The 144,179-nt window shown below is 35.8% G+C and overlaps 1 protein-coding gene across 10 annotated transcripts; it reads left to right on the top strand.

Annotated features, from left to right (window-relative positions):
- Positions 1-29,855: 29,855 nt before the first annotated feature.
- Positions 29,856-141,122, top strand: COX10 (cytochrome c oxidase assembly factor heme A:farnesyltransferase COX10). Of its 10 annotated transcripts, none has more exons than XM_087924751.1 (8): positions 29,856-30,059; positions 30,295-30,364; positions 32,777-32,903; positions 33,850-34,174; positions 44,652-44,776; positions 106,367-106,437; positions 128,621-128,853; positions 140,525-141,122. In XM_087924751.1, the coding sequence occupies exons 3-8, from the start codon at positions 32,811-32,813 to the stop codon at positions 140,929-140,931; spliced, it is 1,254 nt and encodes a 417-aa protein (XP_087780877.1). In that variant the 5' UTR covers positions 29,856-30,059; positions 30,295-30,364; positions 32,777-32,810; the 3' UTR covers positions 140,932-141,122. The 10 variants fall into 10 exon arrangements, with proteins under 10 accessions (XP_087780877.1, XP_087780873.1, XP_087780875.1 ...); XM_087924747.1 differs by lacking the exon at positions 30,295-30,364 and adding an exon at positions 30,203-30,262; XM_087924749.1 differs by lacking the exon at positions 30,295-30,364 and adding an exon at positions 30,203-30,294.
- The last annotated feature ends 3,057 nt before the right edge of the window (positions 141,123-144,179 follow it).

The following is a 144,179-nucleotide window of genomic DNA, read 5'->3' as shown; positions in this document are numbered from 1 at the left end:
TCAATGTTAAACTGGAGAAATAAGCAGGACAAAATACATTGTTGCTTCAAGTTTGCAATGTGGTCCTGGTTCTGTGGGACCCTCATTTTTATATCTTGAAATATATCTTGATATGCACTGTATGTAGTACATTTATGTGTATTACAGACTCTTCCATCAACTCTTATGTGTTCATGAAAGGGAAACTCCAAAGGCCAATTTATACCATCAGGGAAATGATATGTGGCTAAAATATTGTTTGGACCTTATCTCTTCCAGACACAAGTACAGAGTTGCTATCTGAATGTTGATTATAAAAAGTAGAAATATCTGGGGAAAGTGCTCACTGATTTCTTGTTCTAGAAATGGCATTTGCAATTAATGCATATGAGTCTGTGGGAATAAGAATTTCATATGGAGTAAGCAAAAATAAGAAAGGATATCAGCAACTTGCATGTAGAGCAACATTCTGCCACATCTTTACTGCCATGATTTTTCTTCTGGTTGCTACTTAGGAATTACAATTGCAATTTTTTTTAATGTAACTGCAAACACCATCAAAACAAGAAGTTAATAGGGATACATTACACTACAGCCTTCCATATTTCTATCCTATAGAAATAAAAATCTATCTAATGGAAATATCTTAACTGCTTTTAAAAAAAAAAGCCTTTCAGAGTAGAGACTATGAACCTGCTCCATCACCCATGATCTCTGTGTATGCATAATTTCAAGTTTACTTGCTATATAACCCAGTCTCATTCTTTGTAAGTAGTCGCTGAAAACTAAGTTGCTTGCATATATGAGTTGTTTACAGAGGGGAAGAGGGCTGTGGCAAACATCATAACATATCTTACTGTGTCATTTGCCTTGCATCAGCTTTAGCCTCTCTGCAGAGTGGATATGAAAATGGCTCTTTTTTTGTATAAGCTTTGGCTGAATTCAGCTGTTTTATCTCCAATGAAATTGTATCATGCAGCTTTTCTGTTTCTCATGAACTTGTTGGCTTCTGCCTTTCTGTCTTCTATCAAGTGTTTATTTCATACTCTGAATAACCTACAGAGGTTTATAGAAAGCCTCATATCGCACATGGGTGGCAAATGAGACCTGGAGTGATTACAAAGAAGATCTCACACAAAAGGAAATCATAATGAGTAAGTGACTGGTGGAAATTCAGAAAAATAAGAACACTGGGAGTTTAAAAAGTAAGAAAACAAATCCAAACAAGTGTGTGCCCATCTCCAGACATCATGGCACCTCCATTTCTTTATGGCACCAGTTTCAAAAGTGACCTCAACTTCACATCACTTCATAGACCTTTTCTCACTGACATCCCAGACCCAGAATATAATTCTCACTTATGTTAAATTCTTTCTTAAACCATCCAAAAATGCTTTAAAAAGGGATGAAAATGTAACGCACAACCACTCCTGAAGGCATACAGGAATACTGTCATTACAAAGATGATTTATGCCACTTTTTGACTGCAGATGAAAGTGGCAACATAAAAATAATTGCTTATGAAATCATTGTTGACCACATTAAAACGAATAGTTACCGTAACATTATAATAATAACAAAAGTAGCCACAGAGGATTTTATATTATGGAGCTAAAGTCACTGCAATTGCAGTAGCACTACAGTTAATAAATTTGTTTTTCAGTAGCAGCCATGAAGTATAATAATATACTATTATAATAGTGGAATGGAGATGAATGCTGGAAATGTTAATGTTCATGAAAAAGTTACATGAAATAGAAGTCATAAATGTTATGAGAATGCTATAAAACTATAAAGCTGCAGGTATAGCCTTGGCAGTGAGAGTATAAATTTAATAAAATGAATGAATAAACAAACTAATAAATAAATCAATAACTGGAGAACTGTTAAAATAAGGGTGTGAGTTTGCTTATAGAAGGATTGAATATCTTGTCTAATGTGTGTATGAAGGTTGCATCTGTGCCTGACACTTGGAAGGTATAATGATTGGTCCTGAATACAAACGGTAAAGTAGCAAGAATAAATTGAATCATTATAAAAGGATTCATTTGCTAAATGTCCCTGGGAAAGTATTTGGAAGAATTTTCATAGGAAGTAAACAAGATGCGACAATGAGCAAAATCGGCAAAGTGGAGTGTGGCTTTCTGCTCTGGGCTGTGCACACCAGAGTTTTGCTTTTAAGCAGGCCATTAAGAAATGTATGAATGTGGAAAAAAATATTGCATATTTGTTGACTTAAAAAGCATAAAATACAGGGAATAGATTTGAATTATGGAATGTTTTGTGCAACTGTGATTGGTTGCTAAATGCAAGGAAGAGTAATGTAGAGATAAAACATGTATGAGAATAAATGGAATGCTTAGCAAATATTTCAACATTTAACAGGGAGCAAATGTTCATTGTAGCAAAGATTCATGGTGTTTGTTGTTTAATATATTTATAGTTGAAAATATAATAAACATTGGGGATGACATTGGATATGTGTTAGTTAGAAACATGAATGTGCAAATACATATGCGCAGATGATGTTGTATTTTTGGCTGAGAACTTGCATGATTTCCAGCAAATATTAGAGACTGTATAACGGATTATGAATCTAAAAATCAATGTATAAAAGACCAAATAATTGTGTTTTACAAAGCAAAAAGTTCAACAAGCAGATGATTTTTGTACCCTGGTGAAAAGTTTACTGAAGCTGTAAAAAAGGAATGGAGAAAGTTTAAGACATGCAAATGCTGCTAAAACAATAGTGAGTAGATTATGGTCTTTAAAAAGGAATAATTGTTTGTTGAAAGAAACAAAAATAGCTCTATGTAATACCCAGCTTCTGCCCATGATGTTACATGGAAGTGATATTTGGGTGTGCCTGGAAAAAACATACTGTAAATAACTTAAATACAGAGGGAATGGGTTACTTAAGAATTGTACATGGCTTATTGGGAATCAAAATGAGGTAATAAAGGTATATTTTAAGCATTGAGGTGTCACACTCAAAGCAGTAAAAGGGGGGAAACCTATACTTGTTTTTTTTTTTTGCTTTAGTGTTAAAATTTGTGTTAATCTAGAATTTATAAAAAGAATGTGTAATGGAAAGGGAATATGACAGACTAAAGAAGCAACTAAATTAATAAGTTAATATAGACTATTAAAAGCAAGAAGAGACATTGGTTACATCATCATCATCATCATCATCATCATCATTATTATTATTATTATTAATTATTATTATTATTATGCAAACATATTGTTTATCTTTAGTTTTAAAATAAATATTAAAGGATTATATTTGAAATAATGGAAATGAAACAAAAAGTTGTTTCGAAAGAGGCTAGAATTAGTGTGTTTGTTTCTCTCCTTACTGAAAATTTGGAATGGAAAAGGTAATAATAGAATTAAGTATGCATATATGAATGTATAATTGCTGTCATATTTGTATGTAAAGGTGATGACCCAGAAATATGTTGTCCACTAAAAAGAGATTTTTGTTTTTAATGTGAAAAACTGAATAAAATTTGTTTAAAAAAAAAAGAATTGTATGTAGTAAAATAAAAAGATAACTTTTAGAAAGAATGGATATGAAATGAACATGGAAATCATACAAAAGTGACTATGCAATATTTATTGAGTACCTTGAGATATTTTAATTATAAAGAGAGAATCAATGAGGATCAGATTACTAGGCAAATATAGGAAGAATACCACTGGGTATTGGCCACCTTCCGGGTACTATTCTATGCACAACTTTGTTCAATGACCATTCAAAGTTACAATAACACTGAAAAATGACCAGTTATGATCATTTTTTGCACTTATGACCATTGCAGCATCCCCATGGTCACGTGACCCAAATTCAGCCTCTTGGCAACTGACTCATATTTATGACCGTTGCAGTGTCCCAGGGTCATGAGATCCCCTTTTGCGACCATCTGACAAGCAAAGTCAATGGGAAACTAGATTCACTTAACAGACATGTTACTAACTAAACAACTGAAGTGATTCACTTAACAACTGTGGCAAGAAAGGTTGTAAAATGGGGCAAAAATCACTTAACAAAACTGTCTCACTTAGCAACAAAACATTTGGCCTCAATTGTGGCTGTAAGTTGAGCACTAGTTATGTACTACTTATATACTTAGAAAAACCTAAATGCCTTACACCAATGTTTTTCAATCTTGGCAACTTTAAGATAGGCAGACTTTGACCCCAAATCCCCTAAATCATGCTGGTTGGAGAATTCTGGGAGTTTAAGCCCACCAGTCTAAGTTGACAAGACTGAGAAATACTGTCCTCTCTGATTAGGATATCTTTGGAAAATGTACCCTTATAAGTCTGTCTGGCTTTCATACATGTTTTTCTTCAGCAAGGGGGCATATATCAATTAACATATTTTAATTGCTTTTTTAAAATCTACCAAGGCTTTTCTTTTTGGTTCATTTTTACTTTAATTGCCAACCTTTGAATAAGTGATAGATGACCAACCAAATAAATACAGACAGATTCATCACAGCACCATAAAACAGTAATTCTCAAAGTGTGACTCCTCTAGAGTCCTCAAAACCCTTTCAAGGGATCCACAAAAATGAAATAGATATTTTTAAATTTCTCTGCTTCAATTTTCTAATACAGTAAATATTAATGGCTATAACTTGAATAAACCAAAGTTATTTGAAATCCCCAATCATTTTTAAAAATATATAAGGAATCCCAAGACCAAAATGTTTGAAAACTGCTACTGTAAATTATTGTGCACTACATTACTATATCACTAGAATTCCCTCTTCAGTGATATTGACAAGTTATTCTCCACTGTTTATTAAGTGATATAGTGTGACATTGCTGGTTGCAGGTTTTATTTTAAACAAATTCATAGTATTTTAATCCTAAAGTATTTTTATTCTTTTATGGTTCTCATGTACTTGGGCCTGCTTTCTCCTAAAGCATCACATGCTCCATAAACTTACTTTAGCGTCAGCTGTTTGTGATGCCTATTCCAACTCTGAAGTAGTAAAGTGGATGTTACAGTTCCCCAGGCAACTCCTGAACTTTTACAATGCAGCTGGAAGACACAGGGATTTCCCAGAGACAGTAGCAATATATTCTCAAGGGCATGACCATTTTATTGCTTGCTACTTTTTTTCCTGTCAACTCTTCTGTCATTACTTCTCTCTTATAAAATGCATGATATTAAACATAAAGTTGAACATTGTTGTTAGCAATGCCTGGTGAGCCTGCGATACAGAGACTGTAAAAGGTGATAGGATAATCTTGCTTAGTTTTCACAAAAAATGAACATCTGAGCTGCCTTTTGTATCAAGAGGCAATACTTTGACTATTGTCAGTGGAAGTTACTCTGGATGAAAATACCAGCTTCTAAAGAGTTCATGAAAAAGTTATTTTAAGAGACAGTATAGCACAACAAAATGGACCAGATTCAAATTATGTATTTAAATGTGAGTCAGACTCACAACCAAGGCCCAGGTTTCTCAAAAATGACATCCTTCTTCATGCCAGTTTATAGAACTAAGTGAAAGCTCCTCAGCAGTAAGCAGAAAGTTGTGACTACAGATCACAACTCCACTTAAAACCAAAAGTTGGGATCAGAATTTCCATTCCTAAGCAAGGTGGTTGTTATGTAAGTTGTGCCTGATTTGATGACCCTTTTTGCCACAGTTGTTAAGCAAATGCTACAGTTAAATGAATCGAGCTTCATTGATTTTGCTTGTTGGAAGCTGGCTTGGGAAGGTCTCAGATGGCTATGACATGACCATGGGACACTGCATCCATCATGAATACATGTACCTGAATTTTGATCACATGGCCATGGGGATGCTCTGATGGTCATAAATGCAAAAACTGGTTGTAAGTCATTTTTTTCAATGCTGTTGTAACTTTGGCACTAAACAAATGGTTGTAATTTGAGGCCTATCTGTACAACAACACTGTACAATTCCTATATGTTCCAGATCTGTGAAAAGATGGCGTGCATTTGAAGAGTATTGTTTCATATCAATGGCTACTATATAATTCATGCAAGTGACATACCTCCCTCAATATACAATATCCTATAATTGAGCTTCCGTGGTAAGACGCTGAGTCTGTGTACCACTGAGGTCAGCTGCTTGATTCCTGTGAGCAAATAAACTGCCTAGGGAAAAGAAAGGAGCCTCCCCGATTGCCTACCAGAATTCAGGCATCCCACAGGTAAAGATAACACCACCCAAAAAAATTCCTTTCACAGAGACAGCCAGTCATTTCAGAGATCCCTAGCTAACACATGCCATACGCTATTTTTTTTTTTTTTTAAATTCTATCATCTTTCAATTTTCCCTTCAACTTGGAAATGTCACCCTTAGCTTGCCCTCTCAGTCAGATAAGACATAAATAAATTAGAGTATTAATTGCTTACCACTTGTAAATCAAGTAAGACTATATAGATAGATACTCTTATACTTATGTATTAGCATACTGGAAGACTCAGAAGTAAGGCTATTAATAAGTTGTTTTTAAAATAAACTGTACAATTATTAGGCAGGAAAGAAGAGTAGTGCCTCTATCCTTTCTAATTGCTCTTGAGTTTTTCAAGGCAGGGTTGGCAATTTAATGGAAGCATGGATTTTTCCTTCAGGCAGACTGCCTTAGTATAGACCAGGATGCTCCAAAGTTGAGGACTTCAACTCCCAGGATTCCTCAGCCAGTCATACTGGCTGGGGAATTCTGAGAGTTGAAGTTCATAAGTCTTAAAGTTGTCAACTTTGGAGACACCTGGTATAGACAGATGAAAATACTTCATCATTAGACCTTCGTTGATTTGACCCTCCACCCCAAACCCAGAAGCATGGGTTAGGAATCATCAGCATTGACACTTCAATAAATGTAGAGATACGGTTTTCCAGGTTTCCAAACAGAAGCTTGTTTTGAAAGCTTCCCTGTCAACTCCTCATTCCCATTTCCTGAGCTGTGTGATGAGACTTCATCAATATGGTCTCTCTGACTTGAATAAACAACCTTGGAATCTCCCTATACTGAGCCTTAAATGATGGCTTGAACCACAAATTTTCATGACTAATGCAAGACCTGGTATTATATTTTGAATTGCCCAGTTTGAGAGGGAAGTTTGCAGCTGTTCTGAGAGAAGACTGCTTTATGCAACTGGATTGGACTCTTTGTTTTTCAGATGGGTTATAGATGGCTCTGTATGCTATAAATGGCAGTACAGCTTTTTCCTATAAAATATATGAAAGCCCTTCACTGTTTTTGTGAATTTAGCTTTCCCACCCAGAGGCCACCAAGAAGGAGCACATGGAAACTTTTAATTAAACAGAGGACTGAATTTCTTTCTGATAGAGCCAAGTTATTTTCTGGGCTGCTGGAGAAAGTTAAGAACATTCAGGACAGAAAAGAAAGCTTGATCTTGAACTTAGAAGTTTTGATTAAACAAAGGCAAGAGAAAGCCTTTCTCATACCTTTGAACTGAAGTGGAAAAAGCATAATTACTCTTATGGTGTATGAAACTACCTTCTATAAATGAACTAATGTGATTATGTGTAGCTTCCATTCATTTTAATGGTATTACACAGAAACACTTCCAAAGGGACTGATGTTTAGTGGTTTTTAAAACCACAAAAAATATGGCAACAGCAGGGAAAAAAATAAACAAGAGAAAAATTGTGAAAAAGAGGCAGAACAGCAATATAGTTATTGCTGACATGATTAGCCCTTCTGTAGTGCTTTTCATGTTCAGCAGTCAACATTCTTCATCTTTTCTTCCAAAAGTAATCTTTGAAAACTTATTTATCCCAGTGACAGAGAACATGATTTGCATGACTCAAATTCAGATCCTGACATATTTAAAAGGATTGGGAAAATAGAAAGTAGTGATGAAAAACATCTCAACCTGAGATTTTGGTGACAACTACTGGAGACATCACAGACCTAGATGAATTACTGATCTGAGATAAATAAACCATGTTAATTTCTTAAGTACTGTAAAAATATTTGGTATCTGGCAAGAAATTGGCCTGAAAGTAACCAGGTTCACCTTATGTTGATTGGGGGATATTTCATTCTGATTTCTACCCTATTCTTGATTATGAATATGGCAACTTGGAGGTTTGCCCTTCCTTCATCTAGATGGAATTACATAAATGCATAATAGTATTGACTATTACTTGAAGTTGAATAGTCAAAATTTGTAGAAAAGGCAGAGCAAGGTTAGAGGACAGGGCCCACCAAATTTCATAGAATTCAATGTAGGAGCTCTTAACAGATGGATATATTTCCAAAACTGTTTGCTGATTATTGTACTGATGCAATTAAAAAATCAGTCAAGTTATGCAAGAATTGAACTTTTACTTCTTTTTATATATGCAATATATCTGTGGCATTTTATGGCTTGGATTCTGATATTGTGGGCTTACCTGGGATGATAAAAACCATGCGGAAAAAATGTTACAAATTGAGTAGAATATGAATAAACAATAAGGATAAAGATAGATATCCTGGCCCTGTGTAAAACTGATGAATTGATTGGTTTTGTTTAATTGCTATTTCTTTAACAATAGCTGTCAAATAATTCTTTCCCTTTCCTACAGAAGTTATCTATTTAAAATGAAGACAGGTGACAATAATTAAGAATGGATCTTTATGTAAAAGGAGTGAAAACTATTTAATACTCACAATACTTTTCTGGTGTTACCATCATTTAATGCAATTTCCTTTATTTTGGCTAGAGGGTCTTGAAGTTTTAGATCCCTCTTGCCAGAAAAAAGCAGTCACATAACATGCAGAAACAGTATATATCTATATAAAATTTATATAAAAATCAATACAACAGAGGTCTCAACTTTTCAGTATTAGGCTTTGTTCTTTAACCACAAACTTGGTTCTATTGACTCCATTGAGACTTACTTGTTTGCAAACATTGGATGAGACTTGGAGTAAGACTCACTGAATACAGTGGAATTAACTATCTAGTCATTTTACATATTTTATAGCTGTGAAAAAAGACCTAATACAATTGGGGAGAAGACTAGAAATTATATCACAAAGTAGCAGTACCTACAGGGAAGTGATAAGGGTATCAAAATAAGATAGTTCTCTAGATATTAAAGACTTTTAAAAATTACGGTAGAGAAGGGGAACTAAAAAGACAAAAGTTAGTTTTATCAATAAACAGAGATGAAATAAATCATGATTTTAGAATCACTAAACTGCAGAAACTCCTTTAAAGGAACAGTAAAGGGTTAGTAAATAAGACTATTATACAGGTAGTCTTCAACTTACAACAGTTTAATGACCATTTGAAGTTACAATGGCACTAAAAAAGTTATGACCATTTTTCACACTTATGGCAGTTGCAGCATCCCCAGGGTCACATGATCAAAATTCAGATGCCTGGCAACTGACCCATACTTATGACTGTTGCAGTGTCCCAGAGGGCCATGCGATCACCTTTTGCAACCTTCTGACAAAGCCAAATGAAGCCAGATTCACTTAACAACCGTGTTACTAACTTAACTGCAGTGATTCACTTAACAACTGTGGCCAGAAAGGTCATAAAATGGAAAAAATAACTGTCTCACTTTGCAACAAACATTTTGTTAGAATTGTGGATTATTAAGTTGAGGACTATTTGTATTGCTCTGTCCTCAGCCCAGTTGGGTTGGGGTCATAGCTGCTTTTGGTTTCAGGAAGCCATGGCATGAAAATTGAAAGTTCTTTTAAAAGGAAGTATAAGACCCTAACATTAAAAAATAGAACACAATAATTAAAGCATATTCAAGAATATTGAAAAATGTGATAAAATGAAGAAAAACCTTATGCCCTTTCTGCCAGTCAAGGAACACTTCCCCCCTTCCCCCCTCACTCTTTCTCTCTCTCTCTCACAAACACACACACAAACACACCAAACACCAAAGCTTTCAAGGCCAGTAAATATATAGCACTCTCCCAATCAGCTCTGCATCAAAGTTCCATCCCAGAAAGATTTCTGATTAGCTTTCATAGGTTCCAAACCATAATTAAACACACTTGTGTTTCAATGGTCTCAATTCACTGAATTATGCTAAGGTAAATCTATCTGTCTATCTTAGATTGGAATGTTTTGCCCTCTTATTAAGAATGCTAGAATGCGGCTATCGAGGTTCAAGGCTGGACTTCAAGTCCTGCCAGGAATGAGATAATGAAGGTTAAGGAGTCTTTGTTTATACCAGGTGATAATGAGACTAGATCACAGTTAGGGACTATTTGTCAGGGTTAATTGTATTGAAGATGTAAAAGATCATCCCTCTGACACAGGTGTCTCACCAGGGACAAGACAGAACAAATATAACCCAACTATAATCCATCAGCAACTAAAATGAATGCTTGCTTACCTTTGTACTACAATACTGAGCCATAATATAAATCTATAAAATCATATGGATTTCTATGTACCATGGAAAGGGGTTCACGCCTCTACTTAATTTGTCTGCATCAATCTTCTGGCAAAACCACCAACACTACAGCTGTCTCAGAGTTAATGACATACTATCATTCTCTCCATTACAGATTACAAAATAGGAAAAAAACTGAGGTTTCAGGCTTGGCAGAAAGAAAGGCATCTTTAAAATAACTTCATTTAATGTGTGGCTGGAATTGTCTATGTTCACATGAAAGGGCTATTCAATCAATTTCTGTAATAACACAGTACAGTACATTAGTACTGTACATTAGTACTGTACACACTGTTCTCCAAAAGATGAGCCAGAAAATTTACTGAAGAGTCCACAGTGTGTATATGATTGTGTCTGTGTGCATCTGTACTAAATGGGGTAAGCAGAAGATGCCTGATTAACAATACTTGATTTTAAAAGTGGGAAGTAAGTTAGAAAGCATTAGGCAGCACCAGGAAAGGGCTGGGCTTTAGACCTTGTTCTGGCTGTGATTTCAAAGTGTGTGTATGCATGCTCCCATGTAGTCAGGCTGTGTAAAAATTCAAAGGGTCAGTACTGTTTCATACACACAACTTCTCTAAAGCAATTCATTTCCCCACTTCTAAAGAGCAAAACAAAGCTACTATGTTTGTCTTGTATTTAAGACTTATTTCAATATTCCAGCAGCAGAAACAAATATTAACAGGTGGTTAAGTGAGGTACCATGTGATTGCAATCAATTTTATGATACTTTTTGTCATGGCCATTGAGTGAGACATCACATCAATGTGATTTGTGATCTTCTCTGCTGGCTTCCCATTGACTTTGCTTGGAATTCAGTTGAAGCCCAGCTACGAAGGTGGCAAATGGTGATCATGTGATTGTGGAATGTTGTGATAAATGTGTGACAGTTGCTAAGCAAATTGTGATCACATGACCACAAGGACATTAATGGTGTATGTGTAAGGGCCAGTTGTAAACCACATTTTCCAGGACCATTGTAATTTCAAGGACTACAAGTATGCAATCTTTCACAAAGTAGGACCTTCTGAGAAGTTAGGACAGCCCTTCAGCCTCCCAGAGGCTATCCCTTCCCAGAGGTCATTTGATGACATCTTGATGTCACTTGAAAGAATACAGTATTGAAGAGAAACTTGGAACAAGGAAGTCTCAGATAAGTAAAACTTTTACTAATCCCATTCCCCCATCCCCATCTCAGTCCAAAGTCATATCACTGAAAACAGAAACCAAAGTTTGAAGGTCTGTGGTCCAAAAGTGGGGTTCTTGGAGGCTGAATGAACTGTGGTTTGGTCTCTTCTGACTTAGGGGAAAAACACAATGGTGGACTTGTATATGGATGGAGTTATTTGCAAGTAGGCTGCAGAATTAGTCAGAATGAGACAGCCATCCCAGGTAGATAATTTCAGATATTATAAAAGAAGTCAAGGTGTTAGCTATTTCTTAACATTATATTTTTAATGCTGAGGAGGAAAGTGGCATCGTACAATTTTTTTTTACCAATGCTATCAATAATATGGGCAGGAGAATGTCAACTCCAACTCAAGCCTTCTATTACAGAGATGGAGTAGAAATAAATCCAGCCAGCTTTTCTTTGGCCAAGAGTGAATTTTGCACATGGATTGCTTAGGTACAAACCCACTCATAAACTATTCACTCATTATGTGGTTTGTTAAGTATTGGCTTAGCCTATTGTGTGAACCCAGCCAATTGTGGCTTACTCGGCCAATGTGGTAAAGCAAGCCATAGCTTAGCTCTTTTTCCTTCCCAATAAAAACAAAATGAACACTGATGAATCAATCTGTTGCTGCAAATTGGCTATTTACAAATGATTTGGCCAGAAATAGCCTTTCTTCCACATCTTACTTTCCGATTCGTTATAGATGGATATTTTTCAAGCAAGGTACTTTGGCAAGAATACTGGATATTTTGGCAAGCTAGGATATATTCTGGGTGATTTGAATGATTAAAAGAAAGAGAGGAGGCAAATTGGATTATAGCCAGAATTAAAGTGTGCCCTGATACAGGAAAATATCTACTATTTTCTTAAACTAATCAAAAGTTCACTCCAGGGAGGAGGAACAAGTTAAAGAAACAATGATTTCTTGGGGGGGAAATTTTGGATATGGGATTGATTTAGAAAAATGGCAAAAAATGTGGTCTCAAAATTATAAAATGACAATGTCAACTGCATATAAAGAAAATTTGTATAAGATGTTTTACAGGTGGCATCTACCCCCAATGAGACTTGTGAGAATGTTTAAGAATAAATCAGATAAATGTTGGAATGTCATCAGATAAATGTCATCAGATACCTGGTTCATATTACCATATGTGGTGGACATGCTCGGACGCAAAGAAATATTGGACTAAAATCCACACATGGTTGGAAAAAATGATAAAACAACATACAGACTTTAAACCAGAGATCTTTTTATTGGGAATTATACCGGAAATATACAACAAAGAGATGAAATATTTGGTTGTAAATGTACTAACTGTGGCTAGGATTGTATTTGCTAAGAATTGGAAAAATGATAAAATACCTATGCAGGAGGAAATTATTAAGAAAATTATGGACTGTACTGAAATGAGTAAATTGACATTTGAAATTAGAGAACAAGAAGATAAACAATTTTATATGATATGGGATTTGTTTTATCAATGGTTGGACAAAAAGACATGGTAATGTAATAGACTAGATAATTTTGTGATAGAAATTTAATAGATTGATATAAGACATAATATAGACATATATAACCATTGATTGAAAGTATAACATAAATTCTATGATAAAACTTGGAACATCTCATATAAAAATGATGGAATAAATAGTTTAGTCATGGATGATTAATAACTGATAAATATACAAGCATATGTTAGTTTGACAATGTGAAAATTGATATAAATTGTGAGTAAATGACTACAAAAGAATAGCACAAAAGATTTGTAATCAACTGACACACTGTATGTATATAAAATGGAAGATGGTTTTATGTTTTTATGTTTGGTATGTGTATATTTGTTTTTAAAAATAAAAATTCTTTTTAAAAAAAGTTCATTCCAGGGAATAGAACCACAAAACTACAAAGGGTGTAACTGCCAGAGTCTTTGGTGGGCCTAATATACAAGAGTTTTCATAGGATAGATACTATTTTTCCTATCAACCTAGTAGTTGAGTCAGGCTTTGAAAGAGTAAGGAAGGAAAAAAAAACCTAGCCTGAACAAATGCTTTGCTGATACACAGAGCTCTCATCTCTGCAACATGAAAATCTAAAAATATCTAGGAAAAATGTGTAAAATAATCCAACCCACCAAGCAAGCTCCAAATTCTACCTGTATAATGATGCAAAGAAATTGGCCATATACTGTGTGCTACAGAGGAATCTTTGAACTACAAACTGGCAAACAGTCTGTAAAGAACCTCTGCCTCTCAGTGAATTAAAGCATTCAGCCACTTTCAGAAATCCAAGAAAAGGTTGCGCTAAGGAAAGCTGCTGCCAACAGAGTGGAAGAACTGCAAATGTTTTCAACATGCCATGTGGATGAGGGAGAAAGTATATACAGTATTTGGGGATAGACATGAATTATTCTGTGTACATATAAATAAAAAATTTCCCCCAGCTCTGCTTCTGGCTCCCATCCAGAACATTGCAGATTCATTTTTAAAAAAATGAATGGCACTGTGTGTTAACAAGTAGTTGATGAAGAAAACTACCCTAAGGGAACAACCTTAAAAATGGAACCTTCAGTGGGAGTTGCTTGGCTCAAAATGGCTATACGAGAATGTAAACACTATTCCTATTCTGATTTATGCTGTTTTTAAGACTTTTGAAAGAAGTGTTAAGGAATGTGTGAGATACGACCCCCCTTTTAAAATAGTTATAGCAGCTGTATTGTTGTTGTTTTTTGTGGCTCTAGACAGTTACATTTAAAGCTATTTTTGGATCTCTTTCATGTGACTTGAACTTGCCTTGAAAATCTGAAAAGAAATCTACTTTAATGCTTTAGAGTTGCATAGCACTAGCAATTTTTATGTCACCTCATGGTAGCAAGGGCTATTTGTTAAGAAAGCAATCTTTCTTCACGTTATCCACTGCATTTCTCCCCAGAACATTCTTATATATGGGATCCATTCAGGGATTTTTCCTCTGACTTATTTGTCAATTATAATGAAAAAGTCACTAAAAAGACTAAGTACAGGTAGAATTTTTTCTCCAATTTAATAAGATTTGTTACTTCTTGAAGTCTTCACTGCAAAGCTTGTAACTCTTCAAGTTTCCATGAGCAGACATCTTTAGATTCACTTCTAGTTCTCTTGCAATTAAAATTGAATTAAAGCAGAAGAATTTTACTGTTTACTATCTATTTTATTTATTTATTTATTTGTCAAAAGCTTACACTATAACAGAAACAAGAATAAACATAAGTTTAAATACAAGAAAGAGGAACCTAATAATTGGGGACAATAGGACAGGGGTGGTAGGCACGATTGTGTGCTTATGTATGCCCCTTACAGAGCTCTTAGGAATTGGGTGAGGTCAACAGAGGTTAGTTTGAGGGTAAAGGAGTGGGGGTTTGAGCAGGTGACAACAGAATCAGGTAATGAGTTCCAGACATTGACCACTCTGTTGCTGAAATCATACTTCCTGCAATCGAGTTTGGAGTGGTTTTCATTTAGTTTATATCTGTTGTGTGCTCTAGTGTTGTTGTTGATAAAGCTGAAATATTCATCAACTGGTAAGATGTTGTAACATATGATTTTATGTACTATGCTTAAGTCTAATCTTAGTCAGATTAGTAGTTCAAGGTTGTCTAAGCCAAGAATCTCAAGTCTGGTGCTGTAGGATATTCTGTTGTGAAGAGAGGAATGTAGTACTCTTCTGGTAAAATACTTCTGGATTCACTCAATTGTATTTATATCAGATATACAGTACAGATTCCAGGCAGCAGAGACTACCAAACCAAGTTAACCAACCTACTCCAAGACCCCACATACAAACCACTAAAGACAGACCCCACCACCTACCTAGAAAAAACCACCCTCCAAAATAAAAGCCTCCCCCATCAGTGAAGAAATCCAGCAAAGAATCATACCCAGAGAGAAATCATCCAGATGCCCTAAGCTTTATGGTCTCCCCAAGATACACAAAGAAGGAACCCCACTCAGACCAATAGTCAGCTCCATAGGCTCACCTCTACAAAACCTAGCCAAATTTCTCACCAAACAACTACAACCCTATGCAGAATCCATCAACTCATATGTAAGAAACTCATTCCAGTTCATCGAGATCATAAAGAAACAAAACTTACAACCCAGCGACCTACTAGTGAGCTTCGATGTCATATCCCTCTTCACCCAAGTGCCAATAAAAGAAGCCTTGACAGCCATCCAAAACAAATACAACCCCCCCAAGCACATCCTAGATCTGACCAACCACTGCCTATCCAATACATACTTCACCTACAATGGACAAAAATACAAACAAATAGAAGGAGCACCCATGGGATCACCCCTCTCACCTGTCATCGCAAACCTCTACATAGAACACTTTGAAACACAAGCTCTAGAAAAATACGATCACAAACCCAAATTCTGGCTCAGATACCTTCATAATCTGGCCACACGGGAAAGAAAAACTGAACAACTTCCTCACACACCTCAACAGCCTACACCCCAAAATACAATTCACCATGGAAACAGAAGCCAACAATCAACTTCCCTTCCTAGATGTCTTGGTATACAAAAAAATCCAATGGCTCCCTAGGACACACCATCTACCAGAAGAAAACACATACCAACCGCTATCTACATGCACTCTCACACCACCACCCAGCACAGATCAATTCCGTAGCTGAGACACTCATCTCCAGAACAAAATGCTTAGCCGATGAACAACACCTAAAAACCGAACTACACACTCTCACCAACGTACTAACAGCCAATGGATTCCAAAGAAAGAAGATTACCCACCTAATCCAAAAAGAAACCCCAACCAAAATCCAAGACAGAGAACAAGAGAACGGCAAAGTCCTCCTCCCATATATAAAAGGCACTACAGACAAAATCAGCAAGATCTTCCAAAAACACAACATTAAAACAGCATTCTGCACAAACAGAAAAATATCCACCATCCTAAGAAACCCCAAAGACAAAATCGAATTAGAAAATCAAGTAGTATATGAAATCCCCTGCACTGCCTGCCCCACCACATACATTGGACAAACTAACAGAAGAATAAGTGCACGCATCGAAGAACATAAGAACTCAATTAAAAAAGAAGAACCGACCTCTTCCCTGGTCCAACACCTCAAAGCCACAGGACATGAGATTGACTTTAAAAATACCAGAACTATCGCCAAAACCGAACACTTCAACAGCAGAATAATCAGAGAAGCCATAGAGATAGAAAAACACCCACACAGCATGAATAAACGAGATGACACCTCCCGCCTACCAGCCATTTGGAAACCCGCCCTCATGAACAGACGAGTACCTAACATGAAGATTGACACCAGACCCACACCCATGAAGGCCACACAAGATGTCACCACCACACTTCCACGCAGAAAGCAGACTCACACCCACACAGAAGATGAGACACGACCACGGACCAGAAGCCGCACTGCAGCTACCCACTTCAAACCCCTCCGAGCCATACATGAAGCAAACTTACACCCACCATGAAGATGCAGCACGACCACAAACTCGAAGCCAAACAGCAGGATCACAGCTCACCAGCTCAAATCCCCCAGCAACTAAGACTAACCTGAGCACAACCAAGCCCCCACCTGAACAGAACACGCCTCCAGCCAATCAGAACACGGCCAACCCCCCAACCAATCACAACACAGCCAAACCCCCTACCAATGAGAACACACACACCCAATCAGAACACAGCCAAGCCCCCACCCAATCAAGTCACACCCCCACTAGCAGTTAAAAGGAAGAAGCAGCTGCAAGCTCACATCACTCTGAGAAGCACAGAGACGAAGACAGAAGCCTGAAGATGATGAATGAGACTTCATCGAAACATTGCCTAGAGACTTCGAATCTTACGCGGGAGAAAACCCAAACAACCAAGCCAATGGGAGAGTAAGTTATTAGACTCTAGGTGGAAGGTAATGCACTGATTAATAATTGATTCCATAACTTTGCATATAACACAACACGATGAGATTGTGATATATTGGAGATATAGAAGATTGTATTAGATTTTTTTAGTGATCTTGATAATCCTTTGATTATCTTGATAATCTTTTCCTCAGCATTTCTCACATTTTTACCCGAAAAGACCTTTCTTTCAAATTTAGTCAAAATATTTGTTTGCCTATTTGATGTCTAGGTTGCCCAGTCTGTTCTGTTGGCAATAAAACTGCATTGAATGAATGAATGAATGAATGAATGAATGAATGAATGAATGAATGAACGAATGAATGAATGCTTTATTGGCCAAATGTGATTAGACCCAGAAGGAATTTATCTTGGTGCATATGCTCTCAGTGTACATAAAAAGAAAATCTATATTCATCAAGAATCATAACGTACAACACTTAATATAGTCATAGGGTACAAATAGGCATTCAAATCATACTAAGAAACAGTCAATATAAATTGTAAGGATACAAGCAGGAATTATTTGTTTAGCAGAGTGATGGTGTTCAGGAAAAAACTGTTCTTGTGTCTAGTTATTCTGATGTGCACTGTTCTATAGCATCGTTTGGAGGGTAGGAGTTGAAACAGTTTATGTCCAGGATGTGAGGGGTCTGTAAATATTTTCACAGGCCTCTTTTTGACTCATGCAGTATACAGGTCCTCAATGGAAGACAGGTTGGCAGCAATTGTTTTTTTCTGCAGTCCTAATTATTCTCTGAAGCCTGTGTCTGTCTTGTTTGGTTGCAGAATCAAACCAGACCATTATAGAGGTGCAGATGACAGACTCAGTAATTTCTCTGTAGAACTGTATCAGCAAACTTTGGGCAGTTTGAGCTTTCTGAACTGGTGCAGAAAGAACATTCTTTGTTCTGCTTTTTTGATGATGTTTTTGATGTTAGGTGTCCATTTTAGATCTTGAGATATGATGGAACCTAGAAATTTGAAAGTCTCTACTGTTGATACTGTGTTGTCTAGTACTGTAAGAGGTGGTGGTGTGGACTTCATTATTGTGGCTATATAGTGTATAGTTTTCTTCATTTGTGTCTCTTGCAAAATAATCTAATTTTTGTATTGACTGTTCTGCAGTATACATTACATTTTTATCCTGTCTCTTCATCTGAAGAGCTGTAGGCAGCACTGATTGTTCTTGCACTGATATCACTCATTCACGGACAACAATCTTGTGAAGGTTAAGTTGTAAGACAACTAGCCTTTAGACAGTAATGTGTTTCATGACTATGGGAGAATATGAACCTGAATCTGCCTGATGCTAGAATGATAGGTACACATTCCTCATCCTGATATGTTGGATTTCAACATTCATCAGCCTGAATTGGGAGGAGCTGAAGTCCAATACATCAGGAGGGTATTATCCTGGGAAGGTTGCTTTGAAATATATATCATCTGGGATTATTACTTTGAGATTACTAGTATAATGAAACTCAGGTCTATCAAGCATCTGTATTATTACTTCCACCATACCTAATAATAGATATAAATGACTTCAAACAATGTTTTAAAATCCAAATCCTATTTTTCAATTTTTAAATGTTTATTGCAAAATATTTATGGATAATTAATTTGATATATTTATCAACACATTTGAAATTATATTACGGGAGTTCCATTAATTTTCCCCATTGTAAAAGTGCCATTCTGGCAATAAGCTATATTTTATAGGATCTTAACAAACTCTTCAAAACTTTCTGACATAGTCAATAATATCACTACCCTCCTCTAAGGTTGAGGTCACTCAAAAGAATAAGTGAAGGTTAAAGAAATGTACGTTGCTAGTTCAGAGTTTTTCCCCAAAACCTATTGTTTTCTTCTCTGTCAAAGACTGGCTTAATTATTTTTCATATACTCTCATGATCTCATCACCCCCCCAAAAAACCCCTTTAAATCGTTCAGAGTGCAGAGCTGGGATGCGAGGGAGGTTTCAACCCTCTCCACAAAGCTAAGCTTACAAGGTCTGGAGATTTTCAAACCTTATCAGAAAACAGCATTTTGTGGCATGAAGTCTGTAATATGAAAGAGGAGAACATAAACTGTACCATATTAAATAGAAAGAACTTTGGGTAATAAGGTGAAAACATTTGTCAGCCTGATAAAAATGAGTGAATATGTATTTCAATATCCTGAGAATCCTATCCTATTCTAGTGTTGATTCATTTGTAATGAAAGCATATGTAACACAATTTCACCAATATAAAATTATCTCCATTCAGTGAAATAGGTAAAGCAAACATTGGAGTTCTCCTTAAATTGACCTTGGGTTGTCTTCATAAGTATAAAAGGATTATTTATGGAACCCCTGCATCAGCAAAATAATTGCATTGCTAGCCCTATTTATATGACTTGGGAATTATATTTCCATTATAAGCCAGACAGCTCTACTGACTGATATCTATTATTAACATGGAAACTATGCATATATAATGTAGGATGGAAACCTCCTTTCCTCAATAAATATTTTTTTGTCTGAATTTTTGAAAAATCTGAATTTTCTAACAATGTCCCTTAAATCAGTAATGTTCTACTATGGTTTTAAGATATTCATTCTGTATCAAGAGGTAACCAGAATAAAATTGACATTGTTGAGAAAAGAGCTTGAAAATTCCGATATTCAGACAATCAGAAAATTTGACAGAACTGAAACAGCAATTAGATTCAAATGAGTGAAACAGAAGAACAAGATTCACAGGATGTAATTATCATTACTGTATTGTATATTGTTCATTTGGTATCTCTTTTGTGGATCAGCTGTTGCAGCCTTTCTATTGCAAAAATAATGGCGGCAGGATACTTATATCCTTATCAAGTGTTAGCAGCCACTCGTGTTTTCAGTTCATTGTTAAATATGGATAAATGCGAAGAAAAGGTGTAAGTGAAGTTGGATGAGAAGCAGGCAAGGATAGAGTATATGCAGATAAAGGTTTGTAATTGAACTTTAAGCATGTTTGGAGACAGATGGATATACATTCAATGCCCTTCAAAAGCAGGTGAAATATATGCAGAATGAATGACTGGATAAGAATGACTGGTTATGATGATTATGTGCCACCAACTCACTTAGCTCTTAGCAACTTCATATATTTTTTACATAATGATCTGTCTCTAACCTGGTCTTGCAGCTGGATATGGAGTAGATATAGATATATTAATAAATGCAGAGTGTGTACTGATAGAGATTGAAATATGAGTTGCTTGCAAATGAAGATGGAAGGACACACAGGTCTTTTTCAAATTAATCATACTCGAAAAGAAGCAGCAATGTATCTGAAGCTGCTTGAAATTCCTAAATGTTATTCTCATCTAAAGCAATCAGTAGGAAGAAACTGTTAAGATCAAAAGCTTTTGGTAGAACCATTATTCTTTCTGAACTTTTCCCTTTCAAATAGTCGAATGTTACTATGGTAAAAAAAAAATGCATATGTTTGACTTTTTAAGTCAAGATTTCTATAGGTTATACAAGCATATACATATTGTCAAACCTCGCAAACTAGGATGATAAATCAGTACTAAAACCATACACAATTATGGAATAGCACTTTATAAAATACATTGACAATTACCTTTTTAAAAGGAGCTATAAAAGTCTACCATAATATCTACTCCCCTTTTTTGTACTTGAAAATATCTGCTTTGAATAATTCACCAAGTGTCTGTGCTGGCATAACTTCAAAACCATTTTGGACTTTTAGCATAGTTTATAGTGTGTGTGTGTGTGTGTGTGTGTGTGTACACGTACCAAGCCCAACAAGCCTAGTAACGTGGTTTAATGGTGTTCTATCCATGAGGAAAAGTAGCTTTGAAAATAAAAAGTAATTAAATTTGCTTTTTGTCCTATGAAGCCAATGCATTTGATTTTAAAAAAATGACGTTTTCCAGTCCTATTTATGTTTGATACTAATAAAAAAGTAACTGCATATTGTTGTTAATTTGTTGCTATAATTAACATTAATGTGTTTCCTATTGTTAAATATCACAGATCACTGCAAAGCAAGATACACAGTGATGTTGTTTATATAGCACTCAATGAAACATGAGCAATAAAAACAGCAGATCTCATCCATTAGCTTAATAAAATATAGCCTATTAAAAGGTGTTTTAGAAGTAACATCTGACTTTGAGCTATAATAGAATATTATCATTAAAACATCAAAGCCAAACAGGAAGCTGAAAATACAAAAGTAGCCAGCCTCAAAGGAATAATCATTAACTTTCTATAAGAAAATATTTGAACAATTAGGAAATGAGTTAAAACAACACATCCCATTTGACCTCATAAAACCATTCTTTAGAGAAAATATGGAGTCGTTACTCTAAAGAACGGACATGCAAAAATTAAGGGAAAAAATAAGCTTATGCATAAAGCTTGGGTATTGGGAAAAGGAAGCTTAACTACTATACTAGAGTAGGAATTTTTTTCAGACTTATCTGATTTTTCAATAATCAAATTTGCTTTTACATATGTACGTTAGTTGCTCTTTTACTAGATCATCAAGATAATTTGGCATCCTGCATGTATCATGGTTTTAAAACTCCATAATTCCTAGTCAGCAAGCTGAAAAATCAGGAATCATTTGGGAAGGTTTTCTTTTCACCAGATTACTGTATATTTTTAAAGCAGGCTCTTATTCTAATCAGCCCTTCTGACCAGCCACAGCTATATGAATATAGGTCAGAACATTACAGTTAACAGTTTCTACCTGGGAGTAGTTAAGTGGAGCAATGAGTTTGTGTTGTGGCCACAAGCCATAATAACTTTCCTGAAAATCTAACCTTTGTCTGGATTGATGACATCTTGCTACTCGGCAATTTGAACACTTGTTGCAGATACTGAGCTTCCAATACTTTTGTTTACTAGTATGACTGTAAATATTCATCAGGATTTGTCTTGGTATTTCAAACCTGGCAGGGTGGATGAAAGTTATAAAGACATGAATCTATGAAGCGTGATGGCACAGAATCTATGAAGCGTGATGGCAAGCGTGAATGCAGTACTGCAGTCTAATTCTGCTGACTGCCAGCTGCTAGCAGTTCAGCAGTTTGATTCTCACTGGCTCGAGGTTGACTCAGCCTTCCAACCTTCTGAGGTTGGTAAACTGAGAACTCAGATTGTTGGGGGCAATATGCTGACTCTTGTAAACTGCTTAGAGAGGGCTGTAAAGCACTGCAAAGCTGTATATAAGTCTAAGTGCTATTGCTATCTAATCTTGATAAGTAATTTCCATCCATAATTAATTGTTCGAAAAGAAGATTTTCTGTTATTGACAATTAATTGGAAAACTATTTGGTGACACTAAAATGTAATAGTTCAATAGAATGATGCAATGGATAGAAAAAGTGGTAAAGAAGCAAAGGAGGTCTCTAGACTTCTCAGAATAATCCACCCTTGCAGGGTCAGGGACTGCTATCCTGACTCCAAAGAATTAACATTTGATACAATCAAGCACACCACCCTTTAAAAATGGAAGAAAATGGGTAGAGCCAAATAAAACCTATAGAGCAAAACCGCAAAATTATTGGTGAGCAAATTATTTTATGCAGAACCTCTCAATTTTAAATCAGTAGGGTACAGAAACATCTTGTTTTAACAGGCAATTGGATCAATAAATGGATTATGGTTATAAATACCATTCATGTAGAAACACAGTGTTAAGGAAATTACAGAAGGTTCTGACTAGCATGCCTGATATCCAAAATTGGATTAAACTCCTTTAGATACTTAAAAATGCAAATACGACAATTTCCCTCAAAAGTAGCATTTATAATGAAAATTACAATATACACATAGGATCCATTATATTTAGAATCAGATCATAAGGCAACTTTTATTTTCAAATTTTCAAACAGCTGTATAAAAACATATACAGAGTAAAATACACATATTTTCAAAGTAACCTTCCAAGAACTAATAACAGCATGCACATTTTTTAAGAAAATTAAAGAAAGAGAATGGAGAAAAAGAAATGTTGGGATCCCTTGAGAAGTCAGCTTAATTAGATGACAAATTAAAACAGTACATCACAAAATCAAACCATTCCCAAACATTCTGGATTCTTCCGCCTTTTTTCCACTGTTCCACATTGTCCCTTTGAAGTTCCTGTCTCAGGAATTAAAAGCAATTTAAAATTGGGTTAATTGCATAGCTGCCATACTGAAACCATTGTAATTTTTTGCTTGCTATGGCCCTGATCCCCTTTTCTGGGGTCAAGAAAGACACAGGCAAACAAAAAGTGTTGTGCAGAACATGAGTGTGATGTCCCTGCAGACTTTTAAAGAAAAAGAAGGCATGAAGCACCACCTGAGAGTACTTGGCAAGTTCAGCTCATAATTGGCAGGTAAGGAGGTTACCTGGATAAGTATCCATTTCTCATTCAAAACCTTGCTGACAATTTTGAAGAACCAGTACCATGTTCCTGTCAGTCATTTAGAAAAAAATGCATATATTTTCCTTTCCCATGGCAATAATCAAGCAACTTTCACAAGTCAGTTGAGAACCTTCTGAGCTTATAAGCCAAATGTAGATGATCAACTATAGACTGTATTGTGACCTCAGCACCTTCTCTTTTATTCTGCAGTGTTTGGGAAATGCTATGAAAATAAGCAGTTTATTGAGAACTTGATGGATTAACATATCCGGCTGTCTGGAATTAGCTTGGAGGCCTACAAGTTTAGCAGGTCTGTAAAAAACCTGTGCTGTTCCTTATCTTTATTGGAACTACTGCAAAGAAACAGCCTCTCAACAAGGATTTACTTCAGCACTTAAAACTGTGATGAATGAATGTGAGGAATGTCCAAATAAGCCAGAGTCCAATGGAGAAAGGTTATTCAAGGCTCTCAGAATTTTGCATCCCACTTTCTACTACAAAGGCAGAGAAATCCAGACCCAATTCACAATTCAAAACTCCTAGGGGGAGGTAAACACACAAGCTTCCAGCCTGTCTATAATTCTGAAACCAACACTAGATTATTTGGCTAAGCAAATGAAAGAAGCTTCTGAATACTTTCCACCCACAGTTTCTTTGGGGAATACCAGAGAAGCTTCTAATATCACAGTAATCAACAGAGTATAAACATGCCAGTGTCTAACCAAAAATGTAGCCAAAGGATGAAGGATCATGCTACATGACCTTTATATGTTCTTTGTTTGCAGCTGCATTTTCAGCCATGAGGGGACTGAACCATCTCATATTATACCTTATTGTACTATAAAAGGTTCCCCTCTAGTCATTTCCAGCTCTAGGGGGTGGTGCTCATCTCCATTACAAAGCCAAAGAGCCAGCACTGTCCGAAGATGTCTCCATGGTCATGTGGCTGGCATGATTAAATGCTGAAGGCGCATGGAACACTGTTACTTTCTCACCAAAGTGGTCCCTATTTTTCTACTTGCATTTTTACATGCTTTCAAACTGCTTGGTTGGCAGAAGCCGGGACAAGTAAATGAAGGTCACTCAGTTACATGGCACTAGAGATTCAAACTGCCGAACTGCTGACCTTTCTGATCGACAAGCTCAGCGTCTTAGCCATTGAGCCACCATGTCTCTTTTACAAGCTGTTTAACTAGATTGGCTGGCTAGGGAATTCTGAGGGGTTGAAGTATATCCATCTTAAAAGTGGCTGAGATTGAGAAACATTGATCCGACAGTTCTACCGAAATACTGTAGGAATTATCAAATACATTTGGCTGGCATTTTAAAAACTTATATTTAGCTGTTTTCTGGAATGTAAAAGTCTTCAGATATGTTTTTAAGAAGATAGATAACTTACTAAAGTGGGTAATTAAAAAAACCATATTCTTTCATGTGAGAAAGATATTTTATTTAGAAGTTGACCAAATATATATAAATGGAAATTTGAAGTGGGAAAGTTTTTACTATCAAAGTATAATAGAAGAAATAAGTGATCCAGAATATTTTTTGTCCATGATTTAATGATTTACTATTCTGTATTTATTATGGTAGACTATATGTTTTATTTTTGCATTTTGAATATCATTTAATTTAGCTGAAGATCTGGTAATTATGACTGGGAATTTTAATCAAATTTTCAGTCCTTGAATCTTCTTAATGTTGTTCTAGCTAAATGTAGTTACTGTTCATAGTAAGTATTAAAACTTATGCTGAAATGTAATTTGATAGATATATAACTGTAGAGTCCTTAGTGATCTTTGAGCTTGGTTGTTTCTTCATCAGAAACCTATGAAAGTAACATCAGATATAAAACATCATCAGATATATGACTTTTAAATGTATTTTTCTTCAAACTCTATCAGACTTGTTTCTTACTTGACTATTATTTTAGTATTTCAATTTTAGTCATTTAGGCAAATAGGTCCTACAATATCCAATCATGCTCTAGTAACATAGTAATTATAAAAGATCATCCTATTTTTTTCAGTGAGGTATTCAAATGGCATTATTTGATAAAATATTTTATAAGACATATCAAACAAGAATATTTAATATTTTCAAAATAGCTATTGTAAGACAGGGATAGCCATATCCTGGGCAGCAGCCCGCTACCGAGCCATGGCCATTGAGGACATGGCTGCAAGAGCTGCTGGCCAGCGCATGCAGTTCAACTTGCACTAGCAGCAGGCTGATGCATGCAGCTTGTCTTGCGCAAGCATATTTTTGTCCCACTACTGGTGGGTGCATACTGCTATATACTGGTTCCCCACTTTGGGCTGCCAAGCCATAACAATTAGGGACCACTGCTGTAAGTGTTCTCTGATTACCTGAAATGCTTGTAAAACATATTTGTGGACATATTACAGTTTCTTTTTTGGGTGATAAGAATAAAAAAAATGTTGGAAAATAAAATTAAGTAACTTTACTTAACTTTGTTTAAGTAAAACAACCAGAATTAGTTATAGTTGCTAAACTGGAACTTAAGTTTACTGGTATGAATTGCATTCTGAGAATAAGAAGAAATAAATGGTAAATTATTGCCCTCTGGATTGAAATAGCAACAATAAAGTAGCATTATTTCAACTATTAAAGATGCAGTTAAGTATATAATGACTCTAATAAATCAGCAGTTTGTTTAGTAAATTATATAATGCTAAATCAAAGATTACTGAGAAAAAGCTTAGTTACCTGTATTGTACATGCATACCAGGAGAAAATAATACACTATTAAATCTGTACAAATAGTTTCAATATGTCATATGAAACTAAGGATGCCTTTTAAACCTATTTTTTAATGTTTATTGGAATTTCACAGTGTTTTTAAAAAATGGGCTATAAAATTAATTTTGCTGGAATTGTGAAAATGAGAGTATACTTGTATTTTAGCCCACTAATCTACTGGTTTGGTTTAATTAATATTATGCTTCTTAATTAGATTTTGGCAAGAAATAATGTGATTCTGAATTGTATAACAAAAAGTTGGAATTATCAGGAGCAAGAAATCAGGAGCCATGTTTAGGTTCAAAATGAGTACAAATTTATTTCCTGCTACCTCTAAACAAGAATCTGAACTACTAGTGGTCAAGGCAAATTGGTGGTAGATGGAATTCAAGGAAGGTTAGACTCTTGTGGGCACAAAGGACTCCAAACTGATGACACACTTGACCCCTCAGGCTCAGCCCGATCAACTCTTACAGCTATATACTTCATTATATGAAGATATTTATTTATTTAGGAAATTTATATTGCTGCCTATTCACACATGGTGACTCAAGGCAGCTTACATGAATATAAAAACCTCATATAAAAACAATGAGAATCATATATTAAATTAATAAAGTAATATAAAATAACCCCCCATCCCCACCACCATGGCAACAATACATTACACAAGCCATTTAATGGGCTCCATTCCGCTGGGTTCCCCAGGTCCGCTGGCAGAACCAGGTCTTCAGCATCTTTTGGAAGTGTTAGAGTGGGGGCCATATTAATCTCTGGGGGAATGATGTTCCGGAGAGAGGGAGCCACCATGGAGAAGGCCCCTGTTCTGGGTCCACAAGGTTTATCTCCCTAGGCGATGGAACCCGTAACATTCCCTGCCTCCTTGCTCTGGTGGGTCGGGTAGATGTGATCGGCAAGAGACAGTCCCTCAGATAACCTGATCCCAAGCCATGAAGTGCATTAAATATACCCATTTCTCAAGAATGGGATGTAGCATATATGACTGCTCTTTTATGATTTAGTTGTACAATTTGCAATCTTTGATTCGTTATTTATGTGGACTTATAGAAAGACTGATAAATATAATTCCATGTGGTCATGATTTAACACTTTAAAAATGAAAGTATTTTCTATTTATTTGTATATTTATTTTTTTGTATATTAAAAGAAAAAACAAATGTTTAACTAAGGAACTTATTTGGAACTGATGGTTCAAAATCAAGCTTGAGCAATTGTGGTAATTAAAACAGAGAATCTAGCTTCCAAAACAAATCAAATATATGCAAGTACTTTAATGTATCTTCCTCAGGATATAAGATATATGAATAAGCTGATGAAAAGCTCAAGATTTTGGTTACAGATAACAGCTTTCAGCACCTTTTCCACAGATACAATGTCACTAAATTTACATTTAACAATCTAACTAAATGAAAAAATAAGCTTGGCAAATAAAATCATTTTAAACATTCTTCACTTTAAAATGACCAATTTAGCAAGCCAAATGCTGGTCAAAAACTAGGCAGCAAAATAAATAGTAAGATGGAGGTAAAGTGACATCCTGTTGCAAATTAGGAAAGCCATTTAATTTGGTATTCAGTTAAATCTTGGCCTCGATTTGTGATATAACTGTTCTGTTTTTGCAGTGGAATGTTTGTGTAGTACCGTATATTATGTTCCTTGGTATAGAGATGGAAGTTATATTCTGTTATGTAGTGTTTGTATTCACTGAATATAAACTGCTCAGATATAGCATAAGATAATCAATAATTTGATCAGGGACAGAAGCCTTATTTTGGAACCAGGAAAAATGATTTTTTGAACAAATCATTGGGAAACTACGATGGGAGAAAAGATTTCTTCAGGTATGCTATACCAAGACTATTTGCTATAAAAGCAAATAACATTCAACACTTATGTTTATGCTGACTTATGCACAAAAATGCAGCAAATGTTAAACAATACAAACAAAAAGCAATTTGTATAATGAGTACAATAAAAGTCAGCATATGCATTTGAAATTTATATAACTAATCAAAGGCTATATACCTCAGAATTAAATTAAGCTATTAGTCATTCCAGGTCTGCCAAGGAAAAGCATTAAGTAAGAGACACAGGAATTTTGGAAAATTCTCTTTGCCTTTTATTCCACAGTAGGAACACGGGAGAAAGCCAAAGGTGGTACAATAAAAATGTGTGAGTAGTTATTTCTGCACATACATAAAGCAGCATTGATTTGTTTAAACATAGACCACACAGTGTCTATGCCAAGAATTTTCTAAGCAAATGGAAAAACTTACAGCATTTTTTTTTTATTGTGAATGGTACATTTGATTTGCTACTCTACTTTCTTTTCTTTCAGGAGAACGTATTTGGGCATCAACTCTACAATTTAAGACCTGAATTGTATAAAAATGCATTTCGTTCCCTAGCAAAGAAAAACAAATGGAAATATGCTTAATCTAAGCTATTTGAAACCTATTTATGTTCCTATTTTTCAGCATACAACGATCTTTCCAAAGAATCTTAAAACCTGTCTAGGGCTATTTCTAAATGATTTTTCCCATATAAGAGTTGACAGCGAAGTTTTTGTGGAAGATTCAAACGGACATGACATTTGCTTGCCCTCCTCTACTTTTAGGAAGCCTTCTCTATCTTGGCCACCCCCAAATTAAAAGCATCCCCTAAAAAAACGGGCAGGGCTTTTCATCACAAGACCACAAACCAGCTCTTAGAGAAGGAATAAAGACCGGGTGTGGTGTGCGAGAATTTGGAAGAGCTGCTTAGCGATCGACTGAAATCTTTGCTCAGCCGTGCAGTTTGAGTGAACGCTTCCACCTTCCAGCTACTGTGCGAGAAAAGAAACCACCTTTGTCGACTCGATAGCCATTATTGCAAGCTTTTCAAGCTTCGTTAACACTAGAAGTAGCAACCTAACTTCCGCGGCAGCGAAAACCCACCACCAGCCTTTAGGACGCCGCGTGGCAAAATCTCCCGTGGTGCTGGCAGGGGTGGGTGGAGAGTAAGGAGGCGTCAATCTTGCGAACGAACCTTTCCCGAACTCCTTTCGGCTACAACCCGAGCTTACGTGCTTGACCGCTCTCTCCGGAAGACCCCGCCTAGTAACCCGGAAACGAAAAGAAATCTGTAGCCGGGAAAGGTCGTTCTCTTGTCCAAGATGGCGGCGCCCAGAAAGTCGCGTTGAAGGAAATGAAGGGCAGTCTGAGCGTCGGGGCCGGGGCCGGTCCCTCCGTTATCCGCTTTACCTCAGGTTGAGTCCAGCACCGAGATTGAAACGCCTCAATCCGATCGTAGCTTTTTGTTCACTTCGCGGCGGTTAGAGGCGGGTGCCTCAAGGTAACGACTGTGTGGGGAAGGTCAGTGCCTCGGAGTTGCTTGCTTCCACTCCCTGGATTTATTATCCCCACCGGAGCGGTGGATAGGAGTGGTTGATGGGGAGAGAGAGATACTTTTTCCACCCATCATTTTTTCTTCGTCAGATTTCTGCTTTTTCTCCGGATGTTTCAAAGGGTGATTGGAGGTCACGATCGTGTTTTTAGGTAACCCGCTGCTTGTTTCGTTGTTTTTCAAGGTACCGTAAACTCAGAGGTTTTAATCAGATCATTCGCGGGCAGCTGTGAAGCTCTAGCTAATAAGAGGCGGTAAGCCATAATCAAAGGAAAGGGAAGGATTTTCTATTCATTTTATGTCGCTTATCCTGAATCGAGTTCTACTTCCCGTTGACAGCACGGAGAAAGAGTAGCCGTCTTGATCGGTCCTAACATTAAATCAAAGCTCTTGCGAGGATTTTTTTTTTTTTTTTTTGGCAATCCGTTTTTCCTGATTATTTGTACAATCATCAATCTTGACAAGCATCTTCATTTTCTAATCCATTTCAAAATATTTCTCCTTAATCTCGTAGTGCAAATTAGTGAAAGTATCACTTTCAATAAGGCAAATGTTTTAAGTTTTCCCTTCAGTGTGAAAAAGCTTCTCATTTTAAAATGTCTATGTGGCTAAAAGTGTCTCTTTGCTTCCTGGAGACTTGTTCCATTAAATATTTGTATGCTTTTAATGCTTATGTAAAAATTAACACATACCTAGAAGCTTATTTGATGCCTTTCAAACAGTTTTTGTCTTCTCACATCATTGATAAGTTCCTGCAGATTGCTTGGCAAGATTTCAAAAGTGGCTTGCCATTGGTTCCTTCCTGAGGTTGAGACAACTGCCTCAAGGTCAGCCAGCTGACTTTGTACATAAAAAACAATTGGAACTCAAGGTTTCTGGTTTTCTATTCCGGTTATTTAACCACTATACCAAACTAACTCTCAATAAATAAATATAAATAAATTGCATATGCATATTTTATATATGTGTGTGTGTATGTATGTGTATATGTATAATATATATTATATAATATATAATATATAATATATTAATATAAAATATAAGGGGTGGTCCTTGGTACTCTCTGAACTTGCTTGTTTTCTGATAATGTTACCTAGTTTGGTTAATGAAAAGTCTGCAAGAAAACAAGCAAATTCAGCACCAAGGACACCCACCCATTTCACCCTGAACTATAAATATTCTCCTTTATTGATATAAAATATAGTTATTAAAAGGGATTTTTTTTTAGTTTGAGATTACTGAAACTGATGGGTGTTTAGCAGATCTATAATATACGAGTTTGGACAGGAGTATGTACTTTGGGTTCTTAAAGTATTGTTTCAGTGTTTTCCTTAGTTGTCATGGCTTTTTACTATGACAGTTAAAAAGCTGAAGCTTTATAGTTGCTTTATATCATAGCAAGTAATTTTTAAGTTCTGTAATAAACACGTTTCAGCTGGTTAAACACTAAAATAAAACAATCCTGATGTTAATGTTCAGTACTTTTATGAGCTACTTTTAAACAAATGTTCCATCTTACTGATGCTTGACTAATTTTAAACAATTTTGTAGCCAATGGGACTAGTAAAAGAACTTAGCTTGGTTGTTTGAAAATAAATACTAAATGATTTTCCTTTGTATTTGGCAAATTGTATGTAATTTCTGTTTTTAAAATCTTATTTCTCTTGTGCATCTTCCTCTTGCTACTGAATTTGAAGATCTACATAATTTTATTTTAGGAAATGGAAATGTCATGCACAAAACAACTATTTTTGAAATGGTTTTGTTCAATTAAAGTGTATGGTTGGATATGGATTGAAACAGTCTAACTATGGTCTAAAACATAGCCATTCTTGCACAAGTATTGTGGTTTAGGAATGGAGAAAACCCTAAAAACATTGCAGTGATAAGTGAAGCAAAGAAGGAAAGGAAATATACTGGCAGGCAGGACTTTAGGACACGTCACCTAGGATGGAGACAGTGGCAACCAAGAGAAGGGAAAATTTGGCAAAGATCAGGGGGAAGTAGGCTGGTGAGATATAATGCATTGGGATATTGGTCCCGACAAATGAGAGGAGGCAGAAGGAGGTGTGAAGAGAAAACATTGGGAAGATTAGTGCAAGGTTAGGTTTGTTCCTAGTTTGCCCATATTTGATAAAACTATGAAACCAGTGTTACTTGAGAGAGCATCTCGAGTATAATGGTTGCCATTGAGATTTGTATGGTTAAAGGTTTCTAATGCATATTTTTCCATTTAATATGCTTTGTAATTTGTATTTTATTATTTTATAGTTTTTGTTTGTATTTTATTTTAGGTAACTGCTAGAAGTAGCATTGTGAAGAAACAATATACCAATATTATTAAATAAGTAAATGGCTTGTGCCAATGGTAGAGGCGAAGGAAGGAAAAAATGGATGGATGAATGGATGCTGGGAAGTATGTGGGCTGGTGAGATAAACTGTCTTCAAAATAGTTTCATGGAAGGAAAATATGTATACTAGTCTTAACTTTCTTGCACTGGGATCCCTGCAGACAACTGAAAACAGCAAAGAAGGTTTTACATTTATTTTGCTGAACAGTATATGATGGCTTGGCAGAACTTCTCCTGTATTACATGTAGTGCATACACCTGTAGCTTGCTGTAATATTTATTGTAAATGTTTTAAAGAGAAATTCTCTTTTGCAGGAAAATTTTTGTAGCACATCCAAGAAAATATATCATGCAACAGATGCCATGCAAGTTTGCATGTTTCTTTAGAGTCATCAAAGTAAAGGGAGTTACATTTCAACAGCTGAACTTCTTCAGGCGAAAAGTAAGCTTATATAACATTGCATACTATCTCAAAAGCTGGAATTGATTACAGCTGTACAATTTCTGGATTGATTAATTGATTATGAACCACCATGTCACTGTCAACTCTTAGCAACAACATAGATAAATCATCTGGCCTTTTCAGCCTCTCACCATTTGGCCCATCACAGTTGTAATTGAGTCCGTCCATTTTGCTGCTGTTTGTCCTCTTTTTTCTTTCTGTCTCTTATCAGCACCCTTTCTTTATGCTCATATCCACTTGGATATGATGGTCCTTCAGTATTTGGAATTTACAAATGGAGAGGAAGATACATTTGTTAAATATCCCAAAGAGAGAAAAAGTAACACTGGGATAGATTAAATTGTTGTTGCTCTTGGGTTATATTTTAGTCACATCATCCATGGATTATATTTGTATAGCAAGGAAGTATTGTAATTTATTTAAGGTAGCATTCATATGTGCTGTATAGAATGTAGCTAAAACAGGGCTGTCAAATTCCGGGTGCATCATGTGCTAACCACACCCACGTCTGGTTTAGTGAAGGGGGAAAAAAATTCTGATAAGTCATGTGACACTGCCATGACGATGTGAGTTTGACACCCCTGAGCTAGAAAAACAGGTACATCTTTTATTTTCTATATATTTCTGTAAGTCAAGTGATGTTTAATGATTCACAGAGTATTAAAGTTGAAACTTTCAAGTAGAATTTAAGGTATTCTTAGTAATAATCTTGCATTATTGTTTTAAAATATAAAATAATGTAAGCTAAAGAAATATCCCTGGATGTGTTACTAGGGGAAAAAAGCTTCCCTGAAATTATCGTATATAAATTCAGTCACTATAATGTGACTTTTTCAGGAGTACATAGAACAAGAAAAGTGTGATTTGAAGAAACCTAAATATGTTAAAATGGCAGTTTTACAAAAAAAATGTTTTTCTTTTCCAGTATGTAATGCAGCATAAGAAAACACTTTTTCAGCAAGCAAAGCTGAAGCCAGCATCAGCAGTACCGCCTTGCCTGGAAAGACAGCGTTCAAATGAAGAGACAATGATTGTCCATGAGGTGAAATCAGTTTCACCTCTTCTGCCTCCCTTCTCAGAGAAACCAGTGATGAATGAAGAAACATTGAAATTGACAGCAGGTACTACTACTGTTGCAAAAACTGTGGAAGAATCACCATCGAAAGAAGAAAAAGAATGGAAAGAAATGAAATTAAATTTGGATACTTTACCTAACATTTTGGCTCGTTTGACCAAAATTAAACTTACAGGTAGGTCTTTTTTCTTTTCTTTTATGAAACTGTTTTCATTACATGTATTTTCTTATTTGCATTTGTTTATTTTGATTTTTCAATCATTTTTTTAAAAAGGTTCTGCAACCTCATACAGTGCTTCCCAACTATTGATTAGTTACACAAAATTTTGTGAAAGTGGTTTATCTTTGGACAGTGACATACAAACCCATTACCTAATCACAACAGTGACATTTAAATAATCTTAAAGTGGGGGTGTCAAACTTGTGTCCTCACGGCATCATCACATGACATATTGTGACTTTTTTCCTCTTCATTAAACCAGGCATGGGCGTGGCCAGGATGTGATGCATCCAGCCCACAGGCCGCGAGTTTGATACCCCTGACTTAAAGTATTTTACCTACATTGCTGAGGTGGTATTCAGCAGGTTCTGACCAGTTCTGGAAAACTGGTAGCAAAAATTTTAAGTAGTTTGGAGAACCGGCAAATACCACCTCTGACTGGCCCCGCCCTCATCTATTCTCTGCCTCCTGAGTCCCAGCTGATTAGCTGGGTCTTCTTTTGTTGCCCTGCACAGGAGAACGGAGCTGGAAAGCAGGTTAGTGCGGTGAGAAGGGAATGGAAATTTTGTAGTATCCTTCCCCTGCCATGCCCACCAAGCCACGCCCACAGAACTGGTAGTAAAAAAAATGAATCCCACCACTCTGCTACATTGGGTAAAAAGGAATTTCAAATCAGCATTTTTGTGTAATGAAGGAAAAAGTTTGGAAAGCACTTGTCTAATCTTACATCTATTTAGCAAAAATGAAGAGCTGTGAATTCAGTAGACATGTTTGGCATTATTGCAGCCTTATTTCCTTGTCTTTTATTAGTCATTTCATGTAAGAAAACGAGGTATTACAGAGTTGGTTTTTATATTCTCACATAAAGAAGCACAGTTACAGATTTCCATTTTTTGTGCTTTCAATTGTTCATCACAAAATATCTCAGTGTTCGAAGTATAGTTCTTCATAAGCTGCCTTGAATTTCTTTGGATTTAAACTTGTTATTTGTAGAGAACATTTTCATTTAAAAGTATGGACAGTTCTATTTTTAAACTAAAATTGGGTTTTGGGGGAAAACTTCCATAGATGAATAGGGTTTGTATTGATTTTCTTTTAACTGCGCTCTTCATATATTTCACACACAGAAGAAAAAGAGAGATCTACAATTTTTCCAAAGGCTTTTAAGATTTTGAGATATCTGCTAGAATGAGATCAGTAGCTCTGCATCAAAACAAATGTTTTTGCTAGTTTTGCTGTATGCTTCTGCTATGATAGTCATTCTGCCAGGGAACATTGGTGCTTCTGTATCATCAGAGAGCCATTTAGTTAAATGGTGGAGAATGGCAGTAGGGATGGGCAGGAACTATTTTTAAAGCACATTAAGCACACAGATAATCCTTATTTAATGTTGGTAATTGGGCCAACATTTCCATATCCAAGATACGCAGTCCTAAAGCACAACTTCATGTGACTGCAATGCGTAGCAGTGAATGTTCCAGCACTATCCATTGCCATGATTAAATGAATCACCTTTGGTCATTAAATGAGGACCTCATGTATCTGTAACTTCTGTTTTCCTGCCGGCTTCCCCATTGACTTCACTTATGGGAAGGTCACAAATTGTGATCATGTGACCATGGGACACTGAGATGGTCAAAAAAACAGGCCAGTTCGCAAGTTCTTAGTTTGCAGTCATGTGAATGTGGGGTTCTGTAAAGAACCAACTGTAAGTACCACTTATTCATCAGTGTTCCAAGTTTGAATGCTTGCTGAATAAATGATAGTGTTAACCAAGAATCACCTATGTGTTTTTGTATGGGGCAAGGGTTTGTCTTGAAATATTGAAAAACAATATAGCTGATTTTGGGCAGTTATCCTTGTTTGCCTATACAGGTGAAACTCGAAAAATTAGAATATTGTGCAAAAGTTCATTTATTTCAGTAATGCAATTTAAATGGTGAAACTAATGTATGAGATAGACTCATTACATGTAAAGCAAGATAGTTCAAGCTATGATGTGTCATAACTGAGATAATTATGGCTTGCAGCTCATGAAAACCCCAAATCCACAATCTCATAAAATTAGAATATTGTGAAAAGGTTCAATCTTCTAGGCTCAAAGTGTCCCACTCTAATCAGCTAATTAAGGCATAGCACCTGCAAAGGTTTCCTGATCCTTTAAATGGTCTCTCAGTCTGGTTCAGTAGGAATCACAATCATGGGAAAGACTGCTGACCTGACAGTTGTGCAGAAAACCATCATTGACACCCTCCATAAGGAGGGAAAGCCTCAAAAGGTAATTGCAAATGAAGTTGGATGTTCCCAAAGTGCTGTATTAAAGCACATTAATAGAAAGTTATGTGGAAGGGAAAAGTGTGGAAGAAAAAGATGCACAAGCAGCAAGGATGACCGCAGCCTGGAGAGGATTGTCAGGAAAAGGCCATTCAAAAGCATTGGGGACTTTCACAAGGAGTGGACTGAGGCTGGAGTCAGTGCATCAAAAGCCACCACACATAGACGGATCCTGGACATGGGCTTCAAATGTATTCCTCTTGTCAAGCCACTCCTGAACAACAAACAACGTTAGAAGTGTCTTACCTGGGCTAAAGAAAAACAGACCTGGTCTGTTGCTCAGTGGTCCAAAGTCCTTTTTTCTGAAGAGAGCAACTTTTGCCTCTCATTTGGAAACCAAGGACCCAGAGTCTGGAGGAAGAATGGAGAGGCACACACTGCAAGATGTTTGAAATCCAGTGTGAAGTTTCCACAGTCTATGTTGATTTGGGGAGCCATGCCATCTGCTGGTGTTGGTCCACTGTGCTTCATTATGTCCAGGGTCAATGCAACCGTCTACCAGGAGATTTTGGAGCACTTCATGCTTCCTTCTGCAGATGAGCTTTATGGGGATACTGACTTCATTTTCCAGCAGGACTTGGCACCTGCCCACACTGCCAAAAGCACCAAAACCTGATTCAATGACTGTGGGATTACTGTGCTTGATTGGCCAGCAAACTCGCCTGATCAGAACCCCATAGAGAATCTATAGGAATTGCCAAGAGAAAGGTGAGAGACATGAGACTGAACAATGCAGAAGAGCTGAAGGCCGCTATTGAAGCATCCTGGTCTTCCATAACACCTCAGCAGTGCCACAGGCTGATAGCTTCCATGCCACGCCGCACTGAGGCAGTAATTGCTGCAAAAGGGGCCCAAACCAAGTACTGAGTACATATGCATGCTTATACTTTTCAGAGGTCAGATATTGTTCTATGTACAATCCTTGTTTTATTGATTGCATGTAATATTCTAATTTTCTGAGATTGTGGATTTGGGGTTTTCATGAGCTGTAAGCCATAATCATCGCAATTATGACAAATCATGGCTTGAACTATCTTGCTTTGCATGTAATGAGTCTATCTCATATATTAGTTTCGCCTTTTAGGTTGCATTACTGAAATAAATGAACTTTTGCACGATATTCTAATTTTTCAAGTTTCACCTGTAGCTATCCATGTTTGATGGAACAGTCAAAAATGCCTCCAGAATCTACAAGTCCACAATCTTTGTTCACTAAGTCCTTGAAGTGAGAAAAATAAAAAGTATAGAGAGAAAGGGTAAGAGAAATCTTCATGCAATCAGATATGTTTGCTTCATGGAGACAGCAAATATATTTGAATGTGTGAATTATTACAAATTAATTTTATTTAGAAGTAATTTGTGAATAATTGCCTTATTTTTGTTAATAGCTATTTTGGAGTATATACAGTGGCTTATTTCAATTATCAGATCCTTCTTCTATATTGCATTTAGGTTTTGGACAAGTTATTTGTTTATATCAATTTGCACTTTGAGAAAGAGGTATTTAATTTAGCGATAAATGCTATGTTTCCACAGCAGCTGTTCTGTGACAGAGCACATCGCTTTCAAAAGAACAATTTGGGTTCACAGTCCAAGAATAATTTGAATCCTCAAATTATTCCAAATACTATTGTATGTGTATTAGTGACAAATCTGCTACATATCGATAGGTAGCTTATTGAATGCCTCGTTTAGCACCCATTTGAAGTTACAATGGTATAAAAAAATAACCCAAGAGGTCAGGAGGTTGTAAGACTTTTGCAAAACATGATATTCTGCTCAACAACTGTGGTTGCTAAATGAGGACTACCTATAGTGTTAAAATATTTTTCCCAGTTAAGTGACTGATAACAGACATCAACATGATTTGCAGATTCAACAATAATTCTTCTTTGCTTGGATCTCAGGACAGCTGGCAAGTTAGAGTATTATATCTCAGCTTATGTTTTAAGTAGGCCATTAAATTTTACTAGTTTGAATTTGGAAGAAGAAGGAAAAATCAATATCTTATTTTATGAATAACAAAAAAAGTATGGATTCTAGCAACTTTTATATAATATCTAAAAATACTGATTTAACACATTCTAGTAAATGGTTACATAAATTAGCAAAATTTGGGAATTGTTTGCTAGATGATACAACAATTTAGAGAACAGAATAGGTTTGCAGAGGCTTGTGTAATAATGATCCTGATTTAGTATTATGGTGTGCTTTTTTCAAGACAAGTTTTTAAAATAGTTTGACTAACATTTGGTTCAAATACTGTCAATTGTGAGAATATTTTAAGCTTATGGACTCTTTCCAATGTTCATGATGTAACTGCCGGTGGAACAACCATAAAACGAAAAACAAATCTAGGTATACTATGTAAACAAATTGGTGAGTCTTTTACCACTAACAATTACTCTTACCAAAGTGTGAAAGTGCAAGAAGAAAAACATTGATACAGACATTTTTTTGTAGCTTTCCTTGGGGAAATATTAAAATTTAGAGTAGTATGATGAAATTCCCCAACTATTCCCATTAAAGCAAAACTATATTTTCTTTCTTATTTTCACTACACATTTATTATAATATTTGTGATAATGATTTGTATGCAGGATTGTATGATGAAGAACACCATGACTTAGGTGGAGGTCTTTTAGGCAGTAGGCTGAGTGAGGTGGGGGGAAATATAGCAAATATTGTCTGCCACCCCAGAATTTCCAATCTCATAAACCCTACGTAGTTCTTTTAGACCTCTTAATGACATTCCACAATAGATAATCCTCAACTTACAAGCATAACTGGCCCCAAGTTTATTTTGCTAAGTGAGATATTTACTAAGTGAGTTTTGCCCCATTTTACGACTTTTCTTGCCACATTTGATAAGTGAATTTCAACAGTTGTTAAATTAATAACATGGTTGTTAAGTGAACCTGGCTTTCCCATTGAGTTTGCTTGTCAGAAGGTCACAAAAGGTGATCACATGATCTCAGGATACTATAAACAACATAAATATCCAGTTGTCAAGCATCCGAATTAACATGCAGATGCCGCAATGGTCACCAGTGTGGAAAATGGTCAAAAGTCACTTTTTTCAGGGATGTGGTAACTTTGAACAGTCACTAAATGAACTGTTGTAAGTTGTGGAGGCTTGTACTTCCAAGTGTTGGTAAATACGAGCACAGGTATTCCTCATTGTCTGACCATTTGTTCAGAAACCATTTGAAGTTACCATGGTGTTAAAAAAAAAAAACCTTTACGGGCTGTTTACAACCTTTGCACTATTACCTTAGTCATGTGATCACCATTATAGTCGGTATGTATTGTTTCCCTTTTTTTTCTCCCTTCTCGAGGCGTAGATTAATTGGAAAGAAAGGGATTGCAAGAAAGCCCAGAGCTGGAAGTTGTACGAAAAATATGCAAAAACCTTACAGGACTATTTTGAAATCTTTCTCTTTCCAATCAATTTCAAATAGGAATTCTCTCCTTTGCCTCACCCTTTCCTGCTTCCAGCATGATTGTGTGGTTCTCAATGTCTACAAGAACAAACAGCTCATAACCCCAATTCAGACCAGAACTTCTATCGCTAAGGGAGGTGATCATGAAATGAGACATACCTGATTGTACCACCCTTTTTTTGCAATGGTCGTTAAGTGAATCACAGGATCATTAAGTGAAACCAGCTTCCCTCATTGACTTTGCTTGTCAGGAGCCAACTAGGAAGGTTGAGAGTTGTGATCATGCGACTCTGGGAAAGAGATGCTGGTTGCCAAGCTTCCAAATTTTGATCACAGGATTGTGGGGATGCTGCAGTGGTTATAAGTCCAAGGACTGGGTCATAAGTCACTTTTTATCTTTTGATGTGTAAAATAGAAAACTGTTTTCTCGCTTGAAATCTATCCCTGCTCTGAAGTGTGGGGGATAAGAGTCAGGCAAAGGAGAAATTGCTGACACAGATTGCTTGCTTTTTTTTCTCCTCTGCAGAGCAGAGTAATTGGAGAGGAGAGGAAGAGAGTTCAAAAAAGCACATTGGTTGCATAATGCACCCGGTGCCTAGCCTCAAGTTGTGATTGATTGCATTGCTTTTGATGTATACAAAACAGTACACAGCACTTGAGTAGTCCACAGGGCAAGGGAGTGGTTAGAAGGCAAACAAAAGCTGAAAGTGAGAAAGTGGGTACAGCTTGTGTCTTTTCGACTGGAAAGCACAGGGATGGTCACTTGATTTTCCACTGCTTAGCAGTGGAATTGTCAATCCCAAGTAGAGTCTTCAAATAAGACTCACCAGTAGTATGCTATGTTAGTTCCACTGCTGCCTAACTGAATGGATTTAGTCGAGGGTGGGAAGCTGAAAGGTAATCCCAGAGGTTCCTTTATTTCAATAAAATTCAGAATAACAAAGTTGGGGGGGACCCTGTAGGTCATCTAGTCCAACCCCCTGCTCAATCAGGAGACCCTGTACCACTGTGTCAAACTCGCTGTGTCATGTTGCTGTCATGTGATGTTTCGCAATGTTTTTTTCATTTGCGGAGCTGGCCTGTGTGTGGCCTGTGCGTGATGCATCTGGTCCGTGGGCTTCCTGTTTGATACCCCTGCCCTATACCATTTCTGACAAGTGGCTGTCCAGTCTCTTCTTGAAAGAGTGATGAAGCACCCTCAACTTTTGAAGGCAAGCTGTTCCATTGGTTGATTGTTCTCACTGTCAGAAAATGTCTCCTTATTTCTTACTTCCTATTTCTCAGAAAATGTCTCTTTATCTCTCCTTGATCAGTTTCCATTCATTGTTCCTTGTCTGGCCTTCAGGTGCTTTAGAAAGTAGATTGTTCCCCCTCCTCTCTGTGACAGCCCCTCAAACACTGGAACACTGCTATCATGTCACCCGTGGTCCTTCTTTTCACTAGATTAGCCATGCCCAGTTCTCACAACCATTCTTCATATGTTTTAGCCTCTAGGCCCCTATTCATTATTCATACCTTTTACTCCTACTTTTTAGCCATATGAAACCTTTGGGGGATGTCAATCAGCTGGATAGGATGAGATGATAATATTCAGATATACATCATTACCCAAGCCATAGTGGGGATCCTGTAGAAGTCTTGAGCCAATGTCTGGAGGCTGGGAAGGATTGGAAGAGATGCATCAGCCCTACAAGTAGGCCAGACTAAGAATCCAATGCTGTATAAATCAGAACTATTACTGTAATGACTATAGTAACTGTAATGACTATAGTAAAATCTTGTAAGACTGAATTTGCTTCTGACTTGCTTCATATGGAAAGGCTTGCCTGAGGCATTCCAAAACTAATTTCTTGCCCTAGACCCCATGACCTTCGTAGTTACTCTTCCACCTGTCATTCAAGGCCATTTTTAATTCTGTGTACAAGAAAGAAGAAATGAAAATCAAATTCTTATAAATAGAGGTACTATTTAAAATTTTTGATCTGATTATTGTTAGCCTGAGGTTATTACTGTGAAAAAAATAACAGTGCCAGATAACTGTTCTTTAAGGAACACTTTTGTGACTGAGGAGCCATCCTAGATCCATAATTTACTACTAGATACACAACTGGAAGGGCTCGGTAGGCGGTGTTTGCACCATTTCAGCTGGGTGTATCAGTTATAGTTCTGTTTGGAGGTTCTGATCACCCATGAATTTATCAGCTCTAGCAAGGACTATTGAATTATATTCTACTGCCTTTAGGGCTGCCTTTAGGGACTACCTATCTGGAAACTGTAGTTAGTACATAATGCAGAAGCCCATCTTCTGGTGAGTGAAAGCCTCTGGGATTTTATATATAACACCAATGCTGAGGTACTTTCCTGATTGCCTCAATTTCCAAGTACAATTTAGAGTGCGGGTTGTCACCTCTGGAGCCCTGTGTGCCTCAATTCCTAAGTCCTTAGAATATTTCCTACTCTCCTACTCTTCTACTAATAGAATATTATTCCCTGTTAGGAAGCTTTAGATTTGAGATTTAGGGAAGAAGTGTGAAGAAACAAAGCTTCTTGAATATACTTTCCATTCATAAGGAATTCCTTACTTTTAGGACTTACTTTCAGATTGAACTCTCCCCGCTGATTTTAACAGGGTATTCAAGTGAAATTGTTCCAGAGAATATTGTACAATTGTTCTTGAAATGGATGCCAAAGGTGATAGTGCTCTTTGTAAGACTTCATGATTATATTGTTCATGATTATATTGTTCTTGATATATATAAATCTTCAGGAATGCCAATGGAATATATGGAATACAGAGGCTATAATTAATTAATTAATTAATTAATTAATTAATAAAATGCTTGTATTCAGTAACACTATCTTATCTTGGGTTAGTTCACCATGTTCTGTGGCAACTATACCCTTCAAGAAGCTATAGTAAGTTTAACATAAGAAAACTTTATAGGAGTCAGCTTTAAAGGTAAACACATATTTATTTGCTTTATCAAAGACTGAGATGATATACTTGACCCTAAGAACTTTGTTTATGGATATAAGGTCTGAGCCAGCTTACAGCTATAGCTAACCAATTGAATAAAATAGAATGTATTACAGCTGCTTTCATGAGCTCCTGATAAGTTACAATGAAATTAACTTAGAGAAATCAATGAAGGTTTTAATTAGAACACTGGCTCAGGTATGGTAAATTCTTTGTGGGCATTAAAATAATAATGTTACACAGACTGCTCCTCATTTCCCTATTTATAAATGGGCTACTATCTTGCTATTATACATAAGTTTAAACAGTCTCTCTGATAAGTTTTAATTAAACTTCTAGTTGCAGTGAAAAAGAAAATATATGCCTTATTAATGGAAACCTTGTACGTGTAGCAAAACTTGATAAAAACCAAATAGAAAGTCAGCAATGTATGCCATTTGCATTTTTAGCTGTTCCTATTCTGTTTCTATGTTGTACTTTTGTTGATAAGCTGTCGAGTTGCTACAGAGTCAAGTGGCCTCTAAATGTGGATGAGTAACTACAGGTAAAATGTGGATGAATAACTGTCAGTACAGGTAGACCCAACTTACGACCACAATTGAACCCAAGATGTCTGCTTGTTAACTGAGGTCATTTTAAAATTTTTGCCCTATTTTATGACTTTTCTTGCCCCAGGTGTGATCCCGGGACACAGCAACTGTCATAAATATAAACCAGTTGCCAAGCAGATGAATTTTGATCACATGATCGTGGGGATATTAGAAAGGTCGTAACATCATAAGCCACTTTTTTCAGTGCCGTTGTAACTTTGAACAGTCACTAAACAAACTATTGTAAGTCGAGGACTACCTGTACTAATTTTAATGGTTATAAATGTAGAAGGGCAATTTAAAATTGTACCTGTATTCTCCAGAGCTTTGACCCTAATAATGAAAGGATATTCCCTAGAGGAGATTACCATGGTAATTCATATAAGATGCACAATTACACAAGGGGAACACATTTCTGTGGGAACATCTTTGCTTTTCAATTTTTTTTAAGAAAAATACTATGACTAAATAAAAGAATGAACAGTCCAATGCACAATTTTAAAATAATATAAAAATAATATAGATGAAAAATTTACAAATGGTAAAATATAGTCTAATGGCCAGAAAAACTAAAATGTTACGGCTAATATATACTGATACATCTGTTAGAAATGTCATTTCCATTTTTTTAATCAGAACATGTTCTCTATTAACCTTCAAAACCTTCTGATTAACATAACAGAATTTAAATAATTAAAGAAAAAGGAAGAAAGAAGCATAGACCTTATTTCATCAATGAATTGTCAATAAATTATAAATTGGGCTTAACAAATATCCATTATTTTGTATTGTAAGATTTTATAATTAGGTCCTATTTCTCAGTATTCTCCCTTGTCTTAGGCAATTCTTTTGTAGCAACGCTACTTATTTTAAAATACTGGAAACAGTTAACCAGAATTTACCCTGTTTTTCCTGCATTCTGTTAAGGCAAAATGCAGGATTATTGCTGTTCCACAAATGTGGCACTGCTACCCATGATTATTGTCCATTACTATCTTATTAATAATGTAACTGACATGTAATGAATGCAAGAGTGTAAATTATCTTCCATTTGTTTATTATTGCTGAATTGTTCATTTATATTTCAGTCCTGGTTGTAGGTACGGCTTCAGCTGGATTTGCGCTTGCACCCGTGCCGTTTGACTTAAGCTGCTTCTTATTGGTCACCCTTGGAACAGGCCTGTCATCGTGTGCAGCTAATTCCATTAATCAGGTCAGTGTTTTATTAATACCCTTTTCACATATTTAGACCAGCAGCAGCTTAACAGTTTTCATTTGTACTGATGAGGTTATACTATGGTGAATCAATGGGTAAGCATGTGGAAACAATTGTTTATGTTAGGAAAATAAAAATGTGATTTAAAGCAGCATAAGTGATATCAGGAATGCACAGTAGAAAAGGAACAAATTGTATAAAGCTAAAGGTACAGTTAGATCTTGGCGGTGTTCTCAAATCTACTGTTATCTAATGTCTGAGTAAAGGACTTCCTTTCTATCTTTTGATTGTGTGGTGCAAGTAATACATGCCTTGGTGCACTGATTTAAATTGAAGGAAACTCAGAAAGTGTTGTACAATTCCGTTTTTTCTTGGAAAGTCTGATGTATAGATGTTGATGCACAAAATCAAAATTCCTTAAGCTTTATAGTGCTATAGAAACATCACACATACATCTTTCTTTAGTTGCATTAGCAACCAAAGTTTAGTTTTAACAGTCTTTGGAATAGTATGATATGGAGAATCCCATAGTCACCAAATCCAAACAGATAATGGATAGTTTGCAGCATTGCCCAAAGGTGCTTTTTTCAAAAGGCAACCGGACTTTGGTTTTCCTTTGTTTTGAAAAGAAAGCACTTTTGGGACAACCATGGCCTGCATGACTGACAATCTCCACAGACATTTGAAGCATTGCCTGTCATTCCAGCAGGTATTGCTAATGAATCCAAACTTTCTTTTTTTTTAGGTTTAAGAAACAGTTTGAGAATCTCCCCTCCCCACCTACTCCTGAGAAAGGAATAAAACTTTTGTCTGCATTCTGCACACGATTTCTTAATTTTCAATATAGAGAGTTCAGCTTCATTGGAATGAATTGAAAGAGAATTTGAAAGAAATGATAGGTGTACAAAATAAACTCATCATTAAAATGTATCACTAAATAACTTTGTGTCATTACATACATGAGTCTAAGTCTCTTGTAATTCTCCCTCCCAAGCCAAGAAAGACTACCAGAAGGCTTCTTTTCATCTTTAAATAATTGTAGCTTAGAATTATGTCCAACTCTCAAACTATAATTAATTCAAATTATGATCTATTCTAAATCAGCACACTGATTTTAATTAAACTATATTTCGTTTTAAGATTAGTTGATGTTAAGGTTAGTTGACTGAACACTGGCTAATTGAAAAAGTACATGAAAGAGAATAAGGATACTTACAAAATCTGCAGACTCATCATGTAAAAATAAAGTACAGTTTATTGCTACATTCAAACCTATAATGTATAAGTTGCTTTGAATTCTAGTCTTAATTGAGAATGTGTGTTTTTCAGACATGATAGCAGATTCCAGAAAGTAAAGTTCATATATTCGTAAAATATAAGGATTAGAACATATCTGAGATCATCTAATGCAAACTCCTCTACAATGAGAAATCCATTACTACCATGTCCCAAATACTATGTCCAGACTTGGCAGATTGCTGATCTATAGCAGGAGTTTTCTTTTCCTTTCTTTTTCTGGATGTGAACATTTTTGTCTCCTGGAATGCCTGATCATTTTTTCCTTAGTTTCCTGTGGGATCCCATCAAGTTCTCTTGGGGTCATCCTAGGGTTCCAAGCGATACAGTTTGAAAAATCTTATATATAAAATGCCTCCACTGCCTGATATAGGATTAATTCAGTTTAAAGGCTTTTGGTGTCTTCCCAGTATATTTTTCACAGCTCTCATGAGGTATATTTCATCTCTTATCAGGCATCTGTCTTCATGAAAATTCATACCATGTTTAAAGAATCCAAAGTATTTCCATAGTTGTTCACTTCCAATATTCCTCCTTGTAGTGTTGTCAAAGCATGAATGGCCTGGATCAGTGGAAGGAGATTTTTCTTCCGGTTCAGACATGTTGTCCATTTCTTCCAGGCATATGGAATAATATTCCATAATAAGAAAGGCAAAAGAAGTAATCCGTTTCATTTTCATTCAATTGCTGCTTTAAATATTATTAGCAATCTATGCACCACACACATACGATTTGTTGATTGACTAATTCAAGCTATGATGATGACTCAGGTTTAATTGGTCAACATTTGTTCGGTACATTGATTTGACTTTTGATCTATGTTGCCTTTATCAATTTTAAAGTGACCTTGATTCAATACATAGAGAAACGTTATGGGAAAACTGACAGTTACAACTGTAAATTGCAATTTGCTTCATTTAATTATAATGATGCATGAAAACAACTGTATGCAAGATTGATGTGCCATTCCTGGAGGTCTCTCTATTTCATTACCTATTTTTTAAAAACTTAAGGGTGCATACTTGCTTTTCTCCTTTTCATTTTTTTAATTCACTCATTAATGTCCTATGTAAAAGCATTTTTATCATCTAACTGTACTATACTGTACTACTGCACACTTGTTACAATATGCGTTTGACAGAATGCTGCTTAGGTTTCAGTCACTTCCTCCTCTTTGGGGCAGAAGCTTGAATCCACTCCTTTTCAGAGCTGAACAGTCCTCTTCCTTCACTGGAGGACTAGAAATAGTGTTAGCAAGAAGATTCTGGGATGCCTTCTAAAGCTGGAAAGAAAAAGAGCTTTCCTTTGTGTCAGTTATTCCATCTTAACATCCCTTCCACTTGGTTTTCTTTCATCATCTGGGAGACTTAACTTTGTTTGTCTATACTAGACTTTTCAGTGCCCAGTCCAAGATTTCTAATTTTCTATAATAAATTTGAGGATGAACAGTTTGTCTTTAGCCTCTTCATGCCCTCTGCTAAGAAGGCATTTAGGTTGCCCTTATCCTTTACCCTTCTTTAAGTCTTGGTTATATTATATGGGATGTTAAAGTTAATTATGGATAATATGCATCTTAACTTATTAGATTTCAGACAGTGAACAATTTCATATTTGATGATACCAAGGTGTATGGTATATACTCGTAGATAAGACAATAAGCCAAAATCCATTAGATCAGTGGTTCCCAAAGTGGGGTACCGCCCCCTGGGGGGTGGGATGCCTTAGGGGGGCACTGAGAGGCAAGGGGGGCGGCAGGGGGATGCTAAGAGGCGGTAGGGGGGCGTTGGAGGTGAGAGGCAGGGCACAATTCAGGGGTGAGAAAAAATGCCGCTGCCGCCACGTTCAAGACAAGGCCCTGCAGGATCATCCCATTGACTTGCATGCTCTGGTGCAAGGAGCTCCGCCCACGAACGCAGCATTGGGAAAGGAGAGCAAAGCCAGAGTGCCTTTGCTCTCCTTTTCAAACATCCCACCACCATGTTCGGGGTGGCGGGTCGGTGCCCCAAACACAGCGTTGGGAATAGGAGAGCAAAGCCTTTTCAAACATCCCACCGCCGTGTTCAGGGCAGCAGGGCTGCACCCTGAACACAGCATTGGGGATAGGAGAGCAAAGCCAGAATGACTTTGCTCTCCTTTTCAAATATCCTGCCACCACTGTGTTTGGGGCGGCAGGGCAGTGCCCCAAACGCAGTGTTGGGAAAGAAGAGCAAAACCAGAGTGGCTCTGCTCTCCTTTTCAAATATCCTGCTGCCGTGTTTGGGGCGGCGGGGCAGTGCCCTGAACGCAGCATTGGGAATAGGAGAGCAAAGCCAGAGGGGCTTTGCTCTCCTTTTCAAACATCCTCCCGCCGCCAGGTTCCACCCCATTGAGCCCCTTGCACCGGAGGCACCTGCCCAAGCAATCCGAATGGAGCAGTGCACAAAGTCAATGGGGTGAGCCTGAGAGAGGGAAAGAGAGACGAAAGAGAGAGAGAGAGAGAAAGAGAGAAGGAAGAAGAGAAAGAGAAAAGGGAAAGAAAGAATAAGGGACAAAGAAAGAAGGGGGAAGGAAGGGACAGAAAGAAAAAGAAATAAAGAAGGAGGGAGGGAGGAGAAAGGTAATGAGATATCTATTCTAGTCCAATCACCTGCTCCAGCAGGGTTAGAAGGGAGTGTGTGCGTGTGTGTTCTCCTTGTAATTTACCAGTACATTTTGATTTTGCCTTCTTCAGAATTGCCACTGTAATACATTGGGGAAAAGTAATTTTTTAGGGTGGATATCTGGTGCAATGGATCCTGTTTAAAGCCTCAACAAAATGTGTGAGCTTCCTGATAGTCTTGGCCATGTTTTGTCCACAAAACCTTTAATTAATAGAAGCCAAAGATTTTTCAATGTGCTGGCAAAGATGCTGGCAAAGATGTTTCAGTGTGGAAAAGGGCCTCTAAACTAGGCCTCATTTCAATCTGATGCATCAGGTCTCTCTGTCTCTCTCTGTCTCTCTCTCTCCCTCCCTCCCTCCCTCCCTCCCCTCCCCCCTCCATCCCTCCATGCCCCCCCCTTCTTTGTCCCTTTTTCTTTCTTTCCTTTTTCTCTTTCTTTTCTTCCTTCTCTCTTTTCTCTCTCTCTCTTTCCCTCTCCCAGGCTCACCCCATTGATTTGGTGCACTGCTCTGCTCGGACTTGCTTGGGCAGGTCCCTCCAGGGCAGCGGGCTCAATGGGGCGGACCTGCAGGGCCGGCACCTAGAACACGGCAGTGCCAGCACGTTTGAAAAGTAGAGCAAAGCCAGAGGTCGGTAATTTTTTCTGCAAAGAATCACAAAAGCTTCTGGGTTGTGCACAAGAAGGGACACACATGTCAATACAATTCAGCAACATAAAATAAAGAAATACAAATAAAACAAAAGAATCAGCAAAACATCTCTGATTAGATTTTATTCACTACTAGAATCTAACCAGAGATGCTTTTCCGATTCTAGTCCAATGACCTGCTCCAGCAGGGTTAGAAGGGAGTGTGTGTGTATGTGTGTGCATGGCTGTCAAATCTCCAAAAACAGGTCAAGTAGTTCTGGGGAGGCCAGTCATAAATTAGAACACTTGCTAAGCAACCGGCCATTAAGTGAGGACCACTTGTATTTGGTTTGCCAGTCATCAAACCACACTCACCCAGTCACGTGACCAGCAAGCCACAGCACCAGTCACGTGACCAGCAAGCCACGCTCACCCAGTCATGTGACCGGCGAGCCACACCTACCCAATCACGTGACCAGCAAACCACACCCTCAAATTAGGCCACGCCCACAGAAATTTGAATCCTGCCCCTGGGTGGGGGGCATTGAGGATGAGTTTGTAGCACCAAGTGGGTGGTGGACTGAAAAAGTTGGGGAACCACTGCAACAGATGATCGTTTTGAATTGACACACTAAAAAGTGTTGCATGGCTCACTGTTTGAGCAACCTCCATGACTAAGAAGTCCTATTAGTTTTGTGTGTGACTGTGTGTGTATTACTTATACATTTACTAAGTGTTTATAGGTTTTATGTTTTTTTATTTAGGATATGCATGTGTAATTGATTAGTGATAGTTGTATCACTTGTATCACTATCACTATATCACTTTATAGAATAAATAGGAAATTGTTTTTGGGGGTGGGACAAAAAGCTAATTGTAGTATCCATTTTTAGAAACAAATTCCATTCATTATGCTGTACACTGGAAATTGTAAAGTGCATTAAATGGAACTTCTTCATCCTAGAGAGACAGTGCCAATCTTTCTGAACAAGTAAATACTTTGGCCTCTTACAAAGGCTGGAACAAAAGGCTTGTTGAATTATGAAATATATCAGCTCTAGGATTTCCAAATTATGCCTCCCATTTTGCTTTTATAACCCTTATCTCCCAAATAAATAAGAGAAGAAAATAAAATCCCACCTTCCCATCCCATTTCTCTTCCATAAATATTTTATTATTATTTTCACAATATGAATCACATTTCCAACCTGGGTTTTTTAGTGAAGGTTCCATTTTAGACTTGTAAATCTGTTGTCCAATCTTTATGAAAACTGAACATGAGGGTTATAATAGTGTATAACCCTTTATGTGGAAAAATACATTATTAAAATTGAGCAACATTAATCTTTGTGTTATGCCACTCCAGTGGAGATAAAACCTGTAGTGTTTACAAATAAATCTATGGCTTTGAAATCTTAAAATAAGTAATATGAATTCTTCTCAGATTGGAACGGTTCAAAGTAGGAGAATGTTGAAAAAGAAACCAGGATGTTTAAAATGATTTGATTATAGTGGCTGAAATATAAACAGTTGTGGTTGGGTTTGATGGATAATAACTGAAATTTCAGGTAAAACTTGGAATGGCTATGAAAGTAAACGTGGTCAGCTAGAAGATTAAACAAATAAAAAGGGGTAAGGTAGATTCTCCAGAATTGATAAAAAGTATGTGGTAATTTGATGTTAAAATCTACCTTCCTCCCTCCCTCCCTTGTGTTTTTTAAAAGCAAAGTGCTGGATTTTTTGTGTGTTAATTATATTTCCCATTCTAGTAGTATATCCATAGGTATAGAACCTTACTTTAAAAGATCAGTGTGCTGTACATGGAATGTTGCATTGTCTAAAAACTATGGATAAAGCAAAAGAAACGACACAGTTAAATGGATTAATATGTCTTCTACTCCAAAACAATTTCCCTGGTATTTAATTCCAGAGAAATTGTTTCAGAAAAGAAGATAAATCAGATGCATTTAACTCTGCCATTTCTTTTGCTTTATCCATAGTTTCTATATTTTGCAATTCACAATAGCTCTTTACTTCTAAAATTCTCTATGGAAGTTATCATGGCATAATCATTTGTCTTGCTATATTTTTGAAACTGAAGAGATGGACAGAGATCATTCTGGCATCCTTGCAGCAAGATCTTCCTTGTCTGTACTTATAGCTTTTGGTTGAAGCCTGTTGAGAAATTAAAATGCTTCGTAACATTTCAGCCAATGCAGGATTTAAAATCTGTTATGGTTTACCACTGTTGCTGCTCTTGAGGGCCTCAACTAGGTAGCAGTTAAACCTGCAAGCTTGTCATAGAGAAGCTTCCTTGGCTCCATTGCTTCCAATATGCAATATCTGTAGCAAGAGATGAGGTATAATTTTAAAAATGTGGAGTGCTGCCTCAGTAATTTTACATTCAAAAGCCCTCCTTTATGAATATATGAATCTTATCAGGTGCTCCCTCTAAGACCTTATTCTAATCTCCTCTCTCTCCCCCAATAAATAATTTATTTATTAAATTTATATGCACCAATCTCACTCTCATTGAGACTGGTGCACTGTCGTCCAGACTGTCACGGTCTGGGTGGCTTACATGGTAAAACAACATAATAACATTATATAACATTAAAACAATAAATATAACTCTAAAATTAACAGAGAATTGGCCAAAGTAGGGGGCAATATATGATGGGTTGGAGGTGGGATCTTCTGTTTAATCCACTAACCACTTCTACAGTGGCATGTCCTGGGCCAATTAGCAGAACCAAAAGTTTTAAAGACCTTTCAGAAGGTGAAGAGGATGGGGGCAGATCACCTCAAAATATATGATGTTCCAGAGTGCAAGAGCCATAGCAGAAAAGGCTCTTCTCCTAGACCCCGCTAGCCAAAATTCCTTGACTGACGGGATCTGCAGCATGCCCCCTACTGCTGGCGCATGTGGAGAGGCCAATCCCATTGCAGTGAGATGGGAGTAAAAAAGAAAGAGGAAAGATCAGTGATAAACAGAAATTCAGTTTTGTTTCACTTTCTGGTGCCTGACTTTGGAATTTGATCAATGGGGAAGCTTTCAGATTTCAATTTTTTTCCTATTTGTTCAGGAGAAAATTCTATTTGCTAAAGATTCTTAGGTGTTTAATTTTAACAATATCCAGTATTGATTTCTTCTCTCCTTTTTGATACATTTTATTGCTATTATTTTCCATACTTTCCAATTTTTAACTTCAGTTAATAAATAAATATGTGGTTAATTCCAATATCGATGGTCAATTCAATTTTCATTTTCTATTTAATTAGCCTAATCTCTTAATTTCTGTTAATCTTGGATTCTCTTCCTGGATCAAGTCAGTCTTAGACTTCTCCAATTGAAGTCCATAATGCCAAAAGGAAGCCATCTTACTGCTGGCGCTTGGTCACCCATCATATCATTTATTCATCTAAATCAGTTAGAAAAATCAAAAGCAAGAAAACTAAAAAGTAAGCAAATTCGTAATGATCTTTATTAGATTGTATTGACTGATACAGCCTAAGTAACTACCCATATTTCATAAATTGAGAGGAAGAAGATCAACTCGTTGTCTTTTGGTTAGAACATGATGAGAAGACTTCATAAAGCATTACAACCTGCATTACGCTTTCTCGAAAAAGAAAGTTTTGTATTCCCCAGGAGTAAAAATGAAATTTGATCATGTGAGAATGTCTCAATTTAATCTGGATAAACCTTTCAAGTTACATGCAATACGTTGTGATCCTTGGATGAAATACATTAAAAAGCAAGACTAGTAGCCTCGTAATATTTTTGAATGAATAGAGAATGGGGAGTCAATACGTGTTACTTCTGTGTATTTCATTTAAGATTAATACCCGATGCATCTCTGGTTTTCTCTGAAGTTTCTTTTTGTTTTGACTGAGCTGAGGGCCCACAGCAGGCAGCTCTTCCTTTCATCTGTCTCTGATGATCAAAAAATTCCCAAGTTGTGGTTATTAAAAAAACTGATGTTTAAGTTCTGGAGTACAAGACTGTTGATGTAGGAGGCAGCCGATGATGTAATTTATAATATGTAATAAATATCTGGGAAGTGCAATGCTGGAATCTATCTCTGTTCTCAAAAAAGTTCTGATATATTTTGCTTTGATATTTAACTGCTTGGCAGGCTTCATCAGTGGTTACTTTGAGACTCATAACTTATGAGTCGTATAATTCATAACTGGAACTCCACAAGATCAAGTGAGCATGAAGAAATATTCAGTATTGAGGAAGAATGGCTCAACCATAAGCAGTAAAAATGACAAGCACTTAGAGACCCAACCTTCATAAATAGAATAAATTTTAAAAGCAGAGATCATCTTTCCAAAGCATGAATTATTTGACCTGTGACTGAAACTTGATAAAGTATCTTCGGTAGAATGTAATAAATTAGTGAGTGATGTTAGGAAGACATCTTGAGTTATAAGCATGCTACAGATACCCATGGAGCACACAAGTGATGGGTGGGAGGCTTTTCTAATATTTGGTCTCTGGGTTTATTTTATATGCCAAATTAAATGGCTTTTAAACTAACAAAATAATAAATGTAATAAAGTAAAGAAGATATCTTTCTGATACTACTTTTATTTACTTGTGTGATTTCAGATCACTTGAGTGGAGCAATGTTCAGGTTGCTTGCAATCTCATAATTTTGTATTCTCTCAGCTGTATTTTTTTTCTTTAAAAAACAATTTTCAACTTTGGTGAAAGTTCTGCGTATTTAATAGTAGAAATCTGAACGCCAAGGAAACAATTTGCCATACAATTTCTGTGATGTAACTCAATTCACTGGGAATGTTTCTAAGCTAAAATGTATTGTTTAAGAACTCATTTCATTTGTTTAAAAAAAAACTCGCAGAAAAGTAGATGTACATTTGTTTTCATTACAAAGTCTCTTCTAACAAATTCTGATAGATTTCTTTTTAAGAAAATGAAGGGAAGATGCATTCCATAAAGCAGGTGCTACATGAGAGTAGGAAGAGAAGGCACAGAGACAAAGCCAGTATGCTTCTTAGATCCTGCTAAATAATATTGCTTTACAAGACAACCTGGAGATATCTGGTGAGATAGCCAGAACTGCAGAGAAATGGTCCCAGAAATAACCTGGTTCTAGCACCTTAATTTAGATCTGGAAGCCCACTGGGAGCCAATGGAATGTGTGAAGCAATATGCTATATTAGTTAGGCATAGCATGGTGCACCCAAAGCTGCTCACACAACTGCATTCTAGAATAACTGCAGTTTCTGGATGTTCTTTAAAGAAGGTCATGAGTAGAGTACATTACAATAATCAAGGTGGGATGCAACTTAGTGACTGTGAGCAGAATTTCCTGTTCCCAAAAAATGACACAGACTTACTGTACATAGCCATGTAAGATGAATTAGTGCAAAGGACCTATTCTCTATGCTTGCCATTTGCTCTTGAGCAGAACTGCAAATCCAGAAGGAACTCCCTTAAAACCCATACCATTCAGTCTTGCTAAAGTTGAGTTGAAGCTTGTTCTTCCCCATCCAGACATTTATAGCCTCCAGAATTGGAAAAAAGTGATGGCATCACTTGGATAATGAAGGGCAGAATATAGACAAGTGCATTAGTATGTGAAGGCATTTAAGCCTGTGTCAATAAAGGACCCTATTCAGCAGCTTCATGTAGATGTTAAATAGGAGTGAGGAGGAAGTGGAATTTTGAAGGTGGAGATCCCAGAGTGCAGAGATCTGAAACTAGAACAGTATCACCAATTCCTTAAGGCAGTCCAGAAGGGTACTGTAATGAATGATACTGAAAACTGCTGAGAGGTCAAGGATACATGTAGAGTTTCCATCCTGAGATTGCCAGAGTTCATACACATGCATCATGAGTGCCATTTGGTACTATAGCCTGGCCTTGAATTTGATTGAAAAGAATCTAGATAATCTAGAAACTGCAAGTCCACTACCCTACCTAAAAGGAAAGCTTAGAAATCAAATGAAAACTGTTCAGTTCAGTAAGATTCAGCAGTGGCTGAATTAGCAGGATCCAGCTATATGTCATCTTCCAGGAGGCTTTAGCCAGCCAGGTAGGAGGGGGATCTAATGTACTGTACTTAAAGGCCCAAGAACCTTATCACCTTTACAAATCAATTCAGATTCCTCCCAGATAATAGAATAAGATCATATCAAGAACAGAATAGATCAGTTAAGTAGGTCCTTCCTCCCTTCGTAGCAGGGACCATGATTTGTTTGGAATAAGGGATTAAGATAAATCTCACCCCACAATGTCAGAGTATGTTATTACTGCCCTGATACCAAAACCCAGATTTACTATGTGGCTTTTGCAGAGGTCAGGGCATCAATAGATCAAGTCTATAATGGATATGGGACTCCAAAGTAGCTTGTGATCAAGGGCCCAGGGAAGGCAAATTGAAGATCCCCTGAAACAAGTCTGGGAATTTTAGTGCCAATGCATTTATAATGACAAGCTTCTTAGAGAGGAAACTACCTATGCAGGAAGTGATTTATGACAATTTGCCACGGCTAACTTGCTACAGCTAACTTGCGTCAGCCAACTTGCCACAGGACAACTAGCCATGGCCAACTCGCCTCAGGACAATTCATCGCGGGACCAGGGTTACACTAAAATCAAAGAAATTGTGTAATATAATCATTATAGAAAGGATAGAAAAGGAAGAGCAAACAGTTCTACATTCTAACAGTTTTGCACCATCACAGCTCAGTGTGAAGCAGCAATCTCATCTGTTCCTTCAGGCCGACTTCATAAAAAGAGTTTCATATCAGACTATCTGTAATGTACCATTACTGCCCCACAATCACAGCTGGTGTTATGTTAAAAAAAAGTTGGGCATATCTCTCTCTGAGTCCCACCCAATTCCCAGCCAAGTTTCAGTAATTCATATCTGGTTGGCCCACTGATTCACAATTATGGACTGGGCAAACCATATTACAAATTGATTTTAAATTAAGCAGCAACTACCAGAGGTTGCACATTGACTCTTGGGTTTAGTGGTTTGTGCATGTATGTGTGCATGAATTGCATTCTATATTAGTTCTGCTAATATAGAATGCAATCTATATTCTCTCCAGATGTTTTTAGAGGCTATGGTAACTGCAGTGTGCTATCATTTAACTAACCTTTTTAAAGTGGGAGTGTGGAGAGAGGGAAACAATTTACCGTTATGATGGATCATCAGGAAAACTTCAGTTGAAGTGTTCCTTTTCAGATGCACTCCAGATTTTTCCTGTAAACTCTGATGGCTGGAAGAACAAAGACATATTAAAGAGCAGCAGCGATGAAATGTAGAGATAACATCAGACAAAGGGAGTTTAATAGTTAATAACATTAATCTGCCCATGTAATCTACAGTGGCCTTGCATTCCAAAATATACTAGGCTCTTAAAACACAAGAATTATTAGGTTTCATTCTGTAGGCTGTATCTTTATTGTTTTAAATTAAGAAAATATGTTGTATGGCACAAACATTAAAATTTAATATTAAATGTATGAAAAAAATAGCTTACTTTTTAAATTAATATAACATGGAACTATATTTCTATATTTCTTTTACCATTCAATGTGGTACTCACCATTAACACCTGATATAGGTCCAGAGTGTTGCTTCTGGGAACATTACACTTTGAACCTAGAAAGATTTTCAGTGAAAGTATAAATAATTCTTTGTTGCTTTCTCTGAAGCCCCTTTCTACTACTTTTTCTTTTTCTGTGGGAGAAGGAAAAAAACTAAAATCGTATTGTCCTTTCTTCTGGGGATTATTATTTCATTTTAAGAACTCTCCTTGCAAGCGTCTAGATTGTGAATAAAATTTATTTCATTCTCTGTGTAACATTGTGCCAGGAGTCTAGTATTAGTAAGCATGAAACATATATGTTGGTCCGATTTAATCTCTCCCTCCCTCCCTCCCTCTCTCCTAAGTCTTATGAGTTTATAAAATCATAAAAATTGAAATAAATTGGTTAACAATTTTATAAGAAAAATACCCACCAATAATTTTACACGTGTGTTTTAATTACAGTGATCTCTTTACAATAACACATTCCACTGCATGGGAGAAATAGGTATCAGGATAGATATAAATCAATAATTTTGCCTGTTATTAACAAGTGCAAAGTACAGGTACATTATTCTAACTTTTAAGAATAGAGTTCCAATAGTCCTTGCCCAGGCCTACCTATAAGGGCTGATAGTATGTATCATAGTGAATACCCTGAACACAAAAACACTGGCCAAATTTTTCTGGTCTTTTCCCAGGCTTAAAAGAGCAGTTTTTGTTGTTTATCACAAAAACATAATTTCCATGGTGCTATCATTTTTATCACTGCTAATGTAATGCCTTACTTGCCTGACTAATTCTTGTTTGAAGCAACATCAAGTCATAGAACAAATCCATCCACTTTCAGCAAACAAACAAGTTTGGTGCAAAAGTAACCCCAATTTACAGGATCAATACCACTTGGTCACTATCATAAGGAAAGAGTAGGAAATAAACATTGTCTGAAATAGTGCAACATTTTCTAATAATGGGAATCTAGTATTACACTATTTTATGCATAGTTTTAACACCAAGTCGTGTACAATTTACAAGTACATAACAGTTTTCACTGTTTGTCTGTTCTGTATACATGCAAATAAATGAATGTTTACTTTCATGAAATGTCACTAAGAAAAAAATATTTCTGTAAATCAGCTTCTTTATTGTTATATATAAAATATATTTTATCAGAAAGACACCTAGCAACCCAATTCAACACTGTTTTCTCCTCAATTGCAATCAAATTCTACCCTCTAAAACTGATCTCTTTATTTAAGTTCTTTAGTTTCAAAACTTTAGCAGGTGTGCATGTGTATTCTAATAATCTTTTACAAGGTACATTAGTAGGTCAGAAAGAAAATCCTCTTTTTATTACATAGTGCAGGAGACAAAACAGTTTCTTGGAAGTGCTCCCTTTTGCAAAAATATTTGAGAAATACTTTTGGCAAGCTGATTGAGCTAATAACTGGGGGGGAAAGTTAAACACAAACTTAACATCTGCCCTCTTTAACTTGTCACTTTGTGACAGGTACAGCCTGATGCTCTGGATGTTTGCATCCTAACGTCTACAAAATTTTAGGCAGTTAAAGTATGATAAAAAGAGAGCAGCCTGGTTAATCCTGGCTGTCTCCTCTCTGACATTGAAGTTTTTCTCATTGCAAGCAATTTAAGTTTCTTTATGGGTAAGACTATAAAGTTCCCAGTAGTAGTACATGTCTCAAAAACAAAGTATTTCCTGTAGGGTATTTAATTTTCATGAATGTCATTAGAATTTCTGATGAAGAATTTTCTGCCCTTTATCCTTCATTGAACATTTTCATTGACAAGTGAATGTTAAGTTCCAAAATAAACACAAAACACAGCATAAATAAGACTAAGATTGTGAATAGGATTGATGTTGTAATTGCTATTGCTTCTGCTAAATTACCTAAAATATATGTTCATGCTCTAGAAAGAGTTAGAATCAAATTTATGTGTATAAACAGTAATGCTGGACAAACTGTTCAATTGAGTACTTTGCAATGCAAGCAAAGAGCTCTTTCAAGGCATCACTTTTCTTTGAGATGTTTAAAACCCTTTCCTGGTTTTCTGATCATGAATGTCTATGACCAGCTTAGGAACAGATCATCATGGAGCAAATCTATGGGGCCACCAAGAGTAGACATTGACTTATGCTAGGGAGAGTTGTAACCATTAAAATGAACTTCTTGCCAGGAATACTATTTCTCTTTCAAACTATTCCTATTAAATTAGACAATTTTTTTAATGAATTAAATAAAATTACTATGAAATTTATTTAGTTAGGGAAAAAAGTAAGAATAAAACTAAGCTCATTACAAGATAATAGATGCAGAGGTGGATTTGGACTCCCCGCCTGGGAACTATATTATAAAGCAGCAGTCCTAACAAGGATTAAAGAATGGGCCAACCTGAAAAATAAAAGAATTTTAACCCCAGAAGGGCATGATCTGGAGGCGGGGTGGCATGCCTTCATGTGGAACCCTGGAAATAAGAGTTATACACACTTTAATAGGCATGTAATCAGAAGCTCACTATTGAAACTGTGGAAAGAGATTAAACATAAACATTATATGAAGATTCCAGGGTGGGTATCCGTCATGGAGGCAGTGATCCACCCCAATGCTTTAGAAACAGGAAGAAAGATTAGATATTACGATGTCTTAAATTCTCAAGGAGGATTAAAGACAAACCAAGAACTTAGAGAGCAAGGGATGAAAATAGAGTGGTGGTCTTATAAGCAACTTAAGACGAGGTACAAAAAAGACATAGAAGAATTTGGAATTGAGGGAAAACCAAACCAATTAGATAAAATATTAGACGGAACGGATGAAAAATTAATTTCTAAAATGTATAATTATCCATTAGAATTTGAAATGGTGGAAGAATTAGTTAAAGTCCCAATGATTGCATGGGAAAGGAATGTAGGGCACAACATTAATCTGGAAGACTGGAAAAAAGTTTTGAAACAAAATTACAAAATAACAAAATTGCCCGTCTATAAAGAAAATCAATATAAAATGTGTTACCAGTGGTACCTGACACCCTCAAGATTAGCGAATGTGTACCCAAACTTAAGTCCGATTTGCTGGAAATGTAAGCAAGCAAGAGGTACCTTCTTCTACATTGGTGGCTTTGCCCAAAAAGTAAAAAATACTGGACAAAAATTAGAATTTGGATAAAAGAAATTACAAATATCCAACTAGAACTTAAGACCGAAATATTTTTGTTGGGAATGTTAAAAGGGGACTACGCAAAAAAACCAAAATATTTAATTCTCCATATAATTACGGCAGAAAGAATTGCGGTGGCACAATGCTGGAAGGGTGACCAAATGCCGACAAATAATTTGATTATTCAGAAAGTTCTTAACTGCACTGAAATGGACCTACTTCCACAAAAACTTAGGGATAAGGAAGACTCAAGATATAATATAGCTTGTGAAAAATGGTATAAGTGGATAAAAGATAAAAACTAGGGAATTAAAAGATAAGAATTTGAAAAATGAAGTGGTTAGATTAAGTGTGTTTACCAAAAATGAACTGAATATTAGTAAAATTGTTTTCAATAAAAGATCACACCATCTTAGTTAGTTAGAAACATATACATTTTATTTTTATGTTTATTTGTTATGTAATTGTATGCTGATTTCGTTTGTAATGAAATGTTGTATTCTATGTATTGTACATATTTTTCTTTTTAATCTTAATAAAGTTTATTTTTTTAAAAAAGAGTAGACATTGACTTGATACCACATAATCAATCAAAGTCTATCACCAGAAGGCATTTCTCCTGGGATTTATGCTGTAGTGAAGCACATATGCTCAAAAGACTGAGAAAAGGCCTCCAGGTGTCTCCTCTGAATTGTTAGTAAAGCCCTAATAAACAGAGCATAAGGGAGAAGTATACAATTTAGTGTTTAGTGTTTCACACAGATTGTCCTGGCTCTTCCCTTACCTCTTTAATGATTTTCTTGTCTGCTCCAGGACCATGAAATTGCTACTATCTTGGTTGCCTGTAAATTGTGCGTGTAGGTGGATAACACATGGCTCCTTCAGTCTTTATGTTTACTCACTGCCATTTTAATCTTGCCATATTTGCTGGACCCTTAATATTTGATTTAACAAAGTTCTATTGATTGCTTCATGTGATTATTGTGATATGAGGGGGTCCTTGGTGCTCTCTCAGATTGCTTGTTTTCTTGCAGAGAAATTAGGTAATGTCATCAGTGGTAGTACTGGCACTGATGATGAGGCTTAGTTTGGGTAATGAAACATCTGCAAGAAAATAAGCAAGCTCAGAGACCACCAAGGACCTGTCATATCAACCCTGATCTACAAATATTATCCTTTATTATTGTGTTCCTTTACGTACAGTTTTTCCATTTTCTATTTTTACTATTTCCCAATACTGTAGTCTGAGTGATTTTAAATCTTCCTCTTTTCTTTTGTTTTTCTATGCACTACAGATTCCTGCACAGCCTATTATTTAGAGCTATGTCTTTATAAAGTTTAATTCTGACTTTTTTGGCACTGTGGTGTTGTACTCACTTCTCTACATTATTAACAGATACAGCCAATAAAGGATGTTTGTTCTTGGCACTTTGGGCTATTCCTTTTATTCCAATAGCAAATTCAAAGCTAAAGTCAAATCCCACAGCTTTGAAATTCACTCCCCCTACTCAGTGAATGATGGGTGACATTTTAGTGTTTAAATCAAACTGTAAACATGCTGTAAGTCCTTCCTGCTAAAGAATTCCATCTGATGGAACCTAGGAGATGAGCCATTTCTGCCACAGCACCTACCTGTTTGAACATCATCAGCCCTGAGGTGAGGTTAACCCCAATTCCTATAGCCTTTCAGAATGCTCTTAAAATATGTATTTTCTTCAGAACTGGGGATATCCTGACAGCAGGGAGCCCCTTTGGCGGCTGAATCATAAACTTCCCGATTGTGATCCTCTCACAAGTTATGTCAGGATTCCGGCAGCTACCTCCATTTAAATCATGAGTCACGAGCCAAACTTCCAAATTAAATTGTTTTAATTGGTTTTATAGTACAGGTAGTCCTCGACTTACAGCTGTAATTGGACCCAGAATTTCTATCGTATGTCATGATGGTCATAAATCAAGACACTCATATGACCACCCAATTATACAACTTTTTGTTTTTTTGCAGTGATCACTTATGTCATTAACCACTTTGCTGTGGTTGTTACCTTTATCCACAATTGGCACCTTTGCTGGAAATGGGAAATAAACACTGATTTTCAGCAAAAAAAAAAAACCACCCCACAATCATAAATAGTGATCATGTGACCAAGAAGTACCGCAAACAGCCATAAACAGCTGGAGTGGGTAGGGGAAGTGAATGTCAATGGGATGATTAGCTTCCTGAAGTAACGTGGTATGCCATGCTTTAAAGGTAATAACTAGCACCTTGAATTGCACCCAGAAGGAAATCGGTAGCCAGTGCAGCTTGTGCAGCAGTGATGTAGCATGGGTCGCCCTAGGGACCACAAGGACTCACTCTGCCCCAGTTGAAGTTTCCAAATGCCCTTTCAGAGTAGCCCCACATAGAGTGCATTGCAATATACCCAGGCATGAGAAGACCAAAGCTTGAATGATTGAGCACAGGGACTCCCAGTTCAGGAAAGACTGCAACCAGCACATAAGGCAAAGTTGTGCGAAGGTTCTCCTAGCTGCAACTGACACCTGTTCTTGGGAGTCCAAGAGAACCCCCAAGTTGCAGACCAGGTTTGTCTGGAGTAGCACAACTCTATCCAGAACTAAGTTAGTTAAACTCCCAGATCTTGAAACTCTGTGCACACAAAGCCATTCGGTCTTGCCAAGTCTGCTGTCCACCATCCAAGCCTTCACAGCCTTTTTTAAAACTATTATCTATTTAAAACTTTAGAAGTGATAGGCTAAATAGTTGGTTCTTGTTGCCTAATTTCTATGCTTATAAACATTTCCTGAAAACTTGTAATTTCCTATTACAAGTCACAAATGATTATTTTTTTACAGTTATTTGCTATCTGTCAGAAATGAGGTTTTATTTTCCAAAATGCTATAATCTCAAAAAATAAAACACAGCACTTTGCAGCTGTTTGTGTTTCTTAATTACTTTAACCTTACCAACTTCAAAGACAATAAAAACTCCAGTCTACATTTATCTATTTTCATGTGAAAATTAGTAGATATTATATATTTCCATGGGAATTTCTTTGGTTTAATAATTTCATTTCTAGACAATTGTCTGAAGTCAGTTTTCTTTTTACAGTTGTCAAACTGCTGTCAAATTAAGCTATTTTATTCCTATGTTCATTTACATCTTGTGCCATTCTTAGACTGTCTGCTTCGTATCTTAATAGAACTAATGACTGAACTTCAAAATTCAGTCATCCTTCCCCACAGACAGTCACACCCTCTTGTTCTTTAAGTGGTTAGGAAATAGCTGTGTTTCTTCCAAACTTATTAAGGGTTAGTGGTTTTAGAATGGAATGCTGTCTCAGTAACAGAAAACAAAAAATGTAGCAGCCGTAACTGTAGTGTAATTTTGTAATATTTCACTCGAGAGCTTTTAAAACGTCTCTAAAATTCTAGTTTTTAGGCTGCAGGAGAGAAAAGGAGGAGAAATTAACATCTGGGAAATCCCCAACATCTCTTGGGTTTGCACGATCATTTGTGATAGTCGCTTTCGACCTTTTAGGTAATTTTGTATGCTTTAATAAAACAGATAAGTTGGGATTAAGTGGTATCTGCCTAACAAGGCTTTATTTATTTTTGAAAATATCAAAGGATTTCATTTTAATGAGGGAATATAGACATAAGTGGAATCCAGTTTTGTAGCATTTTTCTTGGTGTAAATTTTCATACAAAGGTGACATATTCTGGATTTTTTTTGAAGCAGCAAGATGATCAAAGGAATACATTTCTACATGCCATTGATGTCTTGCTACAAAGTAAAGTAGCCTAAGGTTACTATCTGCTTTATAAGCATTCCTTAAAGACAGGTTGGACTTTGGGGTTAAATGAGTATTTTAGAGTTCAGTACATTTTCTGCATTAGGATTCAATAGAAATACATTCGCAAATATTTCTGTTCAGTATTGAACTGAGTCTTAGAGAGTCCTTTTGAAAAAGTAACCTTAAATCATAGCCACCAAGAATAATTCAGTATGGAACTATAATTGTTTTATTTATTTATTTGTTTCCTGCTTTATTTATTCTCCATCCTCCTATTTTTCCCACATCAATTCTCTGAGGTGGATTGGACTGAGAAAAGGCTGAGGGGATTGTGGGGACTGGCCCAAAGTTACTTAGCCGGCTTTCATCTCTAAGGCAGGACTAGAACTCACAGCTGTAATTACACATGAGGAATAAAAGCTACTTCTTGAAAATACAGTATGGTCTCTTTCCCTCTCTCTCTCTCTCTCCCTCTCTTTTGAAAGCTTATTGATGATTGTAAATATTTAAATATTCTGCATTTTCCCTGGTTAAGGAAAAGAATAAAGTTGCTAAGTTATATTCTTTCTTGGACAGTGATTGGTCTTTTTCATATGTGGATTCAACTAAATTACAGTAACGTGCAAGGCAAGGTGAAATTGTATGCTAGCTGGGGGAACAGATAAAACCAACTGAAAATTAATTGCAGCTGTGAAAGTTATTGATAATATCATGCTTACTTCTTAGCAGCCTTTTGGTAAACCACATTATTCATTACCAGATGTGTCATGCTATATCTTCAAGGTAAATTGTCTATTTGATTCTTGTCACATATTTTATCCATTAAAATGGTTAAATAGGTGTTTTCCAACTGGTATACCAGTTTGTGGTATTCAGAGAAATAAAAGTGTGTTGTCTTTTTATCTGGGCAAAACAGTAAATGTATTGAATAACAGCTGCTAAAATGTTAGCAGTTAAACTTTTACGTTTTTGTGGATTGATTTAAGTTTCCATCTTTAACATACTAACACACACATCTCCCTAACATTGTGCATAGTACCCTTTAGAGCATCAACGTTTCTTTTCTATCACCAGGTAAAAAGCAAAATATTAAGTTCTAATATATATATATAATGTTTTCTTAAGTTTTCGCGGGTACTTACATGTATGGCATTCGGCTTTGCTCGGGTATTTTCCCACGTCATGGTAGTTGTGCTTTTAAAGTTGTAGCAACGTTTCAGCAGAATCTCATCTGCCATCATCATTCTGTATAGAAGTTGTAGCAACGTTTCGGCAGAATCTCATCTGCCATCATCAGGCTTCTGTATAGAAGTTGTAGCAACGTTTCGGCAGAATCTCATCTGCCATCATCAGGCTTCTGTATAGTGTTCGTCTGAAACGTTGCTACAACTTTAAAAGCACAACTATAATGACAAGGGGAAATACCACAACAAAGCTGAATACCATACATATAGATACCCACGAAAACTTAAGAAAACAAATATATATATATATATATATATATATATATATATATATATATTTGTGTGTGTGTGTGTGTGGATTGCTTATGTAAATGATTTTTATGTATAATATTAAATAGTAAAGTTTATTCAGAAAATAACTGTATTTTAAATGATTAATGATTAAATGATTAACCATTAATAAATGATTTTATTATATTTCAATTTGTGATATAACTAGAGCTATAATCTTCCAGACAAAGCTGCCAATTTTATCCTTATCAAGAAAAATATTAATGCAAAGTATTAATATTTAAGACAGGCAAAACCTGACTTTAACATTAATACATGAGCATTACAATTAATTGTTACATTCTGACTGTTGACTTCCTGTGTATATAATTATACCCCCCAAAAAAACCACACGGAAAAAAGTTTAGGATTTTTATTCTCCACTGCAACAAACAGATACTGAAAACAATTTTTTGCCAAAATGTGAGAAAAATGTGAAAATTAAAATAAATTCTACTTGCATGTAAAACATTGTCTAATCAATCTCATTTTCTGAATCTGAAATACGATTATTATAAGCAGAACTTCTGATCCCCCCTAATTTTTAGTGATTTTCAAAATCTGAAACATGGCTTGCATTAAGGAAGGTTTTTTGTACACTTTAGCATACATTTATTCACAAACTTAGTGTTTGGATAATCTTTTGCTGTTGTTATTTTGTTTTCATGGATTTGGCTAAATGTAAATTTGGCTAAATTTGTTTTGTCCCTGCTAGTTCCCTTGAGTGTTAGAAGAATGTCTTGTTTACTTAAAAATGAAATTAAAGGAAGGGAAATATTTGGCAATCATGAAAAAAAAGTAGGAGTAGAGTAGTGTACTCTATAATTAGGGATAATGATCTACAAAGAGTAAACTGGAAGACTGTACTGGAAACTCTTTCTGCTAGTTCTATAGCATTTAACAGATTGGGAAAGGCAGCCTCTTATGTATCCATGATTTTCCATTTTGATCTGTATTTTGTTTATGGTGGAAGAGGAAACAAAGGAGTACTTTGTTTATGCTCTTGAACCAATGGTACCTTCTAAGATTGATGTTTCGTAGAGCAACAGAATTGGAACAAATAAAAACAAAAAGTATAAAGAATCATTCATTTATTCTGAAACAGGACTTACACATAAAGTCCAGTATTACTTCTCAATACCAGAGTCTATACTGAATATGAATTCTCATTTAAGGAGAAGAGAATGAAACTTCTAAACTAATTATATAATTAAAAACAACAAACTTTTTCCACCTGAGTTTTACCGATAGCATCTGGCTAGCAATATATATACTTTTACAGGTTTTTGTTGACTGAGAAAAGATTTGAACAAAATTATGAAACCTTATGGGTTTTGTTCAACTAGGTACCTAGTAAACCTAATATGAATACATTCAAACATTTATTTGTACGCTATCCCCTTTCTACCTCTTAATGCTTTCTTAACCATGTATTTTCCTGAGCATGCACAATTACTATGAACATGCAGGGAAAAAGTGTCTCCCACATAAAATTGTTTCAACTGTATTGTTTACTATTATGTTATCATTTGCATGAAATAAGTCTTACTAAAATCTAATAATGACATTTTTATAAAGAAAGCATAGTGTAATAAAATGTCCAAATATATGCACCAAAGTTAATACGAGCAACAGTTAAATGTCACATTAAGCAATGTACCTGTTCTGTTTAATGTAACTATAACAGAGTTTGAATTATATTAAAAAACAAATCAAAGCTCAGTGATGATGTCAATCATTTTTTTAATAATGGAATTATACAAGTTGTCTGATTTCCTTAGCAATTACATCTTCTTTGCTGCCATTTTGTCAAACATTCAATTTCAGATCCTTTATATCAGCAGTCCCCAACCTTTACAATTTGACAGTCCAGCGAGTGGGGATCTGGGCCGTGTGAATGACGGGCTGGCATGCACGTGCACATCTTGACTTGTGCAAGCAGCGGGTTGATGCATGCAAGGACTTGCCAGTCCACTGGTCATGCAAATTGAATTGCTCACACACGTGCTCTTCGGCCAGCCACTCACGTGGCCTAATTCCAAATAAGCCACGGCCCAGTAGTAGGCCGTGGCCCAGTGGTTAGGAACCCCTGTTTTATATTAAAAAAAATTATAGATGCATTGTAGTCAGCTGCTGTAATTTCCTAGGGTTTTGTGTGTGTGTGTGTGTGTGTGTGTGTGTGTGTGTGTGTGTTTGTGTAGTTTGATATAGATTACAACTATATATAGTTCAGCTTTGCAGAATCAACATTATTCTTCTGCTGTTCCTGTGATTTCACCACTGGAATCTGATGCAAAAGGGATATCTAGCATTTAAGAATCCTAAATAGAAGCATTTATTATGAACACTAGCAAACAGTGGCAGTTGTTCCACTAAAAATGGAACAACAGCTCTTATTATTCTAGTTTTTTTTTCTTTTACAGCAGTATCATTTGGAGTAGAACTGAGTTATTTGCTGCTTCAATGGCTTTATTGTTGCCATTTATCCATGTACCACTATAATCCTTATAGATTCTAGACAGGATACCAGTAATAATAATAACAGCTTACAATAACAATAATCAATAATACAGTTAGTTTACTCATTAAAACTAATAATAGACATAGATACCAATGGATCCACAGTTAGTCCCTGAAGACTTTCTGGGCCATCCAGGTTTTTACCAACTTCTAAAAGGCTATGATAGTAAAGCAATCCTTGATTTAGGGAGCAGACAGTTCTAAAAACAGAAGACTGCTACAGACAACAATTTCCTTTCGCCCACTCCCACTGCACCTCCTGCTAAATGTGCACTATTAATAGGTGATCTTTAGTTGGCTTGATTAGGTGGGCAGAATCTGTCAGGAGAAAGCAGTCTCTACACAGTTTTAAAGTTAATAATCAGCACCTTAAATTGCACTTAAAAACATGCCGATGGCCAATGCAACTCCCAAAGTAATGGAAAGATGTAGTAGAAGCAAGTGGGCTTTCTGCTACCTAAAGTGTTGAGTTTTGGAAAATAGCCCATATTATAAAATTATATCAAGAGTATGAATGACTGTACTTAGTTGATTCTGTTTTTCAGGTAAGCTTACAAGTGGTTGAAGCTGAACTAAAGGTCTTCTAGCCACAGCTTTCATGCTTGTTAAACTATAAGTTCAAGAGAATCTCCATGTTGCAGGATAAAGATGGTACTGTCCTGGAATCAGTAGACCTCTGAATTTATATTAATTCTGTTTTGATTGGATTGAGCTCTAGCGTGTTTTGCCTCATCCAGATTGGAACATTGGACCAGGGTTTCTACTACACTAACCACTGATCCTGAGGTGGTGAGGTATAGGTGGGTAGCATTAGCATTTTAATAACATCTCACTCCAGATCCAATTAGTTATCAGATTTTTTTGTTTTTGCCCTGTAATTCATGGAGAAGTTTATCGTTAGAACCTTCTAGCTATCCTGAATAAAAAATAATGTTATTTAAAGATTAAATGTGCTAAGCAATGATACCTACAACCTACTCCTTTTTTGGTTCTATATCTTTAATTCCAGTCCCATAGAAGCAAGTAACCTTTTAATACTATCACATTGAAAAATAAATGAGAAAAGAAATCCATGATCTTAACTTTTGCACTATTAATTTAATAATTTGACCCCTGAAAACTGTGTGAGGTAAAATAATTGACTTTATTAATGAGTGAAATTAAACCTGTAACAGGAATTTTCTCATCATATGACATAGTTGTGTAAAGGTTGAAAATACATAAAGCAAGAAGAGTTATAAAATACAATTTTATGTATATCATAAAGTTAATTATACAAAATTGTAATAAAAATTTTAGTTGAACAAACATTATTTTTATGAGGTACTACTACATAGGTTTATTTTAAAGTAAATGGTTTTATCCCCAAGGAAACTATGAAATAGAGACATAAATCTCCTTTGTTCTAGAGCTAAGCATTTCAAATGTATTCTGTATTAGTTTGGTATCTATAGTTTAGCATGCTCAGTTTGCAGTAAAGCTTGGGTGTTATTACTGGTGCAATAAATGTATGTAATTTAGCTTGAAAGCCTAGAAAAAAACTTAAATCTTTCCATATAAAATAGGTGTTTTTTTATTCTGTCTTTTAAATGTGCTAGTTACAAACATACTATGCATCATTATTTTATCTCTCTTTGCTCAGTTCTGTTTTAAGAATGCAGCTTAACTGCTGTTATCAAGAAAGTAATTTCCTTCATCTCCCAGGTTTGTGTTATATGCCTTTGAAAAAACAGCTACAGTAGTCTTTTATTAAAATAGCGTAAATAGAATAATCTTATAGTAATTTTACTCCCTAATAACTTCTGGACTGATTGATTAGATCAGTTAATACTTTCTGTGAAGATAATCTAGTTTTACAAAATATTTTGTTGTTTTTAAGTTTTATACCATGGTTGCTTTCTTTTACTTATGAATTATGGTTTAGTGGGAATGAATTAATACGTATAATGTGTTGATAATTTCCAGGAATCTCTATGAAGTACAATGGTATATATGAGGTACTTAAGGTCATATAAACCTATTATTTATTTACACTTTAATACTTGGAAAAAGAAGTGATATATTCTGATCAGATTGGATTTAATCCAAAGATACACATGATAGATAACATTAAATATTTTGAATGCTATTGATTATATAAACCAGATTTAAAAACATGGACTTTTTTTTACATATGGAGAATGCCTCTAATAATTTGGAATGGCCTTTTTTATTTACAACTCTGAAAAATTAACTGGTAAGAATTTTTCTTACATAGAGGTAGTCCTCAATTTACTATCACTGGGTTTGTCAAAAACAGATAATGCCAGACAAATCTTACTGCATTCTTGGACAAAGTGACAAAGTTAAGTGAACGAGCAAAATGCTGTGAATATAATTTACTTGGACTTCAGTAAGGTATTTGATAAAACTGATCACAATCTACTACTTGATAAGATAGAAAAATGTGGGTCAGGCAGCATCACCAATAGATGGATTTGTAACTGGACAACCAACTGCACTCAGTGTATAGTTCTTACTGGAACTGCATCTACATGGAGGGAAATAGGCAAGTTTCTGTCTTAGGACCAGTACTTTTCAATATTTTCATCAATAATTTAGACAAGGGGATAGAAGTGGAACTCATCAAATTTGCAGATGACACCAAGTTAGCCAGTATTCCAGAAGATAGGCTCAAGATCCAGAAGGATCTTGACAGACTTCAATATTGGTCCCTACCTAACAGAATGAAATTCAACAGAGAAAAGTAAGATTTTACATTTAGGCAAGAGAAACCAAATGTACAGGTATAGAATAGGTGGTACCTGGCTCAATAGTAGTAATTGTGAGAGGGATCTTGGAATCCTAGTGGACAATCACTTAAATATGAGCCAGCAATGTACTGCAGCTGCCAAAAAAAGCCATCACAGTGCTAGGCTGCATTAACAGAGGAATAGAATCAGGTCACATGAAGTGTTCATACCACTTTATAATGCCTTGGTAAGACCACACTTGGAATATTGCATTCAGCTTTGGTCACAATATAAAAAAGGTGTTGAGACTCTAGAAAGAGTGCAGAGAACTACAACAAAGATGATTAGGAAATTGGAGATTAAAACATATAAAGAAAGGTTGCAGGAATTGGGTACGTCTAGTTTAATGAAAAAAAAGAACTTAGGGTGATATGATAGCAGTATCTATCCAAGAGACTGCTATAAAGAAAAGGGGCGTCATCCTATTCTCCAAAACACCTGAAAGCAGGACAGGAAGCAATCGATGGAAACTAGTCAAGGAGAAAACGAACCTAGAGCCTTATAAGGATAAATTTCCTTAATTAATCAGTGAAACAACTTGTCTCCAGAAGTTCTAGGTGCTTCAACACTGGAAGTTTTAAAGAAGAGATTGGACAACATTTGTCTGAAATTGTATAGTTTCCTGCTTTAAAAGGGGTTTGGATTATAAGACCTCCAAGGTCCCTTCAAACTCTGTTATTCTGTTAAATAAAAACTATGCTTAAAGTTGGTGTTTCAGCTTAGAAGAGTACTAGTTTTTCTTTTTTTTTTCTTCTTGTTTTCAATTAAAAGCAGAGACCAGTGAACAAATTAGCTGGGATCATCAAGTCTGGTGGGTACCTGTGGCTGCAGGGACAGTGGCAGCCATCCATATGACATAAGACATTAAAGAATTGAAAAAAAATCGAGAAATGAAAGAAGTGAGCTAGTAGTATACCATCCCTTCTAAGATTATTGTGGAAATCTTTCTTACCACTATCACTGTAAATGGTTGCTACATTTTGTTTTTGCTACCTACTCCTTTTCATGAACAAATATTTCTATAGTTGTAATCAAATTGAAAAATGCAGCTCTAGAATGGGAAATGCATACTAAGTATTACAGTTGACCTAAAAGGAATCAGTAAGGTACTTTTTGCTTTCTGATTCAAGACTTTCTAGTAGATAATGTTGGCCTCGGATTGCATATTGTTCAGTTAAAGGTTACAGGTTACAATAGAATAAATATTTAGCACTCTCCAGTTTTAGAGCTGTGTAAATTCCCTTTAGCTCACAAGATTATAGCATGATATTCACTATTCAACGGTCAGTCTGTACTAGTATAAACTCTTATTAGTTGCTGTTTGTGGCTAACTGGGTGGTCCTCCAAACATTATAATCAGCATGCACAATCTTTCTTATCAATGTGCAGTTTAGCACTATAAATTTATCTTTATCGTGTGGTAACAGCAAGGCTTTACTCTCAGAGTTGTGTGAAACCGTCTGCAAGTAGTTTCTCAAAAGTGACCATTATGAATTGCAGTTAGATTTGGATTTTCTTTGCAGCTATGAAGATATTCCCCTGGCAGCTAACTGTAGTGGTGGTCTAATTTTTATTTTTATTTTATTTCATTTCATTTATAAAGTTGGGCGGGAGGCGGGATAGGCAACAGACTTATTTCTCCTCTGCAGCAGATTCTTGTTGTTGGAATGAGCCGTAACAGCTAGCTGATTTTTTTTTCAAATTAACATCCATTTGTATGGATTATTATAAACACATGCATGCTAGAAATAATTATAATGGACATTCAAAATTAGTTTGATGATAGGTAGGCTATGAAAGTATTATGAAAATTGAAATAACACATATCCATTATTTTATTGGTTGCTTAAATAGAAGTTTTGAAATACTGCTGTAAAATGTGTAATCCTAACCCATCTTGCTTCAGCACAAAATTACATTGTTTGTAAAAGGAAGCTGAAAATCAGGTTATTACGTTGAGTGAAATATCACAGATAATTTAAAGCAAATGATTAAAGTAGCTCCTTTCTAAGATTTCTTGATGCGTATGTTCTGGAATGTTGAACATTAATCATGGAGTGAGAGTCTTTCTTTTCTTTCCCCATTCTTCCCTTCTCTTTGGGTCTTCAGTGAAAATAAAGAATACCACCCCCACCCCCCCCAACACTACGAAAAGAGTATATTGACCTATTTCTTTTATGGTTCTTTTGAGAAGGTTCCACTTTTAGTCTGCAAGCACTGAGAGGATTTCAGAATTAATGTTCTGGATATCAGAAGACATCTTACCCCCACTTTTAGTTTTTGAAATACATGTCAGTCCTTAAGTTGGGTAGACAGCAGCACTAATCATATTAAGCACAGTCTCTAAACTCATGGGGAATGCATAATTAATTCATTGTTTTAGTTGTGCCCATTTACTGGTCAAAGGCAAGTGGGCCAGGCAGAGCTTCCCATGTGGATAAAAAGAAGAACGCCAATGCACTGTTCAGTATGACATTGCTGTTCCCTCTTCCCACTAAATCTTATTTGTTACACCTCTGCCATGAGCCAAAACCATCAAGCAGTTTCCATTAAAGTGCTCGCCACAAAGAGGGCTAATTCAGTGTCAATTAGAAAAATGCTTCAAATGTGGGGAAGGGGTGCAATTAAAAAGAAGGATCTATTGATTTGTTACTAAGTCTCAATCTTGCTCTTCTCCCTTCACCATTTTGCAGTCTTGTACCGTACTGCAAACTGTTTTTTTCCTCACATTTACTGTTCTAAAATGAAGCATATTAAGCAATACTCCCAAGCATGCCAACAAAAAATACTTATGTAAAAGGGGTATACTAATAAACACTTAACTATTAATGAATTCAAAATTTGAAAAGTTGTAAAGATTTTTTTCACAACTGTTTTGAACTCTGAACTATTCACTTCATTGCAAATTAAAATGAGAGGATAATAAAGTAATTAATGAAATGCATTTTAAAGTAATTAGAAGCAAATAAGGGTGTGATTAATAGAAAAAAGTCTGAATTCAGTTCAAAGTAAACAAAAGCAATTGCACAGAGAACTGGTAGACTCTCCTCTTTGAATGCACTTATATAAAGGCGAGATGGCCCTGTGATTGGAATATTTTAATTTATATTCCTGTTCTTAGATTTGATTTTCAGTGGTCTGATACCAGTGTTAAAAATAGGAAGTCATGTTATTTGCTGAAAATTTAGTTTTGGAAAAAGATGCATGTTTCTGCCTGACTTTTTCTTACTGAGGCATAGATATGATAGTTGATATGATCATCTTAAATTCAGTCTTGTCTTTCTTTCTTTCAGATAGATATATTGAGCTGAACCAATACCTTAGTAATACAGATGGATTTCTTCATTTATTGCTTTTTTATTTTTGAAGTGAATGCAGCTTTGTATTATAAGGCATACAGACTTAAAATGTCTAGTATTGCAGCAAATGAAGAAGCTCTGGAATGTATGGGAATTCTAGAGGCTGAAAATTTTATTCTGATGTTGTATCTCCTGGGTAACTGTTATTTGCTTGTATTAGTTTCTTTAATAGATTGGTAGTTGATTAAACAAGAGAAGTACTTGTTCATTGCAATGAAGACATGCAAAAAGTGTGATTTCCCCTTCCCCAATTTTTATTGGAACCATTGTTAATAAATTTGGTCCAAATGATTCCAATTGAGAATTTAGGATATATTTGTTCACAATCAGTTTGCTTCCCTCTCCCTCTCCCTCTTCCCATCCATCCATCCGAATACAGGTGCCCTTGGAAGTTTAACTGATGCTTGAGGCTGTCCTTAAAAGTTTTATTTTTTTTATTTTTTTATTTTATTTTTTGGCTGGAATTTACATTGTTGTCAAACTGTAGTTGTCAACATAGATATCTTCTGAGTCTTAAAATCCTCATAGTGGGAGATCTATATTGTCTGGTCAAGCAGTGAAATAAAGAAGATACTTAAGATTCTCTTGAAGTTGGGTATTCTGGGATTTATTGGATTTGGCTTGACCTCTAGATACTATTCAATGAGTAACTTTGAGAACAAAACCGGATGAACACTAATAATGCCCACCAATTTTAAATGGCTTTAAAAATTGATTTGACAAATGCATGGAGATTTAATCTATCAAAATCTAAAAGTCATGGTGAACTATTACCACTGATATGAGAGGCACGGGTGATAGTTGTTGTCTTTCTATTGGCATATTTGTTGGCTAGCGTGAGAATACAAAGCTGAATTAAATGGATCTTGGATCTGAGACAGCACATTTTTTTCTGGTATGATTATTTGTATCCAGTCAGTATTGATAGCATCCATGTCAGGATAAAAGCTATGAAAAATGCAGCTATTGGGTAAAATATGTACAAACCAAATTAACAATGCGATGACTGGTAATGTATGAAATACCATTTTCATGGTGCCAAGTTGTGCAAAGTTTCAGGCATAGTTTGGCAACTACATATATTGACAGAACATTATGCAGTATCTACTGTATTGTTCATTTCTGTATATTATCCATAGTGTTAAAATAATGTATCCAACCACTTCACGGTTGAGCACATTAACCATTAAATTTACCATTATAACATGATCTATAGCAACAAAAGCATGCAAGCATTGTATGAGATACTTATTGACTTTAGCGTAACAGCTGCTTCCATATACTAGAGATACAATGTGCGTCGAAACTCTGCCTGATCAAGGACTTGTTATTAACTTCACTTGAGGGACCAGCTTCGTAAATTCCTATGGTATATTGAGCTGCCCTCTCCTTTAACATGAATGGGCAAGCCAAATTCTCATGGTAGCTTTGTGTGTGCTGTGGGAGTGCATGTTGTACAATAGAAAAAACTGTTTTAAATGAAAGCAAAGTTCTGTTTTTCTAGTAATGCTAGAAAGTCTTGTGCAGCTTCAGAAGGAATTTAATTGGCTATTCTAATTTTCTATTGAGATGTCTTCATTATAAATAAATTTATACATTTCACAAAGATAATGTAGTCTAGGAAATATTGATTAAGCATCCACATAATTAAATTAACTGTCTCGTCTACAATTTCTTTTTTTTTTTTTTTTTGAAAATTTTATTTGGGTTTTCACAAAAAAAAAAACAAAACCCATAGTACAAATAAAACATCTTTTTTTGAAAATAGCATGGTCCCGGGTTACACTTCTTCATACAGACACAAACTCAATTTCATGCTCATTTTTGTGTTCTATTCCATATCTTATTACTGTTTTACATTTTCTACATAGTTTTTCCCCTCTTTAAATTTTCTCAACTTTATTTTGATTATCTCATCTCAATTCAAATCATTATATTTATACTTTTGTCTGTCCTGTTTCAATTTCATATTATTTTTTCTCATTAAACAAATTTTCTCCTGTAGTTACTAATTGGAGTATGACACCTTTATATCTTTTAATTTTATCCATTCAACTCTTATTTAAGCTTCAATGTATACCTTTAAAATTATAACATTACATAAGATTAAAACAAAACAAAACCCTTTTCCTTCCCTCTCTCCTTCACTGCTTCAAAATCTTCTTTGGGAACAATGTTATTTTTTTTATAGTTTAAATTCCAGGGTACCTTATGTTGTTGCTTTTGCAGTTTAACCTGGTCAACCAAGACTTTCTCTTCTTATCTTCCTCCTGCACATTCTTTTCCAGTCGAGTTCTTCTTTGAGGTGGCCATTTCTGACCATCGCTGCAACTGCCTTAAGGAAAGGGAGTAAGGGCCAGCTGAGGAGGAGAGATGCAGCTCTCCTCAACCCTGCTGGCAGTCTCCCCCCTCTTCACCACCTCTATGGGGTGGCTTAGCCCCGAGGCCAGCTGGCTCGGGGTGCTCCAGCGGCAAGCATGGATCAAAACCGTGCACGATCGCGGTTTCGGTCTGTCCACGAAGAAACTCAAACCGGAAGTCTCCTCATCTACAATTTCAATCTATCTGAACACACTTAAAATATAGATAGATTTTAGGAGAAGCCTTCCTATTCTATCTAGCACATCTTACAATATTAGGGAAGACAATAACAACAATAGAGACCTTTAAGTTTCTGGGTTCTACAATCTCCCAGGACTTGAAATGGACACCTAACATTTAGAACCATCATTAAAAAGACACAACAAAGAATGTTCTTCCTCAACTCAGAAAGCTCACAGTGCTGCTACAGTTCTGCAGAGGAATTCTTGAGTCTGTCATTTGTACTGCTATAACTGTCTGTTTAGTACAGCAACTAACCAGGTCAGGCACAGACATCACCGGGCAGTTAGGACTGCAGAAAAAACAGTTGGAACCAGCCTGCCTTCCACTGAGGACCTGTATACTGCATGAGCCAGAAAATATCTACAGGTTCCTCACATCCTGGACATAAACTGTTACAACTTCTCCCCTCATGATGCCGCTATAGGGCAACTAGACACTAGAACAGTTTTCAAGTTATTATTTATTGCAAATCCTACCTTCCCTCATTGCTGATTATTACCAATTAGTATTTGATAGGAGCTTGAGTACAATAAGTTTTGGAAAACCATACATTGCTATCTTTCTTGCCAGGTAACGTATTTGAAGGTAGAGTTTAAAAGCAGTGGAGAACACTTTTTGAACACACAGGTGTTTTTTACTAATAATTCATTTTAATAAGCATCAATAGTTTATAAAATCAAACATCAAACATGGCTATAAGGTTATACAATTACCACATTTGGGACAATCAGACTATATGTCACTGCTTTTAGCACCAGCATACATTCCTCTTAGGAGACGGGCTCTTCCTATAATAAAGACAGTGAAATCTTGGCCAGAAGATGCTTCCCGACAACTTCAGGATTGTTTTGAGAACACAAATTGGGATATCTTTTACCATCCTGACTCTAGAGGAGCACACTGCAACTGTTCTGTGTTATATCAAACACTGCACAGATACTGTCATTGTGGATAAACATATTAGGATCTATCTCAATCAGAAACCCTGGATGACCAAGAAAGTCCAGTGCCTCTTGCGTGACAGGACCAAGGCCTTTAGGTTCGGTGATGGGGCAAGATACAGTGTTGTCAGAGATAATCTGAAGAAAGGTATTCGGAAGGCCAGGACTGATTATAAGAGGAAGATTGAGGATAATTTTTATAGCAATAACATGAGGCAGGTGTGGCAAGGAATTCAACAAATTACAAACCATCAACTGACCAATGTCATCCCTGCTGAAGGGGATGCTTCATTGGCAAAGGAACTGAATCATTTCTTTGCTCACTTTGAAGTGGAGACATCAGAGACAGATAAAATACAAACGCCAGCCAATTGTAGCCCCCACCTCATTGTGGAGGAACAGGAGGTGAGGAGCATTCTGAGGGCTGTGGACCCTAGAAAGGCTGCCAGTCCTGACGGTACCTCTGGCCGAGTGCTTAAAGAATGTGCTGATCAGTTGGCAGAAGTCTTTACCAGGATCTTCAGTCGGTCTTATCCCAGTCCACTATTCCATCTTGTTTGAAGGCTTCCATCATTGTTCCACTGCCAAAGTTCCCTATCAATAACCTCAATGATTACAGACCAGTGGCACTCCTATCATCATGAAGTGCTTTGAGAAATTGGTCTGCCAGCACATCATTTCTGGTCTTCCGCATATATTTGATAAACACTAGTTTGCATACAGAAGAAATAGATCTATAGAGGACGCTATAGCCATCACTCTTCACACTGCTCTGATTCATCTAGAATAGGTGGGGGGGCTATGTGAGGATGCTTTTTGTAGATTTTAGTTCTGCATTTAACACAATTCTTCCACATAGACTAGTGTCTAAACTTCTGGACCTTGGACTTCCTTATTCAATCTGCCTTTGGATTATGAATTTCCTGTCTGGCCGCTCACAGAAGGTCAGATTAGGTAATCATACCTCTTCAGCCCTTATTCTTAACACTGGTGCACCATAGGGTTGCGTGTTAAGTCCCTTACTCTATACTCTTTATGTGCATGACTGCATTCCCACTCATGCTAGTAATACTATTACTAAATTTGCAGATGATACAATAGTAGTAGGACTCATCTCCAGGGGGGATGAGTCTGCCTACTGAAATGAGGTGGACCGGTTGCTTTCATGATGTGGAGACAATAACTTGGTCTTCAACACCAATAAGACCAAGGAGCTTGTAGTGGACTATAGAAGGAACAGATCAGACATCCAGCCTTTGCTTATCAATGGAGACCAAGTGGAACAAGTGGTCAGTTTTAAGTTTCTGAGTGTCACCATAAAAGAGGACCTGATCTGGGATGCTCACATTGCAGCACTGGTCAAAAGGGCCCAGCAGAAATTATAGTACCTGAGATTTCTCAGAAAACAAAAACTGAATGAAAAACTGCTGGTGACCTTCTACTGCTGCATCATAGAGGGTATCATAACTTACTGCACCTCTGTATGGTTTGCCAATTGCACAGTGGCAGATAGAAAAGAACTCCAGAGGGTTAATGTCATTGCCCAGAAGATCATTGGTTGCCCTCTCCCCTCTTTGGAAGAGCTTTATAGCTCCCACTGCCTTAAGAAAGTTCAAAACATTCTCAAAGATCCATCTCATCCTGGGAACCCTTTTTTTGAACTATTACTATCTGGCAGACAGTACAGAATAATAAAAACAAGGACAAATAGGCTGAAAAACAGCTTCTATCCCAGGGCAGTAGCTCTTCTGAATTTTTCTGTATAGTGCAGTGTTGGTGAGGTATTGCGGGTTTTTGGTTCAGTGTGTACAATGTGAAGGATGTGTGTTTGCGTTTTTTTTCATGGTCATGATGTGCACTGAAGATGGTGTTTGATTTTGTTGATGAGGTGCAATGACAATAAAGTAAACTAAATAAAAACTTTGCTTTCTTTTCACCCTATCCCTTTCCTCACTAATAGTAGGCAACACAATAAATTTTGATAATTATTTTAAAGTAATAGAGACTCACAGTTTTGGCAATTTAGCGTATTCATAATTTAAAGTAAATCTTCAAAGGATCACATTTTTGCAGTCTGATCATAAAAATATTTTTGAAAGTAATGATAAATAGGACTTTTTCTATCATCAATATTTTTCAGAACATTGACTTCTTTTTTCATCCAGTATAATGCAATTCCAAGCAGATATTTTAAAGTACAAAATTGTTAGAAAAAAAATAAAATAAGTAGCAGCACTTGTTAGAACAATTTTCTTAAATGGACACTTTTTATTGCCTGGGTGGTGGTGGGGGTCTGATCAGAGTAGTATTTAAAAAATAAGAAGTGATGTTTAGCAAGTAATTCTTGCCCCTATTCTGTGTGGTGGCATTGTTTTCTATGACTTTAGCTAGCTGAAATTGCACCCTTAGGCAAGAATGAAAATACTACGCAATGTGAAAAATAAGCTCAAAGAGGGAGCTTATTAATTTGTTGAATTGCTGACCCTTAAATGAACATTTCAGTTGACTATTTGCTGATATATATTTAAGTCATATTCCTGGAGATTTATCTTATATTGGTTTTTGTTAATCTGCTACAGTGTACTTATAGTTCACATGCTTCTGAAATTAAAATAAAATATTATTGTAATAAACAAGGTGAAAATTATGTTGACAAACTTTTATGTTGAAAAATATATTTGTTTTTGTGAAAACTACTTATTTTAGTCCTAGCCTATACATTTTATCCACTGAAATATTTCTGTCATTTGTTATTATGAGATCTGTTATTACCATAAATATGATAGTTATAATGATTTTAAAATGCTACTTTTATTACTATTAGTGGGAAATAAGAAATGGATTTACTTCTTTCCTATTACATGAAACTAGTATTTTGAAAAAAATCTGAAACTCTCCAGATGTTATCATCAATTTCTTTCCTTTTCATGCACCTTTGAATCAGTTAAAAGGCTATAATTCCTAATGATCTTTATATTGCTTTATATATTATCATATAAATATAATTTTCTTGTATAACCTTATTTAAAGGAAATATAACTCTCAGCATAGAGTTTGCTTTCATGTTTAACATTCTTCTATTTTGTGTAGTAATACAATGCTATTTTATTTTTAGTTGTTTAAATTGAACAATTGTGAATATGTGTTACTATCAACAATATTTAATCTTTTATAATTATTAAATCTTTGGAAAAGTAGATTTATTTTATACAGAAGTCCTGGGAAGAAAAATAATCCTAATATTTTTTAAATATAAAGGCTCTGAACAACATCAGTAACAGTAATGGAAGGCTAAGGCTGTAATGTAGTACACACTAACTTTAAAAGCTGTTCCATTGAAATAATAAATTTCCTTTTAGGTAGACGTATTTAAGATTGTATAGTAAGCTGAATGACATCTACCACATCTTAATAGAATGTTGTATATATTTCTGTGTTCCTCTGATTCCATACAAGTGCTACATTTTATAGCCAGTAAGTGAAACATGAATAGTGTTAAAGTTCTTTTTAAATTACTCAGGATTTCAATACTTTTTTCAATGTTTTTGAATTGATTTGTAAAAAGTAAATTTTAAGTTCTTAAGCATAATTGCAATGTCTTTTAAAACTTCTACAATATTAGTTTCTTTGGAATGTAAATGGTTATGATTGATAGTGAGTCTGGAAATCGGAAAGATTGATAAGCAAAAGTACAACCTTTGTCTGATTTACTTACTCTGTAAAATTTAATTTCAAGTTTGCAGGTTGGTGTATGAGAAGTTCTAGTATATTTTTTAAGAAAAGAAATTGAAGATAATATATGTTTATCTTCAAGAAAAAAAAATAGTCCTGCACTGCAAGATTTTAAATAATATATATTCTTACTTAGTAATCTGTGTAAAATTTCTTATAGCCCAATGATTGCATTCATATGTAAAAGATTTAAAGAAACTTTGCCAAATGTAATAATACTATTTAAACATTTACCATTTTTTTTGTTGAAATAAATACTAATTTGGCATCTTTTCATCTTGAAAATTAACCCTGTGTAAATCAGTGTAATCTTAATATTCAAGGGTTATCGTTTCATTACTTTCTCAGTAATATTCACTTTAAAACCCTTCCAGAAATGAGCAGAAAAGCTGATGGGTCAAATCTGATTCATCACACTAACTCAATATGTAAACTTATTGTAATATCTCATTACAAGAAAAGAATGTCAAATCATGTAGTAGGGTTGTATTACTATTATCCTTCTCATCTTTCCTATTATGGTATATATTCTTTTAGTATCTTACAACTATAACTTTGTTGTTTGTATCTAATGATTCATGTTGATTGCTTTATTTAGTATCCTGTCTCCATTGAAGCATTTTGTAGCATAGATTCCAAAGATTTAGCTACAGGCAATTCCCAATGACCCTGCTTATTCTCTTTTCATGGCAGGCTACTACTCTCAAATAGACCTTTTGAGTGTTCGAGTGAGCACTTCTGTGTCAAGTGGCTGCTTGAGCTTCTGCAATTTCTAAGCATTTTGTGATGTCTCCTACAGCATCTCCTCTTGTGAGCTTTGATACCATTTAAATTATGGCTCAGGATCTTCTGGCTTGCTAGGGACCTGGCCAGAAAAGTATATAGTTTTGCTTTCAAACCACTGCTATTTAAGTGGAGGAAAGTACAACCACTTAGTTCTTTATTTTCTTATAATGCTTTCATTTTTATTTCATTATGCAAAGTGATTGTTTGAAATATTAGATCAAGTATTATTTGGGTGATTCATATGTCAAATATACTGGTATACCTATATGCTGAACGGCTTCTAACATTACATAGTCAATGATATATATCCTGTTGACATAGTGAAACAAATGTAGAATGTGGAGCCGTTGTGCAAGGCACAATATTTGTGTATGCAGATGACATCAGTATTTTTTCAGCTTTTCAGCAGACTTTCTGCAGTTCCATGGATCTCCATCGTCCATGTGAATTAACAAGCCTATGTTGTGTTGTCTTCATTTGATGTGGATACAAAGTGACAAGCAAGAGAGTAGTGGTGATCTCAGCAGTTGGCAGGAGCAAAGTCAAATGGTAGAGACCACAGGTACAGCTGCTGAAAGCTGTCAAAATGTTGTCTGGTTTTCTACTTAAATGATCTTCAGTGATGGTCTCCCTTCATAGCTGGAGACCTTTCTCCTTAAGTTTCTGAGCAGAATCACATGGTGTTTTCCCTGGAAGCATGGCCAAGATTTGATTTTCTTTTTACTTTGCATGGAAACATCTGTGCTTTCATTCCTTCAACACTCTGAACTTTGCTCACTCCATGTCCCTAATATTTATTCATTTTTCCCCCTTGGGCACGGCTTTCCAATCCTTTCCCCTTTTTTATTAATTAGGTGAAATAAACAACAAAAGCAAAACCATACAAACACACATACCCACACACCTCTGCAATAGACTTCAAACTAGAGGGAGATTGAAGTGAAAATATTATTAAAAAGAACACACATTTTAAAAAGACAAAACAGACAAACAGAAAATGCAGAAAAAAGCATGCTAGTAGCCTCCCTTTTTTCCTCCCCTTTTTTTCTAAATGGTAATCCCTACTTAAATGGCTTTATATGCTTTGGACATCTGTGATTGTAACTCGTTTCAATTTGGATTATTTAAACTATTTCTGTTTTTCTTTAAAAATCATTGTTGCATAATATTCATTTGTTTGTTCATCACATTTATATGGCTACCTATCTCATAAAATATGACTCTGGGAGGCATACAACAGGCATATAAAACAGATATAAAAAACAATCAATGGATCCAAACAATTAAAACTTGTGACTAAAAGCTAAAAAAAAATATTAACTGGTATGTAATCAAGCCATCTGAGCAATTTATCAGGCCCTCAGGCCTAATGGCATAACCAGGTTTTGAAGGACTTCTGAAAAATGAACAGAGTTAGAAGCAACTTTATTTCAGGGAAGATGTTATTAAGATGAGTGCCATAGGAGAAACGGCCTTTCTCCTGCATCCCACCAAATGTGTCCCACCAAAAGAACTGAAATGGCTCTACCAAGGAACGAGCTCCACAGCAAGAGATTCCAATTAGATCAGTTCTTTTCAGGATACGAAAACCCCAGCCACGGAGTCATCAGAGAAGCCATAGAGATTGAGGGGGGACTGGAGAGCATGAATGGAGGAGATGATTCCACTGGACTGTTGATCATTTGGAAGCCTGCACTCACGAACAGGGAAATCTCCGCACCACGGGCCAGGCAAATACCTGGGCATGGACAGATCCCCCCTGATACCTCCAGCTTGGGCACACCCTGGTCAGGCACCCAGATGAAACCTGGCTTCCTAACTAATGATAGCCATCCATTTACCCGGAGCCAGGCTGCACTAAAGGCCTCCAATAAAGTAACACAATGTTGCCAGCCAATCAAGATACAAAAAGAGCCAAAGAACAGACAGAAGATATTAGAAACACCAATCAAGCAGAACACAGCAAACTCCAAGACCAATAAACACAGACCAAGACTCCCAACCAATCAGGATGAAGAAAAAACCATTCTGGCACAGCAATAGGCTGCCCCAAATTTAAAACTGAAACGGCTGTGAAAGTTTGACTCACAGACGAATACTATACAGAAGCCTGATGATGGCAGATGAGATTCTGCTGAAACGTTGCTACAACTTTAAAAGCACAATTACAATGACGTGGGAAAATATCCGAACAAAGCTGAATGCCATACATGTAAGTACCCACGAGAACCTCAGAAAACAAATTATATATATATATATATATATATATATTTGTTTTCTGAGGTTCTGCAGGCTATTAGTATGTGGATCTTTGGTTTTTCGGGTTTTCTCCCGCGTAAGATTGGAAGTATCTAGGCAACGCATAGTATCTAGCCCCCACCCAATCAAGTCACACCTCCACTAGCAGTTAAAAGGAAGAAGCAGCTGCAAGCTCACATCACTCTGAAAAGCACAGAGCCGAAGACAGAAGCCTGAAGGTGATGAATGATTCTTCATCGAAACGTTGCCTAGATACTTCCAATCTTACGCGGGAGAAAACCGAATAACCAAAGATATATATATATATATATATTTGTTTTCTGAGGTTCTCGCGGGTATTTATATGTAGATCTTTGGTTGTTCGGGTTTTCTCCCGCGTAAGATTGAAGTATCTGAGGCAACGCGTTCGATGAAGTCTCATTCATCATCTTCAGGCTTCTGTCTCCGGCTCTGTGCTTTTCAGAGTAATGTGAGATTGCAGCTGCTTCCTCCTTTTAACTGCCAGTGGGGTGGGACTTGATTGGGTGGGGGCTTGGCTGTGTTCTGATTGGGTGGGGTGTGTTCTCATTGGTAGGGGTTTGGCTGTGTTCTGATTGGTTGGGGGTTAGCCGTGTTCTGATTGGTTGGAGGTGTGTTCAGGTGGGGGCTTGGTTGTGCTCAGGTTAGTCTTAGTTGCTGGGGATTTGAGCTGGTGAGTTGTGATCTTGCTGTTTGGCTTCTAGTTCGTGGTCCTGTTGCATCTTCATAGTGGGTGTCGGTTTGCTTCATGTATGGCTCGGAGGGGTTTGAAGTGGGTAGTGATGCAGCTGTAGTGCAGCTTCTGGTCCATGGTCGTGTCTCATCTTCTGAGTGGGTGAGAGTCTGTTTTCTACATGGAAGTGTGGTGGTGGCATCTTGTGTGGCTCTCATGGGTGTGGGTCTGGTGTCCTTCTTCATGTTAGGTACTCGTCTGTTCATGAGGCGGGTTTCCAAATGGCTGGAAGGCGGGAGGTGTCATCTCGTTTGTTCATGCTGTGTGGGCGTTTTTCTATCTCTATGGCTTCTCTGATTATTCTGCTGTTGAAGTGTTCGGTTTTGGCGATAGTTCTGGTATTTTTAAAATCAATTTCATGTCCTGTGGCTTTGAGGTGTTGGACCAGGGAAGAGGTCGTTTCTTCTTTTTGATTGAGTTCTTATGTTCTTCAATGCGTGCATTTATTCTTCTGTTAGTTTGTCCAATGTATGTGGTAGGGCAGGCAGTGCAGGGGATTTCGTATACTCCTTGGTTTTCTAATTCGATTTTGTCTTTGGGGTTTCTTAGGATGGTGGATATTTTTCTGTTTGTGCAGAATGCTGTTTTGATGTTGTGTTTTTGGAGGATCTTGCTGATTTTGTCTGTAGTGCCTTTTATATATGGGAGGAGGGCTTTGCCGTTTTCTTGTTCTCTGTCTTGGATTTTGGTTGGGGTTTCTTTTTGGATTAGGTGGGTAATCTTCTTTCTTTGGAATCCATTGGCTGTAAATACGTTGGTGAGAGTGTGTAGTTCGGTTTTTTGGTGTTGTTCATCGGCTAAGCATTTTGTTCTGGAGATGAGTGTCTTGGCTCGGAATTGATCTGTGCTGGGTGGTGGTGTGAGAGTGCATGTAGATAGCGGTTGAGTGTGTGTTTTCTTCTGGTAGATGGTGTGTCCTAGGGAGCCATTGGATCTTTTGTATACCAAGACATCTAGGAAGGGAGTTGGTTGTTGGCTTCTGTTTCCATGGTGAATTGTATTTTGGGGTGTAGGCTGTTGAGGTGTGTGAGGAAGTTGTTCAGTTTTCTTTCCCATGTGGCCAGATTATGAAGGTGTCATCTCGTATCTGAGCCAGAGTTTGGGTTTGTGGTATCGTATTTTTCTAGAGCTTGTGTTTCAAAGTGTTCCATGTAGAGGTTAGCGATGACAGGTGAGAGGGTGATCCCATGGGTGCTCCTTCTATTTGTTTGTATTTTTGTCCATTGTAGGTGAAGTATGTATTGGATAGGCAGTGGTTGGTCAGATCTAGGATGTGCTTGGGGGTTGTATTTGTTTTGGATGGCTGTCAAGGCTTCTTTTATTAGCACTTGGGTGAAGAGGGATATGACATCGAAGCTTACTAGTAGGTCGCTAGGTTGTAAGTTTTGTTTCTTTATGATCTCGATGAACTGGAATGAGTTTCTTACGTGTGAGTTGATGGATTCTGCATAAGGTTGTAGTTGTTTGGCGAGAAATTTGGCTAGGTTTTGTAGAGGTGAGCCTATGGAGCTGACTATTGGTCTGAGTGGGGTTCCTTCTTTGTGTATTTTGGGGAGACCATAAAGCTTGGGGCATCTGGATGATTTTTCTCTGGGTATGATTCGTTGCTGGATTTCTTCACTGATGGGGAGGCTTTTATTTTGGATTTGGTAGTTTTTCTAGGTAGGTGGTGGGGTCTGTCTTTAGGGGTTTGTATGTGGGGTCTTGGAGTAGGTTGGTTGGCTTGGTTTGGTAGTCAGATGTGAACACATCTGACTGCCAAGCCAAGCTAACCAACCTCTCAAGACCCCACATACAAACCCTAAAGACAGACCCCACCACCTACCTAAAAAACTGCCAAATCAAAATAAAAGCCTCCCCATCAGTGAAGAAATCCAGCAAACGAATCATACCCAGAGAAAAATCATTCAGATGCCCCAAGCTTTATGGTCTCCCAAAATACACAAAGAAGGAACCCCACTCAGACCAATAGTCAGCTCCATAGGCTCACCTCTACAAAACCTAGCCAAATTTCTCGCCAAACAACTACAACCTTATGCAGAATCCATCAACTCACACGTAAGAAACTCATTCCAGTTCATCGAGATCATAAAGAAACAAAACTTACAACCTAGCGACCTACTAGTAAGCTTCGATGTCATATCCCTCTTCACCCAAGTGCCAATAAAAGAAGCCTTGACAGCCATCCAAAAACAAATACAACCCCCCAAGCACATCCTAGATCTGACCAACCACTGCCTATCCAATACATACTTCACCCACAATGGACAAAAATACAAACAAATAGAAGGAGCACCCATGGGATCACCCCTCTCACCTGTCATCGCTAACCTCTACATGGAACACTTTGAAACACAAGCTCTAGAAAAATACGACCACAAACCCAAACTCTGGCTCAGATACGTAGATGACACCTTCATAATCTGGCCACATGGGAAAGAAAAACTGAACAACTTCCTCACACACCTCAACAGCCTACACCCCAAAATACAATTCACCATGGAAACAGAAGCCAACAACCAACTCCCTTCCTAGATGTCTTGGTATACAAAAGATCCAATGGCTCCCTAGGACACACCATCTACCAGAAGAAAACACACACTAACCGCTATCTACATGCACTCTCACACCACCACCCAGCACAGATCAATTCAGTAGCCAAGACACTCATCTCCAGAACAAAATGCTTAGCCGATGAACAACACCAAAAACCAAACTACACACTCTCACCAACGTTTCTTACAGCCAATGGATTCCAAAGAAAGAAGATTACCCACCTAATCCAAAAAGAAACCCCAACCAAAATCCAAGACAGAGAACAAGAAAACGGCAAAGCCCTCCTCCCATATATAAAAGGCACTACAGACAAAATCAGCAAGATCCTCCAAAAACACAACATCAAAACAGCATTCTGCACAAACAGAAAATATCCACCATCCTAAGAAACCCCAAAGACAAAATCGAATTAGAAAACCAAGGAGTATACGAAATCCCCTGCACTGCCTGCCCTACCACATACATTGGACAAACTAACAGAAGAATAAATGCACGCATTGAAGAACATAAGAACTCAATCAAAAAAGAAGAAGCGACCTCTTCCCTGGTCCAACACCTCAAAGCCACAGGACATGAAATTGATTTTAAAAATACCAGAACTATCGCCAAAACCGAACACTTCAACAGCAGAATAATCAGAGAAGCCATAGAGATAGAAAAACGCCCACACAGCATGAACAAACGAGATGACACCTCCGCCTTCCAGCCATTTGGAAACCCGCCCTCATGAACAGACGAGTACCTAACATGAAGAAGGACACCAGACCCACACCCATGAGAGCCACACAAGATGCCACCACCACACTTCCATGTAGAAAACAGACTCTCACCCACTCAGAAGATGAGACACGACCATGGACCAGAAGCTGCACTACAGCTGCATCACTACCCACTTCAAACCCCTCCGAGCCATACATGAAGCAAACCGACACCCACTATGAAGATGCAACAGGACCACGAACTAGAAGCCAAACAGCAAGATCACAACTCACCAGCTCAAATCCCCCAGCAACTAAGACTAACCTGAGCACAACCAAGCCCCCACCTGAACAGAACACACCTCCAACCAATCAGAACACGGCTAACCCCCAACCAATCAGAACACAGCCAAACCCCTACCAATGAGAACACACCCCCACCCAATCAGAACACAGCCAAGCCCCACCCAATCAAGTCCCACCCCCACTGGCAGTTAAAAGGAGGAAGCAGCTGCAATCTCACATTACTCTGAAAAGCACAGAGCCGGAGACAGAAGCCTGAAGATGATGAATGAGACTTCATCGAAACGTTGCCTAGATACTTGAATCTTACGCGGGAGAAAACCCGAACAACCAAAGATCTACATATAAATACCCAGAGAACCTCAGAAAACAAATATATATATATATATATATATATATATATATACACACACACACACACACACACACACACACACACACACATATACATATATACATATATACATTCATATATATTCATATATATTCATATATATTCTTAAGTTTTCGCGGGTACTTACATGTATAGTATTCAGCTTTGTTCGGGTATTTTCCCACGTCGTTATAGTTGTGCTTTTAAAGCACAATTATAATGACATGGGAAAATACCCGAACAAAGCTGACTACCATATATATTTGTATATATATAACTGTTTCACCTCTTGTTCAGTGACAAATTCTGATTTCATGGCAATTAGTAGTAAGTTATTTCCATAAAGAACCACAATATATCAGTTTATGAGTTATTTAAATGAGTATTGTTTCATAAATACTATGTGATCTTTACTATAAGCATTCCAATGAAAACAGTGGAAATAATTCATCATAACACTGTTCTTATTTGTGTCAGTACGAAGAAAGGAGTTAATGAATCAATTGCTGCCCTTGCTACACTACAATCTCTAAAGATTTGGATTTATTGTGGTTATTCCTTATTCTGGAGGTTCACCTAAATTCGTCTTTTATCCATTAACACTGTTTCCTATCAATGAATTAACTATAACTTTACAGCCTATCAGTATTTGGGAACTCTCATTTCTGAATTCAAAATTGTATCTGTCCATTTGCATATAGCATGTTTTACTACTCTACTGTTGATTTCTTTCAAATATTCATTAATAACATTATCCCTTTTATTGCTTTTACTATTCTAGTGGAAGTCTACAATACACTTTTTTCTTAGATCCCGCAGTTATTTATTATTTATTTATTTATTGAATTTATATTGCTGCCTATTTGGCCCATGGCAGCTCAAGGCGGCTTACAGAATATAAAACCACATTTAAAACAATAAAAACAAAAAGAATCAAATAAATTAATATAGTACAATATAACAAAATCACCCCCCAACTCCCATCCCCCACCCCAACAACAGCAGATCACACAAGCCGTTTAATGGGCTCCATCCCACTCTGGGTTCCCCAGGCCTGCTGGCCGAACCAGGTCTTCAGCTCCTTCTGGAAGAGTATTAGAATGAAGGCCATTCTAATCTCTGGGGGAATGATGTTCCAGAGAGAGGGAGCCACCACAGAGAAGGCCCTTCTGGTGTACCTCGGGGATGGAACCCGCGACATTTCCTGCCTTCCCACTCTGATGGGTTGGTAGGTGTGATTGGCAACAGACGGTCCCTCAGATAACCCGAGGGACTATGTTTCAACAGCAGGACGTTCTAATCCATTATCATCTGTCATATCTAATGAATGTTTGATTTTTGCTTTTTCACCTGACAAGACAATATACATGGCCTGATCTTCTCTTTAGAATAAGTTTAAGGTATTGATACAGTAAGTCTTGCTGCTGATAGCTGAATTGAATGAATAATGCCTCCATAGAAAGGAGTTCTTTTTTCTATATTTCTTGCTGTATTTCATAAGATGTATAAATAAATGGAAGTATTACTTGACTCTGGTGAAGCAGAAATGTATACATTTTTCTGCTAGAAATTAGATTAATTAAAGGCCTTTTCTCTTTCTCCTGTTTTTTTATTTACACACTTCATTTAACACGTGAAATTTCTATAGCATAAAAATAGCTATTTTCTGAGTAGAAATTCATCTTCCAATTTCCCTACAAATCTTTAATCTAGATTTCATTTGGAGGACGCACCTATGTAATTTAGTTAAGGAAAGATAAAATGTAGCCTAGGATGCAAGAATGAAACTTTATGTAGCATCCATCCACATATTTGGGGGGGCATGCAGAAAATGAAATGGAGGGAAAAATCAAATATTTATAAAGCTTTTACTCATAACCAAGTCCTCCAGCTTACAAAATTCCCATAAAGCACATGCCAATTGCCTCTTTTGCCTTCTGTAGAGATAGGCAGGCATTTCTAATATGGTGTTTGCTTCTCTGTGTGCCAGAGAAATGGTAATATATTTGTTGATGACAAAACCAACAGGTGCCAAGGCTGTTGGGTACTGAAGCTATTTGGCTCTTTGCCTGTAGTAACACAGTAGATATATTGTATGTCTGTAGCTTTGTGTGTTTCTGTGTTCTTTTGAGCAATGGGATAACCCAGTTGAAATACATAAACTCCAGAGGGATTAAATATGTTTTCTTTCTTTTACAGTTCAGAATTTTACAGTTTCTTTTTTGGGGGATTCTCAGATTGCTTAATGATTTGTTCCCTCCTTTTTTGCCCAGATGTGTGTAATGGCTGTATTTGAACCTTACTAGGTTTAGTAATTTTATTACTCAACATATGGTATACTCCTTAATTCCCCCCCCCCCCTCCATTGTATCAGTCTTTTGCTTTAGGGGGCCAGTAAAACATGATGGGAGTCTTACTTTAATTGGATTTCATGAATTTAACCTTTAATCTTTTTTTGTCCAGTTTCAAGGTAGCAGGACTTAAGTTTCATTTTAACTGTATTTGAAAAAAAAATATTGTCAAGAAGCTATTTAGATATGGCTATCACAATTTTAATGTGGTTTTCAGATGCCATAACCTTTGAATTAAGTGCAACAGTTTTCCTGTTTAAATACAGTAGTTTATGAGTTTATTATAATTGACTATGACATACAACCATTGCCAAAATATAGACAGCATTTTTGAAAAATATGTTTAAAGATTGTTTTTTAACCAAACTAATAATAAGCTAGAGTCAGTCCCTTAAAAGAGCAAAGGCCAATTCCTAGATTATTTTCTCCCCTGTATTTCCAACTTTTTTCCTTATCCCTCTAGTTAGAGACTGAGTAAGGCATAAAACAAATGAGCTATGTAAGAAGGACCAGTAATGAGCAGGGTTCCATTTTGCATATCTTTGTTAACAGTTTTATACTTGGTAGGCAACTACAAAACATATTCTCAAGCCACTTTGTAAATTTAAAGAGACCATAGCTTATCCCTTATCACATATCACTCTGAATAAAAACTAAATCCTAATATGGTTTAACACGGAGGCCCCCAACTATTTGGGCACCAGGAGCCGGTTCCATGAAGAAAGGTTTTTCTGTGGACCAGAGTGGGTGTGGTTTCGGTGCTGCCTGCATCCCATAGATGGGACTTCACTTGTGTGCACAGCCCGGTTTCTGGTATGTCACAGCCCACTGCCAGTCCACAGACAAGGGGTTGTGGGCCCCTGATTTAGTGAAAATGTTATACCATGCTCTCCTTGATATTTATAACTTAGTGTCTATATCACATCAGGATCACAAACTAATCTTCTTGCCCTGAAGATTATTCCCACTGGTGCCATAATTCTGGATGTTCTTGAATTTGATTAAGAGGAAATCTATTAACAGTGATTCATTCCATGGAATGTATATCCTTTATACTCAGGATTTCTACATGGTATTTTTGAATGTCGTCTTTAGCTCTTCATAATCACTCTGTTTTTATCTATCTGATTCCTCCTTCATAATCACTTTGGTTTTCATCAGCTGGACTCAGATGTTATGTGGACCAGTGATTTTCATAATAGCAATCTATTTGAAATATTCTTTTTAATCGTATATCCTTTCTACATTCCAGTTGAGATTGAGTTCCCATATCACATGTGTTGTCCCCAGCTCAATGCTCTTTACAAAGAGTGTTATTTTTTTGGTCCAGTATCTAATCTCAACTTTGAAGGGAAGATAATTGAGAAGATGGTTGCACAGTAATTTCAGAAGCCCTTCAAAGAGGTGAAATATCTGAATCACACTATGAATATGACACAGAAACATCATTGGATAATCTCTGGCAAGGGTAGAACAAAAATTATGCATCTTATGCATCCATTCTTGCTCTACTTAACTTCTCCACAGAGCTTTCAAAACCATTAAGCATGGAATAGCTCTGAGGATTGGGGATAGATAGCAGTGTTATGCTGGTTCACCTCCTTCCTCCATGGTCCAGGGCAGTGATTGGGGAGGAGACATCTAGTCCTTGGTCTCTACTCTGTGAGATGCCACACAGTTCAGTACTTTTCTCTCTTTTTGTTTAACATCTACACGAGACTGCTAGGTGAACTAATTTGTTGTCATGGGGTGGAATATCATCAGTATGTTGATGACACCCTATTATTCTATCCTTGATGAATTTAGCAGTGCTATGAATGTTGTATCCTGGAAGCTATGAGAGTCTGGATGGGGAAAAAAATCTCAACCCTAGCAAGACTGAGTGGTTTTTGGGATTGGGGGCCTTCAGGTTCTAGGAATATGCCATTTTATGTTAGATGAGGGGTACGACCCCAGAGAAACCCAGTATGCAATTTGGAGGTCCTCTTACACTTATGACTCTTGCTCAAAGAGCAAGTGGCAGAGATAGCTAGAAGAGCCTTTGCATCTGCCTTAAGGGTGAAGCCTGTTCCTACCCTCCTAACCTTCCATAAGCGCCTGAAATCCTGGCTCTGCCATCTGGCTTGGGGTCAGTGGGGAGTATCACACTGGAGGTGGTTGATGGACCAATAGCAGTTCCCACCTCACCCGTGCGGCTTCCTTCTCCATCCTTTAATTATAATTTGTATTTTAATTTCTAATTAATGTTATTAGAAATATTTTTTATTGCTTTTTTTTGCATTCCACCCAGAATGGGTGAAGGTGGGCAACAAACAAATTTAATAAAGAAATACCTAAAATAAATAAATGGCCCCTATAGACCCAAGAGAACTGAGAAAGAAAAATGTTCCTAACGTGTTTTAGATTAAAAAATTATTTCCCCATGCTTTTGCCTTCTGAATTAAATCAACTGCTTCTGAGTGTGCAAATTAAGAAACTATAGTACAAACCATCCTTCCAAACCTAGATTAAAAATTATGTTTTGATGCAAGTTCAAATTCCTAGCTATACCGAGAACATATGCACCAAGACAAATGCCTTGTGTGTCCAATCACACTTGGCCAATAAAGAATTCTATTCTATTCTATTCTATTCTATTCTATTCTATTCTATTCTATTCTATTCTATTCTATTCTATTCTTCTATTCTATTCTATGTTGAGTAGAATGAATGGAGTGCTTAAGGGATAGTTGCTGTTTTACTCACAATTCTGGATGAACATTATAGGTTCAGAATTGTTAGAATATAGCCTGCTACAGACTTATTTTCATTTCAGTAATATAACATTCAACAAAACATTGACTGTGCGCATTAAAACTATATTTTCCCATAAGAAAAACTATGCCATACAATGACATTTTTGTGATCATTTTGTTGTTCTTTACCAGTACTTTCATATTACATGATAAAAAAAACAAATTATAATTTAATAATTATAATAACAATAAGTTGTTGGCCCAATTTTTTGAAAATAAACTATTTGAAAATAAACACTTAATTTGTCTACATTACAGAGGCATTGTGTCTTAAATAATTCAGTAGAAAGTCTGAAGAACTTTTAATTCTAATAGCATTTCTGAAGTGTGTGTATACCCATCTGTCTTCTCAGTTTGAATAGTCACATAATTTTACTTTGCTACTAGCATATCTTTTGTATTTCCTCTATGAAATTGGGATAATTAACACCCTGCAAGGATACTCAAAACTAATTTTAGTGGTGCTTTATGTTGCTTAGAAGATGTGAAAAATTGTTAATGTATGCCAGTGCCTTTATTTAAAGAATAACATGTTTAACTCTAGCATAGTGTGGATCATTTAGTAGCCTCCATGAATTGTAGATTGTGAATGCTAGAAAAATTAACTGTACAAAGTATTTAAGTTATTTAACATATTTATATCTTTCAGCACAAAGCTTTCCACAGACACCTTACAACTAGATTCATTAGTTATTGCAAAACATGCTTTCAATGATTGATACCTCAATCTAACTTTAGTGTTTCCAGTCCAAACTCTAATGACTATTAGCCATTCAAGCCATACTTTTCATTTATTATTTAGATAAAGATGTGCCTGCTTATAAAATTTTGTTATGAAACAAAATGAAGGGGCTATTAATTTGAAGCTAAGTAGTGTTCAGATTTATCAATTTTATTCAGATAGGAGTCTATCAGGGTTGTAAAGCAGACTAGGAATTAAAAACCACCACCATCAGCAGCAGCAGCAGAAGGCAATAGCAAACCACTTCGGTACAGTACTGTTGGCAAGGAATCTGCATAGCCATATCTGGAATGGAATTTTATTTGATGGACTAAACTTTACTTCCATTTAGGTGTGGTTTACACTTTTTTTCAAAGCCCTTCAGATGGATTCAAGGCAGTAATTTAGCAGGGTCATAGAAGTTTTCTGAACACAGTCAAAAGCTCAACAACAGTGACTGAGAAAAGAAAGGAGAATTTACGGAGTGTTGATTTTTGTGGTATATGTCTTTAAAGTTAGTCGATCAATTATTTCTGGCTATGCTATCTGGAATTTTTTACACAATCGTCTGACATTAAATAACTATTTAAAAAGCAATTTGTATTTTATAAACCTCATTAAGCTTATATAAAAGTAGAACCTGTAGTTATTAGAAACATTATGTATTTTCAGTCCTGAAATTAGATAAGATTTTAAACCTTATAAAAATATTTCTATGCCTTGAGCAATAGCATATATTTTTGTTCATCTAAGTTTTCAATATAAATTCAATTTATTTAAGCTGTTTAGAATTAACCCACCTAGTTTCTCTGCTTAACAATATGTTTATTGTTAAAAATAGAAAAAGAAAAGCTATGTACGCCCTCAGATTACTGTAATTCTGCCAGTAAAAAATTTGAAACATAATCCAAGTGAAAAGCAACACTGGTCATTATTAATATTTAGAGTAGCTAAGAGCAAACAGAGTGGATAAAATGGTCCAATAAATCCAAGGCAGCAATCTCTATTTCTTAAAAACAATAATCAAAAGAAACCACAATCTTACTTTAAAATACTCAGAAAAATTAATATCACAAGGAGAGTCTCAAATCATATTTTTAGCATATGAGAACTTATGTGCAGAGCAGACCCACAGTTTAATGGATAATGTTGCTTGACAACTATTTTACATTACTCAGATGGTTTTGAAAAATAATGTATTTTTGAATTATTCCTCAAAACTATTATAAATACTTTAAAATTGAGGATTCACGCAACATGGTCAATGCTGATGCCTCATTGGTAGAGGAGTTGAACATCTTCTTTGCCCTCCACGAGGCAAAAAGACCAGACCACATAGCCTCTGCCTGCCAGCCTTCTGATTTCCAGCCACTCACCCTATACGAACCTCAGGTGTGAGCTGCACTGAAGGCTGTGAATCCCAGTAAAGCTGCAGGTCCAGATGGGGTGCTGGGGATAGTGGTAAAGACTTGTGCTATCAATTAGCAGGGGTCCCAACAAAGTTCTTTAACATCTCCCTGCAAATGGCCTGTGTTCCATCATGTTTGAAAACAGCCACTATTTGCCCAGTCCCCAAGAATACAGCAATTAACGGTCTAAATGACTACAGACCTATCACATTAACATTAATAGTGATGAAATGGTTCTCCAACATCTTAGAGCATACCTCCCACCAGACTTTGACAAATATCAGTTTGCCTACGGAGGAACAGGTTGACAGACAATGCCGTAGCTACTGCCTTACATATTGTAGTGAGCCATCTGGAGAAATCCGGAAACTATGTCAGGATGCTTTTCATTGACTAAAGCTCAGCCTTCAATACTATCCTGCTGAGCATCCTTATCGAAAAGCTGACTGACTTGGATTTTCCCTCTTCCATCTCCGACTAGATCAAAGACTTTCTGAGGGACCGACCACAAACAGTGAGGGCTGGGTCTGTCACATCCACCTCCCTGACACTTAGCACTGGCTCCCCACAGAACTGTGTGCTCAGTCCTACCTGTACTCACTGTACACACATGATGTGTATCATCTGACCCATCTACTGTGACCATTAAGTTCTCAGATGATACTACTATATTGGGTCTTATTACAGGTGGAAACAAAACAGCATTCAGGGGGGAGGTTCGAAAATTATCCTCATGGTGCTAAGAAAACAACCTGCAGCTAAACATCAGCAAGACAAAGGAGATGGTGTTAGACTTCTGGAAGAAGAGAGAGGAACCCACCCCACTTTACATTGAGGGGGGCTATGTGAAAAGAGTTTCTTCCTTTAAATTCCTGGGACACTACCTCAGTGAAGATCTTACATGGAAAATCAACACAACCCAGGTGGCCAGAAAGGCCCAACAGAGGTTGAAAAACAGTTTCTATCCATGGGCGGTCAGACTTCTGAATGGAAAATAACACAGACTTGCGGGGGCGGCGTGTTATACAACAAGGTCACATAGTGTAATAAAATTGGGACTGGGTTAGGGACTTCTGTCCTCACTGTAAGTTGTGTCAGGGGGGAGGGTGCATGAAGGGAGGCTCAGCCAATCTCATTGTACACATGTTGTACTCTGACAACAAAAGTAATAATAACACAATTCCTAGTATCACACAAATGTACACTCAAGTCCACCCTACTAGTTCCTTCTATGGTAGTAATGCAAAATGGAGAAAAGCAGGGAAAACAGTGGACAAATAAAGGCAGAGAAAAGAATAGGAAATATAGAAAAAACTAATGTACATCAATACCATTTACTGTACATCTTCCATCCTTGAAAAACAATTTTGCCTCTACCTCATTTTCACATAGGATACATATATCATATTTTCTTCTTTAAGCTTCTCACCTCTCTTTGAACATCTTGTCAACATCATTTCTCCACAACTTTCTCTATCATTCCTTTCCCCTTAACCTTTCCACTTTCCTATATTGGTTTTACAAAGCTGACTTTATTATGTGACCACCCTGCTTCTTTTTTTCTTTCATTCACACACTTCTTAGTCTTTTTTTTTAGTCCACTTTCATTCAGCATTCTTTTTTGGAAGGATGGGGATGTTATCTCACGCACACACACTTCTTTAGTGTTACATTTCCAATGCATCTACTCTCAGGTCCAAATAACAATGTGCCAAAAGAATGCTCTTAAACATAGCTATTTTTGCTTTTCGACAAACATTCATTCCTTACCAAAGGCCAGAGATAAACTTTCTTCTCCTTTCTACCAATATTTGCATGACTTCAATTTTCTGTATTTGCATGACTTCAATTTTCCTGTCTTTAGTAAACATTCTACCAAAGTACACACATTTATCAACCTGCTCTGCTTTTCATCATTTATAACCTGCAGTTTTTCATTCTGTTTTCCATGTCAGTCATAACTATCTTGGAGATTCATTTTAAATTAATTTGTGGAGCCATTGTTCTTGCTAAATAAAGGACAGTGTTTGTTCTATGCTAAAAGAAATCATCAATTTTCTGAAAAATGCTTTGAAATCCGTTGTATGGTATTAAGTGTAAGTTTTATTATATTTTGCTATATCATTAGGATTTCACCTAACTTTGAATATGCTGTAATTATTTTATTTATTTATTTATTTTAAAAAGCCATACTTTTTTTTTAACCTTCTCAATTGGAAGGATGTTTTGATAAACTTTTTGCATATTCCACATACCCATCAATTATATGTCATTTTTGAGGTATCTCTTACTTTTATGTTTGAATACAAGTGTTAAAGGCAGAATATACAATAATGCAAAGTACTTGAATCAGGTAATACTTGAATCAGAGGCTTGTTTCAGTATCTTAACAGGAAATACTATCTAATCTGCTTTAAGAATAAAGCAAAGCCTGGGTGCACTATAACCTCTCATCCTCCAAAATGTTCCTTAAACAGAAAAGCTTTGTGAATGTTACTTGATTATATAACTGACTTAACCTACATACTCACATGTAAACTAATTCTAAACTGATCCTTATAAGCATATGCTTGTTAATATGTCTAGAACCTATTTCATTTAGATCATTTATACATAATGTTGTATATTTTGGGTAAGAACTACAGCAAAGCTTTAGCATTTAATTGGAAGAATACTGAGTTAATATTTTACCACTTTGACTGGGGACAGCCTTCTACTTGAGAAGATCAAATAATTGCAGGTTTTTGTGTAAATATTATACACAGGCTGTGGCTATTTAGTTTTTAGTTCAAGTGAAAGCCTGAGCAACCTACCGTCTATGGTATTCTCAGTTTAGCGTACCTTAAATGCATGTTGAACTTGTTTTTAATTTGAAGGCTAATTTGAAGTGGAAAATAATGAAGAAATTTATAAATAGCAATTAGTTGCATTGAATTCGTTTTTAGCTGCTTACAAATTTTAATAAAGATCAATTTCTAATCCCATTGGTTCTGCTTTATGTTCATATATTGAGGACAGGCAAGTGTTAGGTGCAGTTTCTGAAATCAAACATTCTCTACTATTCCTACTCCCAAAAGACTTCTGAGATTTTCCTTTGATGAAATTGTATAGGATGTTTTCAAGATTTGCTCAGTCTGTGTTGTAGACTTTTGTTTCCCATAATAATTAGTCAAAACACAAAAAATAATCTTAAAAATATATAGGTGGAAAGTGATCTTTAAGCTATCAAAAATAATAAAAAGTATAGATCTCCTTTGAATCCTATCACTTGATGGACATCTTTATGCAGCTTTTTTCCCCTACAAGAAAATTAGTTTTGTCGTTTCCTTTTGTCTGCAAAATTGATCCTTCTGATGAATTCCAAACAAGATCTAAACCCATTTAGTATAGCAAACATGTGCTGTCTATATATTTTGTCAAAGGCTTTTCAGCATCTAAAGACAGAATTACAAATAGATCTTTTACTTTTTATTGAAGCATAGTAAATATACCAGTAATTCAGGGGTCTTCAAACTTGACAGTTTTAAGACTTGTGGACTTCAACTCCAGTCACGTTACTCAGGAATTCTGGGAGTTGAAGTCCATAAGTCTTAAACTTGCCAAGTTTGAAGACCCTTGCACTAATCTAATATTATCTGCTGCTTGCCTGGTTTTTATAAACTCTTTTTGATAATTCTTAATAATGAACAATATCACTTACTGTAATCAAGTTGATAGCTATTAATTCATGATTGCTGTTAAGTTTTTTTCATCAACGTTAATCAGCAAGATTGGACAATAATTAGCACATTGTGTATGATCTTTACCTGATTCTAGTGTAATTGCAATATAAGTGCCTCTGATAATATTCCCTTATCAAGTATCTCACCATTTAATTTTTTAAAGGGAAGCAACTTCTTAGACTTAGCCAGAAATGAGACAAGGATAAGATTTTGTTCCTCTCATGTTAGAATTCAGGATTATCTAATGAAATGAGTTATGGGAGATCTAGAACAAAGAGAGTATTCACACAGTGCTTAAATACAGAATACTGTAGGTTGGGCATCTTTTGGAAATGATTTGGAAGAAGGCCTTTGGAATATGCAAGAGTGCCATTTCTGCACCTCCAGCAGCATTTTTTTTTTCAAATTTGCATAGAACATGAGCTGTTTTAAATGAGTGCTGCACTTGAGCGTTCCAGATTCCAAAACATGTTTACCAAATTATATTCAAAGGATGCACAGCCATAAAAATCAATATTACTATAAGACATTAATTTGAATAACTTTAAACTATAATTATACAGTATAGTGGAACATAGAGCATTAGTTTTTCCGTATATCTTTTTTTGTAAAAGCTGTATATTACAATTTTATCCTTTCTTTTTTTACCCTTGCTAACCAACATGACCAGGAAGCTACTGTTGTCCAGCTTGTTTAATTCCCCTGTTGGCTTCAATATTAATCACAGTAGAAAGAGAAAGCCATAGTAATTAAATCTTTGATCTGATTCAGAACAGTTTTTCTTATATTCTTATTGTACTATAGATTCACTTCTTTCATTAGCAAATAAGTTATGAAACTTTTACATATGTCACAATTATTTTTCATTTTGCTCTTTCCTCTGTATTTTTTTTTCTCTGCTTCACTGAATATAGATATATAAGAATTATTTTCTTTTTAGAGTGACTCACCAAAGACATTTAATAGCCAATAAAAAAGAAAAATGTGGCAGTGTCTTAAGTTGTCCCATAACCTATTCGTGAGTCATGACCTACCATCTGAAAACCACTGAGCAAGAGAGCTCTTTAATCTGGCTCTAAATCCGATTGATACTCAAGCATCAGTTTTATATTTGTATGTAAAATCTAACATTTTCACACAGTCCTAATTCTTTCATAAACATGATAAGTGAAGGCCAGTTCAGAAGAAAACTGATGAGAAACATATGATTGTTCGTAACATTAAACAATAAAATAGCAGTTGACCTCACACTTTTAGAACCACAAAATGCAATTAGGTTGTCAATTCAATGAAAGCTATGTAATGGGAATGATCTTTAACAGAAGTTTACCCACAAGTCATATTTAATGTGGTTTTTCTCAACATCATGATTTAAATATTTATTTCTATTGATTTCAAAAGTTCCGTATACTCTTAATATCACAGCCAAGTTATGAGAGTTAATGGTACTCTATCACTGTAGATTTAATTCTCTGTATATCCTCCTGCTGTTGAAATTGCCAGAATTGTAGGAAAGGTAATATTCTCCATCAGTCAAATGAAATGATGCATTCAGACTTCCTGAGAAAACAGCTTTTTTAAGCAGCTAAAATATTTATTTATCCAGGGTTCATCTTACAGGTTTTTTTTTTCCAAAAACAAGCAAAACTCTCAAGTCTTGACCCCTGCTTAGAACTAGATACAAATGACATTTGAAATACATTTTTAAGGAAAAGTAAAGGGGTACTTTTGCCCCCAGACATCTGGGGAAAGTACAGAAAATCTGATAACTGATCCCTTACTGACATTATTTGGATCTGAAGTGGTTGTATACACTTTTTCTTAGATACTGTCTATTTATAAAAATTACTGTTAAATATCGCAGAAAGACAAATTGAGGAAACACATTAGGAACTAGGTTTAACATATAGTATCTTACAGACTTTTCTCTCACTCACTATACCCACCTAGAGAAAATGGAACAATGATACTGGATAGTCCCAAGGAATATGCTACTTTTAATTCCTGGACCTAAACCTTTAGCAGCTGAATTATTTAAAAAGCCAAATTGTATTTTCTGCATTACAAAACAAAATATTGAGTACTTTAATGTGTCGAAATATAACAAAGATGTGCTAGATTAGGTTTAGACCCATTTAATCTAGCATTTTTGTTCCCAATCCTTCTTTGGAGACAGGAATATTCTCAAAATATCTGATGTTTAAATTCATCCTTAACTAAACCTAAAAACAAACAGTGATTTGGAACAATTGATAGCCATATCCTCTGTGAATTCCCTATTAGAGAAATGCAAATTGGTGGCTATCATTTTATTTGATAGTAAAGATACGTAAATATTTCTCTTTTCCTTCTCAATAGCTTATCATTCAACTACACTGGAATGCTTCTTTTATTGTGGACACATTCCATGTATTTGTGAATAACAAAATATTTTCTCGGTGTGACTAGTTGGAGATGTGAGGGTCAAAATTATTGATAATGGAATAACCATGACATAGAAATCTATCTGTCTGTGTCTGTCAATCTAATCTATTTAATTTAATCTTTTTCCCAGTAGAATAATCTAATAAAAACAGTAAAAACTTCATAAAACTCAAAACAATTATACCTATTGTCTAAATATTGATAGTTTGTTATGATTCCTTAAAATAGTCTCTACTGAAAGTTTTTATTACTACTAACAATATTCTTTTTTACTGAACTATGAAATATTAAACACCACTCCTGTCAGAGGTGGTATTTAGCAGGTTCTGACCAGTTCTGGAGAACCGGTAGCGGAAATTTTGAGTAGTTCAGAGAACCGGCAAATACCACTTCTGACTGGCCCCACCCCTATCTATTCTCTGCCTCCTGAGTCCCAGCTGATTGGATGGGTCTTCTTTAGTTGTCCTGCACAGGAGAACAGAGCTAGAAAACAGGTTGGTGGGGTGGAAAGGGAATGGGATTTTGCAGTAATCTTCCCCCTGGAGTGGGGAGGGAATGGAGATTTTACAGTATCCATCCCCGCCACCTTCACCAAGCCATGCCCACCAAGCTATGCCATGCCCACAGAACTGGTAGTAAAGAAAATGAATCCCACCACTGAGTCCTATCCAATTAAAATTATTTTTTCAATGATTGCTCTTTTTACTGTCTAAGAAAAAAAGGTCCAGATACTTTAATACTTTTTCATTGCCAGTGCATTTTTTTGCCATTTTTTTTCTTGATTCCCTCCCTGTATCTAGTTGGCATCAGTTTAAAAGAATGTTACAATTCCTGCATTGATTTGCTTGTCTGTCCCACTTGAAAGATAATGAATTGTCGGTACTTCCGGTTTGATCTTCTTCAGCGACAGACCGAAACCTCATCTCTGCGAGGCTTCAATCCGTGCTCACTGTTGGAGTGCCCCGAGCTGGCTGGTTTTGGGGCTAAGCCAGCCCGTAAAGGTGGTGAAGAGGGGGGAGACTGCCAGCAGGGTTGAGGAGAGCCGCATCTCTCCTCCCCAGCTGGCCATTACTCCCTTTCCTGAAGGCGGTTGCAGCGGTGGTCAGAAATGGCCACCACAAAGAAGAACTTGACTGGAAAAGAATGTGCAGGAGGAAGATAAGAAGAGAAAGATTTGGTTGACCGGGTCAAGCAGCAAAAGCAACAAATAAGGTACCCTGGAATTGAAACTGTTAAAAAACAATAAAATTGTTCCCTAAGAAGATTTTTAAGCTGCGAAGGAGAGAGAAAAGGGAAAAGATTTGGTTTTCTCCTTTTCCTATACTGACAGCTAAGAGACTTAAGCAAGAAATTGGAAAAAAATCCACTTTGGCATCAATAAGCATTTAATGCTGAAAATAAAAAGTCAAAGGGATAATAAAGATTTCTGGTTAATTAAAAGCTTTTGAAAACAGGACAGAAGAGAAAAAGAATAAAAGGGTAGGATCTGGAAGGGAGGAGACTGCCTGGAATTAAAAAAGAACTTACAGCAAAATCTCAACAAGACTTCCAAAAAATACATTCTAACTGAAATATCGCAACAAAAACCCCAGGAAGAGAAAGTTGAAAAAGAAATAAGAAGATATAACTTGGGACTATCTGGATTACTTGATGATTTCTGGATTCTTGGCTATTGTTTTGAATGACTAAAATCAATCGGGTGGTTGTTTAAAACTGTTTAAAATGGCTCCACTTTTAGAAGAACTGAAAATGGAACTTAAAAAGTACAAAGAAGATGCACAAGAAGGGAGAGGTTCTTTTGGCTTTGTATTTCAGTTTTTAGAAATGGAGATTTGGAATTATGAGAAAGAACAAGAAATGCCTGCAGAACAAGAAGATTACGACAAAGAAGAAGCCATCTTTAACGAACAAGTAATCTTAGATGGGGGGAAAAAGGAAAGGGGGAAAAGAGAATAGAAAGTTTAAGATTGGGAAAAACAACTCCCCCCCCAAAAAAAGAGTGAAAAATAAGTATAAAATCAGAAAGCAACAGAAGAGGGAAATGCAGAAGAGAGAATTAGAACTAGAGAGACAAGGGGGTAAAAAGGGGAGAAAGAAAATGAGAGGGAAGAAAGAAAGGAAAAGAAGTTATAAAGGACAGAAGCAAAAGATAGAGAAACAGGGCCTATTTAGAGATAATGGGTGAAAACTTAATGGAAAAAAGGGATTCTGCAAAGGTACATAAGATAGTATGGTTATATTAGAAGCAGAAATAATTTTAGAAAATATGAAACAATGTATGATTAAAATGTCTGATAAAATAGCTATCGTAATTCAGTTGAATGCTTATCAATAAATAAATGTAACAAAAGGTATATTTAATGATTTATAAAACGTATGTGAAGAGAAATAAGGGAAAAATTAATTATGGAGATTATATGTGTTTTTAAGGAAGTATGATATTTAATTGAAAAGTGTTAAAGATGTTAAGATTTTAATGATTATTAATGATAGAACTGAACTGGAATGGAATGAGGGATTATAATTGAATATATTTACAATCTTTCTTTTTTAAAAGAATATAGTGTGTATTATAAGAATGTACCAAGCAGAATTCGATTGGAAGTTATGTATTATGTATTATACTGAAGGTCATAACCTTAAGGTATATATTGAAGTTTAAATAAGAGTTGAATGGATGTAATTAAAAGATATAAAGGTGTCATACTCCAATTAGTAACTACAGGAGAAAATTTGTTTAATGAGAAAAGATAATATGAAATTGAAACAGAATAGACAAAAGTATAAATATAATGATTTGAATTGAGATGAGATAATCAAAATAAAATTGAGAAAATTAAAAGAGGGGAAAACTATATAGAAAATGTAAAATAGTATAAGATATGGAATAGAATACAAAAAGGAGCATGAAATTGAGTTTTGTGTCTATATAAGAAGTTCAACCCAGGACCATGCTATTTTCAAAAAAGATGTTTTACTTGTATTTTGTGTGTGAAAACCCAAATAAAACTTTATTTTTTTAAAAAAGGAAGAAAGATAATGAATTGTCATAGAAAATTATTTGTTAGCAGTGACCAAAAGCATAGCATGAGCTAGCTGATACCTTACTTATTTTCTTCTGTCAGCAACATTCACCGATTGTGAATGCAAGCCTTACCTTTTGCCGCTTTCAGACAACAGAAATTTCTTTTATGATTAAGGTTTTCTGTTATAGAAACAGTCACAAGGTCACCCTTGAAATTCATATGAATAATTTCATAAAAAGGATTGATACCTACTGAAACCTGTTGCTAATTATTTTATATTGCTTTCATGAATAAATAAAAAAGATAGACATTTTTGTTTCCCTAGATTTTGCTTTAATAGCTACGGACATGTTTTCTTTGCAAAATGGATTCACAGGATTATATTAGGCTGAGCTGCCATGGAGTGGAAAAAGATTCTCTTTAGTAGCAGTAGCATTTGCTAGAATAACTGACTCTTGACTGGGTAACAGAGACCTCAAATTTTGGTGATCTTAAATTGTTACACTATTAATCTTTAAAACAAATAACTTGCAATTAACAATGATTGTGCACTGTTATTTAAAAATTATGCAGAAGGAAGAAGGGTGTTTTTATGGAAGAATTGTCAGATTTGTCAAAAGCTTTGAAGGGAATGGATTTTGGGGGGCTTACTTTCAAAGTTTTTGTTCATGCAGTTCCCCTGTCCTTTAAGGAAATGTAGGAAAAGTTACATATAAAATAATATTGCACTATCTCAGTTGTACCTTGATTTTTTTTTGCATGAAGACCAAGCAGATGCAAAAATAATTCATACTTTCAACAGCTTGAATGCCTCTTAAAATTGTTTTCTTTTTTTTTCTTTTGTAGTTCTTTGAGGTTCCTTTTGATGCAAATATGAACAGGACAAAAAACAGACCTCTAGTACAAGGACAGATCAGGTAAGATTGCACATATGCTTTCTTTAAGCAGAAATGTTGCTGTATGTATTTCCCCCATTTTAAATCTTTCTTTGTGCTTAGTTAAATAAAGAATTAAAAGCATGGAAAGAAATCATTTTGAATGCTTTGATGATTCTGACACTTACAATGCCACCTAGAAAATACACCAACTTGCCTTCATCATGTTCATATGTTGTATAAGGACCATTATAGATATGCTTATTAAGAGTTACAGACTTCAACATTTTTGTATAAAAATAAACAAACATCAGAAGCCAAATGCTGATCCTACTGGGACTTGAAGATTTCCAGAAAAGCTAAAGCCTCCTGCATTAAATCTTAAAAGAAACTTACCTTACCTAACACAAGTAAATAGGCTTATGCTCTTTAAATATTTGGATACAAACCACATAATACCTGATCACTGATTTATGATATTCTAGTAGAATAGAAGCACAATAAGTTTAATACTGCCAGTGACATAATCACAGGGGATTTACATTATTAAAATGATTCAAGAGCCCTGGTAGTTTCGGAAATAAATAATATATAATTGTGATTGCCATGAATTAAGTATAACATTTTGGGGCCAAAATGTACGCATACACAATTATTCAAAAGTAACATAAAGCATTAATATTACAATTATGAATAAGTGCTGTACCATATCACAGCAGTTGGAACTAACTGAGAATGTGCTATTTCCTGTAGCTGTTGAACATGTTAGCCCTGCATTCTGTTGTGCTCTGTGAGCTTGGTGGTTTTCTTGCAGACATTTCATTACCATACACTGTGATCTAACTAACATCATAAGGTTGATGATGTTACCTAGTTTGGTAATGAAATATCTGCAAGAAAGCCACCAAGTTCAAAGAGCACCAAGGACCCCACAATTTAACCTTGAACTACAAATATTTGCTTCTATTGGTACCTGCATTCACTTCCTACCTCAAATCTTAATTGTATCATTTTATACATATTACATTTAATGATAGAGAACTTTTTAAACTTTCCATTTAAAATAGTACAGCTCTGTAAATGAAGTGTGACTTCTGTGAAAAAACTTAGATAGCTGAATGTATATCAAAACTTGTTCATATCTTTCTCTAAAGACCTTGAGAATATGCTGCTAAATACTATATATGAAATATTGTTATCCTTTTATAAATCATTTTAACACTTTTTGCCAAGATTTTACAAAAAAATAATTCTTAAATATGTCTCATCTTTTGTGCATACACTTTTCTTTGTGTATACATATAAATAAAAAGCCAAGGTCCCAGGAGGCTTCTGTTTGAACATAAAGCAACCTTGATTTCTGCTTGTGTGTCTGTTCAGTTTCTTAAAGGATTCAGTTCCAAGTTCTAGGGGGATGGAGAATGCTGCACCTTATTTGCAAACTTTAAACTAAAGCCCTTATTCATAAACTATTCAACAAACAATTTTCAGATAGCATTTCCATGATTTGTGCCAAGGATTATTTATAACAAAATTATGTTTTCCCTTAGGCATCTATGAACAGTTGGTCCTATTTATTTCTGTGTTTTATCCATCATCTTTGGAGGATTGAAGAAAAGTGATGGATGAAATTACATGAAAATTGAAACAAAATAGTAAAGCAAGCCCTGGGGGTAAACTCACCCTCACTGTAAATAGAGTACTTTAGTAAACTTGTTCTGATTTGTTCTGTGAGGTGGTGCTAATTATAGATTTCTAAGTTCAGTTAATTTTATTTTAAAAACATCAGGAGGAAAATTTTAAAGAGAACATCTGTTGAGCACACAGTAAGCCAAAAATTGAGCCCAGTCAAAATTCAGTGAAATTCAGTGAAATGAATCACTCTACCCTTTGAATTTGGTTAGGTAACTATATATGAAATAAAATTCCTCCTTTCTCATTCCCAGAAAAAATTAAAAGGTTTTTTTTTCTGATCTGAATTACGTTCACAGTAACTCACACAGGCAATCCAGTGCTTGCATGTGTTTCCTACAGAAAAATGTTCTAAAATACATTAAGGGACAGAGCTCTCAATTGCTAAAGCACATATATAAAATACCTGTTTCCCCACATTATTTAGATGAAATTGGAAGGATTTGAAAGAAACACCATTTGGCCAAAATCATATATTTTTTTAAAAAAAGAAACTATATATTGTATTTAAATTGTCCTCTTTACCCTGCATGTTGTAATCATTGCCTGGAGGTGGTGGGGTGGTCCCAAGCATGTATTTATAGTATTTAATGATCTTTCAAATGTACATAGTTTAAATGATAAATTCCTATAGATATCATGTTAGTTCAACTGCCACTATTTCTTCAGCTGACCAAAAGTATGCTTAGCACAAGATCCATCTTATTGTGGGGTGCTGTCCTAATGTTTGAAATCGTCGTCATCATCATCATCATCATCATCATCATCATCATCACAGTCAGCCAGATGTTCAGACTGGGTTTGGTATTTTTGTCTACCTATTGAGTACTTACTCAATAGGCAAATCAATACTGAGTCCTTACTCAATAGGCAATAGGCAAATCTGGATTTTTGATGGTATCATCATCATCATCATCATCACATTTCTTCTACAGTTAACACTGAAGGCAAATCAAAACTACATAGAGATAGTTGTATTTGAAAAGTTGGTATGGTGTATTCTGGGAATCATTCCAAACATGTTTGGGGCATGTATAAGGAATTTTGCATGCCTTCAAAGCATTGTTGGTGGGGGCGGTGTTGTGATACATTTGACTTTCATCAAGATTAATGATGGGCTAGTTTATTCTTGTTCTTTTAGTTTAACTTTTTGATGATGTAAATACAGAGACAACTATTGAGAAAATGTTTTGAAGTCTATTGATTTTACATAGCGTACTAAACTGTGCAATTTTCGCTGATCAAAATACTTTAAGATTCATGAATGTATAGATCATCTTTTGATAGCCTTCTCAAATATATATATATATATATATATATATATATATATATATATATATATTGCTGTCTTCAGATCAATAGAGGGTGAGGTTTTCACTATGAAGCCCTGTTAGCAATGACTCACTTTCCCTTCATTTCACATGTTCATATGCCTCTCTTCTCTCACATCCTATCAAAATTTTTAGACAAAAACAGCTTATTTCCATCTGTTCTGATTTTATGCTTGATGCATAAATGGATGCATCTTGATTGAATCAATAGGCTCAGTTAGATGCCTACTCTCTACAACTATTAAATTCATTGGATTTTTAAATTATTTGTGAAGATTATTATGCAATCCAGCTTCAATTATTTTGTTTTTTTATATAATAGAGCTATAATGGACCAAACTTTGTAACTATTTGAGATTTAATGTTAATTGTTTGTTTGTTTGTTTGTTTGTTTAGAATATAGCTGCTTTTTTGACATAGCCATGACAAATATTATGTAGACTAAATATGAGATAACATTGGGCCACATTTCCCTGTCATGGTAAGCTATAATTTGGGAAAGAGATCTTATTAATTGTTCCAACCAGAAATTGCCCCAAGGCTAAGGAAATTGTTCAAGTTATTTATTCTTCTACAGCTTGTGAAATGAGTCACTGTAAGCATGAGTTTTGGCACAACTCCACCACATGACATCAAGGAAGCCAGTCGGATGTAGCAGTTACAAATGTGATCCTTATGAAAGCATTACACTTCTAATTATTATTAGGATAGTAATTCCATCACTTCTGACTGAGTGACAAAGAAACATTTATATTTGCTAGGCATATTTTATCCTCAAGTAGTTTTGACAATGTATCATAGACATTTGATAGTTTGTTAAAGTAATTCCATTCAGCACCCAATCTCAACTTACCATCTTGGTAAATTTTCTTTCCACTATGCATATTATCCTCTGAAAAACTAGGGCTGTGAGTTTGTATGACATGATAAGATTCAAATCTATCTAAATAAAGTGCAACTCAACTTTCCCTTATGTGTTTTTCAAAGTTTTTTTTTTAGACTTTTACCATTGAATTTGCATGGCACTTGAAACATAGGAACCCCAAAGGATTTCCTATAGACCTACTTTATGCTCCTTATGTTTTTCTTATTGCTTGCCAGGCCTAGTACCTCTTTTAATTTATGCTTAAATTGCTTTTAAGATATCACTGTTGGCTTTCTGTGAAATTACTATTTTGTTCTACTCTATGGAGACAAATAAATTGTTTGGCATTTGTAGTTTAGATCCCACCACTACTTTGTAGTTAATTATTTTCCCTGATTCAAAAGAAGCAAAAGTTTTGTTTCATGAACCAGACTTAGTGTTAAGTTGTTACTTGTTATTTTTTCATCCTCATCACTTTATCCTCTATGTATTGTTTATAGATTGGCTACACCTATCATGGTTGCTTTCCAATAACAGGGCCCAGACCACTGCCTCAAAATTCCAAATGTGTTCACTTGACTTGAAAAAGTTGGGAATCCTACACTCCTCATAAAGATACTTGGAAAAAAACACCCAATTTATAATCTGCTATTATGTTGATTTTTAAAAAAATTAAAAATTCTGTACTTTTATGAGATTTCTCAGTGATAAGAAAATTAAAAATGAATAACTTGGATACCAGACTGTTTTAAGCAGGGATTATTTCAAGGCTACATTATGGATCATAATAAGATATTTTCCTAAAGTTAATTTGCTATATTTATTCTTCATATAAATATAAAAGCTATGAGTCCAAAGTAAGCTTTCTTATTTTAGCATTTTCTGCTGCTATCATGAAAATAATCAAAATGCAGACATTTATTTGTATGTTATTTTGTCATTACATGATTAATATAATGAAAACATGAACTTGAGATGGCAGGTTGGAACTTCCAGTGAGGATTAACAGCAGTCTAGTCCATCTCAGAGGTGTAGAGATGACATCACAGTTTGATTGGCACCCGGCAGCCAGCATTGGATGTCAAACATTCTCCAGAGGAAGCATGAAATTAATCAATTTATGTTTAGCTAAATTGTGCACTATTCTGTAAGTCTCCCTATGTTGTCTAATAGCATAAGCCAAAGATTTCCGACAAATATCAGAAAGCACGAGTGAACGTGGATATCCTTGTCTAATCCCTCTAAATAATGGAAGTGGCAGAAAACAAGCGACTGATCTTTATTTTAGATGTGGGAAACTCCTATACTATCTTCATCTATTTTATAAATTTCAAAGGGAATACAAACCTGTCAAACAGAGCAAACATACACTGTCTATATATTTCATCAAAGACTTTTCAATGTCTAATGACAGGGTTACAGATTTGTCATGGTTTTCATTCAATTTTTTAAAAAAATCTACAACTCACCTAATATTGTTTGCTGCTTCCCTAGTTTTTATAAACCAGCTTGATGGTTCTTAATAATGAGTGGTAACACTTGCTATAATCTATTTGCTAGCATTGCTAAGAACTTTGTCAAGAATAATCAATAAGATTGGTTAATATAAAAAATTGACAAAATTTATTCAATTAGAAAAAGACACTGATTAATTTTAGTGATGGTTAGAAGGCCCTTTCTGATTTCCTGCATGAAACCGTAAAACATGAGATTATGATATATGGGTTTGATGATTAGAAAAAAGAGTAGATAGTAGAAAAATGAAAGCTATGTTGTAATCTTAGAGTGAAATGTTAATGTAAATTTATAAGATCTGCTGTAAAAGAAAATCAGATGTCATTCCTTTATTGGTTTTTCTTTCTGCACTTTTGGCTTTGCCTTTTCTTTTATACTTTACTTTTTTCCCTCCTTTCTATCATAATTACAGTACTACTTTGGTCTTTCTAGTTTAAAAAAAACAATCTAATAAACTTATATAAAAGAGAGAGAGAGATTGAGATGGCATGTTAACTCTTCAAACAATTCAAGCACCTCCTGAACCCAGCAGTAATCAGTAATGGCTTTTCTGATATCTGTTTTAAAAAATGTTATTCAGAACAGTGTCCTTAAATCCCTGTCTGCAAGAATTTTGGTTCAAGTACTGACATGGAATCAAGCAAGGTAACACCCATATCATAAATAGAAGCCAATCAAATTTCCATAATTTAAGTGAAAATACACTGCCAAACTGATACAGGTTTCTACAATACCCAAGGGCAGTATACTAAATTAATGGTGAAAAATAGTCTATGTGGCATATTCATTCTGTCCTCCAGAACAAAATAATGAGGTGGAAAACTGTTGCTCCTGTTTCCCAGCACCTGCCAAATGAGGCAAAAGCCTTCCCTTGACTAATGGAAGAGCTGATTCTGTTCCATAAAGTACAGTGAGGTTTTTTTTCAAGCCCAGCTCTACTTCTTTGTACATGCCTCTCGGTCTTCTCTCTTACTTTGGCCTTATGTTTTCTTCTTCAGAGATTTTCTCTTTTTTTCAACAGAAGGACATTGACAAATTCTGTATTTTATTCCCTCAATCTTGTCAAGAAAATTGCAAGGATTTGTCCAGGCAGTCACCAGGAGTCAATAATGTCTTGAAGGCACCAAAAAATAATACCTATCTGACCATAGCTTTTAGTATAGAAAATCTTAGTACATATTGGCCTTGAACTAAGGGCCAATAGAAGTTCTTTTAGGGTAATTATCAGATTACCAAACAGCTTAGCCCCTTAGAAAATACTGATGTAGGCATAAATATCTATTTTCTTCAGCTTCAGTATTCTGCTTCACAGTTAAAGCAAGGCCTCTGAAAGTAATCCAACTCTCATATATTTTAGCCTTCTCAAAAGGTTGAGATCTAATCATGTTTTATTGTCTAATGTTAAATGTTATTTGTGTTTCTGAATAAAAACAGATGCACAAACAAAAGCATGTATTGTGGCATGTAACCTTTTGTATTAAATAATTAACATGCCAAATATCTCATTCTTCGTTGGGCAGTTCATTGCAGGTGCTACTTGCATGGCATGACAGACCTCTCTTATCATATGAATAATGTCTGCCGTTATTACACTAATACAAATGGAGCAATCTCAACTGCTAAACTTCACCTCTTATTCATTTCAAGTCATTGGGATATACCTGGCACTGCCAGATACTTAAGCACAATTCATAGAGGATTTTCAAATGTCACTTGTCCCATAAATATCTGTTGGTGAGTAACAAATATTTTTGTTTAATTTCATGCTTGTTAAAGAGAGAGGGAGTGCTTCCTTTTAAAATGGCATAGTTGCAAGACATAGTTGCATACTGCAAGAGACAATGCAGCAGTGTTTTCTTCAAATGTTTATCCTGGACATTTGTAATTTTTATAAAATTAAGTATATTCCACCCTGCTGAGTTTCTTTTCTTTTATACGTTTTCTCTCAAAAATAGGAAGCTGACATCAGCTGAACATGGTAAATCAAAAATTTAATAAGGTAGCTTTATATTTTGACATGTACAACTACTTGTGAAAATATTCCCCTGGCATTCTAAGCTGTGGGATATTTATTCACTTCTCTCATTTAGGTAGTTGCGTAACAGTCAGTGAAAAGAAAATCCTTGGGCTAGAACATAGAAGATAAAACCCACATCAAAGGGTGGACTAATGGAATGTTATAATGCCTACTGTCTGGAACAGCAGTGGCTATTTAACACCACTGTCTGCAGATTACTTGGTACAATACAAGATCTGTATGCTTTTCTCAGATCAGAATTTATAATTCTGGTGTGTAAACTTGTGCTGTGCATTTAAAAAAATTCTGTGCAAAAATAAAACTTAATATGTGTAAAATGGCTTTACCTTAATGTTTAGAGATGTATATTCAGTGCACTGTTTCTCTTGGTATGCTCTCTGGAAAATGACTGCTGCAAGTTGGTAGGGACATTCCATTATAAGCAATTGCATGTGTTAAATGGAAATCCTATGGAAACATTTGACCCTCACACTTCGCTGCTTTTCAATTCAACTGTGAGGCCTTTGCCATGGTATTATTTATCAAGGCCTTTAATTGCATGTGGGACAGTTGATAAATTTAAGTGCATTGTGCATCATATCCAGTTAGGAAACATCCCAGATGCTCATATATAAGCCAGGAGTCATGGTGCATTTGAGTAAATAGCCCTCCATCTGCTTCTGAAGACCACTGCTGTGGAGTGATACACACTCCTAATGGAGTTGTCTTAGCCTAATGTGTCACAACACAGTAGGAGATAGAGCCTAACTATTTGAAGAAAGACAAGAATTGCATCCTATAATCTTTTTCACTGTGACCTCCAATATAAGTAAACTTTTGAGATTTATCATTTTTGCCATTTCAATTTTCTTGAAAACTAATGGAGGGAAACTTTCCCTTCAAAGCAGTCTTCAAAAGTAGAATCTTAGATTATAGTCCATTGTGATATTCAACTAAAAATTAGTTGTATGGTAGATATGTCTATATAAGATATTTGCTCGTTCACCTGGATAAATAGATGTCAGTAGGAAAATGTACACACATTACCTTTTTTTTCACCCAGATGCAACTATTGTAGTGTGAGATTGTTTATTAAGATGACTTAAACATTTTCTTCATTTGGGGAGATAGTGAACAGTATGAGAGTCTTTGAATTCTCACTCAAAATCCTGCCCAGTCACTACAATACCATTTATATACAGTATGAAATGTTTAAACACATGCCTCGTTTGGGCACTTTTGTGTAAGTAGGCATGGCAGAAAACTAAGAGAAGAGAAAGAAAAGAGTGAGAGAAGTAAGAGAGTAAGGAAATAGTATGTATAAAAAAAATAAAAAGAGAAACATTGGTGGCCCATTCAAAAAAAGTAAACTATTATTTCACAAGTAAGCAGAGAATTATGTATCTCTAAACAATAACTAATCATTTTATCTGTTGATACGTTATTGTTAAACAACATTTTAATTATTCATAAACTTCTGTTCCTATGAATAAATGTGATGGAATATATTTCTTAACTCCAAACAACATACTATATCAGAAGAAAAACCAGTAAGAGAGGAGATAATATTAGAACCTAATTTTATTATTACTAGGGTGGTACTGAGGTAGCAAGGTTTTAAACGTAGATAAACATTATGAAACTGCTTACTTTAAGATTTGCTGGCATAAAATTTTCTGTTACTGTGAAAAGCTAGTTTCTAAAATTCAAGGGAAAATCCAACATCAGATTTCCCTATCCTAAATGGAAACATGTATCTGACATTGGAGAGAGAAATTCAGAGAAAACTTCTGTAATGTTATACTAGAGGATATATTTGCATTATACAGTATGAAATAATATGATATGAGTTTCGGCAATTCACCATTAAAAGCATCAATCAAACAACTTTAAGAAAACTGGTTATGTGATTTTGTAAAAGATCCAGTAATGGTTTAAAAAATCTTAAGATAATGTGAATGAATATGATATGAATGAATATATTTGCTAAGAAAACATTGGTAGGTTAGCATAACAGTAGCTGTTACACTAGTAAAAATAAAATCAAGTCAAATTTCTTTATAGCGACAGAATCACAATAGAATACACCATGTCATAGGTAGCACAGTTATAAGTGATGAAAGTTTGAACCAAAAATCTACCTCTGAGGCATGAAATGTAACATTAGAGTCTCTCAAAATGTAGTTTTACATAACCATTTGTTTCATGGCAATCAATCTGAAAGTTGATCAATTTGAAAATCCCTTAAAATACATAGCCGTTTTTACAAAAGACTAAAAAGTACAAAGAGTTTCTTACCAAGTAAGCTTTTGGACATCAACATTCATTCTAATAATATTACTAAAATCAGTTCCTAATATAACAAAATGTGAAAATTTTTGTTTTCACCCACAATGTTACGGTGTTGTATGAATCAAGGCACCCCAGGGGCTGTGCTGTGGTTTGCAATGGAAGTTTATAGCCTAAGCTTTATGTGTGTCAAAACTCAGAGGAATGTTCATATCAGAAGAAGCAGGTCCCTCTGTTGAATTCTTAGATCTAAGATGCTCTAAATGGCTTCTTGGTGTTTTAATAGCCATTGGGAACTAGAGAGGAAGGCAACAGGCAGATAATTCTGTCAACATTAAGCAGAAATAAACTGATCTTCACTGAGCTTGGAAACTATCCTGGGTCAAGTCTACATTACACTTGGAAGGGAAAGAGTTTAAGAGAACTAGAGCTGGGGACAAAACTGGGGAGTTGACCCCCTGACAGCAAACAAATGCAAAGTGCTTCCTTCTGTTGTCAATAAATGTGCAAAGGTATGCCTATAAATCTGCCATGAGTAAAAAGAGACTTGACTTTTTGTTACGGAAATAACAAGCAAAAATGTGTATTTCTTAAAAATTAGAGACCAGAAAGCAACTGGATATACTGTATATTCTCAAAAATATCCATTTGGTTGGGTTAAATAATAAAATTTGTCTGAGAATAGATTGTCCTTATGGAGTCTATTAAATTTATTTACATTTGTATTTATACATTTTGCTTTAAGGCAATCCAATTCCCTGGCACTCTGGCTCTGTTTTTAATCTTGTAAGACTTTATCCTACCAACAGTGGCCCGTTATTCAACATGTGCCAAGTAGTTTCAAAAATGACACTACTCAGCAAGTCTATTACCAAACTGTCTCGGATGCTAAATGGCTTGCAACTCAAATTCTATTTGCAGTAAGTCACGTAAAAAGTGCATTTCTTCTGTAAATGGTTGAGTTTATTAGGCCTTTAAACAAGGGACAGCTTACATATTATCAACTTGGCAAGTCAGATACCAGGGTTTACACTTTAATTAGGCATTGCTAGCATAGTCATTGCTGCAGAGCTTGCATTCCAGAGACTAAGATATACAAAGAGTTCTCTCACCCATTTTATTGGAATCTACTTGATAAAAAAAAAATCACAGTTTATATTCTAATAATTTTTGCTGAAAGGGAGCCTATCTTGTTTATGGGATTTGTATATTCACTTCTATGCTGGTTTGCTTTACTTTAAATTTTTAATGATCTACTCAGTGTCTCTGCACAAATATTTAAAAGGATGAACACCTCTTGCAGAAAAGGTGATAATGTGCAAAAAACAGAAACCACTGAAACCTAAATGTAGGAAAGGTTACATAGGAAATAAACATTCTGCCATAAAAAATAATATTGAAGGAGATGGTGAAATCGTCACTCTAGATAAAAGTAATATATATTGTTACTATTTCTTATGCCATTCTTCAAATATGGTTTGGGATACTTAATAACTGAATGACAATAAATATATTCACTATCATTAGCTGTAATATTATATATTATTAGTTATGATATTGTTATCTAAGAGTAAGTAGGACCAGTATTTTATGGCAGAATCTCCCTGATTTGAACTCCAGCCATTCTTTCTATTTTTCATTTCTTTCTGCCTTTCCATTTCTTGGAATTCAGTCAAATAACCAACCCTATTGGATATGGATAGGATATAAGTAAGACATGCTATTAATACATAGTTTATTCTGCAAGTTGTGAATAAGAATTCATGTACATATGTACACATAGGAAGGTAGAGTTATGAAATTGATAGAGAATCTTAAAATCCTTCTCAGAATTATGTTGCCTTATAGAATGGAGTACCCCAACCTTTCCAGTTTTGTGGACTGGTGGCGGGGGGGAGAGAGGCAAATGGAGCGCACACATTCACCCATCACTCGCACAAGTGGAGATGTGTGTGCATGTGCTTGCCCAGCACTTCTGTGGCCCAGTTCAGAATGGCTCACGGCCTGAGAATTGAGGACCCTTGTTATAGAAAATCCTCTGAGCTGAAACTAACTGCAGGGGATGCTTAGATTACAGATAGTCCTCAGTTTACAAGCATTCATTTAGTGATTGTTCTAAAAATGTGACTTTTGTCCATTCTTCATGCTTATGACCACTGCAGCATCCCCATGGTCATGCGAGCACTGGGCAACTAGTATTTATTTATGACTGTTGCAGTGCGCCAGGATCCTGTGATCACCTTGTGACCATCTGACAAGCAGAATCAATATGAGAGACAGATTCACTTAAGAACCATGTTACTCATTTAACAACTGCAGTGATTCATTTAATAAGAAAGTTTAGAAAAAGGGCAAAATTCAGTTAACAACTTCTGGCGTCACCACAGAAATTTTGGGCTCAATTATGGACATCAGCTTTCTGGGAGATGTATACATAAATAGAAATCATAGAAAAATCTAAGAACAGCATGAAAAAGGAAAAACAATAATAGCAATAGTAATTATAGAAAAAATTAAAAAAGTACAAGTACAAACATACAAATGCAAAAATGCAAACATACCATCTCATTTTTTTAAAAAAAGAAATGAATTATTCTTAAAAATGGTTGTAATGTTGTAAAAATGAGTGAGATGAGGCTATTTTTTGAGAAATAAGTGACTGCTTCAAACTAGGCTGATTTGTTTATAAAGTTGCTAACGTCTGTAATTCTGGGCAAAGGAAATGGAACATCTGCAACTGAGATTGGTTAAGGTCTGGGAAAACTAATTACCTTCAGTTTGGTTAAGATGCAGGGTCAATTACATTTTCAAACAACAGCTTACATGCTCTCTGATAGCAAAGCTGGGATGTCATATATTATCTGTTTCCTTGTTTGGAGAGAAAGAAATGAATTACATAGCTATGTGATATTTTAATGTAGCCAGTACAAATTACTTTGCAAAGAAAGGGAAGCTGGCAACTTTGGACTAAAAATGTCATGTCAGGAATCCAAGAGATATTTGTTTTTCTCAGCCACATTTCTGTCAGTTGAATTGGTTTTTAATAGCAGCAATCTAAAGAAGTGGCTTTTAAAAGATGGTTTCTTACAAGCATCTACTCCTGATGTAACAGAGTGAAACCGATTACCTCTCTTTCCTTTAACCCCCAGAATCCACAAAAACTATTCCTGGGGGTTGGGAAGCAATTTAATGGTGAGCAAGCTACAGTGGGAAGCAGAAAAGTCACTATGTGAACAAAGGTCTGTCCATGGCTATTATTCAGAATTTTTCCATTTTTATTCATGTGTTTTCTGAATAAAAACTCAAACCGATTCATTGTAGTAGCCTTTATACTAAAAGTTCTTAATTTATTTTTAAAAACAGCCAATACAATATATTGCATTTATAATATATTGTCTCAGAAATCAGTTGTTAAATGGCAATAAACCTTTTTTTATGGAAAACAGTGCTAATGCAATATGTTTAATTCTATTAAAAAACAGAATATGGAATTTAATATCTTTTTTTTCTGGATTTGATTTTATCTTTAAAAGGTTTCTTGAAGTACTTTAAAAAAATGATTTTATATTCACCTTGATAAGTTTACTTTTGATCCAAATCAGATAGATTGATAAACAAAGAATGGATACATGTGTACACACACATGTATTCATATATGTGTGTGTGTATCTATGAATATGTACCTCACTTGTTTCATAAAATAATTATGGTGCTGAAATATTTCATATTTGTGGGTGGGTAAATATTGGGGACCCCTATTAATGGTTTTGATCTCATAGGTCCCTGAGGCATATGATTTTGCAGTAGAGTAGGGGCGTTAAGAATCAGATTTCCATTTTCCCGCCACTATTATGCCATTGTTCCAGACTGCTTCTTTGTTGCAATTACTTTAAATCATTGGTCAGAAGTAAAATAAAGACTGTCATGGACTCAAATAGCCCGTAATCTACAAAACAACCTTTTGGGGAACATTGGTAATGAGAGTGGGAATTCTTATTTAACTTATTTAACTGTCTTCTAGCTAATAGTTTCTGAGAATGAAAGATGAAACAAACACATTTGCTGTTCTAAGCTACAAGAAAATCTAAAAATCTGATATAAAATTGAAAAGCTGTAGATTAGTTTTTTCATCTTGTTTATTTCGTGAGGTTATACTTAATGCATGAAACGAGACTGCAGGAAGATGATACTTTTATCTTTTATTGTTAGTTAGCTTGATGTTCTCTAACTTTACACAATGTTCAATCAATGTTCTGCTATGTCTATTTGTATAACACTGTACAGAAGCATTCATATTATTTAGCTACCACACTGTCCGTTGTAACTGAAAGTATATATTCAATTAACAATTCTTAAAGTGTCTTGGTTTTTCCTCAAAAGCATTTGTGGAGATACAGTGCAAATAAGTCTTTTTGTTGAAGATTTTAGTCTTTATTATGCTTCTTCCATCTCAGCCAGATGATTTCAGTATAAGTCAAGAATACTTCAGTTTATCACTGATGAGACTGGGTTGCCACATACAATATCAGAGGTATTAGCAGCTCAACTATTCTTCCTTTCTAAGTCTTTGCACATCAAAGGCATTTCTTCGTTCCAAACAATTGAAGTTGTTAAGGCTTTATCAGGAGATTAAATATTATGATGTTTGTCAAAATTCCTTCCTTAAGTGCTTTTAAGCATAAAAGCCTTTACTTAATGAATTTTTGTGGATTCCACATTGCTCCTTAACAAAATAAAGCATCGTGTTAGCTATTCTATTAGGATGAGTGTAAATGGGAATGTATTGGCTGCATTGTATGACATTTTATCTGTTGACCTGACTTCAATAATCGCAAAGATTTTACAAGGTGAGGAAAGCACTGTGCTTTAATATAGGAATGATGCTTCTGAGTTCATTGGTTTATCTTCCTCTCTACAGCAGTCTGATTTAATCAAATAAATAGCAGTAATTCTATCACATTTATTTTCTTCAGACTTCAATTTACAGATCATATTCCATGCTTATGATAAAAGAAACAAAAATCTACCTGAATATTGGTAGATTCACGAATAGCTTTTGTATTGAAATCTATGCAATTTGGCATACATTCTTAAAAATGCAAATGTCAGAATAATGTATGTATAGTCCCAGTCTTTTTGCTCATTAATGAAGTGTAAAGTAGGCATATTTGTATAAAAACAGTGATGAGAGAATTTTCTCTCCTATTCTTAGCCCCAATTAACTTTAAAATTAGTTTATATACTTTCATTATTGGATTTTTATTCTTTATAAAGGAGACATTCAGCACTCATAACAATTAGAGAAATATATTTTAAAAATACGTTACATTTTATTAATATTATTTAAAAAATAAAACAGTTCATTCCCAGCCAACTAGAACTTGAACCAGCAGCTTATTGGAACTGTCTAATACTCAACTGTAAGCAATAAATCCTGGAATTTCAGAGCTAATTTCTAATCTCTAATTTTTCTTCAAAACAGAATAATTTCCAAAAATAAATTCATGTTAATTTTGAAGATTTCCAGAAAGTTCTTTGTCCTCAACTCAGCACCAAATATTTGTTAACAGGAGAGGTAACATTACAATAACCATAGTTATATCCAGTAACTTTGAATATTGTTTTCTGTGGTGTCTTTGCTTTCTGAGTTTGATAGTTTGTGGTGTGGTGTGGTTAAGATTTCAAATTTAAGGGAAGTTGTATACCAGTCACTAAATCAGTGAACTAGAGTCCTTCAGCATTAATTTTTTTTAATGACTCCTGATCCGCATTCACTTGGTTGTGTTGGGTGGCTATAGAAAATGAATGAATGAATGAACGAACAAAAAAACTGTGCCTGGACGAGTCCCTGAAGTATTCTTGGCAAGATTTCAGAAGTGGTTTGATATTGACTACTTCTAGGGCTGAAAGGTCTAGCTGACTTGTAACCTAAGGCAGGACTACAACTCACTGCTTCTTGTTTCTAGCCTGATACCTTAGCCACTACACAAAGCCAATATCAAATCTTAAGGGAGTAATTTTCATCTGGCTTAGTCTTTCCTGATAACCGGCTTGAATTGAAAGTCCTATTGTGATAAACCTATTTGGTACATGTTCTAGAATGACTTATGATTTACAAATTTTGATTTACATATTTTATAATTTTTGCTCAGTCTTGGAGATTTCTCTTTCAGTGAAATAAAAGTGCAACAGCCTAGGATATTAAGAGAAGTATACCTCTCTTATTTCATAGATTTAAACCTTTCAACCAAGTTGGGTCTTTTTGCATCCTTTATGCCAGTGTATGTGGGACAATTAAAATGTGTAGATTATGGCAAAAACAAATTGGGAATTCATTGTTTGCTTTACTCAGTTTCTATTCTCTGAGGTGAAATATCCAGCTAAGCTGCACAATGTTCTGTTTCAAGCATGCAGGACTTTTTGCATTATCTTTTCTTTCCTGGCTTATCATTAAGTCCCTTGTCCTGAAGACTGATAAAAATCTACATGTCCAGAAGGCAAAGTCAGGATACTATATATTTATTTGCACGGGTAAGTAAAGATTTTCAAAAATCCTGGGAGAGGACTTTATGATCTTCTCTCATTCTTTTCCACCCTCATCTAAGACCTAGTGCATTTCTCACTCTTTAGGCATGAGTGGTGGTGAAGAATTCAAAGCCTCCAGATTGATCGGAGAAGACTTGAGTTCTCAATTAAAACTGTAATTTAGTTTTGCATTTCAATTTGGAAACCAAGCAGTTTCCAGTCCTTTTCATGAGTCATGAACCTTTTTGCATGAGTGACTGGAGGAATCAGTGAATATGCATATTAGTATTCTCCCCACCACCACCATCACCACCCTTTCAGTAATGCCTATTTTGTTTGCTTAAACGAGTGCCCTTTTACTTCATTACACTTTGTTCGGGTTAATGTAATTTTGTGTCTTTGCAAAGAGCAGATCTGGTGTCAGTTTTCCTGCTCATTCATAAACATTAAAAAAAAACACCCAGAAAAAGTGCAATAGCAGTGTTCCTTCTCTTAAAGGATGTCATTGTACTTCCTGTGTGTGCCCCCCATCAAAGAAGTGGCTCTAGCAATAAATTAGCAGTGTTCATGCTTAGAGTATGTTTTCCTGTTAATTGGAAGATATAACTCATTAGACATGAACAAAATTTCTGATTAAAACCACTAATTGAACGTTAAAACGTATTTGCCCCATTTGTGTTGAAACATTCTGGAGGTTACAAATGCCACCTTTCAGTTGTATTAAAGGCGAAACATAATGGATACTTTTTAATAATAATTTAAAGTTTAAGATTGATAGGTGGATGACAATATTTTATGCAGATGCCAGATAAAGCTCCTGTAATTCTGACAATGCATGAGTTAATTTGTGAGGGGGGTGTCCGTTTGCTTTCATTTTAAAGAAAAATAATATTCCATGAAATAAGTATTAGTTTGGAGGGCTGCATATTCCTTCCATATTAGTTTCACTTTTATCGTTACTGCTGTGGTATTTTTCGAACCTGAAAATGTTAGTAAATGTGGTTTGTATTATACTACATATAAATATAGCTGCTTGAAATGGTATGTGGATCAAGTTAGCTTGTGCTTTCAGCACTGAGGAAGTGCCAGGATTCACATGTTTGTGGCGATTTCTTAATTTGTTACGAATGCTTTCTTCATTATCATTCGCTCAGAAGTTAGCCCAAGCCATTTGAGCCAGTCAGTAGCTTGTTCTGTGGGTGAACACAAGGTATCAGCATACCAAGTCAGAAACGTGAGGACCCCAAGATATTAATTAAAGATAGGCTTCATACAATTGACCATTGCAGTTCTCACAATTGCTGTGGTTGCTCAGCTTATGTCTGGTTTGCTCTGTTGTTACAGAGCAGAGCCAGACAGCCTTTTAGTGCGCCAATGTGGTATTCAGGTTTCCACATTTTGGCAGGCTACAACTGCACCCAGAAAATGGATAGGACCGGAAAAAAGAGACCAAGAATAAATGAGAAAACCTGGCAGGGATATAGCAAAGAAAGAAAGGGGATTTAATACTTAAAAAATAAAATACAAGAACAGCCTCGTTTCTTATAGTAGTTAACCAGGCACTTTTTTACCCAAATAAAATAAAATCTGAGTCAGGTGAGGGACTTTGATTTGGTGTTACCTACTTTTGTAGTTATTTATAATTGTTTTAGGCCATTGAGTAGCTTTTCTTAGCCACAAGAGTTGGTGATTCTATTTAAATAAATAAAAGGATTAGACTACAAATATGTTAAGTTTGGGCTTCAATTAGTATAGATGCTGTTAGTCAAGATATTGTATGTTGTGGAAAGAAAGGTTTGAAAAATCCTATTTTCTTCCCTTCTCTATTTTGTTGTTGTTGTTGTTTCCTTGTTTGTTTTTGATGTCTTGCATATTGACTTTTTCAAAAGAACTTGAATCCATCTGTGTAACATTGTGAGAAAGAAACAAAAGATCAAAAGGCTTGTGTCTTCCAAGTCTCTGTTTATGATTTTAAAGAGCTGCTGTCCTTAGAATAAACAGGATTAATGATCATAATTTAATTTCTGGAGTATTTTCATTGTTAACCACTGTATAATCAAAAAACATATCTCTGCTATGCCTTGGTACCTTTTTTAAAGTAGTGTTTAGAAGAATGTAGGATATGACATGCTGTGCTTTGAGTAACAAGTACTTCCATGAAGGTTCATTGATGTTCATTGAAACATTATGGAAGTAAATTGGAATAACCTGTTTTATAAAATAATTATCTACCTCTGTTTTCAGCAAGTTCTAGTTGTTTGCCTTTTGGCATGGTGGGATTAAGTGGAGATGGTTCAGAGGAATGTCGGAAAAAGCTGTGTATGTTTGCTTGAGATTTACATAGTTTGTTGATGCAAGCTAGCTTTTTACTTACCTTAAGTGTACAGAATACATCCCTTTCATCCTTCATCAAAGATTTGTCATAATTTTTGATTACTATTTTGTTACATTTGGTGATTTAGAAACAGAATACACCAGCTGGATTATCAGCTTCCAAGCTATGTCTGCAAACAGAAAAATCTGCTTGAGACTTGTCAACTGAACAGATGTTACACTCAGGGAAATGGAACATATTGTACCCTGAGGGGTCTGTCACTGTCACACAAATACTCTTAAGAGTGACTGCATTGAATTTGCCAGAGTAAACTTGCTCTTTTTTTCTCTCTCTACTGTAGACTTTGAACCTGAGCTGAATTTTTTCCTTCTAGAATTAAAGTGTTGGATACTTGGTGTTTTGGGGGAGAAAATATTCCACATTACACAAAATGCAGACTTTTACTGCATATAGAATATGCTCTGAGTTGTATATACTGCCAATATAAATAGCTTCTATTATTTAGCTCCACTTCTGAGTTACTTTTTGCTGTAACCAAACACATTTTTATATAGTAGCTTTTATAGAAGGGTAAATTTCAACCAGGACCATCACAGACTATTACCTGTATTTATTTAAGAATGTTTCAGTCATCATGTAATCCTGTAACAGTGTTTTTTCTACACAGAATAGTCAGCCCTTCATTGAAAGTTGTGGAAAATTATTTATTTTGACCAGTGATCCAAAGCTGTTTAGCCCTATAAAGCAGATGAGTTTTGTAACCTCATGGAACCAGAAAATCAGTTATTTTTTACCAATTACACTCCCGGCTATAAACATACTCATAGAGAGTATAGTGCATACAATTATAAATAAATAAAACATATTTGATTTTTGGAAAAAAAAGATCTACCCGAAAGACAAAAATCTAATCCTGGTTAACATTGCCTTTTGAATTTAATGTGTGTCAAGTGATATAATAAGTAAGTATTTTTATTCTGAGATAAGCAATTTCAATCAAAATAGCAACAGTGTGTATATTCTACAGTATTGTGGATGCCCTATATATGAAACTTTTAACATTATTCAGGGTAGATACTGCATTTTGCATTCTTGTTTGGGTTTGGGTTTAGGGATAAATAAATTATAGCATTTTAATTACATTATAACTGTGATGGCAAACCTTTGGCACGTGTGCCACAGGTGGCATACAGAGCCATTTGTGCTGACACACGAGCTGCAGGCAAACTTACCTCACTGCGCATGTATGTGCCTCACAACTGATTTTTGGCGGGTTTCAGGCCTTTTTCGGCCTCCCAAAGGCTTGAGGAAGGCTTCTGCAGGCTTTATAGGTCAAAATCTAGTCCCGTTTCATCACTTCTGGGTTTTTTGGAAAAACAGGAAGTGATGAAAGGGGGCTAGATTTCAGCCTACAAAGCTTGTAGAAATCTGCAGAAGCCTTTCTCAAGCCTGTTTCCTGTTCCTGTTTTCCTGTTCAATGTGAAACACCTCTTTTGAGTAATCCTAATAGTTGGTGTTTTCTTTATCTTTTCTAGTCAATTTCTTCCATGGAATTACTTCTCTTGTAATTTGGAACAAATGCTGTCATTATTAAGCTCTTGGCTTTTATTTAAAAGCAAAATATATAGACAAAACAAATGGTTCATTTGTAATCTTTTAAATTTGTTAGTTTTCAGGGCAGCAAACATGGAACAACCTCATTTTGTTTTCTCAGATTTTTATGGAGTATGTTAAACTAGGGGAAATTGTCCTAAATTGCCATTGTTTTTGATGTTTTAATAGGGATTTAACTCCCAACTTTTTACATCAACTCCAATCATACTACAACTAAATGATAAAATGCCATGGGGGAAAACTTGGATTTTCTTACATTTCTTCTAACAATCAGAACTTGACCACTACAGCATTCCCTTGTCTTTGATTTTGACAATCATCAAAACTCCCAGCTCAATGTTTAGAAACAGAAGTATCTGCTTAAAGGTGAAGTGCACCTGGTAACAATTAAATGGCAAAAAGAAAAAAGAAAAGGTCTAGTGCTTGAGGATTTGGTAATTTTATTGTAAAGCTACAAAAACAGCTTTTTTTCTTCTTTTAAAAAACTATTCCTGGAATGATCTGTATTATTATTATTACATTGGTGTTTTCAGAATCTAGATACATAACAACATTCATATATTGAAAAGTATTTGGGGAAACCTCGAAAACAAGTTAGCCTTGGCAAATTGACTGTGGCAAATTGCCACAGACCCCTTCATGACTTATAATGAACCTTAAGTCCAGTTTCAGGCACAGACACCCACAGTCATTCACCTCTGAGACAATGCTACCAGTCACTGCAATGACTGCCTCCATAAACTTAATGTTTCGCTGTACAGGACCTTCAAGGGTGGCAGATTTCCAACAGGGCTATGACCCTATTTTCTGCTTTCTGTTTCCACTGTAAGAAGAAACTTTGTTTAATTCTTGCTTTTATGCAACAAAAAAATATGTAACATCTAAAGCAATAAACAGAACTGCAGGATGTTTCTTCTTCCTTGTTAAGAGTCCTTCCTTCTCTTCAGCCCATTCAGCAAAAAATATGATATTTAACATTTGCTAATGGCTTGAATTGGGGTCAGTTCAGACATCCCGTTAAGGCAGAATCAGATCAATCAATCAATAGGCTTGCCTCCAGTTTGCAAATGATGGATTCACACACAATAAAGCTTGTCATATAACAATATTCTGACATAGTTTACACTGTTGTGTCAAATTAGGTCCCTGTGTTAGTGTTTCACATGTTTTCATTGAAAGCTGTGTATGGTTTTCTTGGCTCCAAAGCTTGTGAAAAAAATGTAATAAACATTGCAATTCACTAAATTAAATTACCAAAATCCACAGTTGGGCTTGTAAAATGGGTCAAATTATGTTTCAGTTTATCAAATTGTTGGCTTGGTCCATTTAATTAAAAGTTAAATTAAAGGCAGACATCCCTTCCTTCTTAGCATTCTAACAAGACTGATACAGAGCCGGTCCTGGGGTTATTTTACAATTCTAAATAAACACTATAAGTGGTCTGTATGAAAGTATAAAAATCCACACCAAATGTTTATATATGTTATTAAAAATAATTTCTTCTGTGCTTTTGAGAGTTGACATGGTTATGGCTGAAACACTAATAAAATCCATAGTTTAGGTTTATAGAGTTTGGATAAAAAAAATTCAGGACAATACAATTTCAGTGCAGATTTCTATAAAGCAGTGCATGGTTAATTAAAATTTAGTGCAGGAAATATGTCTATAACTATGTACAAGCAGCATCAGAATTTCTGGATGGATGCTTAATGCGTAATACATTTAATGTAAATCACAAATATTTCCCTCTATCTATTTAATCTACCTACAGGGATTTACCATATTCCCCATGTTTCCATCGTGCTGTATAAACAAAAGAAAGCAAAGTATAGTAAGGGTGCAATGCATTCTGCTTTTCTTTTTCACCTGCCTGGCAGTTTTGCAGCTTACTTAGTATACCACCAAAGATATACCCTTCTATAGATGCTGATTGTCATCACTGAACTTAAAAATATGAAAAGTTTAGGACAAGAGAAAATGCTTGTGAAATCTTAGATCCTTTACTGATACCATCCAAATTCTTTGTTCTTGTTTTAAAACAGTCCTCTCCTTGCTGTCTCCTTCGGAATCTGCTGTGCAGTTCCAGCAATAACCTTGCTGATCCTTGGAGTAAATCCTCTTATTGGTGCCTTAGGAACCTTCAACATTTTCCTGTATTCCTGCTGCTATACACCTCTAAAAAGAGTTAGCATTGTGAATACATGGGTAGGAGCTGTGGTTGGTGCCGTTCCTCCAGTCGTGGGTTGGCTTGCAGCAACTGGTAGTCTGGATGCAGGTGAGTATAAAGTGAACATCCATCACATCATAGAGAAGAATGGGAATTTCAAAAATTCCTTTTTGCTTTGGGATTAGCAAAAAGCAACTGCAGTATATATTGAAAATAAGTGCTTTGTTTCTCATAAGTTTCTTTATTACAAATAAAACATTCCCTTTTTAATCAACACTTGCTGGAATGGCCTTTACATTTTCCAGAATCTACATCTTCCGTATTGAATTCCATAGAACTCCTTGCTACATACTGATATATGAGTAAAAATCAAGAATATCTTTGGTTCAGAAACTCCCAAATATATGTAGAGGTTCTTGGGCAACATACACAGAGGCATGAGACTAGCATCCTAATCTCAGGGTTGAAATCATTGGTGGGTTGGACTAGATGACTTACCAAGTCCCTTCCAACTTTGTTAATCTGTAGTCTGTAAAACACTTCAAAAATTACTTTAATAATAGGCTATTACATCCTGGGAATGGCTCCAGGCATGGAGACAATGGACTTTTTTAATAGTGGGTAATATAATAAAGTCAAAGAAAAAGGGGTAACATGCATATAAACACATGGTTAGCTTGACTTCTGGTTCAAAGCTGATGGAGATCATGGTTTATTTGAAAAAGCTTGAAGGTAGTTCAGTGCTAGAAAAGAATGATGATTTGAAGAGATGTACGGTATTTTTGTGGTCATATAAGATTCATCTGTCACTTTAGCTACTATAAGAAGTTGACAGGTGTGGCCTGAAAGATAGCTTTCTTTAAATGCTGTTTGTTTAACAAAATATTCATCTTGGCAAGATAGGATTGAGAGGTTTCGCCTCATGGATTTGACAAAGGTACCAGGAAGAGAAGTGAAGTAGATGCTGCAGATATTTTGAGCTATTTGTACAACATTTACAATACACTTGAACCAAAATGGAAGCAGGTTGCTATTCCTGAGTAGAGAGATGAGATGGCAGAGCAACTTTTCAATTGATCTCTAGAAGAAACCAGGAACTGTGATTTAGAAACAATCCTTACCAGAAAGTTAGAGTGATTTCCTTGTACCAGAAGTTACATTTAGCCTATGATTTTCAATAGTGCTATGTTTGGGTATGTCAGAAACCAAGCAAGCTCTTAATGTGCATATCTGTTCTGTGAAATTACCTGTGCCTGATCTCTTCCTGCTTAGCCTTTGCCATCAGCATTTTCACATACTTTAAAATTTTGCTGTCTATTCATTCCTAAGATATGAGCAATCTTTTAGTAGCCAGGAGCTGTGCTTAACTTTCTTTCTTTCTTTCTTTTTTTTTTTTGAGGCAGTGATGCAGTGATGGTACAAAGTGCATGGGGCAATTTTTTTCTCTTGAGTTTTAGAAAAAGTTGAGTTTATTTACATATAATGTTTAGCCAATTTTAGACTTTACAATTTGTTTTCCTGATTTTAAAAGCTGAGACCAAAGTTGGCTTTAAAGGTGACCCACCTATGCCTTTGATATCATGTGAAAATACCTTTTATTGACTTTTCTTGTCCTGTTCCAAGCCAGTCTCACAATGCGTGTACACCAAGGAGTTTACTTGAAAGACAATTTCAAGCCAAGTCAAAAAGGAGATTATTCAAGTACAGCACAGAACAACAAAATCCCAGTTCCTACTGGACTTACTTACTTACTTGCAAAAAAGGATTCAAAATAGCCAGAATTCAGATGGTGAAAGCAAAATTATAGTCAGGTCATCGTCCAGAAGTCCAGGAGTCCAAAGGTAGGTTTACTGTTGGTCTGAGGCAGCAAGGGGGCAGCTTCTACAGGCAACAAGTTCAGGAAACATACGCACAATGTTACAGTAACCAAACTGGTTGTTTCCAACAGAGGATTGCTAGTGTCAATAGTGACAATTCAGTAGTATCTGCTTCTGATGTAGACAACAAAAGCAGGACAACCCTGACATGTGAGAAACCATGCAAAATGGCTTTGCATTCTTTGAGCTTCTGCACAATGTAACGGGAGATCTAGGCTCTTCTGGAAACTCATATTTTTCCAATACCCTCCAGCAATTGCAGGTGTTCCATCTGGTGCAGCAAATAGCATGGATCAGAACCTACAGATGACTGGCATTTCATACCACTGAATCTTCCATATAGAAGTTTTTGGAGAGCATCCATCAAGAAAAGAATGGTTCTCACCATGGTTTTGCAAAGGCAACTGCTCTGGCATGCTGAGCTTTGCAAATTCAGCTGTTTGCTCACATTAAGGATTATTTCTATTTCCATTAAATAGAAATATATCCAATTCATGCCAGGTCTGTCTCACATCATTCTTTTATTATTGTTGTTGGACTTGCAGGCAGTAGCATTCACTCTGGAAGTTGTATTGAATTGCCACTTGCTGACATTTGGTATGCTCTGGGTCTCTTCTATGCAATTTAGTTAAAAGTGTTGATTGCATAGATTGCACATTCTCTCATTGTCAGTTTGGCATTTATATTTTCATTGTAAATGTTGGAATTCCTGTCAAACATAAAGGTTTTAAATGGAAGCAGTATTTCATTGTTTTACATAATTTCTAGGATGGGCAGTACAAAATAAATTGTAAATAAATGGAAAATTACTAATGATTGAAGGGCAGTTCTCATATGTACTCTTAGTTCAGGGCTTCATTTCATAAGAATTCATTCAAAAGTTACTCCAGAAGAGAGAAGGAAGAAAGGATTTTTTAAAAAAAAAATATTTTTGAAAGACAGATTTTGAATACCTTTGTTAGTGTGGGCAAGGAGACAGAATTCCATGCCAGATTACTGGAATCCATTAGTAGTTCATCATTAATTAGCATATATAACTTTAAGTAAAAAGGCAGAAATACATTTGTGCATGCCTAAAAATAAAGAAAATGAAGTTCTCTTACTGAAAAAGTAATTCAACAAGGAAGAGAGAATTAGACAGAAAGAAATCCAAGATTTTATTGGCACTTTCTGTATTGTATTTTTTATGGGAAAGGAAATTTGTTTATTCAGTTTGTTAAATCTGGCCATTTAGACTGAATCATCAATTTGTTTTTCCTTTGGGCAAGAGTTTAATACTAATATATCCTTCTCCTTCTTGATTCATGGCATACCATCTAGTCCTCTTTAGTGGTTCTGCAATTCCACGATGAGAATTGTGCTGTAAACCAGAAAATCTAAAAACCAATTTCAATTTTGCAAAGAAAAATGATTAAAAATACAATTAATCTAGGTAGAGGATTAATCTAAGGATTAATTTATATATTCACAGACCTCTCCTGAAAGTGAATTTTTTTTTCATATTAAAGATACATTGCGATAGTTGAAATATAGCACATATAGTAGTATTTATGAAGAACTTTTCTTTTTTTAAATGTTCCTTTTATCCTTTCACAAAAAGAAAAAATGCAAAGAACAAAATTATGTATCAAAATAAGAGAAATCTCAATTTCTCAATTGGTCTTGTTTATCTAATAACTTGCATTTTTAGTATTATTTTATTCGCTTGGTTTCATTTGGGGAAAAACGTGTAGTGTAGTTTAGGAATTTGAGGCATTTAAATTTATTATGCCTCAAATTCAATCATTATTGCATTCAATAGACTCATTAATTCATATGTATAATTTCTTAATGAAAAAAATAATTTTAAGTTTTGGGTATGTTTCTGAGTTACGCTTTCATTATTACAATATTATTGTAATATCAGTTATCAGCATCTCAGTGATCCCTGCCTTAATTTTGTAATTTTTTGCAGTCACCCATGTATCCAAATTTTGTCTTTATTTAGTTCCAAACAACAAGTAGAAATTTAAAATAATAAACTTAATAAGAGAAACCAGAAAAAGACATGTTAGAACACAATAATCCCTACAGCAAGTATGGCCATCTAACAGTCAAGACTTTTCTATTATTGCCACATTTCCATATGAAAGCAGAAGGTCCTGATAGCCTTGCAAGATGGTGTCTAGTTCCAACTTCCGCAGTGGACTCCAGAGACCATGGAACGTGGCATCTCCATGATGAGAAAATGTATCCAATGTGAAACAATCCTGTTTGCAAGAGGGATGTTTGCCGGAGAAGGCTTCATCAGATAAGAGGATTTACTCTGATACAGTGGTGATGGTGGCATGGAAGATAACAACAGCCTGGCAACTCTGTTAGACATTAGAGACCTACAGTGGCCTAGACCCATTGGTATTACTGGGTCCAAGAATGTTTATCTCAAGGGACTATTTAGTTAATCTCAGATGCCTCACTTCTGCCTTCTATTTTTCCTGAAAGACATCTTGCCCTAATTTTCATTCATTTTCAGATAATTTAAATAATTCCTGGGGCTGTGGAATTTATAGACTGCCTGTATGTGCTAATGTTAATCACACTGAGGCTGCTTTTCAAATTGCCTTGACTTTGTAATTCAAATTGGGTCGTAGGGTAGACATTAATTATGTCAGCCCACATCTATTTACAACTGGGGATTTTAAACTGGGCACTTCTTATCAGTAAGTGACAGGTGGCAGATGGATAGGTTTAACAACAAAACACCAAGGGGAAAAGAAAAAGACAATTGTGTGTGTGGCCCTTCCTCTTGGAAAAGCCCTCAACTACCCAGAAGAAGGGTAGTAAAGAAAAACCCCTCACTTTGTTTGGAAGCAATGGCACTAATGAAACTTCAAGTGAAGTTTCCTTCAGTAGGTAGGAAGGAAGATAGATAGACAGACAGTTCATGTTTTGAACCACCTTCAAGCAAAATGTGTAACCGATTGGGAAAAAAGTGGGTGAAGCTTCTTTGCCTGGAGTATATTATGTTGCCATGGGCGAATAGGTGGCAATATAAATTTAATAAATAAATAAAATAATATCCTGGTCTTGGGGAATTATATAGAGAATTAAGTTGCATAGATCTTTAGTAAAACCCTGAATTTTTTTTATCTTCTTCAAAAATGACAACACCCAAAACATCTTACCCAGTTTAAAAAAAAGACAAACATCTCAATAGCGATGAATAATAGTAAAAGATTCTTGAAGCCAAAATACTATGCTGCTCATCTAACAAATATAGAAACATATGGGTAATGCTTGTAGACTCTTCAGTTGATTCTTCTTTCCCAGTCATATTGCTCATTCTGCTGTTGAGATACCTGAGGGATTGGTGCAATCAAAGTCAGGATCTGGTCAATAAATTCATTGTCATCTTCACTGTACACAGCTGTGTTAAGTTCCTAGTGCTTTCAAATAAAAGAAAAAAATACTCAACCACCCATATGGGACAGCTGCTCCAGTTTGTTCTACCCTGGGTCTCTATTAGAAAGTAATCAGCAGGGGGCACCAAAGTAGTAGCAAGAACAATGAGTTGACTTGACATTAGTGTGTGAGAATAATAGGACTGAAATTGATTTGATTACAGCCTCATTAACTGAAACAATATTATGGAAACATATTGTAAACATGTTATGAATACAACCTTGGATGTTTTTAGAAAATTCTAATTCAAGAGGTGATGAACTCCTGTTTTAATTATTGCATTACTCATCCTCTCTCGTCATCTGCTGTTCACCTTCTACTTATTTTTGTTCAGAGCTCTACTGCTCAATATTTCCATCCTTTGGGCAAGATAAATCCTTCCATTTGTCAATCCAGGGGAAGTACTCATTTTTCTTCTTGCTCCTTTAAAATCTGTTGTTGATTCAAGAATGGAGGAAGAAAACAACAGCTGTTAATAGGGAAAGGCCCTAGGACGTCTAGAGTCTATATCATCCCTCTGGAAAGCATCCAACAATGTGATTACTTGGAAGTAAGTTCCAAGTAGATGTATTTTAACCATACTGGAACCACACAAAATTCAGTATGGTCATAGCAGGTGTTTGATTTCCCACTGGAAATGAATCAGACTTTCACAGAGCTTCTCTTCTGCTTTACATAAGAGATTAAATCACCTAGGTTGTCTACTTTTTTGGAATTGAAGGGGAAGAAGTTATTCCATAAGGCCAGATTTCTAATATACTGATCCTGAAGTCATACTGGATTTAAATCAACCAATAGCCTAGCTATTTTAAAGGATACCCGATTTAAATAATAATAAAAACACTCTGAGACTTACTCTGTTCATATAATTATTGGAAAGTAAGCCCCAGTGAACTTGAAGTGACTGATTATTCTCAGATCAGCTTAATTGGAGCTCTTCCTTTAATCATGCTCTGTACTGGTTCTGATGGAAAAAGTTGATCATTTGTATTCAGGATTAAGCGATACTTAAGTAACTTAGTGATTCTATGGAAGAAAGGAAGGAGTCTGTGGTTAACTTCTGTAGAGAATTGGTGCATTCAGGTTTGCTTTGAAGCAGATTAAAAGTGAAATGTCAAAATGCAGCTCATATTTTAAATTCTTCCCATTTGGGGATGTTGCAGTTGTGTTCATACCACAAGCTTACCCCATTATTAACAGAGGCATGGTTTATTCTGCTAATCCAATTTTCTGGGTATCCCTGTCACACTGAATTATGAACTGTCATTCAGGCAAGGTTCACACAAGATTGAAATGTGGCTAAGGTAAATTTGTAGCTCTGTCTGTCATGGAAACAATAGTATGTTTAATTTGGAGAGATAAGAAATTTAAACTAGTTTGGAGCTGTAAATCAACTAAGGTTAGTGCAAGAAGAAACACACATATTTTATTTACTATTTTTGCATGCAATTTCCAAAAGCTCTGAGCATCTGACAAAATCAATTCATAAACAAAAAACTCCCTCAAAAATATTATATTACACTCAGGTCTAATAATTAACAACTATCAAAGCTACCAATAGTAAACAAAATGATGCACTTACTAGTTTCTTCATCCCAACATGCCAACTGGATCTCTCTCTGCAGAGAGCAAAATCCAAAGTATGGCAATAGCAATAAAAAATATTCATTTCTTGGATCACATCAGAGAATATTTGAATGTAGATGATGGAACTCAGTTATTTTAATTTCATCTAATGGGTTGAGCAGTATAGAAATTGCAGTCCCACAGATACTTGGGTCTGAATCCATGTAGAGCTTTAAAGCCAACATTGGCACCTTAAAGCACTCCTAGAACTCCACTGGCAACCAATGTAGATCTGAAGCAGTAAGTTCACCCAGGTTTATTGGGGTATGCCCATCACTGTTCAGGCTGCCACATTTTGTACCAATTGCAGTTTCTAACTGCTTTTCGTGTATGTATAGACTGTATCACAGTGACAATAAATGATATAGCTGTTTTTCTACATTGAAAATAGTCCACGATTGTGCAGCCTGTATGACTTTTGCATGACATGATTTATATCTACTTATATCTCATATAAAAAATCAAAGCAAGATGCCTTTCTTGATGGTGTATATTTCCCAGAGCAAAAACTGTGCATTGCTAATCAGGAGAAAGTTATCCTATTTCAGTAGACTAATTTTAATAATAAAAAAATAGCATGACTTGTATTATATCCATAATTGTTGACCTCAGAAGTCACTTTTTTAATTTAAAAGTATTTTTATAATATCTTTAAAAATTGAATCTGTGACCTTCTTAGGTCACATTGGATAATTCAGACGAAGCTAAATACTTTTAAGTGGCCATTGTAGTCCATAAAAGAAAAAGCATATCCTTAAATTAGAATTAATGAAAGTTAAAAGTGCTCAGTATATTTCCTTAAGAGTCTGGATCACTGATAAAAGAGGTACACTTTTAAGAGTCTGGGGAGGACTTGGACGAGGGATCTGTGTCCGACACAGAGAGGGGTCCAGGGCCATCTGACTCCGGAGCTTCCAGAATCTGATATCAGCAAGGCAGAGGAATGGGGGAGCCTGTTCCCAGTGCGTGCTTTGCGCAGAGCTGCCAGAAAGCAAGAATAGTTAAGACAAAAGGGGCGATTCGGGAGTAAGGCTTGGAGATTATTGGCCCCTCCCATAAGACATAAAGGAGGAGCAAAGGGACATGAGCCTTTGCAGGAAGCAGCTTTGTTCATTCTGGTTGGTTTAAACTCTGAAGCCACATGTTGACTTTGTGCTCCATTTGGCCTTGTACGACTAATTGGCAATTTAGTGGTTGGCTGCATTTCAAGGGAAATAAAGGTGGGTTCTTATCAGCCTTATGCCGAAAAGACTGGCAGACTTCTGTTGGACTATTCACAAAACTGTTTGGGACTCATTATGGGCTGCAAATTAATATAATTAATATAATTCACAGCCATTGAAATAAAAGGAGGGTTTGGGGGACTAAGTGTGTGATTGTTACTGTCTTAGGAAGCCTTGGTCAGAACAACAAAGTTTATACATAAATAAGGCTCAATTATACTAAATTTCAATTTCCAGGTTAAATATGAAAAAAATTTTATCTCTGGTTCAGCAATGTACAGCTTTTGCTTTGGGAAAGGCATCTTACTTAGTTTTTTATATGAATATTATGTAATTGACATTAATGTTTCTCCTATTGCAAAATGTAGCTAAATTGATGCTTGTTTTCTGATTCTAATATCAGTTGTTCAAACCAGTGTTTCTTAAAGTCTACCCTGAGAACCTCTTGGGAGTACCCTCTTAGGGGTACACAAAATCAAAATTTTTGCCAGATATTGAAGATATTTGCAAAAATTTAAAATTGTCACTCTTCTCATTATTTTATTTTGTTCAATACAAATCTGTTTTATTCTTGTGAATAAATTCCTGTTATGCTTTTAAGTTTGAATGCATAAAAATTGTTTGGAACTAGACTTATAAAATTCAGTTACGCTTCTGAGTCTAGTAATGCTTACTAAAAGTCTCTCATGAAAGACAGATTTTCTGAGACTATTGGGTATCTTTGCTAAATGTTAGTGTCATAAGATCTAAGTGTCATTAATATCTAATGTTTTAATATTGTTATTTTTACCTGATTCAATAAATCAATATTGTATGAATCTGATGTTAATGTTTAATATAGTAAATATCAATAAATATAACAAAAGCTTTGTTGGGGCCCTCCATAATTTTTAGAAGTGGGAAGAAGTCTTGAGAAAAAATTAAGAAACACTGATCTAGACTAAGGGAAATTAATTTATTTAGTTTCTTATAAGCTAGGATGATCTAGGATTTTTACCAAAACCAATTAAAACACCCATCTAACCCTTTTAAACAGAGGTTCTTAAAGACTGGATTTAAATTTCAGAATACCTACGTTATCTTACATAACTAGTAAAGTCTTAGGCATGTATTCTTTACCACCAAGCACACAAACTTTCTCCTTAAGTATATCAACTGGCTCCTAGAATGTGGCTCCTAGAAGGAATTTTAAAATTCCTTCATATTATTCAGAAAGAATTACCCAAATTGTGTGTTTAAAAAAACTGTTTTTTGGTAGCTAGCGCAATAAACATTGCCTTTAGAAACATTGCCTTAGAAATAAGACTTCCAACATCTGTTTTTGAGCTGATATTGTTACCATTTAGTGTTGATTATACAATGCCTAGTTGGCTGTCTCTGTTATATGCATATGAAACCAGAAACCAAGACTTTGAAAGAGGTAGCAAATTGGTTTGAAGTTCCAGTTTGGTAATTGTAAATCATACAAAGTTGAACGAACCAAAGTTTTACATTCCAAGACTTTTTGCAAAACATTACCGTGAGATTCCATTCAGATATATGTATGCAGACATAAGTATAGTTAAAGGATTTTTTGTGTATGCAGTTTATAAACTGGTCTTTCACAGAATGAGGAATAGCTACTTCTGATGTGGAGGGGATTAGCTTAAACAGTGTTCTAGTCCAAATTTGCAGATTCTATTTTTAATACAGGCACATAGATTATAACAGGAAAAAAATGGCTTGAGTAGTGGAACATAATATATATTTTAATAGAAACTGTAGATCAGAGAATTATTAGCCAAAAAAGAGTGGAAGGAAGTACATACCATGGCAAAAATATTGCTCAACATCATTAGGGCAATTTCTCCATTCTCTTGTGAATAAAACAGATATTCCTGTTATGCTTTGAAATTTGAATGCATAAAATTAGTTCATAACTGGACCTGTGAAATACAGTTAAATCTCTGGGTCTAGTAATGCCTATTAAAAGTTTCTCATGAAAGACAGGTTTTCTGAAGAGAGTATTAGGTGTCTTTACTAAATTTTAGAATCATAAGATTCTTTTGAAGCATATGATTTTGAACATGGACTGTAATTATAAAATATTTCATAACTATTGTGACAATTACAGTGCCCAAGTGCCTGAGCTCTTATTCTAGGTCAGTTTCTCGTTTTCCCTTTAGTTTTTGCTTTTGCATCAAGTTTTAAAGTTGTCAAAAAATAGATAACTAACAAACAGAATAAATAGACCCACACTGTAAATAATTAAGGTTATTGTTTTTATCCTGTATGTTTAAACCCCGTACTCTTGATTTGTACAGAGCAGCAATAAAATGCTGTGGCACATGGATTTTGTAGTGGTGAATGGTTACATGCTTACCCACACTTATAGCATATTCGGCTGTACATTGTATACATCTAAATTACATGGTTACCACAAGATCAATTTCATGCATTTCTGCTTAATAAACCTGCACCAGAAACATGGCAAGGTAATATTCAGGTGCCATTTTATTTAAACTACTTCTATACCTCTTGAAAGCAGAATGATTGCTTTTGGAAAATCAGCAGCCACTTTGCCTGATTGTGTAGGGTGTACAGAAACAATCAGAGATAGGTAATCTTTCAAATAGTCATGAAGAGCTTTATAGCCATAGCCAGCTTCTTGGGTTGTACTCAGAAGAAGCCAATTGTCAACCAGGAGATCTCACAGAGAAAAGGTATCACACAAACATAGAAAGGCATGCCTGTTACCGCCTGAGCTTCTGCATTCGGGACCAGTTGTAGCTTTCAAAAAGTCTTCAAGGCTTGCCACGTGTAGAATGCACTGTAGTTGTCCATTTACAAAATGACTAGGGTATAAATGGTTATATAGAATGTTTTTCATTCCAAGAATTTTGCAGCTCTTTTGTAAGATATGATGACTGAGTAAATTGCACTTTTCTGAGTTAAGATGTGAAAAGTAATGCTTTATTTTCAAATAATTCCATTTTATTAATAAACATTGTAATTCATTTATCCAGAGAAATCACTGCTAATGATGAATTCTAACCAGAGAATTCCTGTGAGCAAAAATTGAGTGGGAGGCCACCTGAAAATAGAGTTACTAAAATCAAGGATTGGCTAGGGGTTGTTCCTTCTGAGAAAGTTTTGTTCATTTTTTTAAATATTTCATGCATCATGTTAATAGCAATAATAATACATATAATACATAACACATACAACATTTGGTCATCTGTCACCGGATTTTATCACTTTATTGCTTTCACATACAAAGCAAGTACTTAGAGGTTACATGGGCAAACTACATAAACTGTTCCTTACAGCTGCATTATGTATACCTTTCACTGCCTTGGAGCAAGATTATGTGATTTCTGCATCTGCAAATGATTTACTAGTTATATAAAATAACAAACAGAAATTTCAGCCAAGCTGTTGTTGTTATTGTTAAAATTTGCTGTGGCCATTAACTCCAGAAGACTTTGGGCATTAAAAATTTTAAGAACAGAATAATAAAACAGTAACACCCAGGCTAAAAGGCAACTCTAGCAATAAAGTTTCTGTTATTGAAATAATCCATTTTAGCCACTGCATGAACAATTGAATACTTTACATTTCTCTTTGTTGCAGGATCACTAGTGCTTGGAGGAATTCTTTACTCCTGGCAGTTTCCTCATTTCAATGCCCTGAGCTGGGGCCTCCGTGAAGATTACTCCCGAAGTGGTTACTGCATGATGTCTGTCACTCACCCTGCACTGTGTAGGCGAGTGGCGCTGCGTCACTGCTTGGCCTTAATTGGACTCGCGTCATTGGCTCCTGTCCTTGATGTTACCACATGGACTTTCCCTGTAATTTCTCTCCCAATCAACTTATACATTTCCTACCTTGGCTTTCGTTTCTACAGAGATGCAGACCGTGCCAGCTCAAGGAAGTTGTTTTTGTGCAGCCTCTGGCACTTGCCATTGCTCATTTTTCTTATGTTAGCCTGCAAGAAGTCACTGGCCCATGAGGACAAGCCAAAGCAACCTACCACCTGAGATTAATTGCCTCATGTTGAAAAAGTCATGTGTTTTGAAATTAAAGATGGCTTCAGAAGCTCGCTTCCCAAATGGACAGTTTTGATTAATCATGGCAGATGGAAGAAGTTGGTGTTGATATGGTTTGAATTATTTCTGTCCAATAAACACAGTGTTTATTATTTTCAAATTAAATGATTTCGTTTCAGGCACTTTCATGGCTCTTGGGTTTGAGTACTGTGATTATTATTATTAATTTATATTACTGCTACCCGACTCCTTCAGAGGATCCCAGAGTACTGCAGAGAAAATATTTTATAAAGGTAGATGTTCAATAATAGCATAAAGAATTAGAGCCTAATATTCTTTGTAATGTGTTGTACTATAGCTTTGTAAGACCATTATGCAAAAGTTAATTCCTTTTGTGACAATATCGTATCTGAGATAACTATATCTGTCTATAATCCTAAGCAATACTTGTCCCATATTGGGACAAATGACCTACTGTTTCTTGAATCACTATGTTTGGACAGCTATAAATTGCTTCCTATACGAACCTGCTTTTAAATGACCTGTTTTGTCCCAATACAACAACATTATATTGTATGAATGAAACAGCCACATTTCCATTTGCTTCTGCGTTCTCTGATATTTTGGGACTAATTCCTCCCTATTATTTATATATTTTGAAAGACAAATATATCTCTTTGCTCAAATGACTCTTAAGATGGTTTGACTAGCAAATGTTATGTCAGCTATCTTTACATAAAACTTATTAATTGGCTTGTACAACAGAAGGTATTGACTGACAAAATGGTTCCAGGCCAGATTGATCAATACATCATATTGCATAAGTTAGTGGAATGCGGTGGCTTGACGGCTTAATGAAGTGAGTTCCTGCCGCTTGCTCCCCAGTTTCTGCCCACCCAGCAGTTCGAAAGCATGCAATAGTGCAAGTAGATAATTGGGTACCACTTCAGTGGGAAAAATCTCATTGCGTTCATGTGTGCGGAGAGCCAAAGCCAGTGTTGGACCTGGACGGATGTGAGACAATACAACACGAGGCAAGAGGAGACCAGCCGAATAGCCTGGAAGAGGCAGAAACCTGAGCACTACTAGTCAGCTGGTGTAAGCTAGTTCGCCCCCTGCACTAAAAGGATAGGCATGCAAGAGCTGAACAGAATGAACTACTGCAGTAATTTTAAGTGGTCTGGACTGCATTGTGTCTAGCATTTGTGGATTTCTCTGACACTGTATGCCATATGCTAAATAAATAAATCACATAACTTGATAGAAAAATATTCCAATTACCCAGGAAGAACTCTTTATACCACTTTTATTTGTTTAAGGTTGGCTTTGAATTAAAATTCCAAAATGAGGCTTTGGAGGAAACTGGGAGCCCCTCTATAAATCAATTTTTTATCAAGATTGATCATGATGCTGTTTGAAAACACATCTTTTCATACAGGTGTATGAAAACTGAAGGACTGTGCTTCAGTTCCCATTCTGAAGAATATTAAGCAAGGGCTATTTTTAACCCAACTTGACTTCTATTTAGTTTTTACACTGGTTCTGTTGTAAAAACTCTGCCTAAAATTGAGGTTCATCTCTTGGGTGCTAAACAACAATCCTTTTCCATTTTACAATGAGCTGCTGATGTCTAAACCTTTCACTAGTTCAGACAATGCTCTTTAGTGCAGTTTCCAAGCCTTTGTATAATGTCACAAGGAGGAACTTGAAATGAGGAAGAACTTGAAATAGCTACTTTAAAAAAAAGTGATTCTATCTACTAATTATTGTACAAATTGCAATTATATATGGAGCATCCTCAGTTTGAACAGTCAAATATATTTAGTACTTGGAATTTACTTTCAGTCTTCCACTTTGAGATTGGAAATACCAAACTCATATTGTAACTTTTCAATTCATACTCGAGAAGGCTTCCTAATGTTATAATGAATTTTCTCAGAAATAACTGCAATACAATAATTTTATTTTCACTCCTCTTTGCTTTGTTTAGTGCAAAGGTGCTGAACTAACTGATTTTTATGCAATACAGAACATTTGTGCTGAGCTTCATTCACAAGAAGTCAATTCTGTTTAAACTTGGTCCTTGGTATCAAAATGCTACTTAGCTCCCACATTTAGCTATTTGATTTTTTTAATAAAAAAATGCTAGTAATCTTATGAACATTTTGCTCATCTAGTAACAGCATATATCTTTGGTACTCTAGAGTTACTACTTTTCATTTCTATAAACACATTTTCCTGCTGCCTGGAGTAATATTGTTTTCCTAGGAACAAAAGCAGGGAAGATGGCTTCCACTAAGGAGTATCACAGAGAATCAAATGTCTTTTTAGCAGTAGCACTTAGACTTTTGATAATGCTTCAGTGTTTACAGCCCTCTCTAAGTTGTTTACAGAATCAGCATATTTCCCCTAACAATCTGGGTTCTCATTTTACTGACCTTGGAAGGATGGAAGCTGAGTCAACCTTGAACCAATCAGGATCGAACTGCTGGCAGTGCGGTGCAAGTTGGAATGCTAAATGGAGGGGATCATCTGAGTTTGGCAATGGAGAAAACATTTTGAACCAATCAGAAATAACCTTAGGGTGAAACCTTTTGAAGGATTAACCACAGAAACAGAAGCTTGCTCACTTTATAAGCCAGCCTTGTTTATGACTTCAATATGTTATGAGTACAAAATAGTTTATACCATAACATAATTTTAATTGCTATTTTAAATATCATCAAGTCTCAATATTCCCAATACCATGTACAGACTTTAAAAATATAAGCATATGTTTCTTAATTGTCTGTAAAGTGTGATACAAAGCAATAAAAAACAGACAGAAATTTTATTTAGTTTCATCTACACCTTCATTTACTCTGCAGCATTTTCCAATGCAGGGTCCAGAATTAAAATAGCTATACTTGGTCATACTATATGTAAGTCACTTTTTTGCACTCATTTATATACATAGAAATTAAATCAATCTAATTTAAAGAGCAATCTTAAGTCCTGCAATAGTATCCCAGAAACCACGTAATAGAATGGTCTCTTATTCCAAGGAGAGACTGGTTTCAACGGGAGAAAACTAATAATGGACAATGTCTCCACCCATACTGAATGGAGTGTGTGTAATAGCAACAATACTATTTGCCTTAAATCAGGCTTGTCCAACCTGCGGCCCGCGGGCCGCATGTGGCCCAGGTCGCCTCGTAATGCGGTCCAGTGCCCACCCCAACCTTCGTGCCAGAGCCAGC

Source organism: Pseudonaja textilis, chromosome 2 (assembly GCF_049901715.1).
Source record: "Pseudonaja textilis isolate UNSWEBS1 chromosome 2, rPseTex1.2, whole genome shotgun sequence".
NCBI classification, from domain to species: Eukaryota; Metazoa; Chordata; class Lepidosauria; order Squamata; family Elapidae; genus Pseudonaja; species Pseudonaja textilis.
This window is presented reverse-complemented; position numbering and strand designations above follow the sequence as displayed.

What these genes read in the sequence shown, in the direction of transcription:
- COX10 (XM_087924747.1), top strand. Translation starts at nt 30,222, where the DNA reads ATGTTTCAAAGGGTGATTGGAGGTCACGATCGTGTTTTTAG. An exon ending in CAGCTAATTCCATTAATCAG is followed by an intron (nt 44,777 to 106,366) that starts GTCAGTGTTTTA and finishes TTTCTTTTGTAG; the next exon opens with TTCTTTGAGGTTCCTTTTGA. An exon ending in AACTGGTAGTCTGGATGCAG is followed by an intron (nt 128,854 to 140,524) that starts GTGAGTATAAAG and finishes TCTTTGTTGCAG; the next exon opens with GATCACTAGTGCTTGGAGGA.